A 144,179-nucleotide genomic window follows, 5' to 3' on the forward strand; every position below is an offset into this window, starting at 1 on the left:
TGATTCTTCAGCTACCAGACAACTGAATACCTTACTCCTGTCACACAGCTACACACTCTGAATGTGTGTGTGTGTGTGTGTGTGTGTGTGTGTGTGTGTGTGTGTGTGTGTGTGTGTGTGTCAGGATTTCTCCATCAGGACTCTTTAGGGGCACCTGGAGACTCTGACAGGGATTCAGCAAGACCATTGGAGCCATACAGTAGCAAATAAAATTTTAGAACTAGACTATTTAGAAGCTTAGACAGAGGCCACTGCTCTTGATATGTCTGCTACCATGCCCACCACCAAGACCATCACTGTCTCTTCAGTTGAAAAGTGATGGCTGCCTTGCTGCTTTTTTAAGGTGGCTAAATGCTCAGCTGTCACTGCCATGGCTGTTCTGCTGTATCTGCTGTTACTAGTGCTCTCTGGGCTCTGTTATCAACTCAGCCCACACTATTAAAAGAAGAAAAAAAAAAAAGACATTTACCTGGTATCATGCTGCAATACCAAGGAAGGCAGGAGTGTCTCACTGAGAGCCTGAGCAGCCTGTTTATTTATGTTTCAAAAAGGTACATATGGCCCAGTAATAACCATATGTTTTTGACCAATCAGAGACATTCAGACCAACCACATACCTCCTTCATAGAATAATCACAGTCATTCACATTTATGTTTTGGAAAAATCACAGCTTTTCTCTTCACCACCAGTCACAACTATACCTTGGCCAGAACATCAATGGATAAGCAATCTCTCTGGTAAAGATAGAAATTGTTGCAGTGCTTTCTTTAATTAATTTAGACTAATAATGACAAACATTTGACACAAAGTGTTTCAAACAGTGTTGTCTATTCTGGGGATGGCAGTACACACCTGTAATCCCAGCACTTGAAAGTGGTGGAGGAAGGAAGAGCAAGAATTCAAGGTAGCTCTCATGTCCTTAGCTACATAAAGATCAAAAATAAACAAAAAGAAGCAGCTTTGGCAGAGGCTGCTTTGCCTTTAGAATCCATGGCAACCACCTATGATTTTCCTCTAGTTGTCTATGAATATTGAAAAGAGCTGATACTGGCAAAAGGGTAGTCTGGGTGGCTTGGGGTTAGTAATCTTTTGCTTAAGCCAACAATGGCACCAAGTCTAAAGGGTGTTATTTAAGGAGTAAAATGTCCATATTACCAATGTCTTCATTTATCTATAGGATAATGAGCATCATGGGTATATACAGAAAGAATTCAAAGAATTTAACACAAACACCAGTATTCAGTATTGCTTGAACAGTAGTTAATGTTTGCCTAATTTCAGAGAGAGAGAGAGAGAGAGAGAGAGAGAGAGAGAGCTGGCTCCCCTTTATGTATCTCATTATTATAAAATCTACAGAGCACGGCTATTTCTAAAACACTTTTCAACACATTTAATAATGCTGTTTTCTGTTTTAAATAGGTATTGACAATTTTCCAGTTCAATTTATTACTGAAAGCACTCCAGAATTCTAAGGGCCAAGGTTTCTATTTCCTGGAGATGGAAACAGGCCCAGAGTAGAAAAGGTAAAACCTTACCAGTGACAGAATATGCTCTGGAAACCAGTTGTTTGCACTTCAGATACCTAGTTCAGAATTTTCAGGAAACTGAGATGGATCACAAAATATAATATTGCATAGCAGTTTAAGACCCAGTCTCTAAGCCAGGTGTGGTTGCACATGCCTTTTATCACAGCATTCTCAAGGCAGAGATTGGAAGATGCTTGAGTTTGAGACCAGTCTAGTCTATAGAGCAAGTTCCAGAACAACCAACACTATACAGAGAAATGCTTGCTCAAACACCTCCCCACGCCCCCCCCAAAAAAAAACAGTCTCCAGGGGTCCCTGATTTCATATCTCAGTTCTTGCGATTTTGAAGCTGTGTTAGTTTAAGCAATCTATTTACCAGTTTGCTTTCCTTATCTTGTAATGGGAACAACACTGCTTTCTGCCATCTGGAATTGTTGTAAATTTTAAATTAGTTAACATGAAAGAGCCCCTTGGTACATGTAGTGGTATATGCCTATAATCCTATAAACTCAGAAAACTGGAGCAAAGTGGATCATGAATTTGAGGTGACCCTGAGCTACATAGTTCATTCAAGGTTGCATTACAAACCCTTATATTAAAGAATATCCTCTGACACAGTAATCTGCATTTTCTTGTTGGTATGATTATATACAGTTCACTTTAAACCAATGACATGTGAGAAAGCATACCCAGCTAGAAGGTGGCTAAAATTTCAACATAATCACTGATGAGTTTTTATATTGGATAGGATATCTTACTTCCCTGTGCCTTAACTTCTCATCTGTAAATGAGGATAATTATTAAGAGATAGTAAGGAAATATTACGTATGGCTTGCTTCTTGTTAAATAGCAAGTAATGTGCAAGGGTAATGTGAGTAATGGTTATATATAGCATGGTAGCTGAATGAAAAGAAGGAACACATTCAATCCGGAGGGGGGGAAAAAAAACAGGTTTGAATGTGTGGATGTTGTTTTCTTTTTCCGCAGTGAGGAAGAATGGAACATAGGAGAGCAAACTAGGGATTTCCAATCCCCATTATCAGCGCAGCCACTTCTTTCCCTCTTGCTAATACCAATACACCCACTAAATAGCCCCCACTCTCTCACACACACACTCATTCATGATGAATTCAAATGCAAACATCTTCAACAACTATTTATGTTTTGATGTAGGGGTTATAGGTGTGTGTGGATGGACATGTACATGTGGGTGTCAGAGGACAACATATAGGAGTAGATTTCCACCATGTGAACTGCGGGGATCAAATCCAGTTCACTGGACTTTACAACAGGCATGTTTACACACTGAGCCATTTCATTGGCCCCTCTACATATTTTTTGACAAATATTTTATTTGTCCTTTGAACATTTCACCCATATGTATGATGCATTTTCTCTTTTTTAATATTTATTCTTCCATCATACAGTACATCCTGATATATGATGTTTTGATCATAATCTATTCTCACCTTCCCTTTCAAACTCTTCCCTACTCCAACACATCTCCCTCCCACTTCCATATCCTCCTTTAAAAATAACCCAATGAATCCAATAAATAACCCAATGAATCCGATGAGTGCTGGCCATTTGCACACAGATGTGGAGCTGTCCATGGAGCGTGGCTATCCTACTATCAGCCATATTCTAAAATAAAAGTAGCAATCCCTTTCCCAACTGCAATCAACTGACAATAGCTCCTCAGCTAGGAGTGGCACTTCAGAAGCCCACCCTCCTATCAATGCTGGAGTTCTTATTGGCTGGATCTAGTGCAAGTCTTGTACAGGTAACCACAGAGATGCAATGTACATACAGCCATGTTGCATTCAGAGAACAACATTTCGGAACTTTCTTTCTTGTCCTCCAGATGTTACTTACATTCTTTTGACTCCTTCTTTCATAATGTTCCCTTAGGTGGAAGAAGTATCATGTAGATGTTTCAACTATGGCTGGACTCTCACAGTCACCTACTCTCACCACTTTGACCAGTTATGTGTTTCTTCATTATCCACTACCCATTTCTTTTTGTCATATTTATTTTAAATCTGAAGTATACCTTGAGAGTATTGGACATTTTGTACTTAGTCATATATTAATGAAAACTCTTTCTTGGTTAAGCAGTATGCAGAGAGTAGAGTGGAGGATGAAATACTAAGTGTTCTCAAACAACCCTGCTGTGGGATTCAATAAACAGTTCATGTTTCAAGTAGTTTCTCCTAGGCTAGGAGCCATGTTCCAAGAAGATCAAACTCTGTTCACCTACAGTGTTCATCTGCTTTTCCTCAAGCTGCCCTGGCAAAGTACAAATTTTAAGTCAAAGAGTATAACTGTGTATGCAAATGTAGCCTCCTGACAAGCCACCTGCTCACAACCATTGTAACTAGATTTCCTGTTTCTAGGTCCTTTGCATAATAGAAATTCTAAAATCCACAAAAAGGTGGTAGGAAGGACTAAAAAAATTAATCATGGTTACCTATAACTCCCATTGCTCCAAATCTCACAACACCTGTGAGTATATCATGCTATCTCCTGACAGCCATATCTTGAACAAATTGTCAATTTGTGCTGTTTGGCTTGTTATTCAGTAACTCTGGTTTGGACTGAATACATAATTCTTTCCCACTAATAAGGCTAGATTGCCCTACATCCTTCCCTGAGCTAAAATTATTTCTTACCTTTTGTATTTTCCATTTTAACAAGGATATTATTTTTTTTTTAAGAATGGCTATAATTTAAGCCATTCATGTAATTTTTCTTTGTTGGGGCATTAGTCATAGCAATACAAAATTTCCCTAAGTACGCCAAAGTAATTTCTATTTATTATCTATGTGGGGTATTTTTAGCCTTACAAGTAAAATATATACCTATACAACATGATTACAGTCTTTAACTACTAATGCAGTCATTATTTTTGTTTATCTCTTTGAAAATATAGTAGCAATAGATTACATATTTACTCAGAATAATTCTAGAGTAATTATGAATGTGCTTTAAGCTTACTATGAATGATAAATGTAATCAAGGAATATCTTTAAGAATATTCATACTCTTCTCAGAAAAAATCTTTCCTCATATGAACCAGCTCTTTGACAACATAATTGTCAAAACCATAATGGGAGCTATGTATCCTGGCCTGGAGAAAGCAGGGCCCAACTTCAAGCCTGTTATGTTTGCTTTTGTCAATACATCTCACAGATATAGGAACACAGAAACTTATCGTGATGGTGAAGGTAGACTTTACTGAGTTAGAGCAGAAACAAAATCTAAGGCAACCACATACCCCAGCTTTCAGTGGTATTTCCCATCAAGTACTATAGAATAAAAAACAAGCTGAGGTCTGGAGAGATGACTCAGCAGTTAAGAGCACTAGCTGCTCTTCCAGAGGACCCAAGTTCAATTCCCAGCACCCACATGGCAGCTCATAACTCTCTGAAACTCCTATTCCAGTGGATCTGACACCCCCATTCAGACATACATGCAGGTATAATACCAACTTACATAAAATAAAAATAAATTAACATAAATTAAATACTATTTTTTAAAAAAGAAAAAGGCTGATTTTACCCACAAGATAATCTGATGTTCTTCTCAGGAATACTTCTGACCCAAACAAACAAAAGAAGTCATCCAGGTAATCTTACATCACACACACACACACACACACACACAGAGAGAGAGAGAGAAAGAGAGAGAGCCCCTAGAAAATAAATTGGGTATAACCAAAACCACTATCCTAGGTCTAATAAAATTCAGCAAAGACCTCGTATCATGCATACTTTCAACAAAAATATGAGACACCAAATTTATGAGAGAAAAGGATAAACTGAGTGTCTGTGTGGTGGTTTCCCCTATATGGTGGACTGAACATAAAATGTCCCCTTGTAGGTCCATATCTTTGAACTTTAGAGGATAATGATGCTGGGGAATGTGGGGAATGCTTTGGACATGGGATCCAGCTTGCAGATACAGGGATACAGGTACAGGAATAGAGGATTAAAGCTGGCTCCATTCTGAACTGTAATCTCTGATTCATGGTAGGTTGAGATGTAGCAAATCACTCTACAATCCATGACCACTAGATGGAGCCCAAGCCCCCACATCCCCTCCATCGAGATTCTATGATCCTAATATCCTCTCTCCTCTAAGTTGCTTCTTGTAAGACATTTGAATGCAGTAATGAGAAAAGTAGCTGATGTACATATTTCCAGTTTGTCCATGTAGACTTGTGAAAGCATATTCCAGAGATATCTATACTTTAAGCAAATTCTGTTTACATCAGTCTCATCAAAATACTTAAGTTGTCTGTCAAAATATGCAAATTACCTAGATAAATGGTTTGTGGAGAATAGATGCACACAGTATAGCAATATGTATTTATACACTTTGCTATGTACCTATTTTATCAATATATTTTATTTTCTCAACACCATTACACCTATGTAGTTTTCATAAGTACACCTAAGTTTTTAAACTTGCAAAATTGTGTAATGTTTTATTTTGTACAGTAGCCTATAAAATCTTACATATTTTTCTTGTTTGTCAGATAAATTTAGAATTGTTTTCTCTTGCATTTACTTTTATTTACTCCACTTTTCCCCATTCCTTTCCTCCTCCCAGCCTTTCCCAAGCCCCCTCCTGCCAACTCCTTCCATGTTCTAACTACTGTCATACCTCTAGCCCCTCTCTCTCTCCCTCTCCTTCCCCTCTCCCTCCCCCTCTACCCCCCTCTGTGTGTGTGTGTGTGTGTGTGTGTGTGCACGCACGCACATGCACACATATACACAAATGTATAAATAAAACCTTCTGGGTCCACTTTTGTTTGTGTGTATATGGTTTCAAATCTGTTCACTTATTTTGGACAACCAATTACGGGGCTCATTTCTGAGAAGGGCTAACACACTCTTAGCAATCACCAGTTGTCTGTAGCTCCTTGTTCAGAGGTGGGACCTGTAAGATAGCCCCCCTTCAGTGTTAGCATATCTATTAATATGCCAACGTTCAGATCTTTTTGATGCAGTCATTTCTATGAGAGACTATTTCGTGGTGGATTTACTGGTATTCTGGCTTTTATAATCTTTCTGACCCTTCTTCCGTGAAGTTCCATGAACCATATATGCACAAACTATAATGCAAATGTACACACTGGGGCTGCAATTCCCATTATCTGCTGATCTCTCTACATTGTGTCCATTTGCAGTTTTCTGCAATGGTCTCCATTGTCTGTGAAGAGAAACTTCTTTGATGAGGGGTGGAAGCTACACTGATTTTGTAAGCATGAGATTTAGAATGTACTTAGGAACTATGCTAATCTAGCAAAGTGATAGTGATAGATTCTCTTCTAATGTCCATGACCAGAAAGATGGCTAGGTTTCTAGTATCAGGGTGGTAAATAGTACTAGGTTTCTAGTACTAGCTGGCACCACCATGTGAGCACCACTTACTGCATCTGTCTGTCTACTTTGCCATGCTGATCATGGTTGTGCTTCATAGCTGTCACAGCTTCCCTCCCTTGGCAGTTTACACATATTTTTTCTGAAACTACTAAAGCTAGGCTGCAAGAAGGAGGCTTTCAGGTTTTATCCAACTCCAATCATCTGAATCCAGTGTCCTAAATGTGCAGTGTCTTCAACAATAGTTTACCTTCAGGCTCTGATAGCCAGCCAAGAGTAAAAGTCAATCTGTATTCTTTGGGGTGTCTCTTGGACTGCTTAACCAACTATTCTAAAGGAGATTGCTTGTGCATTATACTGGGGTTCTTATTAGTCTATGGTTCTTATGGGGAGCATTGTTGGCCCTAGCTGCATAACTTGTGTGTGTGTGTGCATAAATGTTTTGTGTATGATTTTATATAAATATTTTTTAAAAGATTCCTTGAGGCTTTATCAAGCAACTTTGCTGATATTTCTCCCTTCTTGCTCTTCCATCTATATGGACCTCTCTCCCCGGTACCCAATTAGAATCCTTCTCAGAATTTTTCCATTTCCTATCTCATATCACCTGTATCCTGCTATTCCCCTCCCAACCCTTCCCCATGTATGGTCCCCTCATACTTCCAGCTTTCTTTGGTCATCCCATGTACTATACTCGAATCTGGAAATTTGAGGATGAGAACCAGAGATGAGAGAGAGCATGCAGCATTTGTCTTTCTGGATCTGTGTTATCTCACTCAGCATATTCTTTTCTAGGTCCATCCATTTACATGCACATTTCATGATTTCACTTTTCTTACCAGAATAGTATTCCATTGTGCATATGTACCACACCTCCACTAACCATTTATCTTTTGAAGGACATTTAGACTGTGTTTACTCCCTAGCTATTGTGAAGGGCAGAAATGAACATGGTTAAGCAAGTATCTATGGAGACAGATGACATCCTTTACATATGTTCCAAGGAGTCGTATTGGTGGGTCAAATGGTAAATTCATTTTTACTTTTATTTTCTGATTATCCACACTAATATGCAGATTGACACACCAATTTGCAATCTGACCAACAGAAACCCTCTCTCCCTTAAACCACATCTACAATTGCTGTCAATTATTTTGTTAATCTTAGCCATTCTGATTGGGGTGAGAGGAAATCTCAAAGTTGTTTTAATATCCGGTTTGCTAATTGCCAAGGATGGTGAACAACTTTTGATGTAGACCTTAGCCATTTTTATTTCTTCTATTGAGAACTCTGTTTAGATGCCTAGCCCATTTTTTTTTAAAAAATGGGCTATTTGTTTCCTCAATTCTTTGTTTTGTGAGTTTTCTGCATATTCCGGATATTAATTTTCAGTCAGCAGTATATCTGGCAATGATTTCCTCCCACTCTGTATGATTCCTCTTCAATAGATTGTTTCCCTATCTGTACAGAAACTTTTTATTTTTGAGTTCCCACTTGTCAACCATTGGCCTTAATCCCTGATCAAATGGAGTCTTCTTCACAAAGTCCTTTCCTACACCTGAATTTTATAGGCTGCTACCTGTGATCAAACAAACAAAAGAAGAAATAATGGATTTGTACTGTCATTTGTTACATAATTTATGAGTATTCTTTGTTTCCCCGTATGGTATCAAGTTGCTGCTAGACTGGCATCCTTGCAACATGAAACACTTCATATTTACTTTTACTTTCAAAGTAGTATAAAATAGTAGGTTTCACTAGAGAATTTTCAAATAATAAATTTGTTCTAGTTGAATCTTCTTCCCCCTCATGATATTCAACCATCTGTCTGCCCCTTATATTCTCTCATCACCAGTCCCCTTCTTGGCTTTCCGGTCACATGTGATCTTTTAACCACCTCCATTCCTTTGCACATCTTTTTATTCTCCTTTGGTCTCCTTTCTGAATTTTTAGGTATGACCAACAACATTTATATACATTTATAGAATATTACACACACACACACACACACACACAGTCTTCCTATGAGAGAGCATGCAGTTTTTGTCTGGGTCTTGGTTACCTTGCTTAATATAGTACCTTCCTGATCCATCTATTTTCCAGCAAATTTCATAGTTTCAGTTTTCTTTACCTTAGAATACAACCACATTGCATATATGGATGCAATCATTTCTCTGTGATAGGACACATAATTCTTTGGACATATTCTTCAGGGGTTGTATAACTGGAATATATCCTGACTTCCATTGTGGATATACTAGCTGGAACTCCCACCAGTGATGACCAGGACTTACTTTCCCTCATATTCTTGCTTGCCTTTGTTGTCAGGTTTCTTGATAACAGCTAACTGGGGTGAAGTAGTATCCTGGTATGCTTTCATCAACCCAAAACAAGCTAAAGTTATCTGGAAAATGGAACTCCAATTGAGGAAATGTCCTTGTCAGATTTCCTGTACTTATCTAAGTTGACCAATATTTCAAACTTTGTCCACTTTGGTTATAATACTACTACTATTAATATTTCAGTATAAGTTTTTGTGGTGCTGAAATTTGAAGCCAAATCTTTGTACATGATAGACAAGCAATTTTGTGTGTAATTTTTATTATTGACATATATTTTCACTTCTCTTGGATATATACTCTGGAATTGCAAGGCAATATGGTAACTACATTTAAGTATTGAAGGTTCAGGGAATAAAATCAAGGGTCTCATGCATGCTATGGAAGTTTTCTATAACTATGCCTCACTTTTACCCCCTATATTGTTTTTAAGTAACTTCCTAAGGTGATGACATCATTTTACATTAAAAAAAATTAGCTTGTGATGATATTTTTGTTGTTGTTTGTTAAGACAGGGTTTTACTATGTAGCCCTGGCTGGTCTGGAACTCACCCTGATCGACATGGCTATGCCTCTCTAGTGCTGGTACTAAAGGGATGCACAATCACTCCTGGCTCAAGGATTTAATCTCTCTGCAATATATTCACCATTTGTTATGATAGGAAGACTATAACAAATCTGTGAAAAGAGAGCGGAGTTATGATGTGGACACCAGGGCACCATAAAAAGGTCTGGGACTGTTCATTATTACCACCTCAAATGCAGAAAAGTGCTTCTTCCTGATTTCAGGATGGAATATAATGATGTGATCGCATGGGCATCTCAGGTAAAAGTAGATAGTAGGTGTGGTGTAATAACAGACATTATGATTAAGTGTAGTAAAGGAACACTAACTTCAAGGTGAAGGCAGCATTGTAAGAAGACCCAGAGATAAAACAAGTTCTAAGTGGATTTATGGCCAGCAGCTTTGTGAACATAGATGAGTCCCTTCTCTCTCTACAACTCCATCTATTCAAGTGTTGGTTTACTCTAGACCCTAGAACAGTGCTTTTACAACGGTGTCTTGCTTTATAGTCCAAGTAGACTGTGAAGCTTTGACCCTCCTGCCTCAGCCTCCTGAGATTTCTGGGGTGTGCCACCACAACCAGCTTGAAACATACCACACTCAGCATTTATTTCAAATGTACCAAATGATAAGGTACTAAATATTTTCCAACATTTTCAGTGACAGACATCTTCTTTTAAAAGGTGTACTTGCATTCAGTGTAATAAAGTTTTATCTATACTTATAGCATACAATGACCTACGCTAAGAATTGTTTCTTATTGCTCCTTTCCACTCAACCTCTCCAACGTACTACCACTAAATTATATCTGCTCTATAATATCATATAAATAGAATAATAACTGAATGGCAGCTACTGAGGAGTCGTTTTTCTTCTGGTAGCAGGCAGTGGGGTTTCAAGCACTGCAGATTCTTTTAAGTGTTAAGTGAAAAAATATTGAGGGCTGAAGGTTAGTGGATAGCCCACTTTATTTGGTGGCCATAGATGCAGGACAAGGTAGGCATATGGCTAAGTGCCTCCTAGTTGGTGCCTTGTGGGAAGGACCTCCTTCCTCCCTGGAAAGCACAGGGTAGTGATGGGTATGTCTCAAGCCTGAAGCCCTGAGCCATGCCTTCAGGCTGTGAAGATGACAGATCTTTCTGATAATCCTATTCAAGACTACACACATGAACTAGAAATGAAAGATTTACACAGGAGTATGCCTTAGAGATAAAGGAATCATTAAAATCAGGCTTTCCATTGAAATGATTTAAGCGTTCCCAGGCATGTGGATTTCATTGACTTCAGGTGATGTATATTTCAAATTCCTCAGAGAATTGCTTTGGTTGAGTTAGGCATCCAGATGCAGGAATTTTTAAATTCTAGGGCATATCAGTTAACTTGGCCTCTCTGATTCCCCATGCTTTGATTGTCGACTGATAAAAATCAGATTCAGGGTTCTGCCCACCCCACCCCACTCCACCCCCTCATTTTTGTTTATGCATTGTCATTTCTCTTCCTAAAATGCAATGGAATCTCATGTTGCAATTTCTGGAATTTATGATTGACATTTCTTTGTCTGTCACTGCTGCACCCCCGATTTACTATTCAAAATCTGAATATCAAGTCATTGACAGTTGATTAAAGTGTGCTTATGGGCATGAGGACAGATGGAGGAATGACATCATGGCTCCCACTTCCCCATCTTCCAGATGGCACTTTCTAAGGAGAGATACCAGCATTCCCTCTTAGGCACAGCTCGCTTGCTCTTTGCTTAGAACCAGCCCTATTTCCCTTAGACATAGACAATGAGGCTGGCTTCCTTCTTCCTTCTTGGGGATGCTGAGACATTTTCTGAATTTCTTGTTGAAATTAAAACTTCAAGCATTAACTACACTTCCTGCTTCAAAAATTTTAATTAGACACAGCAAGAGAGCAGCCTTCTGACTTAGAGTTCTGACCTATTTTTGCATGAAATGACTCATTGTTGGGATTGTATTGAATGTTGGATTTCTGCTCTGTGTTTATTACCCATGCTGGATTTGTCTTCTGACAGTTAAATGCAAATGAGTCACATGCTCTAATACTGCTGCTGGATTACCGGGACTCAATCAATAATAAAATGTGTATATGCTATACTTTTAAAATATAACTTGATGTTTAAAGCAAAAGAGAAGTACATCATATAGTCTCATTTATGTTTTCCCTGTTTTATACAACATAACATCTGTGAGTTCACCTAAATCTATGTTTCATTAGTCCATTTATTTATATTCCTGAGTAACTTATCATTATATAAGTAGACTGGGATTTTGTTTATTCTCTTCATCCAAGTTTCAGAGGTTTCCAGATGGACATTATTGTATAGAATATTGCCATGGCATTCGACAGATCCAAGCAGTCACTGTTTATCAACACAGTGTAGAAAATAACAGGTTTCATTAAGACATTTTCATGTATGTAGCTGGACTTTGTTCATGCTCACTCTCCCCCTTCCTTCCCCTTTCCCACTCATTAAAGAAAGCCTGAGTCATATCAAAGACCCATACACAGTTGTAAGAAATAATAAAGAGGGGCTGGAGATGACTCCATGTTTTAAGAGTGCTTTCTGCTCTTGCAGAGGAGCCAGGTTCAGGTCTCAGTCCCCACATGGCAGCTCACAACCTTCTGTGACTTCGGTTTCAAGGGATCTGACACTCATTTCTGCTAAGTACACAGATATAAATGTGGATAAAACATTCATATAATGAAAATAAAATTATCTTTAAAAAAATAAATGACAAAGACACTAAGTAGGTAGATGTGTTACTAAGGTCCATCTGGTGGTGGCATCTTAAAAATTATCATGAATCACTACCCAGATAATAACACTGAGACAGTTATGATAGAAAACATAACATACAGAATGTGTTCTTCTGACAGCCACACTTACCTTCTCCCACAAGCTCTGTTCTGCACACTTTCTACCCTCTTCCTTTTCACTGCGTTATTTCAGGAAAAGTCTGAAATGAGACTGACACTGTGTAACCTAGGCTGACCTCCAAGCCTGTTACTACAGTGCTGCAGCTCCACGGTCAACTTCTCTCACTCACTCCTTAACTATTGGAAACCATTAACCTAGTCTTCATTTCTGCAACACTGTTATTCCTAGAATGAAAACCTTTTAAAAACATAAACATAAAACAGTGTGAAATAGTATCTTGGAATAACACTAATGCAACTTTGATGCATTCCCTCACATTTGTAATAATTGTACTTGGGAGATAGGGTCAGAAGGAGTGCCATAAATTTGAGGCCAACTGGTCTACATAGTAAGTTCCAGGATAATCTGGGCTATGGTTCGAAAGCCTGTCTCAAACCAATGAACCAAAATAAACAAAAATCCTAAATGTATTATATTATCTACTCTTGGGGGGGGCAGAGTAGATAATTCAAATTCCTTGGTTCCTGCTCCACCTTCAAAGCCAGCAGCATAGCATCTGTAATTTGTTTAGATCTCCCTCTAAATCTTTTAAGGGGCCTTTTTATGGCACTAGAATGATCTGAATATTACACTATCACCTCTAGTCTATCTCACAACCCTCAACCTAGCCACATTCAGGTACTGTTTCTATTTATATTGTTTCTTGAGCCCTAGAGGTTGAACCTGGGGACTTGTTTATGGTAAACAAGCATACCATACCATTGATCTACATCTTTAGCCCTCTTCTTGCCTTTTTATTTTCCTGAACAGCACTTTTTGGTGAGCATACAAATTCTTTGTGGTATCTTTATTCATCAATATACTTTGTTTTCATGCATTCCTCCTCCTGTTGATCCTCACCTACTTTCTTTCCTTTCATCAAACAGTTCCCCTTTAATCCCAGCACTTGGGAAGCAGAGGCAGGCAGGTCACTGAGTTCACGGCCAGTTTGGTCTACACAGTGAGTTCCAGGACAGTAAGGGCTACACAGAGAAACCCTGTCCTGAAAAACAACAAAAGATAGTCAAGAATTTCCTAGAACTCATTCTGTAGCCCCAGATTGACAAGAGTATGTGATCTTTCTGCTTATGTCTCCTGAGTAGCTAGGATTACAAGTCTGTGCCACTGGACCTAGTTCCTTTTTGTTTGAGGATGTTTTTGTTTATTTGTTTTATATTTTGAGACAGTATAAAGTAGTCCAGGTTGGCCTCAAACTCCAAACATAGTTGATACTTTGCCTCAAAAGCCAAAATTTTTGTTTGAAAAATTAATCTCTAAAGGATTATATCTAGCAGAAAAGTTGCCAAAGGATTTTTCTGAGAATTTAAAAGTGTAAGTGTGATAAACTAGTTTTCCTTCCAAATGTTTACTTCCCACGAAAGGGAATAAGTAAGTGGGAATGTCAGGTCAAAGAAATAGAAAGTTGTTATGTGGATCTCAACTTCCTCATCTGCAAACTGAAGATAACCACATCTAAGCTAAAGAATTTACATACTTTAAAAACTTCAAAGTACCACATATACTATCGGCCTTCATTTCACACAGCATCCTCCACTGCTTTCTGTAACAGGACCCAAGATAGTTTCCCTGTCTTTTATGGGCAGTGCACTAAAGGGTTATAGGGAATAAAATGAGTCAGAGGTCTTCAAGGCAAGGAGGCAGAACAGGAGCTGACCCTCTCAGGCCAGAGACGAGGGGCTTCACTGTACTTGACTGCATATGCTTATACTAGCAGCACTGAGGAGGCAAAAGCATGAGGATTTTCAAGATAAGGTCAACCTGGTTTCTTGGCTTGTAAGCTTGTATACCAAGGAAACCAAGGAGTATCACCTGGTTAATGCAAGTTCTGTAGCCACACCAAAATGCTGGTTTGTGAGCCTTACCCTTTAACACAGTGGTTTTCAACCTTCCAAATGCTGTGACCCTTTAAATACAGTTCTTCATGTTGTGGTGACCACCCAACCATAAAGATCTTTTCACTGTTACTTCATAACTGTATTTTTGTTTCTGTGAAGAACCATAATGTAAAGGTTTTTGGAGACATAAGTTTGCCAAATAGGTCATGACCCATAGGTTGAGAGCCACTGCTTTAACCCCTGTTCTACTGCTCCAACCCATACCAGAAGCCATGACATGAATCAGAAAAAAAGGGGGGGAGGGGATAGTCAGTTCTATCACACCTCTAATCTTGGGACTTAATCTGGTTACTCTTGTTTTTGTGGTGTTTAAAGTCATTCCTTCCTATTCAAACAAGGACAATTATATTCCCCCTTCCACTAGAACTTAAGTCAAGGTAAACTGAGACCAAAGATAGGTAGCCTATGGATTAGAAATTACAGTGAGATATACAGAAAGACTGAGTCATAGTGAAGTCTTCCTAAATTTTATTGGCACTGAAATAGAACACAGATTGAGCATAAACCCCTCCAAAACAATTATTTAAAAAACAAAAATACACAAAAAACCTCAATATAAATCCTACCCTTCTCCCCAGCCTCTGTGGGGGTTGGGTTATTGCCCTTAATGCAGCTAGATTGCCCCCACAATTCCAGGTTTGAATTTAGCCAATATAGGACAGCTCACCGACTGTCAATATAATTCACAGCAATGCATATAAGATTCCCCAAGATTAAGTAAAAGGGGCATGGGCTGAAGGATGCTCTGGACTAAGGATACTGCATGGAGGGACAAGACAGCCTTTTGGGGACTGAACCCTGGGGAAAAAGCAAACAGGAACAATAAAACCAAATACTAAGTACATTGTAAATGTATTGTATGACCTATAGTGACAGGTAAGTCGCTAATACTGAAATCTTCTTACATAATGTTTTTGGCAAAATATCATTTTTAATATAGTATATTCTTCTCAGATGTGGGGTGACGGTAGTAAAAAATAATGAAGCTAAAATGATCCTTTCCCAAGACTAGTATCTCTAATAGTGCATTAGCAAAAAAGGTAGAAACCAATATTGTTAGATATCACTAGAATATATAATACTGGTAAAAATTAAAAGAGCACACATGTGACAAAAAAAGGGGAGCAGCTGCTCCAAAGTGGAGAAAAGGGTGTGGGGGTGTGAAGGGATAAGGCCAGAATACCCAGCAGCTTTCTGTATCTCCAAGGGACAGCACAATGAGTGGTGAGGCCTGAGTTAGAGATTTGTCAGAAGCAGGGCCTACTCAACCACTTTGCACTGGGTAAGATGAGGAAGGATTGCTGGGTGACTGAGAGACAAGGGCTACTCTTACTCATCATATTTTGTATCTGTGAAGCAGGAACAGTGGTCCAATTAGCTCCAGGGGAAGTAGTTTAGAAGTCCTGGCAGGAAAAATACTAAAGCCAGGTACAAAAAGGTTTCTTCCTTTGCGGCAACAAGTTTAGATGCAACTGGCTAGGTTTGAGGGTACTCATCCTCTCTGTCCTAGCTGGAAGAGATCTGAAGATTGGAGAGGGTAGGGACAGATTTAGAAAAGGAACCAAGAACCTGGACTATCATGGGCAGGGGTAGCCCTGACCACAGACCTCACTCAAGAGAAGAAAGGCTCCAAAGATGTGCTGGGGCAGGGGGCTTTCTAGGCTGTTAGTGAATATCTTGAATGCACTATTTCCTTTATCCCTTCATCCCATCTTGATTAGAAACTAAGTCCCTAAACACAGAGACAAGGCCCACTGAGACTGGATTTGTAATAGGTCCAATATGGGAGGTAGAAGAAACAAGAATGGCTAAACATCTCTTTTTTCCTCCAATCAGTACAAAGCCTAAATAACTGTAAAAGGGATAGACATTAAGAGGCCAAATCCTAGGCTGACATACTAAATGATAAAGTCAAGTCCCTCCTTCTGTCCCTAAACAACACAATATTCCATCTTTGCAAATCACAGGACTGGGGGAAAAAGGCAAGGGATGGGAGCTAGCTGTTAACCTACTCACACATGAGTCCCAGAGGACAACAGTAAGTGTATATGGGGAGGGGGTGCTTGTCAAACCAAAAGGAATGCGTGTCTCTGAGCTGGGGCAGGGAGAAATGCTCTATTCTAGAGAGCTAGGTTGAATGAGTGTGACAAAGGAGAAGGAGATTCCATTGGCACCACAGTGGGCCATTTGTTTGCCCAAGGGTATGAGTGGGGAGACTAAGTTTGGTCCCAAGGCTATACTGAATGTTTGGCATGGCTCCAAGGCTTTTCTAGTTAGTGGCTCCAGCACAGTGTTAGTTAGGCAAAACTATGGGAGTGTGGGGACAAGGAAGAAGGAGAAGGGGTCCCTGAAGGCTGGACGCCCACTACATGGACTCAAACTCATCAATGCGTTGTTTGGTGTTGCCCTGCCGGATCTGACGCAGGGTCTTGTATTTGTCTCGTCCCAGTCGCATGTTCTCAGCATGGATCATGTCATTGGCAGTCTTCTTGGACTCATCTCGGGCATTGGCCAGCTCTGAAGTAAGGGCCTGTGAGGATGCAAGATGAGTCAGGGGTCAATGGCTTCATCTCATTTTAATTCCACTTTTTTGAGCAGAGTTTTTGTTTGTTAAGTGTTTTTCCTCTTTGCTAGCCATATAATCTGTATGCACATGTGAACATGCACCACATAAATACATTATAAGATAAATTAACGATGGTTATCTCTTGAGAGTAGATCAGAATAATATTCCAAATATTCAAGTAGTAGTTTGGCTAACTAGATATTTTCTGATTGTACAAGTGGAGAGTAATAGGCTAGTAACTCAGTCTCCTTGACTGTTGTTGGCCCTTCCTGGTTACCTTAAGATGCTTCTGCACACGCTCATTCTTCTCTGCCTCAGTGGTACGTTCCTCCTCACTGCGGTCCTTGGCCATAGCATCAGCCCGCAGATCGGCACTGGCCTCTGCTCCATTCTCATCCTGCTCATCATGTTCATTCTCAGCAGGCTCTGCCACATGAGGTGTACTCATGGCAGTCTTCAGCTCAGCACGAGTCTTCTCCAAGTCTTCCTGTACCATCTGGGCCTATTCAGTGACAGAAAGAGAAGGACTGGCAGTAAGATCAGGTATCTTGTGGCAACCCAATCATACCTCGAAAGACACGTCTAGTAAGAGGTAGATGCCAGTTAGGACAAATAGTTAGGACATAGCTCTAGATGCATATGTAGCAGAGGATGGCCTAGTCAGTCATCAATGAAAGGAAAGGTCCTTGGTCCTGTGAAGGCTCTATACCCCAGGACTGCCAGGATCAGGAAGCAGGAGTGGGTGGGTTGGTGAGCAGGGGGTGCGGGGAGGGGATAGGGGGTTTTCGGAGGGGATAACATCTGAAATGTAATTAAAGAAAATATCTAATAACAAATGGTTTGTATCAAAAAATGGGGAGTCTAAATCTAAGAAATGTAAGAAACTGGAATATACACATATAGCATAGTATCTCCCACAGTGCTTTGCCCTGGATTCTGTATCTTACCTTTTGCTGCCATTCCACAGCCTCACTTTCCTTCTTCTTTCGAGCCATTTCCAACTGGGAGATCCGTGCTGTCAGCTCTGCCATTTCTGAAGCCTACAGGCATATTAGAAGCCTGTGAGAGCTTGACCTTTGGGTTTTCCGGGTCCAGATGCCTGTAACCCCAGTTCCTCTGATGAACTGGTAGGAAACCTGCTGCTCCATTTCTTGCTGGCCTAGTGACTTTTAACCAAATTACTCCACCCTTTACTCCTTCATAGGTCAGAGATTCCCCCCTATACTACAGGCCTCCTAGCAGACAATTGGTTCTCTCTCTCTCTCTCTCTCTCTCTCTCTCTCTCTCTCTCTCTCTCTCTCTCTCTCCTAAGATTTATTTTATGCATTTGAGTACACAGTCACTGTCTTCAGACATACCAGTAGAGGGCATCAGATCTCATTACAGATGGTTGTGAACCATCATGTGGTTGCTGGGATTTGAACTCAGGACCTCTGGAAAAGCAGTCACCGCTCTTAACTGCTGAGACATCTCTCCAACCCCTCTGTCTCTCTTCTTTCCTTCTTCCCCTCTTAATGTTGCCAAATATGCATGCAGTGGGGCCTCAGCAAAGCTTGGAAGCCACTGCTTGAAGTAGCAAACCCTTCACTGTTATCCTAGGGTTCCACCAAGACTGCTACCAGAATAAATAAATACTAATATCATAGAAAACCTCTACAATGTGGAAAAGTTTCTGCACACCCTTATCCCTCGGGCAAATTTCTCATGACATCTTTTTCCTGAGAGATACCAGCACACCAGTACTACAAGGGAAGGGACTATTTTAAGCCATAGATTCTTAACTTTCAAGTCACAGATCCCTAGCTTAACACATGATTTCAGGGAGGGAATCTTTCCAATGGAGACGGAAATGTTTGTAAATTTTCATCAAACACAGCTGTGACTTTTGACCAGTCTCTAGGCCTCCATGATTGCCAATTTGCTTATTTGGTCACATTATTCTGTATGGGATTTAATTCTATAAGGCAAAGAAAGAAAGAAAGAAAGAAAGAAAGAAAGAAAGAAAGAAAGAAAGAAAGAAAGAAAGAAAGAAAGAAAGAAAGAAGAAGAAAGAAAGAAAGAAAGAAAGAAAGAAAGAAAGAAAGAAAGAAAGAAAAGAAAGAAAGAAAGAAAGAAAGAAAGAAAACAGTGAGGGGAGGGGAGGGGAGGGGAGGGGGAGGGGAGGGGAGGGGGAGGGGAGGGGAGGGGAGGGGGAGGGGAGGGGAGGGGAGGGGAGGGGAGGGGAGGGGAGGGGAGGGGAGGGGAGGGGAGGGGAGGGAGAGGAGAGGAGAGGAGAGGAGAGGAGAGGAGAGGAGAGGAGAGGAGAGGAGAGGAGAGGAGAGGAGAGGAGAGGAGAGGAGAGGAGAGGAGAGGAGAGGAGAGGAGAGGAGAGGAGAGGAGAGGAGAGGAGAGGAGAGGAGAGGAGAGGAGAGGAAAGGAAAGGAAAGGAAAGGAAAGGAAAGGAAAGGAAAGGAAAGGAAAGGAAAGGAAAGGAAAGGAAAGGAAAGAAGAAATGATGCTAAAGAAACACCAGTAGGTACTTTCTCTTTTCCTTTCTTGGGTTACAGGTTGAGATCTATATGTAAAAAAATTAAATGAAAGCCAAGGCCTATGAAAGAGTATGGGCCATACCAGTGATGCTTCAGGTTGCTTTTGAATATACTATTACCTTTGGGATACAAACTAGAAAGACACAGGTATGCAGGCAAAGGGATTTATAAACCAGTAAGCAGGGTATAGGGGTCAAGCAAGAAAAATGCATGCACACAACCCAGCCCAGGATTCAACTTTACCAGCTGTTCCTGAGTCTTCTTCTGGTCCCGAGAAGCCTGCAGCAGGGCCTCTTTGGCTTCTTCAGCTTCTTGACGTTCCTTGGCTAGCTTTTCGGCCTCACTCTGGGCACGCTTCCGTTCCTGCTCAAGTTCTAGGGCCCTGCGGGTCTGTTCTTCCAGTTCTGGTAGAAAAACAGGAAACTGATGAAGGGCTCAGAGATGAAGATGGCACAGTAACCTGCTTCCTGGGAATTTTCCACTTCATGGTGCAGTAGGCGAGGGTTCTAAGGATTTTTCTTGACATTTTTTTATTATTATTATTCTGTACCACACCTAGACTATGTAGTGTTGTTCTGCAGCTCGGGGGGAAAAAGAATGTCCACCTTAGGTGAGGATCTGAGGAGCCTCAACTTGCACAGTGAACACAAGCCTCACCTTGCTGAGCCTTCTTAGTCTGCTCCTCAATCTGCTTCAGCTTCTCCATCAGCTCTTCCTTCTCCCGTTCAATCTTCTCCTTCTCTTTCTCAGCCAGCTCACGCTTCTTCTTCTCATTTTCCAGTAGAGCACTAGAGAAGAGAAGGAGGGATGAAACAGGATAGCAAGGCCGCGTGGAATCTTGAGGGGTTCCAGGGAATAAGTCTGTCGGGCCTCAGCCTCCCCACACTCTCATATAATCGAGTCGTCACACCATAGTTCCACATAGGCTTCCATGCTCAGTACATTTACCTTGAACGCACAAGGTTTAATGGGAATGCTGGTAAGGCAAGCAACCAACTAGGTAGCTTTGCTCTCGTTCTCCACCTTCCATATGTAACATGATTTACTAACTTTGCACACTGTCTTATAGCTTTACAGCAAGGTAAGTTTTGGTTTTGTGCTCCAAATATTGGCTAGGGCTAACCTTGTCTGCCTTCAACCGTAGCTCTGGGTTCCCTCTTCTCAGATTTTATTGCAGATCTAGAATAAGTACTTACTTTTTCTGGCCTCACTATCTATTCAAGGAAGCATTCCTTTTGTTTTAAAGACTTTACTAATTTTTATTTTATTTTATTTTGTGTGTGTGTGTGTGTGTGTGTGTGTGTGTGTATGTGTGTGTGTGTGTGTGTTTCCCGAGCATATATAAGTGTATAACATGCATGCAGTGCCCATGGCATCCAGAAGAAGGTTCCAGAGTTATAGATGTGGAAGTGGAGTTACAGATGGTTGAAAACTGCCATGTGGATTCAGGGAATCAAACCTGGGTTCTCTGCAAGAGCACTAAGTGGTCCTAACTGTTGAGCCATCTCTCCACCCTCTAGGAGGCAGTCTTACACCTCAGCAAGATGTTTTACTCTGAGACCTTTCAGAATGCTTGGCACGTACTTTTCCATAGCACATTTCACAATTGCATATGCTAAATAATTTGTTTACTTTATCTGTCTTCTCCCACTAGAATATCAACTTCACAAGAAGAGAAATTTTTCACTGCTCAGACTATATGAGAAAGATGCTGTGAGCATATATATGTACGCACATCCCTCACTCTTTTTGTTACTGTACTGTGAGGTTTAACAGGGTTTGTCCTAGTTCAGTAAACTACTCCCAAAATCTTGGTAATATTTTTCTTAATAAATGAGAACACTGGGCTGTCAAAATAGCTCAGTTATAGAGTACTTGCCTCATATTCACAGGGTTTTGAGTCTAAACTCTACTGCTTGGGGGTAAAGTCAATGTTAGTTACATATGTGTTGTATGTATGTGTGAATGCATGCATGTATTTGTGTGTGTGTGTGTATGTGTGTGCATATATGTATTAGAACCAGTTTCAATGTTCAAAGAAACATGTGATCATTTTGTTTTTATTTACATTAAGACAGGGTCTCACTATTTAAGCTTGGGTGGCCTTGAACTTGTAACAACTTTGTGCCACTAAGCTAAGCTATCCGTACCTTCTAAATCATCATATATGAAGTCATTTCTCCACATTTCACTTCTTCCAGAACCTAGAAGCACCAATACACACTGGTGTGTGTGTGTGTGTGTGTGTGTGTGTGTGTGTGTGTGTGTGTACTTCATTTGGGGATTATATTATATAAATAGCATATATAATATATAACTTGTCATACTTCACACTTTTTTCACTAAGCATAATGTTTAGAGTATATCACATTGCAGCACAGATGGATAAAAACTATTCTGCTATGGTTTGTTTCCTACATAAGTTTGTGTTTTAGAGACCCTGTCCTTAGTGTAAAGGCACTGAAAGGCAGTGAAACTTTTATAAGATGGGCATGAGTGGAAGATGATTAGGGTAGCCACTTTCAAAAAAGATGCTCAGGAGGAGTTAAGTTTCACAAGATGGTTTTTCTTCTTCTGAGAAGAGGTTGTCACAATTAACACTACCATCTCCTCTGAATCCTCATGCCCACTGTATTACAACGCAATATGGGGCTCTTTCTTGACAGATCTGGCCATCCTATCTTGGATTTCTCAGCATCCAAAAAACATGAGTAAAAACCATCCTCTTTATTTTTTGAAGTACTCAGTGTTAGGTCATTTATTATAACAACATAAACTAGATTAATATATATTCTTTGGGATAGAGAGATAGATTAGTGTTTAAAAGCAATTGCTGGTCTTGAAGATGATCAAAGTTTGGTTGCAAGGCCCTGCAAGCAGTAGCTCACAGCCACCTTTAATCCCAGCTTCAGGGTATTTGATGAGCTCTTCTGGCCTCTCTACATTCACCTGTATTCCAGGAATGTGCTCATTCATGCATATGCATTCACAAGCACACAATTAAAACCAAAATACTTATTAGAAGATACATTCTATTGTGTATATTTAGAACTTATATATTTATCTCTTGGTATTAACTAGATTATTTTCTACCATTTAAGTGTCTATATAGTGGTATTGTGAACACGTGTGTACATACAAGTTTGCACATCCATTTTTTTTAATTTTGAGGGTTACTTTACCTAGGAATGGGATTACAATATTATATAGTAATTCTATATTTTATCTTTTTGAGGAACTAGCTTCTACCACTTTATACTCCCTCCAGTAATATGCATGAATTCCTATTTTTTTCAGAACATCACCAGTACTTATATTTCCATTTTATTTCTTATATTCGCACTAATAAGCATAAAATGGTAACTGATTACGGTTTTCATTTGCATTTCTGTAATGATTAAGGATATTTTTATGTTATTGACTGTTTGTCTATCTTCTTTGGATAAATAATACCCTACAATCCTAAGATGCTGATCAGAAAGTCAGAGACAGGAATCTCAGTTCCTACTTCTCTTGTTCCTAACCTTCAGATTACACTGAATACACTGAGGGCATTGTAGGGGAAATTCTGAGGGCTCTGCTTGTTTCTGCTCAATCCAAGTACAACTGTGTACAGACTCTTCAGCTACTACCATTCTACTTGCCAGTTAACCGAGATAGCAACCCATAATGTACCTGGCACAGTAATGGCACAAGAGTCATAGACAACAGGAAACTATAAAAGGCTCCTCCCTCTTGCAACCTCTGAAATCTAAGATTTCTGATGCCTGTTTCTGTGCTGAGACTGAATATCTGGGGTGTCCTCCCTTCCAATTCACAAGTCCCTTGTCTTGGGATGATTCCACTCCCTAAGCAAGCCAGGAACCTTCCGAAGCTTCCTTACCACTGCACTCGTCCTAATTCCAGCACTCTATATAGCACCTACCGCTCCATCTGCTTCTGGTGCTTCTCTTCCCGAGCCTGGGCCTTCATCTGCTGCACCTCAATGGTGTCGGGCTTGCGTCGTCGCATGTATAGCTCATGATTTCCCATGCACAGGGCCAAGATCCGCTTGTTAATCCGAAGCCGGGGAGCATAGAACACAAAGTCCTGAAGGGAAAACCAAAGGTTTTAGGGCTAGCAGGATGGCTGACATGTGCCCTTGAGCAGGCACATGCATGCCCACACGTACCAATAACAATAATAAACTTTAAAAATAAAATTTTGAGGAAAGTTTTCTATAAAGCTAAGTTCAAAAGTATTGGAAAGATGATATAATTTAATCCATTTGTATTCCAGTTGGGAGTATTAATTACCAGAGTAAGGGAAATATTTTTTGCAGAGTCAGGTATCAGAGTAGACTTAAGAGTAGAACCCAGGATTCTTATCTTTGACACGAGTCTGCTTACCTCCAAACCACAGTTTTTCTCCAACTCTGCTCATGAAAAGCACCCTGGGGCCAGCAAGATGGCTCAGAAAGTAAAGCTCTCAGGCTTAACAATAAGAGTTTGATCCCAAAAAACAACACAGTGAAAGAAAAACCACTCTATCTAGCAAGTTGTCCTCTGACCTTCACTTGTGTACCTTTATACTCCCTCTACACACAAAAAAATAAATAAATACAGAAAACTGAAAAATAAATCTAAAGAAAAAACACCCTAAAACACCTTCTTGGAAGTGTCTTTTTCTGCAATAGTATTTTGTTTTAGTTCTCAAAATCAGTTTATTACTGATTCACAGGTTGGAGCTTAAGAGGCCATGACCTTTGCATTAAGTCAATATGGAAGTCAGCCACATGGTGGGAAAGTAACTGCATGGCCGGGAGATTGTTACAGAAAGTATGAAAAAGCCAAAAGCCCCATAGAAAGTATTTATAGGTTCTAGTCAGCAATCACAACAAAAGTGCAGAAGAGAAGGAAAGGAAAAGTTGTTTTCCTATGTCAGGATACAATAAGATGAGCAGATCCAACAGAACCCCATGGCAGCTCATAGGGCCTAAACTACGGAGGAGAAACTCTGGGAAGAAAAAGTACACCACCTCATTAAAGAGATACTTATTTCTACTACTTACTTAGTCTCAGAAGGGAGTGCTAAGAAACTTACACATTTCTGACAAGCGCTCCCTTAGCCAGGTGACTGGATTAACTCTTAAGGGAACATACAATGTCATGTCTCTCTACCTAGAGATCTAACTACTGAATCTCAAATGGCCTCTTCTAAAAGATAATTGATATTCTCATCAACAGGTCCACCACGGGATTCTAAACCATCTCTGTAAACTCTAGCTCTAGTTATGGGAAACCAGGCTGTTAAGTACACCAATATCTAAATTTCTTAAACTTCAATTATCTTGATTATTATTTGTTTAAAAGCCTTTCATTACTGCTGGCTTTTTATTTATTTTATTCAGAACTACTACATGAACACTAATACATTACTCCAACTTCCTTGTGTTTTCCCCAAAATTCATTATCTCTTCTTTAATTATTATTGTCACACACTATATAAATTAATAAACTAAATATAATAAGAAGAAGACAAAATTTAGAGGATCTAGAAATACATGCACGTCATCCCAGCACTCAGAGGCCAAAGGCAGAAAGGTCACTTTAAATTAAGGCCAGAGGCAGTGGTGGCACACACCTTTAATCCCAGCACTTGGGAGGCAGAGGCAGGTGAATTTCTGAGTTTGAGGCCAGCCTGGTCTACAGAGTGAGTTCCAGGACAGCCAAGGCTATACAGAGAAACCCTGTCTAGAAAAACCAAAATAAATAAATAAATAAATAAATAAATATAAAAATAAAAATCTTAAGAGGTAAATTTGTAATGCCATCTTTGGGTTTGAAGTCCTGGCTCTGCCATTTTCCACAATTAAACATAAGCGAACTACACGAAAAGTACATTCTGGAGGCTTAGGAAGGTGAGGCAATGGGCAAAGCACAGCATTTAGGACTGCCTGTAGCTTGCCCTCCCCCAGAGGGAGTTTGGTACTAGAGTGGTACCAAGTATAGAATATCACCTGGCCGCTTCTCAACATCAACTTCCTCTTATATTTTACTTTCCATTTGTGCTTCCTGTTCATTTGTACATGTGACACACAACAGAAAATGGAGAGACAGATAAATCCAATGACATGTTTGCTCTTAATATTACCTAAACCTTGGGGGTGGGGGAACCTGCTACGAAGAGTCAGAAGGAGAAGTCACTCACCGGGGCCTTTTTGTCAATGGGCTTGATGACAAATTTCTTATCATTGAAAGAGATATTCCTGATTTCACTCCATGGGAAGCCAATCTTAGGAGTCAGTCTGTAGAAAGAAACAGAGGCCAACAACATCATGACAAAGGCAAAGCAAGAAGGAAACAGCCTTAGTGCCTTGCCCTCACCACCACCCACCCCACTCTATCACCTAACACAAACCTCTCCCTTGAGGAGACAGACCTATTGTCAAACTCAGCTACTGTTATCACTTAGTGCCAGTTGTTTTGTTCCACTTGGGGTTGAAGCAATTACCTTGTAAGAAACTTCCAGAGCATCTGTGGCCCTACTTAACAGAAAACCTATTCAATATTGTTAAACTTGGAAAGATAAATAATGCGCCCTAAGACTCAGGTAGTAAATGAAACAACAATCTGATGATTTTATCCTTACCAAGAGCAGACTGAGAGGAAAAGAAGCCGTAGGATAATATGATAGCAAGGCTTATAGGCTAAAAGTCACTTCATTATAACATGGGACTTGGACTTTATGAACCCTGACAAGATAGATTCTAGGTCAGCACTCTTCAAAAATTATCAGGGTAACATTTATACATTTTAGTAACTATATAAAAATGGATAAAAAGGAAATATAATGACCTAATTATGAAGGTTTAACCAACTCAATAAATATAAATACTATCATTTAAGCATATAAGTCAACATTTTAAAAATATATTATACATACATTTTACATTACTGTGGTTTGAATTATATTTGACTGGGAAAGGGAATGAGACAAGGTCTCACATAGCCCAGGATAGCCATTGTGCTGACTAGTTTTATGTCATTTTGACACAAGCTACAGTCATCTGAAAGGAGAGAACCTCAATGCTGTAGGGCATTGTTTTAATTTAGTGATTGATGGATGACTGACCACTTTGTGGGTGGTACAATCCCTGGGCTGTTGGTATTGGGTTCTAAGAAAGCAGTCTGAGCAAGCCATGAAAAGCAAGCCTAAGCAGTATGACTTCATGGCCTTTGCCTCAGCTCCTGCCCCTGGGTTCCTGCTGTGCTTGAGTTTTTGCCCTTATTGCTTTTAATGATGAATACAAAAGTGTGAGGAAAATAAACCCTTTCCTCCCCAAGTTGCTTTTGGTCATGATGTTTCATCACAGCAACGATAACTCTAAACTAAGACAGCCATGAATTAACTATGAAGCTAAAGTTGACCTTGAACTCCTGATTTTTGCTACCTGACTCTTCTGAGTGTTAGGATAACAGACATCTATCACCATACCCAGCACTGTTTACATATTAAATGACTCCCAAAAGGTCATTCATTGAAGGCTAGGTCCCCCAAAAATGGTGTTATTAGTGGTGGCATAACTTTTTGAGCAGGGCCTGGTTGGAGGAAGTAGATTATTGGGAACATGCCCTCAAAGAAGACATTGGAATTCCACTCCCGTGCTCTTTCACTGTCTATTTCCCAGACACCAGGAGGTGAGCAATTATATGCTCTACACCATGAAATTCTACCTCAATACAGGCCCAATGCAGTGGCATCAAGTAAATGCAGACTGAAAACTCTGAAAGTACAAGCCAAAATCTATCTTTCCTCCTTTAAGTTGGCTTCTCCCAGGTATTCTGTCATAGGTACAGAAAGATGATTCCCACTTTTTTCTCACAATTGTTCTTGAAAGTGTGGTATGCAGGTTTTGTTTATGACATATTGGTTGTAATGGTATTTCAAATGTTCAATAGTCACATATAGCTAGTGACTATCATAATAGACAGTACAACCTTAGTCAATATAGAATGAAGGAAGGTGTACAATCATCTTGGCTGGACTTAATTGGGTAGAAAAATAACAGGTAGGACTCAAGTGATATAGTCTTGCTCTGTGGTAAGGGATGACACCTATGTTTAAGAGTGATCCAAATAGGAGAGGCCCTTGGTCTTGTGAAGATTCTAGGCCCCAGTATAGGGGAATGCCAGGGCCAGGAAGTAGGAATGGGTGGATTGGGAGGTAGGGCGACTAGAGAGGGTATAGGGGATTTTCAGAGAGGAAACTAGAAAATGGGATAACATGTAAAATGTAAATGAAGAAAATATCTAATAAAAAAAAATCTAAAAAAAAATGACTCTTAAATATACCACAATATCCCAGAGTGCTATCAGGGCACTGAAACTCTAATGTCAATTTTGTGTAATCTTAACTGAAGATATTTAAATGCCAATGTTTGTTCTGCTATATTTTTATTCATAATTGAGTTAGACAGAAATAAAATATTTTCATATAAGTTTAAAAAAAAGAGTGATCCAAATAAGTGAGAGAATTCGGAAACATACCTGTCATTCTGCTCATAGATGTTGAGACCCAAGGCATCCACGCCCAGCCATAGCTCTGAGCCTTTCTTGTTCTTGATGCTGAAATAGTTCACACCATACATTTCCAGGTCCTGAGCAATCTTGAGATATTCCAGGACAGCATCCTCCCTATATGATACAGAATAGGAGAGGGGTATTGTCACAAAGTAGAGCTTCCATAGCAGACCCAGCAACAGAGGAAGCCAGCTTTCTCTGTTTCTGGCAATGGTCTTGGTAGCAGGATTAGGAAATGGAAAGAACTTAAGCAAGTGATTAGTAACAAGAAAACACATTATTTCTGTTAACTAAAAACTTCTGACAGGAACCTAAAGAATAAGAACAGTCTGTCCCTTGTTGGCCTCTGCAATATTAGTTGTTACAGAAAGTATATTCTCCCTCCTCTGCATTTCGACAACCTCTTAAAAATACAATTTGTTTCTCAAATAGACAGCTATAAAATGCTCTCCTATTTAGAGAGCTCCTTTCCCATTTATTTTTAGGGGAGCAATGACCAGAAACTTCCTGGAGACCCTGATCTTCCTTCCTTTTCATTGTACTCAAAACTGTTTAGGATGTAGGGAGTGGTGGAACATGCCTGTAAGCCTATAATCACCCATACTGTGTGTTCAAGATCAACCTATGCTACATAATGTGATCATTTCTTTAAAGAATTTCTAGGGCTGGAAAGTTCGGTCAGTTGGTCATTGACCAGCAAGCCTGACAACCTGAGTTCACATACTGGCACCTATATGGTAGAGTAGAAGAAAATAGACTCCCAAAAGTTGGTCTGACCTCCACATGTGCACCCTGGCATAAAGCAGAGGTGTGCACAACGTGCAGGGACACACACACACACACACACACACACACACACACAGAGAGAGAGAGAGAGAGAGAGAGACAGACAGACAGACAGACAGAGACACTGACAGAGAGGGCATAAAAATAAAATAATAGAAATGAAGTCCTGATGTTATAGTTAATGATCTTTTCAAGTTACAGTCCTTTGCATCAAAACTTTGCTCTTAAGAATTTTTAAAAATGCCTAAAATAAATCACAGTCTTACAATGATTCAAAGTTGCCTTTTATATTTAAATATCAAAATCATCCCTAGTCTCTCTTTCTTAAAATCCACCAATTCACCTAATAATTTGTCTTCTTGGTAGACACCATCCTCACTCTCCTTACAAGGACAGTGAAACTCATGGCTATCAAGGGAGGTTTACCTGAGCATGCCCCGGTGCTCCTCATGCCACACCTGGATCCGCTCTTCCCACTGGTCCTTGTTGAGTTTGTGCTGCTCCAAGACTCTAGAAAGATAGTGAGTGGTCAATAACGTATAAGCAGGAAGGGAGGGAGGCTCACTTAGCTCTCTATGGAGTTGATGCAAATGAGAAGTTAGCCCACTGATGTATTGCTGGATTCATACTGAAAATTAGACCTGAACACACTGAAGCAGGCATAACGAACTTCCTAAAGGAAGAACTCCAAGAACAGATGACCAAACAGAACAATGGAATTATCCTCTTTAGTCACCTATATGGCTTTTTTTTTTTTTTGGTTTGAGGCAGGATCTGTTTGTTTGTTTGTTTGATATGGGTTCTCTCTATTATATACAGCTCTCCTGTACTGAACTCACTATGTAGACCAGGCTAGACTCAAATTCAAAAGCACTTTACTGCCTCAGCAACCCAAGTGCTGGAATTAAAAAACAAAACAAAACAAAACAAAACAAAACAAAACAAAACAAAACACAAAGCCAAAACAGTCCAGATCCTCTTTATACCATTAACCACAATGCTAATAATGTGCTGCATCTCCAAGCTCAACAAGAATATACAGGCGTCTGTGATGAGGGGCTAACAGTAAAGAAAGGCAAAATATTCTCTCCTAGATCCTCTTGGAGCCAACAGTTGGTGTTTATAAGACAGCTTTGCATACAGATGAGGGAAGTAGTCACAAAATACTCTGAGGGAAACCAAGAGGCCCAGCCCACAGTTCTACTAGATTGTTAAACAAGATGCTTTAAATATGCCATCTCACACTTCATGCCACTGACGAGGAAAGAGTCCCAGGGCACAATTACCATCCCTAACACCATCTGTGGAGTGTGTACACACCACAGCTCAAGCTTAACTTTTCTTCTCCTATTCTAATCTAAAAGCCTGTGGAAACAAATGGCCATCCGATACAAAATGAAACAAACCCCTCGTGCATTAAAAAAAATAATAATAAAGAAATTGGGGGTTCAGATCAGTACTGCCAAAAAAAAAAAAATCTGCTATGGGAGACAGGGCACATCAGAGTCAGTAGCTCTGTATCTTAATTTCCTGAGCCAGAAAATAAGGACAACGCTTGCCTTGTATATTTAGCATTGTCATGATGTTAAAATAAAAATATTAAGTGTTTAAAAGCTCTCCCCTTCGAAGTTTACAAAATCAGAAAACTGTACACTGGTGCCCCTGGTTTGCATATTTTCTCTCTCTCCTGTGAATTTCTATAATAAAATCTCATCAGTGAAAGAGAAATGGAATCATGGGAGAGGACAAAACAAATCAACTCATCTTTCCTTCTACGTCAGCACCTATCCCCAGGGTAATGGAGCTTTGATATCAAGGAGCAAAGGGGAAAAGAGCCTTTTGAAGACCGGAAATAGAATAGGATACAATAGTATGTGCAAATGTGTCTCAGCAGCACAACACAGTCTTTAGACAGAACTCAATGGGAAAAAAACCCTTATCTGGCAGCCCCTGTGGACTGGGGATTATTCAGCTTTGTCAGCCAGGTCAAAGGAGGGCAGGGTTCTACCTCACCTTTGGGGCAGCAACTTATCTCCAGCCAGGTAGCCAGACTTGTGCACTTCCTTATTGAAGTCACCATACTTAGACTGGACGGCATACGAAGCCAACAGCACAGCAGTTTCAGGTGGACAATAAATGTCATCATTGAGAATGCCCTCCTTCACTTGCAGAAAGAACAGGCGCTGGGTGATATCCTGGATCAGTTCTTCAGATACATCCTCTGGGTAGAACTTGGCCCGGAACTTGAAGAGCAACGGACTTTCCTTCCGCACATCCTGTGCAGTCACCTGGGAGAAGCAAGGAGGTTACAAAGGCTCCCTCAAAATAGATTGTGATGATGGGAGAGTGTCTGTAAGGCAGTCAGAGGACTCTGAAAGGCTGTAAGTGTGGGTAATCTTCCAAGGCTGGAAGGCAACTCTCATAACTAAAACTTTCTTGTTTGTTTGTTTGTTTGGTTGTTTGGTTGGTTGGTTGGTTGGTTGGTTGGTTGGTTGGTTGGTTTTCGAGACAGGGTTTCTCTGTGTAGCCCTGACTGTCCTGGAACTCACTTTGTAAACCAGGCTGGCCTTGAACTCAGAAATTAGCCTGCCTCTGCCTCCCAAGTGCTGGGATTAAAGGCATGCGCCACCACACCCAGCTATAATTAAATTTTTAAAAAAGCAAACAAACAAATAAAATCAAAAGTATCACTTTCATTGGGGAATCTTATAAACATTTCTTCCTCTTGAGAATGTTCTTCTTAAAAAATTTATAATACACACTGATGACCGAAGCCACCACTATCTGACAATATAGCTCACTGATCTCAAATTCTGAGGGTAGATTTAAGAATGTTCTTTTTTTTTTTTTAAGTTTCTCTTGTAAAACTTTATTTTATATTTTTTTCTGTGTGTGGACACGCGTGCATGCATGGCACCTACGTTGGCCAGATGAGGGCATCAGATTCCCTGGAATTAGAGTCACAGGCAGGTGTGAGCTGCTATGTCAGTGCTAGGAATTGAACCCTGATCTTCTGGAACAGTCAGTGCTCTTAACAGCTAATCCATCTCTCCTGACCCTAAGGCTCCTCTTTCAAGTGTCCTCCAACTCTACAAACTATCAGAGAATAGCAAGTCTGGTTGAAAGCTCAGAATTGGCTAGGTTAGACCATAAACCAGATGACCTTCTAAACCCGAAAATGGCTCCTAATTTATCCAGCAAATGTGCTACTTTTGGGGTCAGCAACATGACTCAGAGGGTATAGGCGTTTGCTTCCACAACTCATTTAGATCCCAGGGACTGACAAAGTGGAAGAGAGAATTGGTATGTATACCATGGCATGCATGTATGTGTGCACACATTCACATGGACAGGCCTAGTAAATATCAATATAATATAGTAAATAAATATGATTTACAAACTTTTTATTCTTTAATAAAACAATACTCTTTAAAGCAGAAAGTGAGATACCCACCTCCAGATACAATTAGCAAACTTAGCTTCAATACAGTATTAAGTCCTCTAAGGTCAACTGTTAGCCAGTTTGAGGATCTGAAGAGGGGAGTCTGCCAGGTGTCTCCAGAGATACTACTTGGGGCTCTCTCTGGGAATTCTACAGATCTCAAATTTGAAAGAAAGGTATCCCAACATTTTAAACTACTAAAAGCTTTGGTCCAAAACAAATCTAAATTAAAGAAGAGTCTCCACTTCCTTTGGCTTTACCATCTTTCTCAGAAGTCCTCTGCCTGTACTTTGATGAAAGTAATAAATAGGACTATAGTGATGGTCTTCCTGTAATCACAAAACTCTGAAAGTGGAATCAAGAAGACCCGATGTTCAAAGTCACTGTCTGCTACATGTGGAGCTTGAGACCAGCCTAGAATATGAAATCTTTTCTCAAAATAAAAAAGAGAGGGTGATTGTTATGTAAGCTGTAGAACTAGCCATGCAGACAAATGAGAAACAATCTTTTGTCTACAGAAGGCAGCAATCCTGCATAAACCTGGAAATCTTTGTCCGACTTCAGACAGCTAAGTCTAGTCATTCCCTTCAATACAACTTTTGAAACTAACACTCTGAATATCAGTCCCTTTGTTGTTTTGCTCAATACATAGCTTGATTATCACAGGTTTGCTAGCAAGCATATGTTATTACCTAGAAAATTTTTCTACGTAGTGAGTGATTACCTTCTTATTAAGTTTCAGCCAAGTAGAGAAAGCTTTTGTGTCCTGGTATTGCAGTCCAAAGAACCAAACTTCCCTCAAACCAATAGTTTTCACCACCTGGAAAAAAAAAAAAACAACACAATAACTGGTTTAATATCTACCAGGAATTAAAGAACATAAAGGTGGAACAAACTTAAACTACCCTACCCTTAAAGGGTTTAAGGTACTGCTAGTCTTTTTTTTTTTTTTTAAATAACATGAAAGTAGAAGGGGAACAAACTATTTAGGAAAAAGACAAGGACCAATGGATGAAAGGAATGTCCTTATAATCAAATATATGTGCATGAAAGCATCACAAATCCGTTGTTTTGCACAATTAACATGTTTAATATATAATTTTAAAAGAAAAAAAATGCTATCAGTTTCTTTGCCTACCAAGTACTATTGTGAACCCTCGTGCACACCAAGAACCTTACATCCATGATCATCTTTAATTCTCATAAGGGCTCTATGGCAGAAGTACAATGCGGCTCACTTTATAGAAGGTAAAGTTAAAAGTCCAGGAAAGAAATGACATGCCCAACATGCAGATAAGTGACAGAGTCAAGATTTAGCTTATGTCATATTTCCAAATCAAGCCAATTCTCATACGTTCTGTCAATGTCTCCCTTCTACAATGCTATATAGCTGTCTGCTCCCAGAATGGATTAGAGACTATAGACAAAGTTTCTTAGGTTAACTCCTGTATCATATTCTCCTGGGGAACTCTCATATATTGTCCTTCAGCATTTTAAAACATATTATAAAGAATATTACATTGGGCATAGTAATACCTGCCTATAATACCAGCACTCTAAAGAAGGTGAAAGCAGGTGGATCAGAAGTTCGATATCATCATCCTTGGTTACACAGAGTCTAAACCCAGTCTGGGCTACATGAGATCTTGTGTCTAAGAGGGGTGAGATGAGCTGTGCTTAATGTAAGCACTTAGGGGGCAGAGGCAGGCTGCTCTCTGAATTGGAGACCAGCTCAGTCACGTCAAGCTCTACTAGGCCAGCCGGGGCTACATGTTGAATGTCTGTCTAAAATTAACAAAGGAGGCACATTTTAAAAAGACACAGATGAACAAACAGAAAAGGTGCAGAGTTGGTAATGGAGATGTGCAAAGTTTCTATGTCCTCAAGCACATGTCCCTTCAGGTACTTCCACATGTTTAGCTATCTAGAAGCTTCCCAACCTAGCCCTTTAGGTTTCTAGGGAAGAATTACATCATTATAATTGACTGTATTGACAATCATTGATGACATCAATTCAAACTTCACAGCTGTCACGATCTTTAGAAAGTGAGGATTATATCAACATCTAAGACCAAGTCTCACTTGCAATACTCCAAGAAAGACAAGGCAGAAAGCATACTATACAGACAGCTCATAGCCCAAAGATATAGATACTAATATGTTTGGGGCCAACATTTGTCTTGTGAAGAAGCTAAAGGGCCCTGTATTGCCCAGTGCCCTTGGAATGAATAGAAGGCAGAAAAGGAACTCTGCAAGGAAAAGACAGATGGAGTCTGTTCAGGGGCCCTGACAGTAGCAGATTGATGGTCCAGTTGTAGGCTCCACCGCAACTTGCCCAAGACTAGGGATGGCCACGCTAAAGCTAAGCCATATCCTGATGAAGTCAGGATGAGATCACAGAGTTCTCATCTTTTCTTTTAGGTATAAAAGGATGGAAATAAAAGTTTATGGTAGGATAAGTATGAAATCTAAGAGACTTAACTAGAGACATAAACAAGAACCCAGAGTTGCCAACATTCCTTCTAGTAAACAAACCAATACCTTCCTGGGACTATCTCATGTAATAACCACTCTGAGGAGAAGCCTCATTCCTAAGATATCACACTTTCTCTTTATAGATGTCACATATCAGGAAATCTGAACAAAAATCTTTTATCTGTAACTTGTAGCCAGTATACTTCGTTTTGCTGGTCACAACTTCCTCATTATCTAATTGGGAGGAAAGTTGTCAAATGATCTCACATGAAGAGTTATGTATGGGAAGTTCTTGTCCTACCCAAGTAAAAACTGATTTTCAACACATTTTCAGAGTTATGATTGAAATGCGACTGGTGGGAAGAGAAAGAGTTACAAACTGTTCAGATCCTAGAGAAAGAAAAAAAACCACTGAAGATAGGATAAGCTACAGGTCTAACATATCTAGGTACCGAAGGAGTGGAGCATGAAAGGAACAGAACTGGTAAAGCAACAACTGGCTTTTACCTAAACCAAGAGGCCAGTTGTGGCGGCTCAGAAAACCTAGGACTGAAGGAGATTTTGATATGAGCACTGCTTCTTCTTTTGTAAGCAGAAGGAAATCAAAACGGTATGAATTTTCCACTTCCTTAAGCTCTTGAGCTTGGAGAGATGAGCAGTCTCTCAGCCTATGCTGAAGTTCCAAAGTACAGATATGGGAGGAAGGAAATGCAGTCTGGAGTCAGAACTGATACTGAAAAAGAATAAAGGGCAAAAGAGAATGCCTGTGACTAAAGGCTACAAAGAAATCTCCAATTAAGGTCTACGCAGTGATGGGAGCCATTTGTTCAGGCAACACTTGGCCCCGTTTCCAATTCTAAGAACAAAGAAACAGCACGAGAAATTACTCACTTCCAATGTTTATAGCCACCAAGAAGTCTATTTCAGGTGGTGCTGGACTGGAGAGAGGAAGGACCTTGCTTTCCAAGTTAAAGAAAAGTATCTAGCTCTTTGTTCTAGGAATAAACCTCTGTGGCTCCAGTGAGTAGATTCCTTATAAAGCTGAGAAATGGCTCCCTCCCCGAGGGGGGGAAATGTGTTTCGTTTGGTACTAGACATCCTTCTTATAAGATTTAAGCTAGTATTCCTCAAAGCTGACCTTAAGAAATCCTTAAGCAGAAGAACACAGTCATTGGCTATACCCAAGAGGTCTGGGAGTATGGTAGAACTGAGGTGCACTAAAAACATTATGAATCAAGATAACTGGGAAATTATCCCAATAAACACATTTTGGATAAAAAAAAATTTCTAGAGGCTGTGAATTCTGTTCTGTACTACACCCTACTATCCCTAGTTGACTGTGGAGAGAAAACAGGGCTAACACAACACAGGCTATTAAACTGAAGCCCAGTGATGTGCCTCCTATCAAGTTGCCTTCAAATGAAGTGTACACCCCCACATATAAATACTGCTCTCCGCTTTGGTCAGAGGAGCTTCTTTATGCTGTGCTCGGCAGTAACTGTGAACTTTTAACTGGCCAAAGTGCCAAGAATAAGTGACTGTTGGCTGTTCAGCCTTAATTGAAACATCTATATCATCTCCTCCAAGGCACCAAGAACATCAAAAAGAGAGGGCAGAAAGATCATAAGAGCTGGAAGATGTGGAGGAGAGCTGTGAAATGATGCCATTCAGGATGGTTATTGCTTCATTGCAGTCATGAGCTCCCAGCACCTGTGATTACACGCGAGACCTGCATAAGATCTGAGTTAACATCTTATCATGGAAAGGGCACGTGAAGTCACACCCATCCCTGAAGATCTGTTACTGGTTGGTAATCATACTTCTGTGAATGAGCCTAAGGAAAGAGTAGACATAAAAGTGAAAAAAGGACTAGTTGAAATTGAAAAGAGATCAGCAGGCGTGTGAATTGGGACTAGGAGGAAGAAGGAAGGGATGAATATATCAAAATTCATTAAGTTCATTTATTGAAAATGTTATACCAAGTGAGGCATGGTAGTGCTCACCTCTAATCCCAGCACTTAGGAAGGAAAGACAGGTGAATCTGAGGCTAGCCTGGTCTACAGTGAGGGCTAATACTATACAGAAAAATCCTGTCTCAAAAAATGACAACAAAAAAAGAAAGAAAGAAAACCAATTATTATTATATGTATTTAACACATGGTAATTAAAAAAAACTACAAAGAAAACTGAAATCCAATGAAAGGAAGAAATTTGCCTTTAAAAAAAATCATTGCTAACTTCTAGGAGCTTTGGGGTATAAGACAGCTCCCCATTTACCTCTTTCGTTTTTATAACTTGCAGAAGTCAATTCAAGAATCAGTGCTGCCTGCCTTGTATACTACCTGCACCTACTTGTGTAACAAGCTAGCAACATCAGGAGCCATCTCAGAAGCCTAGAACTACATCATAAGTAAGGCCAGAGCCTTGAGAAAAAAATCTGCATGAGGAATTATGTGCAAAACTGTATTGCATCAATGCCCAAACATCTGAGATACGCTGAGATTCCCTCACAGGCTGGCAGCATCTGCATTATCACTCACCTAAAAGCAAATTGATGGTTAACTGGAAAAAATCTGCAAGATGCTACCACAACATCTGTTTCTTACGCTCCACATAGCCTGTACCACAGTGAGCATCTTCTTCACAAAACAGACAGCACTCAGCCCAGTTTCTGCTTAGGGAGTAGGCTAGGCAAAGGAAGTTCACACAGGGCATAGTTGACAGAAGGCACTGGGAAAGTAGAATCTATCAAGATTCAAGGTCGAGTTATAACGCTCCCAATAGCTGTGTGAGCTTAGCCAGAACTTTTCTCCTCACAAACCCTCAGTTCCTAATCCATAGGATGGTAATACAACTAATATGACTGTCATAATAAGTGTTAATCATGCTACAAAATAAAATCAGAATTTAGAAATCCTAATGCAAAATCTGCCAGCAATAAGTACTGCACTGAAGTCAGAAAAGCTTTGTTATTTTTATGGATCCCTAAACTGAACTCACATGACGGCTGAGAAGCCAGACAGGATCTCTATATTCATATGCATATATATATGCACTAGCAATTAGTAGGAAAAGAGGCCTTGAATCTGAAGGAGAGTGGGGAGGGGTATAGAAGAGGTGGAGAGGAAAAAGAAGGGAGAGATGTTGTAATCATACTATACTCTCAAAAAATAATGTTATTCATAGTGGCAGCTCTGCCACCTAGTGGCATGTATATAATTCAGGATGAAATCATTTGGCAAATCTGCTTTAAGAGATTAAAGCAAGCCAAGTACAACATGCCTGCAGCAAAATGTGTTCTTCCTCTTTCCTGTCAAGAAACACTCACAGAAAGAAACAGAAGTAAGGGATAGCAATTGTGGGCCCCATTTCCATTTCCCACCAGGCTCTGCCTCTCCTCAAGCTATGGTTTCCCATTGTTGCATGTTATTTATCACTGGGTGCCAAGAAATACGTTCCTTGACCAGAAAGGAAGTTAAAAAAAAAAAAAGAGGAAGCATATTTCATCAAGTTCAAATCTTTTCTCCAATGGTTTTTACCTACAATATAACAGCTCAGACCCGTCTGCCCTCACAGAGGATCACTGTATTCTCTGTTCTATGGCAACCTCTCAATGACCTAAGACACATCTAGGAGACATCTCCAACCTGTAACACCCTCATTTACCCCACAAAGTGCAGTGCAGTGGGAAAATAATATGTTTGTTCAGATCTGTATTTGAAACTCCATATCACAACTTGCTGGTGATGTGACCTACAAGGTATGTTCTTTGTCCTCTTAGGGACAGAATCGCTGTGATGATTAAAGAATCCAGCTATCACTTCAAACCCAACTCACCATTTTTCAAGAATACAATGTACCTGCTGGGCGTGGTGGTTCACACCTTTAATCCCAGCACTCGGGAGGCGGAGGCAGGCAGATTTCCGAGTTCAAGGCCAGCCTGGTCTACAAAGTGAGTTCCAGGACAGCCAGAGCTATACAGAGAAACCCTGTCTCGAAAAACCAAAAAAAAAAAAAAAATACAATGTACCATTAGCAACAGGAGTCACCATGTTGTACAATAGAACTCCAGGTCACTTTTTCATTTGTACCTATGTTGAGACAGGATTTCATGTTGCTTGCTCGGGCTAGCCTCAATTAAAGCTCTCTATGCTCTTGGGAATGACCTTGAACTCCTGATCCGTCTGCCTCTATCTTCAGAGATTACAGGCTATCATACCCAATTTCAGACTCACTCTAATCTGAATGAAATTGCATCTAAAGTACCTAGCCAAGCGTAGTTTATAGTAGGTGCTCAATAAATATACTTCCTAAGACATTGCTTATACAAATGAGATTTTCTGGTTTTCTCTCTCAGTCCTTTCTTTGATGATTATGAAAGATTAAAATCTCTTGAGTACTCTGGGAGGCAATAGCCTTAAGAGTAACATACCAGCCAGGAACCTAGTACATGTTTGTAATTCCAGGAATCAGCAGGCTAAGACAAGAAGATTGTCCCAAATTCTAGGCAGCATGGACTACATAATAAATACCAGGTCAGCCAGAGTTATACAGCACACACTAATTTACCATTCCAATCTGCACAGGGCTCACAGCCAGAGAGGCCCCCCATAGAACTACACATACAGTACAGAAAGTGAACCAACACCAGCAATCAATTACTGAGTTGAGGCTTTTTTAAGTTAATAAAACTTTGCCCACAGATTTTTTTATTGCTCCAGGCTCTAAGTCATGTCTTCTTTGCCTTCAGCAGCCATCCCCCTCCAGTACAAAAGAACAAAGCCCCAGCACCAAGAGCAGAGGAGGAAGAGTATACTGATCATTTGGTTTGGGAGAGGACTAAGTAGAATCAGAACTCTGGAAGGAGTCTAAGAAGAAGCCAAAGTAAGATCCACCACGACTGATGCTCCCTTCTGCACCTCTTCCTGAAATCAAGGGAGCCAGGGATTTATGTGGTATAGTAGATGTATCCTATGTTTATCTCATAGGCTGTTAGAAGCTAATCCAGAAGAGATATTCTGTACCAGCGGCCTGTCTCCATCCAATGCAAGTGAAGCATTTTCCTTCTTTTACAAAAAAGGGTTGTCTGAACTCTAAACAATGGAAATACAGAAGAAGGAGAAGAAACTGTGTAGAAAAGATGTCAGGGATAAATTTTTGAGGGATAACCTAGTTTGAGAAACCATTTTGAGATAGGGAAACTGAAGCCCAAAGAAGGGAAATAGGGGAAATGTTTGCATGAAACAACAAAAAATTAGCTGGCAAAACCAGCTCTAGAGACCAGAATTTCCAATTTTCTATCCAGTCACTTCATAAGTCTGTCCCTTTAAAATCTCTCCAATATAAACCCCACATGCAAAGAGGGAATGCAAAACCTTAATATAGTCAAAATGCATTCAGTCATTGCAGACTAGTACTGTAATCACTTGTGAGCTATGGGAATGTCAACACATTATTTTTGTGTTTAAAAATTCCTCAGACTAACTTGTATTTTCACAAATTAACCATCAGTGATTACCTTACAAATTACAGTGATTGCCTATTCAAAACAAAAACACAAAACAAACTCAAGAGGAATAAGTTCCAACTAAATCCAAAATAAGATGATGGTGCTTATCTCCCTATTCTAGTTCATAATGAACAAAAAGCATCATGGTATTTGAAAGGAAGCCATCATTTACTACTCTACCATATGCATGTACATAATACTGCCTTCTAAGCTATTTGGGTTTAGGGGTTTTTTTTATTGTCTTGTCCAGTTCTGGTCTGGAATGTTATGCAAACATATATGTCACAGTAACCAGTATTTGGATAATAGTTAAGATATTTTTAAAAAGTACACTTTTATAAAAACAAAAGATCTATATGGTAAGCATTAATTGCCCCCTTTCTTTCACATTTGTATATGTGTGTTGATGCTTATGTCACACACAGTCTGCACATAGAAGTGAAAAGACAACTTACAAGTCTGGAGGCAGACACCTCGAATCCTAACACTTGGGAAGCAGAGGAATGAGAATTGTGAGTTAGAAGTCACCCTCAGATGCACAGTAAGGTCAAGGACAGCCTGGACTTTTTAAAAGAGACTTGTCTATACATAGATAAACAGACAGACAGACAAACAAACAAACATCCTTTACAGTTTGAGGCTCCATATATTGATAGTTTCAGTAAGTCTACCATATAATCATTCTCCCTGTCTCTTTTCTCCCTTGTTCGGGATCAAGGATAGGATGTGTTAGGGCAATAAGATTGAGATTTCAGGTTGCCAACATTTAAACTTTGCCTCCTTTTTAATTAAGTCTGCAGTCAGCCTTTGTTTGCACCATCCTCAGATAGGCAAGTGGAAAAGAGACCTTTTCCAAAGCATAGAAGGAATGAGTGGCCTGCATTGTGAGGAGATCTATTAACAGAAGAAGTAGCTAAGGAACAAGGCCCTCCTTTACCTGGTCAAACAGCTGCTTGCCAGTGGTGTTCGGCTGAATGGCAAACTCCAGCTCTGCATCCATGGTGGTGACACGCACACTGATCTAGGATGAGATAAAAGCAAGCAGATTAATTGTTTGGCTTCGTGCTCAGTAGATTTGGGGAAAAATGTCTACATTCAACTTGGAAGAAACCCAAACACTAAAGTGGGTAAATAAGAAATTGGTATTAAGAAAGGTAAAATACTGACCTAAGTCATAACTTAACTATATTCCTTCCCAGATTGCTAAAGACTAAAACACAGCCATGGACAATGTTCTACCAAGAGGCAAAGAATGTAAACCATCCTACTACAAATAGGAAGTATTGACTATATTTCTTCCAAAAGGTATTCACCCTTTAACAACAGCCAGTTCCATCCCACAGCATTCTCTTCTTACCCCAGATCTATAGCCTGGCTTATCTATGGCACAAGTAGATCTCTGCAGAAGCAAGGTAAAATAAAGAACACTGGATTCTCCACTATAAATTTTCCAAGCTACAACACCAACCTTCTAAGCGAAATGTACTCCTGATATAACAGAGCACAGGTCCTCAACCTGTGAGTCATGACCCCTTTAGGGGAGTTGAATTACCTTTTCATAGAGGTTTTCTAAGACCATTGAAAAACACAGATTTACATTGCAATCCATAACAGTAGAAAAATTACAGTTATCAAGTAGGAAGTAATTTTACGGCTAGGGGTCACACCATGAAGAACTGTATTAAAAGGTTGTAGCATTAGGAAGGTTGAGAACCACTGCAATAAAGGCATGATGGTAAATGGGAGTAACTAACCATTTCTGATTGGATTTGAGGTCAACTCCCCAGGAGGGAATTGATGCCCAGTACTGTAAACCTGCTCAAAAGCCCATGGCTTGGAAGGTCATATGCCCTAGTGGGAGTACTATTGTTTGACTCAATAGAAATGCAGTCAAATTGGCCTCTTAGTATGTATTTATATCCACAGATTAGTTTTGCTCTGAAGCTTAAAGAAGTGTCTTTTTGCAATGGCTTTCAGCTAATTCAGACTCATGACTAGTCAAAGTTCTGAGAATAAGTGATTGTTGAGTACTTGGTCCTAAACAAGGAATCTTCATGGACCCACTCCTACCCAAGGTCCAGAGAAAACTATAGAAGATGGAATAGAAAGACTATAAATGCTGGAGGACAGAGAGGAGGGCTGCCAACAGCCTTCTGCTTAGGTCGCAGCAGTTACAACCATGAACTCACAGCAATGGTGGGTATTTCCAAAAGATCTGCACAATATGGGGCACATCAACATGGATAGGGTAAGGGCTAATGACACTTCATCCTATCCTAAGGAGCAAAAGCCAATTAATTGTTGCAGGAGAGAGGTCAATTTTGTGTAGCCACTGGTAAGTTGTCCTTGTAAGTAATCTCCCACACATGCTCATGAAAACAACAGTAATTAAATACAGAGAAGGATTTACAAAAAACTATTAAAAAGATGATAAGAAAGGACATCATGAAGAATATGATCAAAGTGTGTCGTGTGCACATGTATATATAATATCTATACACACATATATATTTGAAATTGTGTAAGAACATAAATAATTTTAAGAAAATTGGGTTCAAGGTTAACACCACTATAATGGGCTCAATTTACCAACCTGAATATCGCTTATCCTTTTCTTGGGCCTTAGTTTCCCTCATCAACACAAGGGCAGTCAGACATGGGTTGAGTTGTGAGAACAACTAATCAAAGCAATGTCTAAGGATCATTCCAATAATGAAGTTGGTGGTTCTATCCACTGCCTTGGTCTACTAGCACTTCCTATATTTGTGTCTCAATCAGGAGAGAAAGGGGGCATCAGTAGAGGTGAATATGTACAATATAAAGCTGCTGTCAAAACCAAGTTAATGGAAGGACAAAGAGGGAGCCAGACACATACTGACAAACTACCAGGCAGGAAGGAAAAGGGAGGGGTGAAATGATATAATTATATTTTAATCCAAAAATAATTTAAGTGAAAAAAATAATAACATATTCTATTTTTAAATGAAAATAGAAAAATATCGAGTGGCAATAGTTTATTAGAGAAGAACAGCGAGACATACCACCACCACCCAGTGACAACCAAATCAAAGCTTTTATATCATCTCAGAGGAAAAGAGTTTAGTCACTAAATTTTAGCACATCCAAGCCCGTCATTTTCCTCAAGTGTCTGAACTGTCTCTTCCCATCCCAGATACACACTAGTAGCAAGTTGGAGTTATGCTGTCTACAGATTGAGACAAAAGTTCAACCCAAAGCAACCTCACAGACTCTATTGCTTCTCAGGAGATACAAGCCAGAAAGCAAAGATGATATTCTTTTCTGCCGTCTTTGGTAGTCTTGGTGCCTCACACAACTCCTGATATATCTATCATATGGGTATTTAAAACCACAAGCCATTAGATCATTCACCAACATATATTTGGCCAGAAGATAAAAGTTTTTAAGTGCCCAACCATATTTCCAAGGGAATGGAAAGAACTCTAGAACTGCAGACAAGTGTGCAGTCACTGATATGGAGAGACAAAAGGTCACACTTTCTCAAAATACGGCTACAAGGAAGGAAGTTGAATTAAATAAATCCTTAGAAGCTTTTTTAAAGTAAAAAAGTATAACAGATAACCATGTAGGACTTCATTGGCACTAGACAATATAGTCACAACCTTAGAAGTAGATTCCCTGATGTACATCAATGATAATTGAGATTTTATTCTGAAGGAGGATTTTTTTTTTTTAGTAAAAACAACAGCTTTCATGTATCTATATATACAAGTCACAATGTACTTCCTATGTACTACCCCTCTTAACACCAACAGTCACCCTGTGATTGTTTCTACATTGAGGGTGAGAAAATAGATATCATGTATATTATATCACAGATACATAATCATAATGCTAGTATTTGGGAGTTTGAATACAGGTCTACATGCAGCTCTTACTATTTAAACCAGTGTTAATTTTCTCTTACAGAATATGGAAGGCTTTCATTAAAAAAAAAAAATCAAAGATAAATTTTGTACTACTTGCTGTTTTGCTCAACAACATAGCCAAAAGATGGCTTGTTATATAGACATAAAATTTCATGCTTTGGAGCTACCAAGATGGTGCTTTCTACTAAGCCTGATCATCTGAGTTGAATCCTTAAGACACACATGGTGGAGGAAGAGAACCAGCTTCTGTAGATTGTCCTTTGACCTCCATATGCCTGCCCCCTCTCTCTCACACACCCACCAAAGAATCCCAAACAAAAACAAAAAAACAAAAAAAAAACAAACAAACAAACAAAAAAACCAATATAGAGAAACTGAAATGGGGACAGTGGTCTTTCTAATACATTGGTTTATTCTCATATCAATATTTATTTCTAATTTAGAATTACGTGTCTGGAACACAAGGCTAAGTAGACACAAGGAAAATGCTGGCTACATGAATAGTCATCAAGTAAGAGGCTATAAAATAAATGACTAGCGAAATAAGGATGTACTTCAGTGACTGAGCAGTTATCTAGTATGGTACAGGGGTGGAGACAAAGGCAGACTGAAGATAGTACATACAGAGAGAGAAAAGGCCATTTTACTTTTTCACCTTTTTATGGGAGGTACCATTCTTGCCAATCTCGCAAAGTCAATGGAACACTTGTCAGGATATTTTTACATCATAAAACAAATACAACAAGACTGTTTATTTTAGAATAGATGTCAAATTTAATAATGTGTACTTATATACTATATTAAGTTAATCACCTAATATTGGGTCTTAATAATTATTACTGTGGTTTCTTTTTTAAAATCTTTTGATTTCGCAACAGATCCATACATTTATACAATGAATTTTAGTCATCTTACACAGCCTGCATCCACTCCATCTCCCATTGGCACTCTTTACAATGTGTCTCTCTCCTTGTTTCTATGTCTTCTTCTTTCTGTCTGCTCCACTGAGTTTAATTTGATTTCCTTGCCCAAGCATAGACTGGAAGTTTGTCAACACAGCAAGGACAACTTATCTGTGACAATATCACTTTAAAAAGTGACAACACTCCTCCAATAAGCATTAATTGTCAATAGTCCCTGAGAGAGGAAAGTGATATTTCTTCTGGATACAACATAGCCACTATACTATTGTAATTTCTATTTAGTATAAATGATATTTGAGAGACAAGTGTCTCAGACTTCCACTGATGACAATATCATAGGTTCTGCTGCTACTACAAATTTTTGCTTATAATTAAAAGGCTAAATCTTTAGTTGTAACTCAGTGAAAGCGAATGCTGCCATCCCTTTGTATCTATAAAGGACTGCTTCCAGGACCCCCAGGGGCACAAAATCCCACAAATGTTCAAGTCCCTTAAAAATGTCATAATATTTGCATATAACCTACATCATGTGTTCTCTGAATCATGTCTAAATAATTTCTAATACCAAACACAAGGGCTGGGTATGTAGCTTTGTGGTACAGCCATGGCTTAGCATATGGAAGGGTTCAGTTGCTCACAACATAAACAAATGTTTTAATACAATGTAATGTTATAAAAGTAAGCCACTGTTCTTTTTGTTTGCGGAATAATAAGACAGAGTCTGCACATGTTCAGTATAGATGCAATTTTCCCCCAAATATTTTCAACCCACAGCTGGTTGAGAACCAACTATATCCACATTCATAGGTCTTTCCTGTTTCAAATGCTATTCATGGATAGAAAAATGTCTGGTTAAGGAACTTTCTAGAAATGTATTTCAATTCACCTAATACAGATGGAGCACATTGTTTAAAGAATAATGAGTGTAGGAGAACTGTAGAATTATTCTGACCTTGAGGAAATTACTGAATTACCAAAGAACTGTAATGGTAATACACAGGGAAGTCCCTGAAAAGCAGAACAGAAAAAACCTTTTGTGCAAATTAAGAATCATATTAAGGTGGTTTTTCCATCGACCTCTAAGGACAGGATTGATTTTGGGAAAGGGACTCAAAATAGAAAAAAACAAAACAAAACAAAACAAAACAAAACAAGGGGATTTGAGTAAAATAAATGGAGCCTAAAAATTGATGGAATAGTAGGAGTTAGTACTGATTAAAGGTTGGTTTGTTCTTTGATAATCTGGGGTGCAAATTACACAAAACAAGCTATAGCCCAGACCCATGTCACATGAGGCCCTCTGGACATTTACCCTACTAGGTACTACTTTCCTCCTTTTGAAATTGACCTCACTTTTTCATTGGAGGAAGGGAGGGAGGGAGGGGCAGAGAGACAGAGAGAAACAGAGACAGAGATGGGGAGAAAGGAGAAAGAAGTCTTGTTTGGAAAGGTTGAAAAAAAGAAGGTGGCCAGAGGGAACCCACCACTAAGCCTTACAGCCTGAGCTCAAGCCCTAAATCTGAATGTTGAGAGGAAAGAACCAACTCTCATAAGATATCCTCTGACCTCTGTATACTATGGTAAGTGCACACATAAGGACACACAGAAATTTCTTTTTAAACCCTGAAATTGAAGCTTCCAAATTCAGCAAAACTTTCCCTGGCAGGGAATAAAGGAGCTGATCTGAGTAAACTAGCAATTTGAAGCATAATTCGCAGCAGAGAGAATTGTTTACACAGCTAAATCCTTGCCTAAGCTGGGCCTGAGTATGCAGACATAGACTGAGGTCAAAGACTATATCTATGTAGAACAGAAGGGTTTAAGAAACATGACAACAAAAATAATGGGTATGCATTTCAAGAGTGTGTCATCCTTGCACGTACACTGGCCCTCCCACCTCTAGACCAAGAACAATAAGTCCACTGATGCTTACTGAACAACTGAACATAGATACTTCCCACAGGAAGCCTCTCTGAGAATTAACTCCTATTGGTGGTCCATCATCCAAAGTCTTCAACTAGGATCACTCTTACACCTCAAGTTGGATAGCCTGAAACATAATCAGGCCAGATGCTGACTCAGACTTGGCAGCAGTAGCTGGAGTGCTTTCGTCTATGACCCAGTGGCTTCAAAGAGGCCCTCCCTTTCCTTAGATGCAGGATCACCCAGGTAAGCAAGAATACTCCACAGCAAAGTAGTCTAGCCATAACTCACCCCCACCTGTTATGTGTTCTTAACAATAAAATCTTTTTGTCTAGGGGGGATGGAGAGAAGAAATAATCACAAGTAACTTGCTGGAACAAGTGAACATAACTTTTGTCAGTTCATAAGTGAAAACACTGAAGTACATAGGCGCAGGTGACAGAACACTTATTGTATGCCAGCTCGGTGCCAGTCGAATCACCCACAGTCTCAGTTCAATCACTTAAGCCAAATTTCCTCTGCTAGCAGTTGGTGGAGGCGGGTCTTCTGGACATTCTTGGAGCTCCTTCCATAACTCCACCCACCTCTCTAGTCATGGTAATTTCACTGCTTTCTTCAGACACTGTCTTGGTAACTATTTTGCCAAAGCCCACACACTGTAGCATGGGAAGCCTGGGTACATCTGGGAAACACTGCTTGGATAGGATTCCCTTGTCTCCCTGGGGCAGAACCTGTGTAAGCCCAGTTAGGTCTGACCTCAACAACCTTACTGACTACCTGCCATTTCTGAATTCTGAGGGAGTGGCCTTTCTTTCTGAGCTTTCCAGGGGGCTGATAATGGGAGGAAGACCATTATAATTGGAGCAGAGGAGCAAGAGGAAGTACAGGCTTTACTAGGGCAACCCCAGAACTCCAATCTCTTCCTCAGGCAGAGAGTAATCACCAGAGTCACCCAAATAACCTTTACCCAGCATTTCCTGCGGCAGGGCCTGGACTATCTTGATTCTTAGGGTAACAGAAAAGCCTCAAGCACTTCTTTTCCCTAAGAAGAAAGCAAGTGCTGCCTTGATCTTCTATCCCAGGAGGTGGAGAACCCCTTCACCTGGCCTCTTGCCCCCAACATATATACACACACATCAACTTTCCCACAACTCATTCGTCTTTCTCCTTGATGATTTGGAAACAGCACCTGGCATGATTATCCCCTTCCCTCTCTTTTGACCTATTTCCAGACCTTTCCAGACCTGCCTGGGCTTAACTTTTCCTATGTCTGTGTCTGTTCTCTGTAGTTTCTACAGAAGAAAACCGCAGCAATCCTGACCCACACCCATACCTTCATGACTCAACATTAGTTCTCCAGCCACTCCAGCTGCTCGAAAAGACACAGGAGACAAGAGTCTCTTTCATTTGTTTTGGCTCAGCCCTGCCCTCCAAAAATTCCAAGAAGCATTTCAACTGACAGAGTACACTAGAGACTTGAGTGCTACTCTTTCAGTTACCATGTTTGAGGTACTAAGCCTTCTCAGCATGAGGATACAGCCACCTTATCAGCAAGAAACTACTCGTGTGTGTGTGTGTGTGTGTGTGTGTGTGTGTGTGTGTGTCTCACTGTCAAAAGCAGCTCATCAGAAACAAACAATGCCCAACCCCAGTTCGGATCTTCCTCCAGGCACATAGGTTGCCCCACGAGGTCCTTAATATGGTTATCCAGAAACGATAAGCAGTGGGAATTTCTAAACCCTTAAACCTGAAAGGACCTCAGTGAGCATTTGACTCAAATTCACCAGTTCACAGATAGGAAAGCTGAGGGATGAGAAAGAGAGGCACTGTCCCAGGGTCACACAGCTACTAGGAAGTGTGAGAACAGGGATTAAAACCTGGGTGCTTGAGCTATGAGAGTGGCTCAGTGCTCCAACACCACAAATAATATCTAGTTTTTAAAAACTAGCTCTTGGTTCCATAGCACATTTACTATGCCCTCATGCCATCCTAGATCTTAGAAGTAGTTAGTAGACCCTTTATACATGGTACTTTGAATCTGGAGATACTATGTGAAGGAGGCTGGCTGCACCAGTAGGTTTCAATTAAAAACACAAAAGTGACACCATTTGGAAGTCTAGTTTTCAACAGGGCATAGATCTAACTTTCATGCTGATATAACCACTACCACCCATTCTAGGGAGACACAATATTTCATAACAACATGGAAGCAAAGACATAAAGAATAAAAGGGATGGGTCCATACCTAGGTAGCCAAGAATAACAATTCCCATAAAACTTTGAAGGTGCCGAAATGAAAAGGAAGTAAGCCCATCATTAATAAAATAAGCATCCAAATGTGAGAAACTGTTATTTGGAGCCACACCCAGCTGGGCTTCACTCTCTCCAGTCAGCTTCCTGCTTGACCCAGGCTCCTGCCAGCAAGTTCCACAGGAAGTTATTTGTAGACTGGAGACAGACCATTTTTGGCAGCCTGAAGATGCAGGCTCTGCCCAGGGCACCAGAAGAGGGCTCTATTCCCTCTGCTTAGGAGCACAACACATCAACCTTCTATGTCATGTCTGTCTCTGAAGAACAGTGCAGTTAATCCAGGCACAGCTGAGGTCTGGGTGTTAAAACTGCTAAAGCCAGGATCAGTAAACTATTTAGGGGTCAGGAGAAGGCTTACAGGCCTCATCAAAAAGAACTGCTTTCAACCCCAGGGCTAGGCTAAGGTTGACTTCTATCTACTTCAGTATGAAAGTAGTTGTTTAATAGTAGTTAAAGATGATCTTTAACTCCTAATTTTCCTGCCCTTCACACCCCTGATGCTGGGATTACATGCATGCACCACAAAGCCTGGCACAGCATTTTTAAATGTTCTCTCTCTTAGGAGAGATGAGAAATTCTCCTCAAAAAACAGAATCATAAAGGATGAGTGAACACAGCAGAGTGGTTACAGTGTTTTATTCTCTTCAAAGGTTTTCATGTCTTCCTTCCTTGTTCTGAACTCTGCCTATTTTTTACTGCAGTCTTTTATTACTAACCCTTACCACTCAGTAAAACTTACCAAGACTCCCAAATTCTCACAGCTGGTATCACAAAGATCATACACTAGGCCTCAAAATGACTCAATACAATCAATCACCTGAGGTAAATTTTTGGAAGAGTCCCTTGCCGATCCACACAGATTCTGGCTTCTTGGGTCAGAAGGGGACTAGCCATCAGAGAGTTAGAACTACTTTCGGAGGCCCTTCTGAGTTTGTAAACCTCATGATAATAAAATGGCTTGGAAACTATCTGATTGAGGGAAACACAGAAAGCAGAGGTTAACTAGAAGACACTGAACAAGTGGTTTAGAAAAAGCTCTCCAAGATTAAACATATAACCCACATCCACCACAAAGGTCAAGGATGCCATAGTCTTTCTATAGCCACTACATTCCCTCTATTTGCTAGTATCCTTGTTTATAAAGTATGATGACAATAATGCCTATTCTTCCCTACCAAGAAGCACCAGTACCTATACCCATAAACTAAAGTAGTATCTCAATAGCAGGGAGAGCATGGAATAATATCCTAAAAACATCAATACAAGATCTAGCTCTACCAACAACAAGCCAAAAGCCCTTAAATCTCGTAAAGTGAGCATTAACAATGCCAGGATAGCAAACATGTTGTTTGGTACTGATGAGATGGTACCCTTAACTGATTGCAAACACCATTTCTGACATCAGTCAACAACCCAGATTCCTAGTCGCCAACCCAAGATTACTATAATATATTCTCCAGAGAAGTGGCTTGGGAATCTGTATTTCAACAAATACCCTGAGATACTCACTACCTGAGTTTAAAGAAACATACTCTGGCACAGATGCTGGTGACATCAGAGCACAGGATCAGTAACCTAGATGTCCAAGATGTTTTCTAGCTCAGAAATCCTCATTCAGGGACCTTGAAGATAAGATGTGACAGAACAGGTGCTACAGGCAGAAGGAGGAGATGTTGAAAGCCTAATCAGAAAATTGTGCCAAACCTTTGAGCTATTGTCCAGAGTATTCAACCATCTTTCCATCTAGTTAAGAACCAGACAGTGGGAGGTACAGATAACTCAGCAGCCAAAACATATTGATCAAAATGCTCTAATTTAAGGCCTCTGTCAAGAGTCTTCCTGAGTTCTCTGCCTCATAAGCATTCCACACTTACTCATTCCCAGGGGAATTTTCTGGCAATGAGCAGGCCTTAAACACCAGCCTCCCCTTCTTGGATTCTCTGAGAACTAAGGGAAAAGAACAAACATCAAAAGTAAAGCAGAGATGCAGCTCTTCATGAAAGGAGAAATGGGAGGTTCAGTGAGGGAAAAGCAATTTGTTTAGTTAGGCTTTATGGAGACAATTGTAATATCCCAGCACCAGACTACAGCAGACTGACTGTTCAAGACTAGCTTGGGCTACATACATTTCTCAGGAGGACAAAAAAGCATCTAATGCAAATTCAGAGGTAAAACTACAGTATGGGTTTTCAAAGCTACCAGTACACTGACTATTATTTGCTCTTCCCAATTTCTTTTAGTTACAAGTTATTTTGACTGTTATCATTTAACTTTATCCAAGTAATCTAGTGGCCTCTGGCCATAAGCTCTCACGTAGGGTGCTATAGCTCACCAGACAGCTTGGCCAGTTTGAAACCCTCTAGAATAACATCTTTGGGAAATGGAGAGTTCCAGTCTGGTCTCCTAGAATTCTACTCATCCTAGCTCTGCCATAAATTCTTTATAGTATTCTCTGGACCCTTTGTCTCTTGGCCTGAAATATGGGGGTCAAACTAGCTGGCTTCCAAAGGTGCTTTCAGAGGGTCCATCTATCCTCATTAAAAAGAGGAGCTAGAGTAAATCCCCTTTTTAATATGCCTGCATATTCCTTCAGCCTCAGGTCATTCTGAGCTGAACTCTTTAGGCAGTTAAGTGCTGGGTGACTGACAGCTGGGGGAGGGGGGCGGGCAGACAAGCAGGAAGGCGGCAGCCCCACCCTTCTTTGAACAGGAAGCTAGCTACATCCTCTTTTCCCCACCCTCAGCAGTACATCTCCAGACATATCAAGCAGAAGCTGTGGGGGCAGGGGGAAGATGAGGCCTAAAAAGAAACTAAATATGCAAATCACCCCAATGTACTAAGGAGCCATCTGAGGGTCAGAAATGAACTAGGGCCATGAGAAAGAGCAGGGAGGCATCCCCAATGTCTACTAGGGCTAAGCTATTCAACCTCACCTTGCTAGCCTGACAGGAACAATTAGGAATGGGCTAGTCCAGTTAGCAGACCTGGCCGATCCACTGAACTGCAGGCCAAACATCAAGACCTCATATACACAGGTGTTTCACCAGTATATCTTTCTTGGGGTAAGAATACAGCCATGTCATAGGTAGGGGTAGGGTATACACATGAGTGAACATTTGTGAATGAATATAGGGGCTTTTAATGAATCTCAAAGAATCTCAAAGCCAAGGAAGCCCACATCAACCTTCGTGGCTACATGCCAGCCCACTTTCCAGGGCCATCCCCTACACCCTGTGACTGGGCCCCAGCCCTCCCCACATCCTGTTCTCAGAGAACACGTGGCTGCCTAGGGAAAGATAATGTCATTACCACACTTCCCCTCGGTGGAGGAGGATCTGATTGACTGGAGAGGGAGCCAGAGTTCTCTGCCTCAACAGGCTAAATAATCTGAAGTAAATCTCCTAGTTTCACAGAGGGACAGGAAGAGTGACTAGATAATCTTGAGATCACCTGATACAGTGAAGGATACATACCTAAAGACAGAGGATGACAGATCACATTGCTTCCAGAAAAAAAAAAAAAAAGAATTTTATGGGGTAAAAGGCCAACTTCTTTTACATTTCAAGATTGTAAGACAATGCCAGTGGAAGGACAATGCCAGTGTCCTTCCTTGATCAGTGAACCAGAAGATACAAAAACACAGGAAAATTGTATTTTCAAAAGTGTCACACAAGTCTCATACAGTAATCCTAAATACCAACACTGGTATTTCTGCTATGACAGCGTGATTTAATGGGCCTAGAGTGGCATTACCCAATAGGAAAAGAAAATGACTTCCAATCTGTAAGAGCAGCAACCAAACAAATGTAGAGTTGTGAAGGAGTGCCACAGACCTACTCACTGCTAATGTCTTCACTTCTCTCTAATCAGCTCATTCCCTGGCTCTCCTCTGTTTTCCCTTCCTAGCCTATAAATATAGTGAAGAATGTGGCTGAACATTCCATGTTTAGGGAGGTCCTCCCAGCTGATCCAAGGTCAGAAGTCAGAAGTCAGATGTCATTCTTCAGTGATGCCTGACTGAACGCACCATTCTTCAGTGCAACAGGAGCCTCACTGGGCTTCTAAGAGGAATTCCAGCTTCCCATGCCTAAGCAGGTTGTTCCTAACTCTCAGACAACCTGCTGGTATCCACAACTCATCTTGCAGCTCAGCTCAACTCTTGGCTGCATAAAGTTAATCACATAGGCCTTGAGAAAATGAAGAGTCTCAAAAATCCTCCAGCAGAGTGTCATACTACCTTGGAAAGCCAGGTTTACTTTTGGAAAAGGACTTAGGTCAAACAGAAAGGGAGGGTGGAAGCTTTGTTAGACAATACAGAACATCCAACTTACTAGTTTTGGTCAATCCATAGCTTGAGATAACCTTTCTAAAATTGTGTTGTTGTTGTTGTTATGCCCTCTAAACTTACAAGCTCATCCACCAATTCACTGAAGCCAGTGAAAACTTTTCGGCCTACGCAAAAATATCAACCTTTTTAGCACCCCACCCACCACATATCAATATCTTCACACTGAAGCACTAAAGTGAATGCACAGGAACACACTCAGCTAAATATACAATATAAATATATTGATATATTTAGTTCTCAGTGTAGAACAAGAACATTCTTCTCCATTATCTTAACTTTCATCTAGTGTTTTCAGAGCCAAACAGAAAACAGGCCCACCAGACTCTCCAGAAATAACCAACAGTTTCTCAAATGGCCTAAGCAACAAATATTATTGTGCAATTTTTAGGAAGCAGAAGAAGCCCTGACTGAGTGAAGTCTTGAGTGAATGTGTGCTGTTGACATGGGAACCAAATCAGACTCATGCAGGAATGATAAAGCCTTCCCTGCAGGATGAGGCTCAGAGCAAAAATACAAAACCTGCTCTCTGGGGAACTGAGTGCAAGTGTTGACAGTTTGAACAAACATCCACCATAGCACTGCCAACCCCACATTCATGGCCTGAAGATCACTCCCTACAGAGGCCGCTCTCACTGAGACTAGCTAAACCAGAATCCTTGATCCAGTTGTACGCCATAAACCCTGACTCCTTGTTCATCTGTATGTAACAACTCTGCTTCAGCCATCTTCAGCTGGATGCAGTAATCCCACCTTTCTATTCAAATCTATATAATAAATACACTGAGCTTCCAGAATGCTGTCATTTCTCCAGCAGAGATCCCAAACCAACAGACCCCAACTATTTCTGTATCTCTGCATATTTGTCTTTTCTTCATTTCCTGGCTGCCCTAGTCAGGTCTGTCCCTGGAGGCCATAAAGAGACATGGCATACAATCAAATACAACTCTATACATCTATCTATAACTCTAACAGACTTGAATAATCAACTAAGGCTACCTCTCAACCTACTATGAACATTTCAAAAAGGAACCACACACAATTGTGTGTGTGTGTGTATGTGTGTGTGTGTGTGTGAGAGAGAGAGAGAGAGAACATGTGCATGTGCACGTGCATGCACAAGCATGATAGAGGGTGCTGAACGCTCAAGTTCAGAAAGTACAGGTACTTTTCACCACACCTTACTGAAAGAAATTTTGTTGGATGGAGATAGTATGTAGATTAGTGAATGGGGAACTGTCCTTCTACGTAGTAAGGGCAGAGGTAAAACTAATCAAAAGCAATGGAGAAAACAAAAAGAATCCAAACAATGGAGAGCAAGATGAAAATACAAGGGAGATTTCTAGACAAGGGAATTATCTAGACAGATAACTTTTTACAATGTGTACATAAATCTCTCTCTCTCTGTATCTCTCTGTCAGGCTCACTCTGTCTCTCTGTCTCTGTCTGTCTGTCTGTCTGTCTCTGTGTGTGTGTGTGTGTGTGTGTGTGTGTGTGTGTGTGTGTGTGTGTGTCTGCGCAGGAATCTGCCAAACCATGCATTGTGGAGGTTCAAGGACAACCTTTAAGAGTCAGTTTTCTCCTTCTACCTTGTGGGTTCTGGGGATCAAACTCAAGTCATGAGGCTTGGCAACTAGTGCCTTTATCTCCCTGACCCATCTAAGCAAATTTCTAAAGAGCTAACGTGTTCTGAAGGATGAAAGATAAAGCTATCACACAAAATAAATGAAGGGGGTGGGGTACTTATAATGTTATGCAGAAACCAAAAAGAGGAGCCAGGACAAAGAAAAACAATTCATGTCTTCCAAATGTCACAAAGATACATATAATAAATGAAAACCTTACAAAGGGCATCAAGTTAAATGTTAAGGCCTCCGCTTCGGTCTCCCAGACCTTGGAAGAATTTATCAGAAGAGAATAAATTAGACCTTCTCATCATGTTGGTTTTCTATGCCAATTTATCAGATGTAGGAGCGAGGTGTGTCACAGGCAGAGAAGGAAATATTAAAGAAAAACCTGACAAATTGGACGAATGCACAAGACAGAGAGAAAGCTCTACTGCTTTACTGAGACACCAGTGTAGCCTAGCCCCTACAGATCTCACAAGAACTAAGCTATCAAAGGTAAGGAGCTACTACAATATACCTCTTACAGAGAAGCTATCTTCTTATGGATAGATCGAGAGGGGCAATCATGACAAAATGCTCAACCCTCACCTAATTCACCCCCAACCACACAGAGAAAAAAGGAAATGAAATCTACCAACACAGAAAGGACCTGGGTGTGGGCCCCAGCCAAGGCTGCCTGACCTCTTCAGAAGAGCAAGGATTCACTGATTTCACAAACTATTTTTGGCCTCTTGTGTAAGTGTTCCTCTAATCATCGTCTCTTATGCACATTCTCTATCTCCCTCATACCATAACCACCCATTCTACCCTGGATCTCACATACTTCTTTCCCCCAACTCCTTCAACCTGAGACTTTAAGTTTATACATCTGAGGTTCCTCTTCACAAAACAATAAGCACCCACAGATTCTCAATCTGTTCACCCATCTACCCAAAAAGTAGTAGCGGAGGACTTAAAGTGAGGTGTGTCTCCTACAAAACAGATCAGTCATGGTCATCACTGGCTCAAATGTCAGTTTCCTCATCTATTAAAAGAAAATCAAGCAGAAGTACTGCTCTCCAGGGGGACACACCTACAACTGCCAGGCAGAGGGGCTGGAGAGGTGGCTCAGGGGTTAAGAGTACTCACTGCCAGAGAAAGATAGGAGTTCAGTTCCCAGTACACATCAGATGACTCACAAACATCTATAACTCCAGGTCCAAAGCATGAGCATTTAAGTCAGTCTGTCTGTCTGTCGCTGTCTGTCTCTGTCTCTCTCTCTCTTTTCCTCTCTCTTACACACACACAAATAAATAAAATAGTAAAAAAAAAAAAAGCTTTATCTTAAATATTTAGAGGGTAAAATATGATGAGATTTAGGGAAAGGTGACATTATTAAGCATGTAGTCATGTATACTCTCTCATAGTCATGTGCTTTTCTCATAAATTTCAACGAAGTAAAATCTCTACTAATCTGCACGTTAACAACTGGAAAACAGTGTGTGTCAAAAGTTAAGGTACTACACCCAAGGACTTACAGCTGTAAGTAATTGTTGAGGGGTAGTCTACAAATAAGTCTACTTCATTTATCTATGGCTACAACTTTCTCTTCTCTCAAATCACCTTAATGCTGACCAGATCCCAAACCCTGATCTTGAAGAAGTGATCACCATTGTCACTAGAAAATCATTTACATCAACCTCATTCACTCACTACTCACAAATAACATATCAGTCCTGATGAGCAGAAGGATCTTTACATATTCCTTGCAAGTACTCTGTCCCTGCAGTAGAGGTACAAGACTTGGAAAAAGAGTAAGGATAAGACTAAGAAGCCTGGATAAGAACTGCTCATTCATTTGTGCCCTGGAGGTAACCATTGGCAGGAATTCCAGTGGTTTTGTCTCCTAGAATTAATAGCATAAAACTAGGTGAGCACCTATAATTCTAGGTATGTCTGGAAAAGGCAGATAAAGCAGCCAGGAGAAGAGACGGCATTCCTAAATCAACTCCTGCTACAATTCTCACATTTACAGGGGACTGAGTGACATGGCCTTGGAACCATACTCCCTCTACAACAAAATTCCCCAAATAAAGTATGGTATAACTGCTCAAACAGGCATGTACCCAAAGAGCCACACAACGGCTAACAGAGCAATGAGTAAAAGGACTATAAAGAAGTGAGAATGCCTCCCTTGCCATGTAGGCCTACTACTACAGACACACCAGGGTGTAACCTCACAACTCCACAGTCTGTCTTCCTCCAAAAGGATTCAGTATTCTTTCTGTCAACAACAACACAAGGAGGTACCTTCTCAAAAAGACAGGTTAGACTTTTAGGTGACTCAACAAGAGCCAAGGATGGAGTATGGAGGACAAGCAAGACGAGCTGGCTGCAATCCTAGAATTCTACACTGAATGCAGCTTTGCGTTTTTGTGTTTGCGTTCAAATCTCTCTAATTACTATCTATCAACAGCAGTTGCCTACTTACCAGATTTGGGGCCATCTGTAATGGAAAGCAACGGTATACAAAGGAAGAGTGAGGGAAAGGAAGATCATCTATAGGGGTTTTTTCCTACTCCAAAGATTCAATTTTAATTCTATTCTTAGGTAATTATGACCTCCAACTGTACCCCAGAAGGAGACAGAGTAGTTTAGTTAGCTGGCAACCAACATGATTTCTAATTTGCAACAAGCAGCCAAATTGTAACTCCGAATTAAAAGACCTACAATGTATCTGGTTCAAGAAAAAGGATTTCTGAATATCTAAGAAATAGCTACAAGGCTGAGCATGGCATATAATCCTACCATCTTAGCTGCTGAGGTAGCAGGAGCAACCAGCCTGAGCAAAACGGGGAGAACTTTTCCCAGGAAAAAAACTGAATATCTAATAAACTGGCAATCCAATTGACACAGTATATATTGGTGATTGGCAACTGTTTCTTTAGGCCACACACAGCCTCTCTGTTACATAGTCCTCTTTCTGTTTCTTCTTAACAATACCTTAAAAAAAGGATTTATTTCTAATAATGTGTAGGTGTATATGTCTGTATGTGGGGTTGTGTATATGAAAGCAGGTGCCATGGGTATAGTCTTAGATCCCCTAAAACTGGAACTACAGCCAGTTGTGAGCTGCTTAGTGTGAGTGTTAAGAATAGAACTCAAGTCTTCTGAAAATGCAACAAGTGTTATAACCACTGAACCATCTCTCCTGATGACAATTCTTTCTTATTATGTTTTTTTTTTTTTAAATTACCATACGAAGTGATGTTTCACTATGGCATTTGTATCCACACTGCTTTTGCCCCTCACTAAATTCCTCCTTACTCCCCTAACCTGTCCTGCTTCTGCTGAACCCTGCTCCACAACTTCCCTTCTGCTTTCATGTTACATGTGTTCTATTATCCTTTTTGATTTTTCCCCTTCTGCCCATCTGCTAAAATCGCTCTATATATCCACACTTGCTCATATACATGTATGTATGACTTTTTTTTTCTTTTTAAGATTTATTTATTATTATACATAAGTACACTGTAGCTGACTTCAGACACACCAGAAGAGGGCGTCAGATCTCATTACAGGTGGTTGTGAGCCACCATGTGGTTGCTGGGATTTGAACTAAGGACCTTTGGAAGAGCAGTCAATGTTCTTACCTGCTGAGCCATCTCACCAGCCCGTATGTATGACTTAAAACCCAGGATTCACATGAGAGAAAACATGTAAGTATGAGTACTCTGCTTAGTAGGATTTCCAGTTCTACCCATTTTCCTGCATTATTTCATGCTTTCATTTTTTTCTTACAGCTGAATAATTTTTTATATATATACTATTTACTTTTTCCATTCAACTGATTCTTTCTTGGCTATCATGAATGGCATAGCAATAAACATGGATCTAAAACAATTGTCTTCTGCCATGCATAGTGCGGCAAACCATTAATCCCAGCACTAGGAAGGCAGATATTGGATTATTTCTGTGAGTTCAAGGTCAGCCTGGTCTACATAGTGAATTCCAGGATAGCCAGGGCTCTGTCTCAAAAGAAAATCAAAAACAAAAAACAAACATACAAAAATAATGGTTTTGCCCAGTACTAGACTCCCATATGTTAAGAGTATTGACATACTGGCCAGATGTGCCCAATTATAAAAATAGTAGCATGACACTTATAGGGATAACCAACTGCTTCCTGATTAGATGAGGCCTCCTCCACAGCAAGGATTCCATGTCTGGTACTGTAACCTGGTCAAAAGTCCATGCCTGAGATCATAGGCCCTAAAGGAGAACCTACTTAACGGTGTTTTGCTAAATGGTCATGCATGGTAACAGTGAATACAGAGACTGGTCCAAGTGGCCAAAACAAGGATCTCTGAGTGCTCAGTTATGTATTAGTTATCATTATCAGTCTCCTCCAATTCAAGTCTCAGAAAACATTGGTGAAAGTGGGGGTAAACAGAACGTAGGAACTGATGGATGAGGGGGAGAGCTGTAAAATGCTGACTTCTAGAATGGTATGGCTGGTGTACACACAAACTCACAGATGTGAAGCAGGGAAAGTGGTGAGTGGATATGAAAGATAGACACTGTATAAATGTACTAAAATGTCAAAGGATTAAAACAAATCCTTATAATGGATGTAAAGTATCTCTGTGGTAGTACTTAAAAGTGATTTGGGTAATATTGCTTAGTCATATGGCAGTTCTATTTTTAGTTTTATGAGAAACTGCCACACTGATTTCCATAGTTACTGTACCAGTTTACACTCCCAACAATAAAAGAATAAGGGTTTCACTTTACCCACATCTTCACCACCACTTATTTGCCATTTGACATTTTTATATAAAATAACCATTCTGACCGTGGTAAAAAGTTGAATCTTTAAATAATTTAAATTTGCATTTCCTTGATAGCTAAGGATAGTGAACATTTTTTTTAATTTATTGGTGGGCTAATGAGTTAGTTCAGCATGCAAGAGGTACCGACAGCTATGCCTGGCAATCTTAGTTCAATCTCCAGGATTGAACCTACATAGTAGAAGGCAAGAACCAGCTCCGACAAGTTTCCCTCCTGTGACTAGGCCTAGGATACTCATGATCTGGTTAGGAATTTCCCTCACAGGACTAGAGAGAAGAAACTCATCATTGAGACATGCCCATATTATGTGTCTCACTGTGGTTCTTCACAACTTTCCATCTATGGGTAAGAGAGGGGGTGGGGACAAAGCATGGTATCACAGGTCTGTAATCCTAGCATTCAGAAGTCAGAGAAATAACAATGGGAGTTCAAGACTAGGTTAACTACATAATGGTATTTGTGTGAAGAAAGTAAGAGGAGGAGAAAGAGATACAGGGAAGAGGAGCTCCCTTGGAAGCTGTTTAGAGAAAAGAAACCCTAAAGTATCCTTGTATTTTTCCACATTAACCATCTTCTCATGACCCTGGGAAGACAAGCTTTTTCTTTAATCAGGGTTCCTCACGTGCAGCAGTGAGGAAACAATCACAGACAACACTATGAAATGGTACCAGAATATGTGCAAGGGCTTGATGCTCTTTGAATGTACTGTAGCAGCAGGGACTGGGACCTAGCAGAGGCGGATCTATGGGTGGCCCTACTCCCTAATCAGGAATAAAGGCTACTGGGTTAAATAGGAAGTAGAACACAAACAGTGTTCAATTCCCAAGTGCCCTGCCTTGGACACAAGACAGAGCACCATCCCAGCATTTCCATATAGAGCTGAAGAGTGAAGTCACCAAGTCCTTGGGCTCTTACTCACCAACTGCCTGTTGTGTTATGTTCCTACTTACTGAATGCCTTGGTGCCCACAGCATTACTCACCTCCCATTCTGTGCTATTCCCACCCCCACCCCAGCCCAATTCTGCAACATGCCCAGACAATGAACTCACCCTACAAAGAGAGCTACTCATTTCCCTTGGGGGCTACTTAGTTACTTTGAACCCCACACCTTCCCCAGCATTTTTGGGCTGAGGGCTACAATTCCCATTTCCTCTAACCATGACCAAGTTTAGGGAATTCCCAATTGAGCTATCAGGGCCATTTCTACCTCCAGGTACCAGAGTATGAAGAACCCAGAGTAAAATTTTAGTTCATCTTAACTGTATTCTTGCTGTATGTCCACTGGGATAGAACTCTCCTTCCTCAGTTTATTTTTCTTGCAAGTAACAAAGAGAAGCTCCTATTAGAGATACAGTTATCTTAACTTTTACCCAACATTGGGATCACTTAGGCAATTAGTTAGAAATCCCTATGCCTAGTCTTAACCCATACCACCTAGAACCTATATGAATGCCTATAAATACGCATTGAGTTTCTTGAGCACAAGGTCAGAAGATAAGTCTAGCTTCTTCCACCCAAAGCTCAGATTCCACTGTAAGAAGAGGTACTCTAGCAAGTAATCTCCAGCTACCTTCTTAACCACTAAGGTCATGAGTTTAGATCAGCATCACCATTGGTAGGGGTGTTGGTTGAATTATTTTTGTTTTGTTTTGCTTGTTTGTACATAGTCCTGGATGACCTGCTGCTCACTATGTAGTCCAGAGCAGCCTTGATCTCACAGAAATGCTCCTGTATTGAGCAAGAGGAGTTATCATAGTTTGAATATGCTTGGTCCAGGGAGTGGCACTATTTGGAGGTGTAGGCCTTGTTGGAATAGGTGTGTCACTGTGGGCCTGGGCTTTAAGAACCTCATCCTAGCTGCCTGGAAGCCAGTCTTCCACTAGCCACCTTCAGATGAAGATGCAGAACTCTCAGCTCCTCCTGCACCATGCCTGCCTGGATGCTGCCATGCTCCCACCTTGATGATAATGGACTGAACCTCTGATCCTGTAAGCCAGCCCTAATTAAATGTTGTCCTTATAAGAGTTGCCTTGGTCATGGTGTCTGTTCACAGCAGTAAAACCCTAACTAAGACAGGAGTGTAGCTCCCTTGGAAGCTGTTTAGAGAAAAGAAACCCTAAAGTATGTGCATATTTTTCCACACTAACCTTTTCCTCATGACCCTGGGAAGACAAGCTTATTCTTTAATCAGGGTACCTCAAATGAAGCATTGGGGAAACTTTCTTAAGGTTGAGATTTCTGACAGGGACTAACAAACCCAAAACTTCCACTCCTTTCATTTCTTCAGCAGTTTGGATCCATACACATGCACATGTTAGGCAAGCACTCCATGATAAAACTACTTTGCTCACACTAAGTTCTCCCTTTTGAAATCTTTCATTGAGTCCAGAAGGAAAATTTTACAATACATTTTCACTAACATATACGTACCATCTTTTACAAAGAATTCAGAGAACTAACTAGTGGATCAAAAATGTGAAAAGAAACTGGTTGTGTTAGCCCATGCCAGTTGGAAAACTGAAGCAGAAGCGAGAGGACCAAGAGTCCAAGGTCATCCTTACCTATATGGTGGGTGAGTTCATGGCCAGACTGAACTACATTAAATTCTGTCTCAAAATAAAAAGAAAGAAAGAAAAGTAAAAGACAGGAAACTAAAATCCATGTTCACATTCCTAGTAAGGTATAAGACCCTATATTGGTTAGGTCTAAGCAAATGCCAAGCGATTCTCACTTGATACCAAGTAACTGTGTGCATAACAAAGCCAAATAAGTTACTGGCACAACCAGATGGAAAGGGCAATTAGCCTTGAGAGCAATGGTCGGACACTAGCAACTGGATGGGTGACATGGGAAGACAACTGCCAGGCCCTAAGAAAAAGAAAACAATGGAGCAGCTGGCCAACCCCACAAGCCCTTAACAGCAAGAATTCTCTCTAAACTTCATCTTTTTAAACTTCACTTCTGATTCAAAAATTTAAGAGACTGGGGGAAATTAGCCACTACCGGAATGGGGAAAGGGCCAAATATTCAAAAGGGATTCTTCCTTGCAAATCTCAGAACGCTGGCCTAGCCATGACTAGAGAGAAAGTCTAGGTCTCTATGAAGTAATGCTTGTCTCCCTTTCCCACATCAAATCCTGCAGAGTCCGAGACTCATCTTCTTCCTCTCTTTTGCAACCTGTCCCCATGAGGGATTAGATAAGCTTACAGCTCTTTACTCACTCTGAGCCTTGATTTCGGTATATGAAGAGATAACTCCTAACTTGCTAACCAGAAAAAGTTAGTAAGTATATATTAAGAACAGTAAGGGGGAAGAGGTGGGGCTTCACAACTACAAAGCATACCGCAAATGAAGAGAATTACTACCATTTGTGCTGGTGTTATTTGTCTTGTCTAGACCACCAGTGAGAAGGCTAGGAATGGATGTATCTCTCAATTGGTAGAATGTTTGGATACCACCCATGAAGTCCTGGGGCTACTTCACTCCCCAACACCGTATTAACCAGGTTTTACCTTATGCAGATAATTTCAGCACTAGGCTATCTATCTCAAAACAAAAAAAAAACAACAACAACACAGAAAACAGACATAGGATAAGAAAGCAATAAAGTTAGGGGCACTTGACATTAATAGAGCAAGACCAGAAAACCTGAAAAGAGGTATCTAATTCATATCAGACTTGGCCATTTTAAAAAGGTAACTACTATTTTAAGTAGGAGTTGCCGCCTTGAGGTAGAACTTCACTTCAGCTTCCTAATCTTAGTGTTTTCCTTTCTGAGCTGCTCAACAGCTAAAAGATCTTGCTATGAAAGAGTCTTAATGGTTTTAAAGATTTTGTGAGCTTGGCTCTTTGTACCAAAGGTTAAATCCCAGTAGAGCATAGGGAAGAAACATTCAAACCTTCCCTGGAACACAGCCCATGCAGGGCGTACTCAGGTCTAGGTTTCTACCCTTCTATTTTCTACCTCAGAACTTTGCCAACAAGACCTAGAGGGACAAGTCAAGGGGGTTACAAATGATCTACAAAGGAAAAGCCTATCATAGTCCTTGTTCTAGATGGTGAAGTTGGCCATTTCCTTTGTGAGTAAGATCAGTTATTCACATCAATTTAAGATGGGTCAATAATCCTAGTACTTGGAAGACTCAGGTCTTGCCAGAAGATGGAGATCAGCCTGGCCTAAATAGTGAATTTCAAGGCAGCTAGGGTTATACAAAACCCATTTTAAAGATAAACACACATGCACACACACACAAGGGGTTATGGTAGCAACAGCCATCTAACCACTTTACACTGGAAATCTTTGAGAGCATTATTTACTCAACTAATGACATATTTTTGTACTATCCCTTGAAAGAACCAACAGAATTTACATGCCCTATGGTCACATGCTTTAGGACATGTGGTAGAGAGATCAAAGCTGATTATACAGCAATGCCTCATTGATCCCAAATGGTCTATGAATAAGCTGATCCAAAGTGAACTTTTTTCTGATAACTGAAGCTTACCATTTTAAATATAATAACCATTCCTAATGATGAGCTGAACGTTTTCATCTGACATGCTCTACTGCCTTTGTCAACAGAGGCCATTAAAACATGATTTAAACTTCTCTGAGCACTTGAATCCTATATGCTTGATTTTTTACAGAGCTAACAGTTGAGAGCTTTCCAATTTGACCTTATCCAACTTGCTCATTAACTCTGAGGCTAGCATGACCATCCTTACTTTACTAACAGGAGAATATAAAGCTGAACAAAGTTAAAGAACTACCCTAAGGTTATAAAGACAGTATGGAAGTACTGACCTTCCCACAAGGCTGACCCACAATAAATGCCAGGGATTACCTTGGATGAAATTCTTATAAAGCTAAATAACAAACCGCACAGACTCCCACATAGGGTTTAGCTTAGAAGTAGAGAGAGCTCTCTTAGCTGGCATCCACAAAGACATAGATTTAATCCCTAGCACAGCTTATAGCTTAGTCACACACACCCATAAATCCCAAGCCATTTTTTCTTTCTGGACTTGGTGGCACACCACATGTAATTAGCACTTTGAAGTCGGTGAGTTCTAGGCCAGCCACAGCCACTTACTAAAACCATCTCAGAAAGAAAGGAAGGGAGGGAGGAAAAGAGGGAGGGAGGGAGGAAGGAAGGGAGAAAGGGAGGAAGGCAGGCAGGCAGGCAAAGGAGAGGTAAAAAGAAAAATGTCTTTCCTTTCTTTCCTTTTCCTTTCTGGGAAGTGATCTCAGATCTTTGCTTTCTGTGCTTCACAACAAGTCAGAAAGTTCCAATACTCAGTCTGTAGGCTACTCCGTTTGTCTATAAAGGGAAAGCAAAAATACCTACAGTGGCCTAGAGGCCCAGCACAGCCAAGGTCAGCCTCTGGTCGTAGAGGCTGCTTGATTAAAAGGAGAACAAGCAGAAGCTCTACTCTATACACTATGGAAGTCTGACAACTGAAAACACAAGAGTGAGGTGGAGCTTGCCACAAATGGGAAGAAGGAAACCAGCGTTTCTCGTACTTCTGCTTTTCCTCTCTTGGTTTGGCATCTTCAGATGATCAATATACTCAGTAAGTTTCTAAGACTAGGACCAGCAATAAATAGGCTAGATTTACTTATTGTTTACTTGTTTGTTTATTTGTGTTTATACATTTGTGTTTCATAAGTCACCATTTCCCTCAACTGGGTGACTCAAGCACATGTGAACACTCTGCAAAGCCACTCTTATGGGCATAGTGTGCATGTTAAAAGGAGAAAAGAGAGGAGATTTAACTTTGCTTCACTGTCGACAGGCCTTCACACTGGTCTTCTTTGCAGAAACTGCAAAGGCAACTGCCCACCAGTATACATATGGATGCACTCACAGTTTTGTTTCTTTCATCTCACACAGCTTCGTCTTCCAGCATTCTTCTAATCAGGCCTTTCATTTAGGTGCTGCTTAAACAAACTATTCCAAACTGGAAAGCCACAAAACATTGATGAGACCATTATATGCATAGGTATGCAAGCTGCCTTACCAAGATGTACTCTACAAAGATCATTTGAAACACACATGAAATCATAGCAATATCTCTTCCAAGGATGAGCATAGAAAGAAAAGCAACTCTCAACATCCTTTCTTGCAGTAGAAAGGTCTAAAACTCCCATATCAGTACACCTTTTCTCCTAGGCAAGCAAATGCCCATGATGTACTTTTTATTTCCCATTTGATAAAGTGTATGGGCTATGCACAACATAGTAATTCAAGCTTGTAATGCCAGCACGGAGGAGGTGAAGATAACAGCTACTAAATTCAAGGTCATCCTCACCTACATAGCACAAAAGAGGCTAAACCTGGAGTACATGAGACATTGACACAGGGGGAAAAAAAAGAGGGCAGGGAATGGAGATAGCTAAGCAGTTAAAAGTATGTACTACTGTTCCAAAGGACCTGAGTTGGCTTATCAGCAGAAGTTCTGGATAGCTCACAACCACCTGTGTGTGACTCCAGCTCCAATGGCCTCTTCTGGACCACAAGAACATTTGCATTCACATGCACATACCCACAAAAGACACATTTTTTAGATTAAATATTTTAAAAAGAAAAGAGAAATATATGGACTTTTTATATGTACAGAGTTCCACCTATTTCTTCATTTGCTTATTTATACCCATTCAGAATTTAAAATGTGATTTAAGATAACTACACTAAACCTAAGAAGTGTTTCCCTTAGCTACATGGAAACAAAGCCAATTGAAGAACAATGCAGATGAGTGCATCATGCATGCTTAAAGATTCCTGTGTGCAAATGTATTTAAAATAGTCTATACATTAGCAGGGTGTGGCTGCACACACCTGTAACCCTGTAAGTAGAAGCTAAGGCAGGAGGGTCAAGGGTAATCTTGGCTTCATGTATAAAACGTTGTCAAGAAAGAGAGAGAGAGAGAAAGAAGGAAAGAAAGAAAGAAAGGAAGGAAGGAAGGAAGGAAGGAAGGAAGGAAGGAAGGAAGGAAGGAAGGAAGAAAGAAAGAAAGAAAGAAAGAAAGAAAGAAAGAAAGAAAGAAAGAAAGAAAGAAAGAAAGAAAAGGAGGAGGAAGAAGGAGGGAGGAAGGGAGGGAGAAAGGAAGGGAGGAAGGGAGGGAGAGAGGTAGGGAGGGAGGTAGGGAGGGAGAGAGAGAGGGAGGGAGGAAAAAATAAAAAGGAAAGGGCTAGTCTACATTCACATTAATTAAAAGTGGTCTCCTCAGAAGAGTAGTCAGGCAGAAGAGAGACTTCCTATTTTTCAGTTTTGTCTCATTTCTTGTCATTTGTTTGTTAAATTTAGAGGATGTGGTGGTTTGAAAGAAAATGGCCCCATATGTTCATAGGGAGTGGCACTGTTAGGTGTGGCCTTGGTGGGACAGGTGTGGCCTTTTTAAAGGAAGTGTGTCACTATGAGTGCAGGCTTTGAGGTTTCAGATGCTCAAGCCAAGCCCAGTGTCACTCTCTTCCTACTGCATGAGGATCCAGATGTAGAAGTCTCAGCTCCTTCTCAAGCACAATGTCTGCGTTCATACTACATGATGATAAGGACTAAACCTATGAACCGTAAGCTGATTTCCTTCCTAAGTGTTGCCTGCCATGGTCATGGTGTCTCACTATAGTAATAAAACCCTAACTAAGACAGAGAGTCTCACTAAGTAGCCCTAGCTGTCCTAGAATTCACTATGTAAACGAGAATTGTATTGTTCTCAAATTTATAATCCTTCTGTCTCTCTCTGCCTCTTCAGTGCTGGAATTACAGATGCACATCACCATCCCTAGCCCTATGTTGTTTGCGGTTTGTTCGTGTTTTTCATCAAATCAAATAATGTATTCATTTCATAATGAAAACAATGGCACACTTCTCTAATCCAAGCACTTGGGAGGCAGGGGCACATATATCTCTGTATGTCTGAGACTAGCTTGGTCTACATTGAGAATTTCAGGATGGGCAGGGCTACATCGAGGGACCCTATCTCAAAAAATCAAAAAAGAAAGGAGAGAAAAAAGGACGGAAGGAAGGAAGGAAGGAAGGAAGGAAGGAAGGAAGGAAGGAAGGAAGGAAGGAAGGAAGGACAAAAGGACAAACAAGTCTGTAGTAACAATGTTGGAGTTTGGTTTCTTCACTTGATCTTAGCCAAAAGGCCGAGAAGCGATAAGGAGTTTGGTTTCTTTAGAAAGCACAGAAATATTGTATGTTTTCATCTTAATCCCATGTGTGGGATATGGGGCTGCTTCAGATTGTCTACCGAAGCTCACTGTGATTTTCCTTGTGCTCTTGCAGGGTTGTGATTTTGCCAGTGGCAAACAGTTTCTGTGATTGTGAATTCTAGGGACTTTTCAGAGGGTATATAAACACTAGGGCCCTGAGAGGCAGAGTAGGTTGGTGTTTGGTATTTGGTTGCAGTTTGTTAAGTAGTCATGCACAAAGAAGAAAGAACAAAAAGACATATAAGATATCCTAATGGCAAAGATCAAACTTGCCCCAAAGGAACCTGATGCTCCTAACCAGCTGGAAGTAGCCTAATGATAATGTCACCTAGCCTGATGATAATGTCACCCCCTTTCCTTTCTATCATTTTTTCTCTCATATATAGTGTTAGGTGGTTGAAAGGGTAGGAAAAGGGTAGATAAACGTGGAAGAAAGAAGAACCTACAAAGCAGCAAATTCCAGCTATACAAGTCCACATCTGGGCCTATTTGCCTATAATCCTAGCTACTCTGTGGGTGGGCTAAGGCAGCAGAGTTTCAAGGTCAAGGCCTACTTGACCTACTGAGAGAGTTGAAGTTTAATTCAAAGAGATCTTCCAAAACCAATTTATCAGGCATGATAGTACACACCTGTAATACCAGAAGTCAGGAAGCAGAAGCAAGAAGATCTTAAATTCAAGGTTATCCTCAGCCTATACAGAAAGTTTAAGGGAAGCCTGAGCTCCATGAACTATCTCAAGAACAGTACATGATAAAATAAAAATAAAAAGTAGAATGAGTACTGCAAATGTGGTTTAGAAATAGAGTGCTTGCCTGGCACAGTCAAGGCCCTAGGTTGAATTCCTTGTACTGCCAAAAGGTAAAGTCCAAAACTGTAAAATGAAAACAATCTGTATTTAAATCTATCCTACATTCTATGTCTATTAACATTCTTGGTACAATGTCTAGCTCAGCACTCTAAAACAAATGGAAAAAAATCCTTTAACACCAAATGTCCTTTAATAACAAGGTAACTGTTGGGTGTGATCACGCACACCATTAATCCCAGCATTTGGGAAACAGAGGCAGACAAATCTCTTTGAGTTCAAAGCCAGACTGGTCTGCATTCCAAATCCCCTGCTATCCAACTCTGCATAGTGAGATCTTGTCTCAAAAACAAAACGGAACAGAAGAAAAACATGGTAACCTTAAGAGGCTCTATTTTATGACATACAACCTTACCTACTAAGCTTAATACTGTGTGTTCCAATGCAAACCACATCTCTATCTCAGAAGTGAATGGAAGAAAATCCTCTCCATTTCCCATTTAAAAAAAAATGCTGCTTTGACTACAACATGTCCAGATCTTCAAAGATATGCAGCTCTGGGCTCTCAGACAGCCATGGAGTGTGTGGTTATAGCAGCAATAACTGTTGGGTACCCAACAATATGATCTCCAGGGTTTCCTTGTTATCCCATCCATCTATGCTGGGCTCTACCCAAACCTCTCCAGATTTGATTACATAATTCAGTCCTGCCTACTAGCAGTGCAATAATGAGCTCTACACATACCAAAAAAAAAAAAAATACACTAGGTAATGCCTCAAATATGTACTCTACAGCCAAATTCTGGGCTGCTCCACAAAGGCAGATTGAAATGCCCACACAGCTGCCTATTAGAAGCCACTAAAGGCTTTGATTTCAATACTCTCCCTTGGCATGAAAACTACTGTGTGAAGACATGGAAAAGGGAGGTGGAAATTGACTGTGATCAGGCTGAACACTCACAGATAAATGGACACTATAAGGTACACAAGAAAAACAATCCCTTTCCATTCCCTGGCACCATTATACTCCAACATGCCAGGATCCAAATAAATCCACCTTAGGTGCTTTCCAGGAGACTATGGAGTTGTTCAGCTTGCTGGCAGATCTATTTAATGAATACAAAATGTATCTATTCAACATCTATTTCTTGACACAGTAGTAGACTCAGCTTATACTCTAGTACAATGGTTCTTTACCTGTAGGTCTTGACCCCTTTGGGTGGCATATTAGATATTGTAAGATACATTACAATTCATAAAAGTAGCAAAATTACAGTTATGAAGTAGAAAAAAACTAATTTTGTAGTTGGGGTCACCACAATATGAGGAACAGAGTCATGGCATTAGAAAGGTTGAGAACCACTGCAGTGGGTGGGTCTGGCTAATACAATATGAAGAATATAATCCTGAAAGTGGTCTCAACTTCAAAAGCAGCTTTTCTGACTTTTCTTTACTGATATGCTTTGTGACAGGGTTTCATATGTCCCGAATTGGTCGGTGTGTGTGTGTGTGTGTGTGTGTGTGTGTGTGTATCTGAGAGTGACCTAAACTTCTGAGCCTCCTGCTTCTACCATCTTCATGCTAGCAGTGTGTGTGTGTGTGTGTGTGTGTGTGTGTGTGTCACCACACATTATTTATGCAGTGCTAGAGATCAAACCCAGAGTTCTATTGATTAAACCCAACACTCTACGGAGTTATATCCCCAGATCTACTATAAGACTTTGAACAAGACCCTTACAGTTGTGCTTTACACTTGGACCAAGATATTATCTACAGATTAAAATAATGTTTAAACGTTTCTTTATAGGACACAAAGCCCTAGTGTAGATTACAGTTTTGCAAACAACCAAAACAGCAGCAAAAAGCTATGTGTAGTATGACATAGTATATGCTGAATACAAAAAGCATACTATATCAAGAATATGTACACATGGATAGGAATGTGGCTCAATTGGTAGAATACTTGCCTAGCATGCAAAAAGCCTTAGGTGCAATGCCCAGCACTGCATATACCAGACATGGTGGCACGTGTCTGCCATTCCAAAACTTGTGTGATAGAGGTAGGAAGATCAGGAATTCTGGGTTAGCTTGAATCTTTGGCTAAGAAACAGGCTAAGGTTGGTGTGAATCCTTGGCTAATATATAGGCTAAGATACAGGCTAAGATTGGCTTAAATCCTTGGCTACATGTAGGCTAGGATACGGACAACCTTAAGGTTGACTTGAATCCTCGGTACATACAGAGTCATGTGTCAGGCTAAAATTCATAACACCCTATTAAAAAAAGGAAAAAAAAAAACAAAAGAAAAGAGTATCTATCCTCAATGACTTTGAACTTTGATGGTTCCCTCATAAGCTGTTTGCCCAAAACAGATGGGATGAGCAGGCCTCTGAAAACTGTATAATCAGTGACAGACATAAAAGTGTTCTAATAATACATAAAATATTTGAAGCCAGTAGACCTGAAAGTCCTGGTTTCATTGCAGTTTCTATTAATACTTCTACATTTATCTAAAAGAGGGTCAGGTACCCCTCTTCTGTAGCACCACTCACTTGAAGCTAAAGAGCCAAGAAGGGACCACCTCCAACCCCAGCTACTTGTAGCTATTCTTGAGCAGGGCCATGCTGGGCCAGTTGGAACCAGGTTCTATATACTTCCTTCTAAAAAGAACTAGGCTATAAGGTTCCTGTGCGGGCCTCAGGAACCACACCATCTCTGCATTCTGAAAGGGATAAGATGGGATATGCACACCTGAAAGAACTGTTAAGAGGCTGTTTAGTAGTTTGACATGGTATTATATTTACAATCCCAGTACTTGGGAGGCTGAGGCAACATGATAACTTCTATGAGGCCAATCTCCTTTTTCACCTAATGAGTTCCACACTATCCTGGGTTATAGACTGAAATCTTGTCTCAAACAAACAATCAAAAACCATGGTGTGGTGGTACACTCAGCAAGCTCCTATAAATCAAGACCAGAAAAGCTTGGGTTTCTATGCACTGGCTCGGGCCGTTTTTCATTATAATACACCACACACATAAACACACATATAAACACACACACACCATGTCTTTTGCCTATTACCAGTGCCTCCCATGTCTCATGCAGGATACCTTACATATACTGCTGCTGCTTCTCCTACTCTGTCTATTGCTAATTAAATACCCTTCAAAAAGTTTGCCCATGCTTAGTATGATAACACATACCTGGAATCCTCTTACTCAAGAATCTAAGGCAATAAAATGGTCATCCTGCACCACACTGTGTATTAGGCCATTATGGGCTACACAGTGGCATCCTATCTCAAATCTAGTTGGGTAGAAAGACTTATGGATAAGGTGGTACAGACATGTAATGCTGCATTTGGTAGATGAAGGCAGTAGAATTAGGAGTTCAAGGTCATCCTTGGATCCTTGGCTACATACTGAACTTAAGAATATAATGGACTGACTATAAGAGATCCTATATCAAATACACATAAAACAAGAAAGAAATTTTGTATGTCTGTAACAATAGCCATCTAAAGATAGTCACTTCTTGAGGTAAGGGGAACTAGAGGCTATAAAAGCCACAAGTTTACTAAATAATAAAAAGTCTGGAAGCTCAACATGTCTATAAAAACATATTGTCATTTGATGGAATTTTATAAGGCCATTAAAATATTCTTTTTTTTTTTAAGTTCAAGTATCACGTACCTTAGGCTGGCATACAACTCACTTTAGAATGACCTTGCACTCAATCCTAAGGCCTGCACCACCCAAGTGATAGAGGAATATTCCCAGGGCCTGAGATATGACAATTTCCCCAAGTTAAAGGCCAATGTGGACTAAACAGTAAATTCCAAGCCAGCTTGGAATAGCAGCAATATTGAGAAAAATAATCTTAAATGTACATTTATCTAGCCATCTTTTTTAGTAATGGATTTGCTAGGGTATAAAGAAGTAGGAATTCTTATGTACAAATCACTGTGCCATAGAAAAACTAAGGTACAAATGGAACACCCAACAAGAAATATAAATAAGAACTAATATGGTAAAGTCGTAAGTTTTTAAAAGATTGTTCTCTGCATGTGCTAACCATCCTCATACACCATGGGGCATTTTACAAAAAAAAAAAAAAAAAAAAAAAAAAGAGGAAATACAAAAATAAAGCCCCATTCTCTTTCTGTTTAATTGTACATTACTTTCCTTCACTGACCTTGCTTGCCTACACTATCTTACCAAAAGCCATTTTGATTTACCACTTCAATTAGTAGATACCATGTGGGGGCCATGAAAAAATGAGATGCTGCCTTTATGACCCAGAAACATTTCAGCACGATTCTGGGAAAGAAGCATGTCCCAAACAATATTATCAAGCTTCATACAACTAAGACATCTTTAGGTTAGCTGCCTTAGCTAATTGTTCTAAAAGGAAGAAAATACCAATACTTCAGAGTCCAGGACGTTCATGTTCAGGACCACTTTTTAAAAGGCTGGGATACAGAGTGGGATTGATAAGCAAGTCCTGGACCAAAGACAGAGAGGATAGGGAGGAAGTAAAAGCATATCCCTTCTTATGCTGTATCACTGTAACATACCTTCATAACAAGTTTATAATTTTATCACCCTTGATCTACAGGTCTAACACAATATTCATATAATGCAGAATCAGATGAAAGCCCAACACTAAGCATGGAAATAGAGATTATGTGGTAATAAACTCCCTGGCTAGAAATTATTCCTCTGTTCCACCCGATGCCACACATATAGCTTTCCCTCTATACAGGCAGCAGAGACAACAGTGACTCAGACAAGAGAAAACCTTAGTAATTTAAGACTCAAAATAAAAGTAATCCCATAGCCCCAAAAAGGCTGTTATATGAAGAGAGGGGAAATAAGATCTCTGCAATCAGTTTGGTTTTGTTTCTTGGTCATCCCCTTTCCAGATAAAAGTATGGCTATTCCAAAGGTCTTCTATTCTCTCTGGAGTCAACAATAACCAAAAATAGTCAGAAACTCTAGTCCTCCGAGTGGAGTGAAATGCTTTGCCCAAGGTTCACTGTCAATAGCTGTTTCCCCAAGTCACTGTCCCCACAGTAGGACTCTTGGATATAGTCTGTTTCCATACTGATATCTAGGAAAGAAAACATTGTCAAGGTTATTTTAAAGGAGACAGGACAACTTCAAACACTTACTGTTCTCTGTTGTTACACAACTATCTTCCTAGTCTCCATCCAAGAGTAAACACATTATCAGAATATCTATTTCACATGTAAAGAAATTAAGGTGTGAAAATTATTTGTTCAGGGTCACCCAGACTGAGGCTAAAACCAGGTATCCTGATTCAGCCTACTACTTCTTCCACTGAGGGGGTGGGGGGCTAGAGGAATGACTCCACAATCATTTGCTGTTGTGGTAGAGGACCCAGGTTCAGTGCCCAGCATACACATGACAGCTTACAACCATCCTTAACTCCAATTCCAGGATATCTGATGCCCTCTTCTGATCCCCTCAGGCACCAGGCATACAAGCGTTGCCCAGACATACAGGCAGGCAAAACACATAAAATAAAATAAATAAATCTGAAAACAAAATTTTAAAGCAGGAAAAAAAATAATGAATGAGACAAGTGCCTGAAGCTGTATGCATCAAAAGCTCTGTTCTTCTAACCTAATCTGAAAAAGCCTAGTAACACCTAGGCATAGAACAAGCACATGCCAAGACTTGGCCTTTCTATTTGGAAGGCTTTAACCTACTCCAAAAAATACTTTCAGATGCTGAGAGCACTAGCCCTACCCTGTCTCCTGTGCCTTTTCAGGCCAAGCAAGACAACACTTAAGCTGTCAGAGAGCTTGGTAAAAAACTAAAGACAGGTAACTATGCAGGGACAAGTGGGAAAGAAAAGATAAGAAAGCAGGGTGGAGAAATCACAATCATTCCAGAGCCTGTGCCCTCCCTCCTCCCCAGCCCTGTCTCATCCTTCTCACTTCCCATTCCTCCTCCTCCTCCTCCCTACCTCCTCCTCCTCCTTCTCTCAGGGCCCTAAGGAGAAAAGTTTACAGGTAGAACAGCTAAACCTTGAAGAAGGTGGTCCCTGTTATGAAGAACAGGAAATTGGTTGGGGAGAGGTGAGTATTTGAGGTGGGTGAAAATAGCCAAATAAGGTCACTCGACTTGAGGGGAATCATAAGGAATGGTTCCAGAAGGTGACATCACAGGGAGGAAGCCTTTAGTCACTGGTTTCCTCTGGCAACTGGCCTTTGGCCAGGAGGCAAGCTCCCAATCATAGGAAAATGCCTAGGTTATTGCAGAAAGGCAAATAGGCTAAATTGTTCCCAGACCCAGCTCAGGCACTTCATGAACAGCTCTCCAAGCACATAAGAGAGAAATAAAGTAACCCCGAAGCAAAATAGCCAATATTCTTGCCAAGTGTATTCTAGATTCACCATGCCCCAGGGACCAAGGGAAATAAAGAACCTGGGGAAGTTCTACTTTTATTATTTCTGATGTTGCTGATATTTTCATGCTGGAGGGGAAAAAAAGCAAATTCAAGGGGGAAAAGGCCATATAACTTTTGATTTTAGTAAAATAACATTTATAGGCTTGTCAGTCTCCATTACCGACAATGATGGTTGAGACACGGAGTTTAGCTTACTTTAAACCCTTGAAGATAGCAAGGAATTGTGTATATTAATTAATGACAATCATACTGGATGTTCCCTTGATACCTCCAACCCTATACCACAGATTAATTAAACAGTATAACAAGGAAGAAAGAGCCTTTTGGTGTACTTAATCAAATACCCAGCCTGAGATTTTTGAGGAAAAAAAAAAAAAAGACTGGACCCGGGGATTGGAGCAGACAAGAACAAAATGGTAAGATCAGAAACTACTTCAGCTATCTTAAAAATAGTGTGGCTTTTCCAGGCTCCGTGGAATATGCCCTTAATAAGGAGGCAGAGGAAGGTAGATCTCTGAGTTTCAAGTCACCTTGGTCATATGCTAATACCTTGTCTCAGAAAAATAATAATAATGAGACTATATTATCTATCCTATATTTCTAAGGGCAACCAGAACCAAAGGGAATAAAATGTTCCATGCCCCATGAGGGAGTACATATGCTGTACTCCCTCTCACAGGTGTTGGCCCCTATTATCTCCCAAATATGTAACCAAGACATAATTGTTCAGGACTCTACTTTGCCCTGTATCACCAAATGTTCAAACCTCAATGATTCCCATAATTTGTATCAATTAGTATCATAATCACACACACGTTCTATCAAAATTTCACAGGCAAAAAGTAAATTTGAAAACAGTCTTAGATCTGCTATTTCCACTGTCAGGCATACCCAAAGAGCTGTACTTGAAAACTTACACCAAAATATCTGTCTCCCAGTTCAAGGTGCCCATTCTGTAGGGATGCTACGTTTGGAAAGCATCATACTCCTCCATCTCAATTACAAGCACTCACTGAGAAACCGTCCTCCATTTATTTTTCCACCAAACCACAGCACAGCCAATGGGAGAATAGAAAGTTTTCACTGAGTTCTATTTCTTAATTTAGTTCAAAAAGATACATGAAGGAAGGAACCATTTTCCATTATGTGTGCATATAGGTACATGTACATGCCACAAAATGCATGTAGAGAACCAAAGGATGACCTTAATTATCAGTCCTAGACTTCCTCTTATGAAGGAGAGTGTCTCTCTTATTTCTGCTACTTCATTCCAGGTCATGTGGCCCATATGCTTCCAGAATTCTCCTGTCTCTGCCTCCAATCTAGCAGTAGGAGCTCAGGAACTGCAGATGTACCCTTAACATGGGTTCTGGGAAGCCAAACCCAGGTCCTCACTTCACCCACCGAACCATCTACTGGAGCCATTTAGAACCCTACTTCAGCAAGAAAAGTAAGATTTTACTAGAATTCTCCTGGTTTCAAAAAACCTTAAGGTACAGTATCATTCACAGACCTTTCAGAAGGTTTACCAATAAAGCAAGAACAATTTAAAAGGGACACTGGCCTAAAGCTACCTAGTTTACACCATTATATAAAAATCCTATAATTTTCCCCCCAGAATGGCCATTGGCCCCAAGTATGTACCTCTTTAAGATCCCATTAATGTCCCAGTAAACTCCTTATTAAAATCTATAGAAAATACAATATATTTTTATCAAATTTTTTCTAAGAATGAGTTAGCCCTAAATCTTCAATTAAATGGGAAAATTTTAAAGTCACGAATTATATTCTCTATTCATTGTATTTACATTCTTTACAGTAATAGTAACAATCAATAAATTATGAAAATCGAGCTCTTAATAGATGATTGAACATATTAATAATAATTGGTGGTTACATTTATATGAGACTATTAATTGTTAGACACAGTTATAAGCACCTTCTGTAAATCATCTCACTTAATTGGCACAACCCTAGGAAGCAGTTATTATCTTTAAATTACAGTTGAGGAAAAGAAGGCTCAGAAGTAACCTACTGAGGAATATTTGTTCCAAACCTATGGTCCTAGCTATTCAGAAGGCCAAAACAGAAGGGGACCACTTGAGACCAGAGTTCAGAGACAAGCTTGAGCCACCTAATATGACTCCACTTACACACACACACACACACACACACACAAAATCCAGGCATGGATGGTAGCACTCAGGAAGCAGGAGCAGAAGGATGATTGCAAGTTCAAGGCCAGCTTATTCTACAAAAGAAGATTGTCAAAAAAACAAAAACAAAAAACCAAACAAATAACAACAAAACAGATGTAAGGGACTGGAGGAAGGGGATAAGGAGAAGGAGGATGGAGAGGGGATATTCATAGACTCTAGAACCAGACAGTTTGGATTCAAATTGCAGCTATGTGATTAGCAAGTTATACCTTGGGTAAGTTACTTAGCTCCTTTTACTTTTAGTTCTGGAGATTCAACCCAGGGGCTTGTACATGTTAGGAACAACTCATTGGTCACATAGGTGAGTGCTTAGAATGTGAATCCAAGTAGTCTAATTCTGTAGTCTGTATCTTTTAATACCATACCCTTTCTATGTAAGCCTGAAATCTCTCCATCCCCCCACTAACAACCCAAGACTTGACCCACTAGCAAAGTATCTAAAGTTGATGGTCGAGATCAGTTGACTCAGGATATTAAAATGGTTACTACAGCACCAAATATTATCATTAAATTAGAAAGACGAGTGTTCTTCTAACCATGGTGTCCTACCATAGTGTTCTAACACACCAGACAAGTCAAGCTTGAATTCAAAGAGGTCAGATCTTGATAGGCATGGAGGTCAAATCTGCATTCCCAACACTTAGGAGATAGATGTAGAACCTAGTAAGTTCAAGGCCAACCTGAGCTACATGAGATCTATTTCAAAGCAAAAACCAAGGACATAAAGATGTCTCAGCAGGTAAAGGAACTGGCTACTATGCCTGATGGACACGAGTTCAACATGGTAGAAGGAGAGAACTGACTCTTGCAAGTTGTCCTCTGTCTTCCATACATGCCATAGCCAATGCCACATGTGGATGGATGCACACAAACACATGTACATACAAAGATGTATAGTACACAAATAAATAATTTTGAAGGATTCAGAAAACTCAGTCATGGCAGTGATCACCTGTAATTCCCTCAGTTGAAGGGCACATGAAAGCATGAGGATAAGCAAGGTCATCCTTAGCTACATGACTAGCTCAAGTTCAACCTGCGCTAGAAAACCTGTTGCAAAGAAAAGTATGACTCTTAAGACAGTAAGGCCTAGTCTCAAGAAGTAAAATGGCCAAACATCTTCTCCCTATGTCCCTTCAACTATCTGTCTACCACCTTCCACAGTCAAGAAAAACATCTAGGAAGTACTACAGAGTTCCAAAGAAACATCCAAGATTTGAACCATCTCCATCTTTCAAACTCCCTGGGGATTGCTGTACAGTCACTAACAGGATGGTCAAGTCACCCTCAGCTGAGTCAGAAAACACTAAACATCCTCTCTAAATACTGGCATCAGGCAAGATGCCCTGGCCCTATTCTTAACTCAAGAAATTTCTCCCTTATTGTGGGATTCAGTGTGCTCATCTAAAACCTGAAGGCTAAACTAGAAGGCCAGCTTAGATGTTCTATAGCTCAGTATACTCCTGTGAGAAACCCTGTCTATCTAACAACAATTAGCTCAATCAAATCTTGAGGCTGAGGAAGCTCTGGGATGCTCTAAGTGTGGATGCTTTTTTGAAATGCCCCATGATACCTATCCCTCTGCTCATTGGTAGCACACACCATACAAGATGTTTTTTATCTTCACCACCTTTTTAATACCTACAAATATATCTAACTACTCAACTGTATTTAGAAATAAATTAGAGATAGTTCTTCATAACTTCCAGCTAGATGTGATGATGGCACATGTCTGTAATCCCAACACTTGGAGACAAAAGCAGGAGGGTCAAAAGAAGCCTAGTATCTCCCTAACCTTTCAGTAAAACTAGAGGAAATCTATATGATGCTGTCAAACAGGCACTATACAATGTAAGAAGAGAGGAAGAGAAAGCTACAAAGGTACTATTTCTTTGTTTATGAAGACAGGGTTTTGTTATGTTATTCAGGCTGACACTGAATTCACTATGTAGCCTAGACTGTCCTCAACCTCATAACATCTTCCTGCCTCAGTCGCAGAGTGCTGGAATTACAGGTAGAAGCCACTACACCTAACTCTTTTTTTTAATGTCATGAATATTTACTTTTTTAATTAATCATACACTCAACTCTTATAAAGCTTTTCCTGCTTGCCGAGAGCTCTTCGATAAACTTACCACCTTCATAATGCAGTTTCACTTATTTTCTTTGTTTCCTCGGGGGGAAAAAAATACAGAACAGATGTGCCTACTCCTGCTTTGACTTGATGTCCCAAGGTGGGGGTGGTACCGCAGGATGGCTTCCTCTTCTCTGGGAAGAAGGAGAGAGGATAATGGGGGAAGGGTAGTGAGGGTGGGACTAGGAAGGGGGCTTCAATCGGGATGTAAAGTAAATTAATTAATTAATAAATAAAAAAATACACAACAGCCAAAAGCTTAAAACTCAACAGAGAAATAAATTGCCAAGAGTCCTCATGCCAGTATTATTAGCAAGATCTAATGCAATGTATCAGAAACTCTACATTCTAAACTGGTACTCAACAAACAATAGTGCAGAAATATAGAAAGAGAAAATAAATACCCTTGGGAAAGCACTGTGTTAACTCTATCTCTAGTATACTCCAATACATCGAAGGTGCTCACATACTAAAGAATCTCTGAAAGTATGCATATGAAAAAAAAAAAGATATACAGTGCCATATACCACTGTGCCATCAAGGCTGTCAGGAATATCAGTATTAGAAGAGTCCCTAAAGTTTACCTATTACTGGCACAGGTCCCTTATGACAACCTCAATACTGAGCGGACAGAAAGGAATTAACTAATGGCATACTTTATTTGGATAAGCTTTCTGTTGTTTTTTAAGACGTGTAGTGCAAGCTGGATACAAACTCATTATTTTGTAGGGAATAACCCTAAACTCCTGATTGCCCTGCCTCTACTTCTCAAGTACTGGGCGTGTAGGCCTATACCACCATGCCTAGATCTTCTTCATCAGCTAGAACTTTATTTCCTTTATTTTTAGTAAACTTTGCTGCTGTGAAAATTTGATAAGCACAATTAGTTTACACTAACTCAGTTGTATATATTTGTAGATTTAACAAAATGTTAAGAAAATTGAGACACGTAGAATATTTCCCAGTCTTCTGCTTAATATGACAACTAAAGATATTTTTAGGAGGCTGAGTCAGGAGATTATCATGCATTTTAGGCCAATCTAGACCAACAGAAACTTTAGGTTTCAAAAACCAGAAACAAAATTTAGGAGTATATCTATTTAATATTATAGACTCAGGCAAGACTTAGAATTTCAGCTATTGGCAGGTATCTATATATTCACAGAACTCCTTAAAAGGTCCTAGGATCACGTTCAAGGAAATTGTTTGTTTGTTTGTTTGTTTGTTTGTTTGTTTGTTTGTTTGAGACAGAGTTCCTCTGTGTAGCCCTGGCTGTCCTGGGACTAATTCTGTAGACCAGGCTGGCCTCAAACTCACAGAGATCAGCCTGTGTCTGCATCCAGAATGCTGTAATTAAAGATGTGTGCCACCACCGCCAAGCTTCAAGGAAATTTCGTTTGTTCAAATATAAATAACACATAATAAATCTTTTTAAAAAAAACCAACAAGCATCTCATCTCCTTATATAGAATGAGAACAAATAGTCTAAGTTGAGTTTTACTTTCTATTTCCCAACAACCACCATCCACGTTCATGTAATGCTGAGCTAACCCTCCAAACTAAGAGATCTTCTATCACAAATTAGAACCTGGAATTGCAAAGGTTTTCAGCTCTATCAAGCATGAAGTAAAAGGGATGAACAGCAAAGCCAGTCAATTATGAAAAACCATCCTCATCATGACCTGACCAACGGACAGCCCCAAGGAAGACCACCTTTGTACTGCTCGTTTGTTTGTTTTCCCTTTTTAGGGACAGAAGAATGAGGCGGGGTAGCAGAAAAGATTGGAAGTTAAGAAAGAAGCAAATGATAAACTCAGTTCTATCTTTCAAAGATCAGACAGAGTCAGGATCTATCTTGGATGATCAGAGCCTGTATAGACATGAAAAGCCCAACCCTGACAGTACTGCTGGGAGCCAGATCTCCCCCTCCAGGGACCCTGAGTCTAGAAATTCCAGTGGGGGTAGGGGTAGCCTCCCAGGAATATACAATGGAACCTAAGAAAGACTGTTGCTAAGCAACACTATTAGAACAGAGTTCAGAATAATTGTAGCTGTCATCACTTCTCATCCATAGAGAATTAGATTTGGAAGCATGGGGAAAGACTAAATGACCTCTAAATGTCCCTTCCACTTCCACAATCTGGTAAAGCAGTTGGATTACAGTAACAGACCAAAGAAAAGGCACCACCTATTTTTATGTTGTTTTTCTTTTTATGGGGGGTACTGTTAGGATTTTTTTTGGGGGGAGGGAGTTAGACAACCTCACTCTATATAGCTCAAGCTGGCCTCAAACTCACTACAATCTTCTATCCTCCCAAGTGCTACAATTACAGGCATGAGCTGCCATGCCTGGCAACACTTCCCTTACAGGCTGACATTACAGGCACTTAGAGAATAATGCAGTAGTCAATACCACCCCATCACTGACTGACAGAGCAACCTTCCCCCCAAGATGAAAGTAGAGGCTATTTTGTGCTTTGACTTTTCCCTCTCTGTGCAAGAGATTTTCCATGGATAAGTATAAATGAAATCCCCAAGATGGTACCTGTTCTGTTCTCTACTATCTACACTTTCACAAAGGGCTCAGCAAATTGGGAAAGCAAGACTGGAGAGAAGATAGACAAGGTAGCTACTCGTCTGTTATGCTAGTATGAGGGAGGCTGAGGTAGAAAGATACAGAGTTCAAGGTCATCCTTGCCTATATATCTAGTTCAAATCCAAATTGGGCAACATGAGACTCAGTCACAAACAATAAATCAAGTGACTTCCAAGATGGCTCAAAGGGTCACCCACTTACCAGCCAAAGCTGACCACTTTATTCACAGATGTCATAGTGAAGAGAACTGACTCCCGAAACTTGCCCTTTGATGTCCGCTGGGGTGTGTGTGTGTGTGTGTGTGTGTGTAGATAGAAGCTATATAATTTCATTATTGGCGAGGCAGAAATAGGATTGCCTGGAATCAAGGCTAATTTGCGCTGCACAGCATGACTCTGTCTCAAAACAAACAAAACAAAACACCCTCAGGAGGTAGTTCACACCTGTAATTCCAGAAATTCTGAAGCAGAGTCAAGAGGATTGCTGTGAGTTTGTTTGTTTAAAAAAAAAAAAAAAAAAAAGGTATTTTATAGGGCCCTGAGGGCTACACAAGAAATTGTTTCCAAAAAGTAGAGAGAGAAGGGGGAGTTGGGGGGGGGGTGGCGGCGCAGCAGACAGAGGCAGAAGCCTCCCACACAACCTTCATTCCTGATCCCTTGCCCCACCCTCAAGTCTACAGACAGGGCTGGTTCAAGGGTTAGAAGCCTGAAATTCTGCCCCCTATTAGTCAAGTACCACTTTAGTGCCACTTCAGTGGCTCAAGCAATGCTAGGAATGGCAGGAAAATCAACAGTTCATACAGCCCCTGTTAAAGTTTAGCTGAATGCGGACCCAGAAGTTTTCAAATACTTCAAAGGAGCTGGGCTCTGTCTATCATGGATGATACTATCCAATAAGCACTGACGACTTTTTCCCCTTACTTGCTAAATCCCAGTAAACCAAACAGGTTTTCCAAGACTGAATCCTCCCCCTCAAAAAAAGACCTAACCCCAAGTTGTAGCCTTCCTGTTTGTATGCAACATCACTCATGGCCCAGTCCGTCCTCCGCTATCGCCAGTTTCAATCTAGACCATGGGAAGAGTTGTTCTTGGTAGTATGACAACAAATCGCAGCATTTAGGTGGTGGAAGCAAGAGGATTAGAAGTTCAAGCCTAGCCTGGGATTTATGAGACACTGTTTCATCAAACCAGTTAAATAAATAAATAAATCGTAACAATAAATCATAAAGTTTGAAATTAAAAACTCAAAATCTTGAAAAATTAATCTATTTTTAAAGTAATCCAAGTGAGTCTCCTAAATCTTTGAAATTAAACAACAACAAAAAAAGTGAAAGATGGAATTGAGAGGGAAAGACCTTCTCCAAAAAAGGTTTATTTATTTTTATTTTATGTTCATGAGTGTTTTTGGCAGCATGTATGTATACGACAACTGTGCCTGATACTTAAGGACACCAAAAGACAGAGTCAGATTCCCTGGAACTGGCATTACAGACAGTTGCAAGCTGTCATGTGGGCACTGAGATCAGAACCTGTGAGAGTGCCTTGTTGGGCAATCTCTCCAGCACCAGGAAAAGCATTTTAAATTGAAATTCTCTTCTCTCCAGAAGGGATAGATGGGCTGGTCATAGGGGAGTCTGTGATCCTAGCACTCAGAGGGCTGGGTTGAGATGGCTAAGAGCTGGAGGCCAACCTCTGCTACAACAGTATAGGACCTTGTCTTGAAAAACATCAAAGATCAGACTTTGGGAACTAGCAACCAGAGACAGTCCAAAAAAAGTGTATTTCAACATATTTAAAGTAGGCTGCCCTGGCTAGGAGAAATTAGCTTTAACAGCAAAACTGACTTTGTCTAACACAAACGAAGAAATCTGATTTTACACTACTATTCCGTATCTTTCATATTTTAGAAATGGTTGAGTACGCAGTACAGAAGGAGTGGAAGCCGGGTTTAGTGGTGGCTACAATCCCTGCACTTGAGAAGAACTACTTCCAAAAGAGTTTTTAAGTATATCTCAGGCTACAATGTGAGTTCAAACCAGCCTTGGCTAGAATCAAACCCTCTATCAAAACAAATGAACAAGCCAGGCTTGATGGCTCAAGCCTGTAATCTCAGCACTGTGGAGGCTGAGGCAGGAAGACTGGCAAAAAAAAAAATCTGAAAGCCACCTACATTATATAGGGTAAGATCCTGCCCAACTAAAAGGCCTCGAAACAGAATACATGTGATAAGAAAACAGAAGGGAAGACAACCGAGGGGAGGAAGGAAACCTGCCTGCCTGACTGACGGAAGTCTTGGGGTGAAGGAGGCGACAGGAGGGCAGTGGAGGAGGGGAGCAAAGTGTAATTTCACATATGTATATACTTTTACAAAGTATACTTTTATATAAGACCAGGAGACTCTGTCTCAAAAAAAGAAAAAAGAAAAACACCCCCCCCCCAAAAAAAAACCCACCTTTGTATTTCTTAAGAACAGAGTTCTGAGAAGGCAAGGACGATTCGGCAGTGTAGCTAGAATACAGTAAGGGTAGCAAGGAAACTTCAATATAGACACAAAGACCTCCCGTATCTATTCACTCTCCTCTCTTCCCAGGCGCCCTCATCCCTTCTCCAGCATCCTAGTCACTATCTCAGTTCTACCAGGCTCAGGCAGTACTAGAGAGATGGGTAGGCTAGCAATATACAACATAAGAGCCCAGCAAGCCCCATTACCTAAGAAACACAATTCACAGTGGTCATAGGGCCTTCATGAGCAAGGACCTGGCGTGACTTGCACAAAAGCAAGCAGAGCTCATTAGTCAAGCACATACCCCTCCCCCACCCCTCCCTACTGGGCATCCGGCCCCCCTAGGCCTCACTCCCTGGAGGCTTCTGCGCGCAACAGCCAGTAGGGTGGAGACCAGATCTCAAATCAACCACCACACTAGATAGGTGTGGCCCCCACAGGAGAAAACCTATACCTCACAAAACGGTCCTAAGGGGATAGAGAGGCACTATGTCTGACAGGGATTTAATAGAGGAAGAGAAACCTGCCCTGTCTTCCAGTAGGTTGAGTGGGCCCCTTCACAGACTTGTGCCTAATGAAGTTTTTGTACCCCTGGGTAAAGTAACCAAGTTGATGAGACCCTTCACAAATCTTCATTTCCCAGGGGAAAGCAGTTGGGGCTGAGACGCGGTGGAAGGGGGCAGAGCAGAAGTGGGGTAAAAGAGGGGCGGTTATGGGAAAGGTGGATGGGTGTGCGGGATCCGCCCTGGGCAACTTCCTCTCTCCTCCCTGCTTCTCGGTAAGCTTGGGGCTCTTCTGAGACAGTGATAGCATTGCTACAGAAAGGCGCCAATTCCTGGGCCGGGGAAATGTTCTCAAAAGTAAAGTCGTTTTCCCAGTTCCCAAAGACGCTTTAGAATAGGGGATTTATCCAGTCCCTCAAAGAGTTTCCACTGCCTCATCCCAGAGGCGGGGAACTGGAACCCGAGAAAGGCTGGCTCCTCCTTATCCACACTTCTAGTTTGTACACCCTGTCACCCTCTAGAGCGCTCAAATTAGGGCTCCACTATCTTCTCCTTCCTAGGGCCTTAGAGGACAGCCCAGCATCCCCGGCAGGCCTGTGAGCAACCAAGCCCGAAGCCATAAATTGGCAAGGGTCAAGCTTGGAGCCCCCAGGGCCGACCGCGCTAGTCGTCGGCACTCACCGTCTTCGGCATGGTGGCGGCAAGGGCAGAGGAGTTGGTGAAGTTTGGCTGGAAACTGTCGGGCTGCTCTGAGCGCGCAGTACACTTCGGCAAGGACTCCGGAGAACCGGGTGCTCAGATTGGGTCCCACTCTAGCGTTGGGCGACTGCTCCGCTTCCTGCTAACGGGCCACGACTTTACAAACCCCACCCAGGAAAGAGCCGCCCCCGTTGCGCTGCTCGCTCCTTTATGTGGCCGGGCTTCCGCGCCTCTCCCCGCCCTCCCGCCAGCCTGCCCGCGGCTTCGGGCATGGCCCCGCCCAGCCCGGCCCAGCCCAGAGAGGCTACTCTGGCCACGTGGGGGGCCAGGCTCGGGGCCAAAACTCCCCAAGGACTCCCACTCCCCACTCGTGCCCACTCTGCCCCCTCCCACCTTTCCTCACTGCCCCCTCCCTCCAAGTTTCGACCATCTGACCCCGCCCCCAGTCTGAGCCAGAGCTTGACTGGGGGGCCACACCCTAGCAGATGCTTCTTCAGCCCTGAACCGCGAGTTACCACTGTTGGGAACCCATTGCCTAGTAGAGCTGCCGAGTTCCCTCTCTAGGAAGCCTTGTTGGTTAGAAAGTTCCCGCTTGTGGATATTTGAACTCCTCTTTTTCTCTGTGACTTCCAATCATGCCACACCTAAGTTCCCTGGGACCACCACAACTCCTCTGCTGTCCATAGCAGCTCCTAAGAGTTCTGCTACTCCTCAGGAAACTTCTGGACTAAACTTCAGCTCCTCCTCAACAGTTTCATTCCCTTCTAGAGGACTCATTTAACCTGTGACATTTCCTTCGACCTTGTATTTATTTATTTTTTTCATTTTCTCCGGAACTGGGATCCTTTTCCAATCATCTGTCTTCTATGTTCACTTTCTGTCCTCCATTTCCCACTCTCCTCACATCAGTGTCCTGGTCTTTTCCTTAGCCCTTCCCCAACATTTTGGATTTGTTTTGTCTGTCACCAGAGCTGGCTTTAAACTCATTATTTAGCTTAGGTTTGTCTTGAGCTCTCAATCCTGCGACACTGGCTTAGGTTTGTCTTGAACTCATAATCCTACTACCTCAACTAGATTGCAGATGTCTGACACCGGTTCTATTCACTTGCTTTGACACAGCGCACTAACAGCAGCCAGTTGACTTGCATTCCCAATCCTCCTGCTTCTGCCACCTTAGTGCTCAGAGGATACCAGGCAGACATTCACTTTTTGATAAGAGTATAAGACTCCCCGGTGAGATATGCCCTCCAGTTCTGGCAACTGTGCAGGAACATGGATTGTGTGTCTTTCATGAAGTAAATTACCATATACCTCAGTGATGGAGAGTCAAACACAGAATAGTGGAAAGGACACCTCAACACTCACCAGGCTTCAGATCATTGTTTTATCATGAACTTATCCTGTATCCTCTGCACTTTCTTGGGTAATTCCCTTCTCCTCTCTAGTATTGAGTTTCCCCTTCCTTAACAATGACCAAACTACAGGGTTTCCAAGGTTCTTTCCCATCCAAACATTACAAAAAGAGGAGAAAGAAGTAGCCTATTCAGGAAAAAATAAAAGGAAACATAAAGGTTGCATAAAGTCTTGCTTTTACACTCATGAGCCGACATGCCTCTATTTCTGTCACTGATACCACAGTTCATTGATAGGTGGTAGGGGGAAAAAGAATGTTCTCTGTCAAAACCCAAGTATTTGCCTCAAGGAAAAGTAGCACTTTTCAGAAGACTTCAGTAGTAGGAGTAGAAATGGTAGCCAGTCAATCCTTGATACTGCCATGGCCCATGGACCCTCCACCCTATTCAGCCCCCCAAATTTAAAGGAACTCACTGATTTCTTCATTCATGTTCACCTAGAGCCTAAAAGATCTTGGCATTAAATAAATACCTAAAATAAGTCCACTGCAGACTAGTTCAACTTTCTGGAACGTGCAAATCCCCAGTATGTAATTCCCTAACTCCCATGTGTATGTGCACATCCCCAGCCATGCCACATCCTCCCATTTACTCCCTGCAATCACATGCAGAAAGGAAAGCTGGGTAGCATGTTAAGGAGCTGAGGAAACCACTAAAAAGCTAAGGGAGGCATGGGAATCCAAGTGGAGAGGAAAGGATGCCATAGGGTGGGGGAAAATAGAAGAGTGAAGGAAGTAGGAGGTTTAGACCTAGAGAATGAGAGATTGCAAATACTAAAAGTACCAAAAAATGATGGTTAAAATCAGGACGGGGTGGGGGGAGAACCAGTGAAGTAATGCCCCACCTTCCCACTTCACCACACAGAAGCTGTTTAAAGTAGCGATGGTTGATGGTTACTGTGGTCAAGCAACTGGACATTACTGGGATGTCAGACTTGAAATAGTCTAACTTCAGTGCAAAGCAGAGGCAGCTGTGGTGTTTTGCTGTTCTTCCCTATAGTCAGGGATATTATTCATCTTATTCCTACCTTTTTGTATGCCATTCCACGTTTACATGATGGATACTTCTATTCTATCCCCCCAGCCAACCTCTTATTGTGGTCATATGTGATCTGAGAATTATACCAATCTTGCTGGGACCAGATTAATCCCTACAATTAATTTTAGAAATGATCTGGCTTATGCCAGTCTGTGAGGAGAAAAAGACATGGAAATAAAGTCTGGACATCCACACATAGATTGGCTCCCTTGAGGGGAATAGGGAGCATGAACAGATTTGGGATTTTTCGATGTGCTAAATTCCTAACATTCAAGGAATGCTAGGCAAGTGTGTTATTAAACAGTAAAGCAAGGTAGGGTCACAAGGAGGAGAGGCAGTGCAGGAGTATTCTAGATCCAGTGTCCAAGAAAGCTGGAGACATCACAGGGAAGGGACGGCAGATTGAGCAAGGAGATTTAGGGGCTGGAGAGTTGGGTCCATTGGTAAACTTATTACACAATAAGCATGAGGGCTTGACTTCGAATGTCACCATCTACCTAAAAGACTGGCAAGGAGGTATATGAGGATAAGGATGGTACAGAGACAAATAGATTCCAGAAGCTTTTTGGCCAGCCAACCGAGAGACTTAGTGAGCTCCAGGATCAGCAAGAAACCTTGTGGTAGACTTTAGCATGAATCAGCCTGGCTAGTCTAGCTAAAAAAACTTATCACAGTTCCATGGTTCTGATCACCAAAATTTGTACTTATACTATTGCAATTTCTCCTTCCCTACATTCAACCTCACCCACTTCCCTGCCTCTTTTCCTTCACTCTTCAACCTTCCTCCACCGTTTGGTATCCTTTTCCACTCCACTTGGATTCCTATGCCTCCCTTTTAAAGTAGTTTGCTCAGCTCCTTGACATGTTACCCAGATGTTCTTTGTACATGTATTTAAAGGGAGTAGATGACTGGATGCGGTGTGTGTACATGTGCACATTCTGAAGCTAGCTATTCTAAAAGAATAGACAGCTGTCACTCCAACAGATCAAGTTCAACCTATGACACAATGTGGTTGAGAGTAAAAATCAAAGTCACAGGGAACTCTTTTCTTGGAAAGAAATAACCAGAGTTTGAGTAAGAGCAAAGAAAATGTTACCTACCATATAGTGAGTGTTAGGGACTCGCAGGTCACAAAAGACTTTTCCTGTTAAGAATGAAGAGACTGAGAATGAAGTACTTTTTGGAAAGTCACATGGTTTCTTAATAAGAAGAAGCTGGGCCTGGGTCCTGTGAGTCTATGTCCAGTCCACTTTCTTTCCACCAGCCTAAACACATGGCCTCAGTCCCAGACTGTGACAGGCATACTCAAGGGGGTTGGGGAGGTGCATTTTATGACTCCTCTCACCATAGCACCTAATGGGCAGCCTGGAAGCTGGGGATGGCGGATGGGTAATGAACAGCAGTGACGAGGCATCTTGCCAGCGCCAAGTGCCTGGGGATATTTATTATTAATCACACTAATGGACGACAGGGAGGGGAGAGGAGGGTTTTTTCCTGGCCTTTCCTCACATAAAGTTGTTAGCATTTCAGGATCTTCCTCCAGCCAGGAGATCAATTCCATTTGAACCAGTGTCCTCTTAGAATATGAAATGAGTCCTGCCAACAGGGACTCCCAGTCTAGTCAGTAGATCCCAGCTCTGTCCCCAAAGACACATGTGACCAGTCTGCATGCATGGCTTGTGTTCCCTCCACAAAGCATGCATGCTTCACACTTGACACTTCTAGAAGGATGTGCCCCATTCCTCCCTCCTGCTATGTGCCCGACAGAGGAGGCTACCTCTTAGAGGCCAGGCTCTGCGAAGTGTGCTCACCCTCATAATCCCTAGCAGCTCTCTACTCCTTAGCGGTTTTGCTTTTAGAATCGTCTTGTATGTGCACAGTATTGTCTTGTTTAATACTCCTCTGTTTGACCACCTCCATTGGTCAGCAAATTGGGCTCTGCTGCTGTGTGTCTGTCTTCTACAGCTCCCTCCCTCTCCTGTCTCCCAACAATGCCTGAGGTCCACCCTTACTAACTGGTTTGGATTGCGAAGACATGTGCCTCCATGGTCATCTTGCCTTTAGGCTGCCCTGCCCTGCCCCCTCCCTGTAGTCAACATGGTGATCTTCAGAAATGGCAACTTTGACCTGCCCTTGGAGTTGGCAGGTGTCCTGCCTCATAATGCACACACTTCACTTCCCTTCCCAGCCTTTTCTTCCTCCAGCTCCCTGACACAGGCCTTACCCTTCAGCCAGGCTACTCTGGCCACAGGCAGTGTGCACCCTCTTGCCCCTGTACCACCTGGGCCTCACATCCATGAAGCCCTCCCCCAGTCTCTACACCTTCCTTGTGTTCTCTGCTTCCCCTTAGCTCCTATAGCATCCACAGTCAATTCACAGTGCTCATCAGGTCTCCCCTCCACATTGGCTTTGTCTAGTGGACTGCTGCTGTTTTCCTTCTTTCCCTCTATTCCGGGAGAACACCTATTCTTATTTTTAATCCTGCAGGTTTATCAGCATGTATTGTGTCTTGGTCTATTAAGGGCAAAAGTTGTGGTGTTGATGGTATAATGGTTAGTGTGGCCGCCTTCTAAAGGCAAAGTTCCCCCTTTACTTCCTCAGCTTCTCCTGTTAGGGGACAAGACCAATGGAACAGATTCTCCTGTTTCCTTATTACTTTCTCAATTCATAACAACAACAAAAAGCTCAAAAACTGTCCAGCTTAGTTGTTTTGTGTACTTTACAGGAACATTCTACTGTTGTGCACAGAGGCATTTACAAGGTCATTCACTACAATACTGTAATAATTAAATAAAACAATCTGAATGTCAACCATTAGCAAGTTTCTAAACACATTATTATAATTCTGAAAATGTACCTCAGTAGTAGAATACAAAAAATAGTATATCAATTCAAAAGGTTCAGCTTTTTGAAAAACACAAGCTATCATAAAATGAACTTTGGGTCTTTTATTAAGTCACAGAACAATAATAGTGATATGATACCATTTATGAATTATACATGTTTATAAGTCTCCAGTGAAGGAGAAAGGCTAATAACAATAGTTATCTCTGGAAACAGCAGAAGTATTGAGAAGAATAAGCAGGCTGGAGAGATGGTTCTGTGGTTAAGAGCTCATACTGTTCTTCCAGGGAACCTGAGTTTGGTTCCCAGAATCCATATTGGGCAGCACACAACCACATATAACCAAGGTTCCAGGAGATTGAAATCCTTCTCCTGACTTCTGCAGATTCTGCACTACACACACACACACACACACACACACACACAGAGAGAGAGAGAGAGAGAGAGAGAGAGAGAGAGAGAGAGAGAATTTTAAAAGTAAAAATAAAACATTTTTAAAGAAAGGGAGAACTATTACTTCTTGAAGTATACACTTTATACTGATTTTTTTCAATTACCATAAATTACTGTGGTTAGGGGAAGGTAGAAGTAGGACATGGTATTCTTTTGTTGTTATTTGTTTGTTTTCAACAAGGTCTCACTGTTTGTTGAGAGATACTGGAGATAGATAGTGGGAACCAAACCTAGGTCCTCAGGAAGAGTGCTATATATTCTTAACCTCTGATTCACTTCTCCCGCCCCTGGAATACTGTAATTCTTCTGAAGCTCTGATTAGTCTTGAATTTGCTGTGTAGATCAGGCTAGCTTTGAGCTTGAAGTGCTTCTACTGCCTCTGCCTCATAAGTGCTAGAATTACATGAGTGCACCCCAGAGCCCAGTGTAAATGACCTTTAACATAATATATAAAACAATCTGGACATAGTCTCATGTGCATATAGTCTCATGTGCATATAGTCTCATGTGCATAATCTTAGCACTTAGAAGGGTAAGGCCAGAGGATTGTAGTGGATGTGAAGCCATCATGGGCTAATAAAGTATTCCAGGCTATCCTGGGTTGTAAGATTTTTTCATAAAAGAAAAAAAGGTTGGGGAAATTGCTTAGTGTTTAAGAGCATTTGCTGTTCTTTTGGAGGACCCTGGTTCAGTTCCCAGTACCTGTGGGTTGCCTCACAAAAGCCTGTAACTCCAATTCCCGAGGTAACTCCTTCTGGACCTTGAAGGGCACCAGCATGTACATACAGCACACATACATTGAGGCTTTAAAAGGGAGTTTGGCTGTAATTTAGTTGGTAAGATGCTTGGTTGCTTAGCATGCATAAATCTCTGGGTTTCATCCCAGACACAACATAAATGGGGTGTGGTGGCACAGGACTGTGCCAGGAAGACCCAAAGGTTAACTATTCTCTGACCTTTGAACATGTATTTTGACATGTGTGCATACTCACACACAAACATGCACACATACACACACACACACACACACACACACACACACAATTTAGTTTTAAATTAAAAAAATAAATTGAAAGACATCTTTGGCTGCATTGAGATAAGACTGGACCATGACACCTTGTCTCTAAACTAAACTGAACAAAATGAAATGGGCCAGCCACATGGCTCAGTGAATAAAGGTGTTTGGCGTGCAAGCCTGCCAATCTGAGTTCAACCCTCGAATCCACATAAAAGTGAATGGAGATGATTTATTTCATATTTTCTTGATGTGAGTGGCCCAGCCCATGGTGGGTGGTACTGTCCCTGGACAGGTAGGATGAGGTTGTATAAGAAAGGTAGTAAAGAAATCCACAATGAGCAAATAAGTAAGCAGCATTCCTCCATGACCTCTGCTTAGTCTCTGTCTCCAGGTTTCTGCCCTGAGTTCATGATAGACTGTAAGTCATAAGCTGAACTAAACCCTTTCCTTCACCACATTGTTTCTGGGCAATGTTTTGTTTGTTACAGCAACAGGAAGCAAACTAGGACACCATCAGTGTTGGAATTTTGGCTGGCTTGATCCTGTGCAGGTAACTACAGCTATTGTGATTCCATGATTGCAATGGCAATGTCATGTCCAGAAGACAGCATTTCACAGAACTCTTCCCCATCCTCTTTCTTCCATTCTTTCTGCCTCTGCTTCCTTCATGGTCTCTAAGCCTTGGTGGAACATTGATAAAGATGACCCATTTAGGGATGACCACTCAGTCTCTTTTTGGCACATTAATTGTTGCCCACAGCAAAAAGAGGCTTCTCTAACTAAAAGTTTGTAGAGCCCAAGTCTACCTGTATTTAGAAGCAAATTTGACAACATGACCATTAGGAAAATAACAGTAGGGAAGAAGATGTTCTGCCCTAGAAACTACAACCTTCCCAGACATAGGCTTTCAACCAGGATTACAGTGCTATGCATGAATTCATTTCTGTATAACAGCCCTCAAATTCAATCAGAAGTCTGCTGATATATTTTCTATCCTGGCAACCTATATGGCATAGTAACCTCTTAGCACTATGATATCTAGCCAGAAAAAAAAGGAGAGAGAGAGAGAAAGAGAAAGAGAGAGAGAGAGAGAGAGAGAGAGAGAGAGAGAGAGAGAGAGAGAGAGAGAGAGAGAAGTTCCCATTCAGTTTGAGATGGGCGTCTCATTTCTGATAACCAAAGTTTGTAGACAGGGTTTCATTGTGTTGCTCAGAATGGTCTCAAACCTATGATCTTCCGGCCTCCATTTCAACAATGCTGGGACTAGAAGTATGAAAAGTATGTTGAAAATGATAAAGACCTTTCACATGGAAAATGGTGATCATAGCTGTGTGTATTGCAGGTATAATCATTAGTGCTTAGGATATATCTCCCTTTGATCACATGTATTGTCCATAGGCTCCTTGGCTTCTCAGGATTTGTTTGTATATTTGTTTGCATGTGTGCTTTTTGACCTACTATGTAATTCCTACATATTTCTACTATGTGCAGTGGTCTCTTCCATGGCTCACCTTTACTTTTTCTCATTCCTTGGGCACTGGCGTTGAGCTAGAAAACATTCTAGTCTTCAGCTAAAATGTGCAGATAAAAACATTACTAACTTTATATTGAGGGCTTTCCAGCACATCAGACAAGGTGCTGCATATCTGAAATGCCAGATATTATGGAGACCAAAGCAAGAGAATCATGAGACCAAGGCCAATCTGGGCTACACTATGAGACCCAAGAAAGAAAGAGAGAGAGAGAGAGAGAGAGAGAGAGAGAGAGAGAGAGAGAGAGAGAGAGAGAGAGAGAGACAGGGAGGGAGGCAGGGAAGGGGGAGGGAGGGGGGAGGGAGGGAGGGAGGGAGAGAGAGAGAGAGAGAGAGAGAGAGAGAGAGAGAGAGAGAGAGAGAGAGAAGGAGGAAAAGAAAAGAAGAAATATTTCCCTTTTCTTCTCACTATGTCAACAGAGCATTGTTTTCTCTTCAGCTTAGCCATATGTACATGTAGCTGTGAATCCATGTGTGGCTGTCTAGGTGAAAAAAAATGGAGAGTTCTCTTCCACAGTTGACTTGAATCATCGTGTATTTCTGAGCTTGCCTAGTGTCTTTAAAGCATGTGGTTCTGGCAGTGTAATGATGCAGGAGAAATACCAGTCCTCTAATTTCCCCCTCAGATACAGACCACTCCCAACTACTTAGCTTACCTTTCTCCAAAAATTTGTGTTTGGGGGAGTCTAACAGACCTGACTCTACTCTCATCATGACAAGAAAGAATTAAATGTTCACCCTGATGAATTGATTTATAGCTGTCCAGCCTTTAATCTTACATATCAGAATGTTTAAAAGGGGAGAAAACATCCCATGTATGGAATGATGAAATGTCTGGAGTCTAGAAGTAACAATCCTAAATAAGCATAGCTATAGTGGTTGTGATGGTATATGCCCATAAAACCAGCAATTGAGAGAAAGAGGCAGAGAGATCAGAAATTCAGAGCTAGAATGGGCCATGTAATGAATGCCAGCCCCTCTTGGGGCTACATGATACTCTGTCTCCAAACAAAAAGAACAACAATAAAAAGATCACACTAATTTGTTTTATTCCTTCATTGATTTTGAGATTTTATTATATCTCCTTTTGATATGGTTTCTCACATTATAGCCCAGTTAGCCAGAAACTCACTATGTATAGAAGTCTAACTTACAGCTCACAGTAAGCTATCTGCCTCAGTCTAGAAAATGTTAGGACTACAGGATCACCCTGTTCAGGTTACAGTCCTATTTTATACATGAGGAAACTAAGGCTAAGAGAGGTGAATGAATTTTCTCAGGGAAGGGGGACTGGTCTACATTTTTAAGCCAGTGTTCTCTGCAATAAAGATCAAGTGAGTTCCTAAAAATGATGAAAGGCCTTGTAATTCTATTGTACTGACAATACCTTAAAACAGAAACTAAAAGATTTAGGGAGATGAAGAAAGCTACAGAGGTTTGCTAGTGGGCTTTTCTATTAAGATACAACTACATGTTTAACATTGCTAGAAGCAGAATCTGAGGCCCAGGAAGGAGTCCCTGGGCTTCTCTTGTATAGCAGATGCTCAGGAAATGGAGAAGCTATTGTTCCTACTGCAGCATGTTGTCTGGATACCAACAAAAGCTCCCAAAGGGAAGGACTGTAGCTTGCTTTTTCTTTTCATCTTCTAGAAGCTTGTCTAGTGCCAGGCCTCCTGATTGATGATGCTTGCGACAGAGATGAGATCATCTTGACTCCCTGGCCAAAGCCTCTGTCTAGATCCACCCACACTGCTGAGCTGTGCCCCTAAGCCACAACTGTATTAATTAGCTTTCTGGGGCTCCAGTGTTTTAGTTGTCTTCATTTTTCAGTGGATTAGATCAACACAGAACGCCCTGGGGGTCACAGAGTAGTTTTTTGGCCTAGAGGAGTTACATGCTATCCTTGGGGCTCTGGCATTATAGATTGTACTGGGGATGCACTCACCACATCCACTCCTTCATCAGCACATTTACTCTTTAATTTTTTTTTGTATGTTTTGTCTTTCTTTGTGATAGGAGCTTATACTGTAGTTGCCCTGGAACTGTAGCCTAGGCTAGCCTCTAACTCATGCCAGTCTTTCTGCCTCCATCATTAGAGTGCTAAAATTGTAGGCAACAGCTACCATGTCTAGATAACAGATTTACTCTTGCAAAAATTTCAGACACCCGAGTTTTCCCACTTCCTAGGTAAGACTGGATGTGGACAGCTTCTACTTTTTTTATACCTTCCTAGCTACTTCCTTTTCTTCTTATTTCAACTTAAATACCATATTTTTTGCTGATGCTGGTTTTGCTTTTTGAGATAGAGTTTCATTTAGTATTGGCCAACTTTGAAATCTACCAGTAGCCAAGGAGTTCGGGTGCTAGCATTACATGTATTGGCTATCCCATAAGCTATCCCATAAGCCACCAGTACTTGCTCATCAATTTTCAAATAGAATTTCTCTCTTCACTAAAGAAAAAAAATAAGTGTAATATGGAAAGTTCCACTTCTGGTACTTATTATTTTTGTTGTTGTTTTGAGACTATATAGCCCCAGTTCCCTATCCTGTAACTCACTATGTAGACTATGCTATTTCGGAATCTATGACAAGCCTCCTGTGCCAGTTTTCTGAGAGCTGGGAATACAAAAGTGAGCCAACATACTTGTTTGTGATGCTTAGTAGAGTTCTCCTAATGTATTTCAGTTATATATTTACTTGTTTAATAGCCGTTTCTGAGACATAGGTAATATAATGCTATTTTAAAGATATTTACAGTATCTTCAGTTTTCCAAAACAATGAATATGTTACATTACATTACAAGAGGGAATTAAATTTACAGCTGAGTTTCACATACTGATATTGACTTGAATTACCCAAAAGTACACTATATATTCACAGAGTCTCTCTGAAAACAACATCAATATAATGCCAAAACCAGGTAAAGGCCAACAAAAAAGAAAAGTATTGGTTAATACCCTTGATTGACATAGTTACAAAAATGTTCGGTAAAATAATTGAAAAGCAAATACAGATGTGCATAAAACATAGGAAAGTCATTCAATGAAATAAACCACATGAGTCCACTTAACAACAACAACAAAAAAAATCAAATGATCATTCCAATAGATGCAGGAACCCTTTGATAAAAATCCAATATATCTTCATGATAAAAGTAATAGAAAAAGTAAGGCTACAGGGAACACATCTCAACATAATCAAAGCTATGTAGGACATATTCACAGTCAACATCATCCTAAATGGATAAGAACTTGAAGCCACCCTGCTAAAATCAAGAACAAGATAGGCTGACCACTGTCTCCACTCCTTCTTAATGTGCTCAAATCACTAGCTGGAGCAATAAGGCAAGAGAATGAACTAAAAGGGATACAAACAGGAAAAGAATGAGTCAAAATATCCCTATTTGGAGATGACATGATATTATAAGAGATCATCCCCCTAAAATTATCTGAAAAGTTCTGGGAATAGTCAACAATTTCATTAATAAAGCAAGATTCAGAACCATCTTGCAAAAATCAATAGCTTTTCTATATACACAGTCCTATTGACAAAAGCCCCAAAGAAAATAAAATGAATAATCCTAACCAAGGAAGTGAAGCACGTCTACAATGAAAACTTTGAACTTCTGAAGAAAGAGACTGAGAAAGACACTAGAAAATCAAAAGGCATTCCATGCTCATGGATTAATAGAATCAACATTGTGAAAATGATTATTCTACCAAAATCCCTTTATAGACTCAGTGCAATACCAATCAAAATTCCTATCTCATTCTCTACAGAAACAGGAAAATAAAACCTAAAATTCATATGGAACTACAGAAGATCCCAGATAGCCAAAGCAATCCTGAGTAAAAAGAATTTTACTGGAAGGATTGCAATTCCAGATCTCAAGATATATTACAGAGCCATGGTAATAAAAACAATATGGTACTGGCTCAAAAACAAACATGTGTATCAATGTAACAAAAATAAAAGACCCAAGCATGAGTACACATGACTTCAAATTTCAGCCATCTGAAATTTGACAAAGTGTTAAAAACATAAACTGAAGAAAAGAAAGTATTTTCAACAAATGGTGCTCAGAAAATTAGATGTTCACATGAACAGGTATAGAATTAGACCCAGATCTACTACATTATACAAAAACTAACTCCAAATAGATCATAGGCTTAACTGTAAAACTTGAAACACTGAAACTACTGGAACAGGTACTACCCTACATGATATAGATTGGGAAATGAATTTATGAATAGGACTCCATTATTCCAAGAATGAAGGCTAATAATTGACAAGTGGTATTTCATTCATTTACAAAGCATCTGTGCTGCTAATAAAACAATCAACTGGGCTGGCAAGATGGCTTAGCAGGTAAGACTACTCTTCCGAAGGTCCTGAGTTCAATTCCCAGCAACCACATGGTGGCTCACAACCATCCATAATGAGATCTGACACCTTCTTTTGGTGTGTCTGAAGTCAGCTACAGTGAACTTATGTATAATAATAAATAAATCTCTGGGCCAGAACAAGCAGGAACTGAGCAAGCAGAGTTGAGTGGGGTGACTGGAGCGATCGGGGGCCGACCGGAGCAAGCACAGATCCTAAAAAAGAATTCAATTCCCAACAACCACATGAAGGCTCACAACCATCTGTACAGCTACAGTGTACTCACATACATAAAATAAATAAATAAATCTTTTTAAAAAATCAACTGAGTGAAGAAGTCCGCACAATGGGAAGGAATCTTTACCAGCTGTCCATTTCACAGAGGACTCATAGCAAGAGTATATAAAGAACTTAAAAAAAACCAACAGAGTCAAAAACATAAATGACCCACTCAAAAATAGGTTTGGGATCTGAACACTGAACAGAGAGTTCTAGAAGAAATAAAAATAGCTAATCAATATCGAGAGAGAGAGAGAGAGAGAGAAAGAGAGAGAGAGAGAGAGAGAGAGAGAGAGAGAGAGAGAGAGAGAGAGATTCATCTTCCCTAGCAATGGAAGAAATGCAAACCAAAACAAAAATCAAGGAAAGAACTGACAACAAATGCTGGAGAGAATGCTGGGAAAAGTGAACCCTTATTAAGTGTTAGTGGAAATGCAAACTGATTCAGCTGTTCTTAAAATCAATGCGGAGAATCATAGAGCTAAAAATTAAATCTACTGTATGACTCAGCTACACCATTCATATGAATATGCTCAAAGGACTACCCAGCCATTATTCTTGCTACTCTATTTACAGTAGCTGCAAAATGAAAAGAACCCAAACATCCTTCAACTGATGAATAGATAATGAAAATGTGATGGGTATACATTATGGAATATCATTCAGCTGTAAAGAAAAATGAAATCATAAACTTTGTAGGTAAATGGATAGAACAAAAAAGACCACATTTAGTGAGGTTACCTAGACACAGAAAGACAAATGTTGCATGTTTTCTATCATCTGAGTGCCTTAGTACCAAATCTTTAGATTATATGTGAGTATATAATCTAGAGTAACTGTAAAAACCAGGAAAGTAAAAAGGGACCATAGGGATGGGGAGGAACAGTAGAGAAGAGAATAGCAGGGTTATGGTAAGTCTGTATGTGTGTGTATATGTACATATATACACACACACAGAGTTTAAATGAAACTTTTCTATCTCATTTGCCAATGCTCCCCTCAAGAGCCAAATGCTATCTAATAAAACCCCCCACACCTATCATGAGAATCCCCCTCTCTTCTTTGTCTTTTTAAAGATTTATTTATTAATTTATTATATAAAAGTACACTGAAACTGTCTTCAGACACACCAGAAGAGGGCATCAGATCACATTGCAGATGGTTGTGAGCCACCATGTGGTTGCTGGGATTTGAACTCAGAATCTTTGGAAGAGAGCAGTCAGTGCTCTTAACCACTGAGCCATCTCTCCAGCCCGAGAGTCCCCCTCTTGAGTTATCGGTAATGTTTGTCCAAGAGATTCTCAAAATGTTATAAACTATGCCACTGTCCTTGTTGCCACCCAGAGCTGGAAGATAAGTCCCTATTACTGAAGATACCATGCACTTCAGACACTAGACTCAGAGAACTTGAGCTGTATCTGACCTGAAAGCTTTGTCCCTGAGGATGGATGAACACACACACACACAATCAGGACCTCACTGTGCAATTCTAATTGGCCCTCTACTTGTAGACCTCCTCTTGCCTGTTTCCCAACGTCTGAGATTATAGGTGAGCACCACCATAGCCAGCACCTTTGTTGTGTGGGTGTGACAGGATCCTAGTTCAGGTTGGCCTCCAACTCTATGTAGCTTAAATTAACTCCTGGTCCTCCTGCTTCTACTTCCCACATTATTTGGGGATTATAGGCATGCACCACTATTCTTGTCTGTATTTAGTGGTGTTTTACAGAACCTTTGAGGGCATATGTATGGTGTATGTACTTATTCAGTCTGAGTAAGTGTTCTATTGCTATGAAGAGACACCATAACCATAGCAACTCTCATATAGGAAAGCATTTAACTGGGTCTTAGTTCCAGTTTCAGAGGTTTAGTTCATTATCAGTATGGTGCTGGAGAAGTAGCTGAGAGTTCTACATATGGGTAGATAGGCAGCAGGGAGAGATACTGGGCCTCTCTTGAGAATTTGAAGCTCTAAAGACCACCTCCAATAACATACTTCCTCCAACAAAACCACACTTCCTCCAACAAGATCACACCAGCCAATTCTTCTAAGTAGTGCCACTCCTTAATATCCAAGCATTCAAATCTATTAGCCTATGGGGATCATCCTTATTCAGACCTCCACAGTCAGTGTACTTACACATGTGAGTGTAGATGCATGTAGATGTGTGTTTGTGTGTGTGTGTGAGAGAGAGGGGGGAGGGAGGGAGAGGGAGGGAGTGAGGGAGGGAGAGAGAGAGAGAGAGAGAGAGAGAGAGAGAGAGAGAGAGAGAGACAGAGACAGAGACAGAGACAGAGAGAGAGAGACCAGAGAGACTGACCAGATGTCAGGGTAAGGCTTCTTTTTCACTCTATCCATCTTATAGACAGGCACTCACTCATACTCACCATTTGGCTAAAGTTACTTGGCTTAGAAACAAGTTCTCCAACAATATGAACTAACCAGTACCCCCAGAACTCGTGTCTCTAGCTGCATATGTAGCAGAGGATGACCTAGTCGGCCATCATTGGGAGGAGAGGCCATTGGTCTTGAAAACATCATATGCCCAATGCAGGGGAACGCCAGGGCCAGGAAGTGGGAGTGGGTGGGTTGGGGAGCAGGGCAGGGGGAGGGTATAGGGGACTTTAGGGATAGCATTTGAAATGTAAATGAAGAAAATATCTAAAAAATGTTTTTGAAAAAAAAAGAAACAGGTTCTCTCTCTCTCTCTCTCTCTCTCTCTCTCTCTCTCTCTCTCTCTCTCTGTGTGTGTGTGTGTGTGTGTGTGTGTGTTTTAAAGAAAAAGAGGCCACAAACTTAAATGAGTACAAGAGGAAAAGTGTGTGGAAGACAGGTTGGAGGGCAGAAAGGGAGAAGGTAAAATGGCATATTATAATCTCAAAAAAAAAATATTAGAAAAACTAGGACACAGGTTAAGAGAGCTTACTGCTCTTGCAGAAGGCCCAAGTTTGGTACCCAGAATCCACATACTGGCTCATAGCCACTTGTACCTTTAGTTTTAGGGGCCTTGACACCCTTTTCTGTATTCTCAGTGTTGCTACATGCATGCGGTACATATAAACTCAAGCAGGCACAAGCACACACAAATAAAGATAGACATATGTTTTATATATATATATATATATATATATATCAAATAAAATTTTAATTAAAGGACTGAATATGTGGCTCAGTTAGTGGAATGCTTGCTTAGCATGCCTAAAGGTTTTAATTTTCCAGCACTGATTAAAATAAAATAAAACAAACAGAAAAAAACAAACAGGTATGTTGAAGCACACCTGTGATCCAGCACTTTGGAGGTAGAAACAAAACCATTAGTGAGTACCAGGCCAAGCAGTACCATACAAAAAGAATATACTAGAACTTGGGAGGAATTCTCTTTTTTATCATTTTATTGTATGGCATCAACACTAGCATAAATTAAAAGTAGGTGCCAAATGGTCGTATTATATAATACATGAATTTTTGAAGCATGCAACAGGGGACAAAAATGATAGTCTACTCGTTATAAGAAAACCCTTGCTTAACTTTCAGAGAGCTGCAAGTACTTATTTATAACCCATAGACTTTTGATTGCTCTAAACCAATCCAGGCCTTTATCAGGAACTGGCCACATGTTCTTATACTGGTTGCCCTGTTGCTGAAATACTCCACATTCTGGATATTCAATTATATTACCATTGCGTGTTTCCTCTCAAATGCCTTCACTAGTTTCTTTTTCTTCAGAATCATCAGTGATTCCCCAAGGATGAGGGGACAGTAGTAAAAGTCTTTCTGTAATTTCTGCAACATTTTTATATGTGTATAATTTTCAGTGCAGAAATGGGTCTGTATTAGTTAGAGTTTTACTGCTGTGAACAGACACCATGACCACAGCAAGTCTTATAAAAAACAACATTTATTTGGGGCTGGCTTACAGGTTCAGAGGTTCAGTCCATTATCATCAAGGTGGGAATATGGCAGCATCCAGGCAGGCATGGTGCAGGAGGAGCTGAGAGCCCTATGTCTTCATCCAAAGGCTGCTAGTGGAAGGCTGCAGTGGAAGACTGACTTCCAGGCAACTAGGATGAGAGTCTTAAGCCCACACCCACAGTGACACACCTATTTCAACCAGGCCACATCTCCAGATGGTGCTACTCCCTGGTCTGAGAATATACAAACCATCACGGGGTCATTACCTTTACTTTCCTTAGCAAAGTTATCAAGAGTGTAGATTCTGGATAGCAGACATGCAGTTCCTTCTACTTAGTGTACTGTTTTGTGAAGGGGCTGCTCCTATACAACACATTCAGGGTTGTGTGACTGAGACTATCTTTTTTTATTATTAATCATTCCATTCATTTACATCTCAAATGATATCCCACTTCCTGGTTACCCCTCCAACTACCCCCCATCCCACATCTACCCTCCCCCTCCCTTTTGCCTATATGAGAGTGCTCCCCCACCCACCCACACTATCCAGCCCCACCCCTCCAGCATCCTCCTACTCTGGGGCATCCAACCTCTCTGGGACCAAGGTCATCCCCTCCGGTTGCTATCAGGCAAGGCCATCCACTGCTACATTTGTATCTGGAGCCATGGATCCCTCCAGATACACTCCTTGGTTGGTGGTCTAGACTTTGGGAGAACTAAGTAGTCATGCCAGCTGATACTGTTCTTCCTATGGGGTTGCAATCCCCCTCTGTTCCTCCAGTCCTTCTGCCAGCACCTCCACCAGGTTCCCTGAGTTCAGTCTGATGGTTGGCTCCAAGCATCCGCATCTGCATTGGTCAGTTGCTGGCCAGACCTCCCCAAGAACTGCCACACTTGGTTCCTGTCCTCAAGCGCCTCTTGATCACAGCAAGAGTGCTGGGTTTGGTGTCTGCAGACATGATGGATCCCCAAGTGGGGCCGTTCCCGGTTGGCCTTCTTTCAAGACTTTTTTCATTGTTTGCTTTTTATTTTTAAATTTATATATTCTTTCACATTTTCATGATTATGTGTACTTTGCTCAAAATTCTCCTCTTTTGAGAAAAGGTGTCTATAAATAACACAGGTTGGCTTGGAACTCACTAATTAGTACAGGCTTGTCTCCGACAATAAGTAATCCTCCTGCCTCAGCTTTGGCATGATGCGATTGCAGGCATGTACGAAAACTCTTAGATAATGCTTTGGGGGAAAAAAAAATGGAGTCTCACACTGTAGCTCAAGATCTCTTGCAACTCACTATGTAACCTAAGGTGATCTCATACTGAGACTTCCTCTCTCTCTCCATCTCTCCCTCTCCATCTCCCTTTCCCTCTCCATCTCCATCTTCATCTCCATCTCTCCCTCTCCAACTTGCTCTCTCCTCTCAGAGTGACTTACTGTGCAACTCTGTCCGGGAATTTGCTATGTAGATCAGGCTAGCCTAGAACTCTTTACCTGCCTCTGCCTCCTGAGTGCTTCCAGAAATGGTGATACAAGCCTGTAATCCCAACACCAGGATGTTCAAGTGTATCAAGTGTTCAAGGTCATTCTACACTCCACAGCAAGTTCAAGACCACCTTAAGATTCTACCCAGAACTTGATATTCACTAGTTTCACTTAAGCTCTGCATATCCTCATTTCCTCTTATGAAACTTAAACTATTTTTTTTTCATTCAATTTTTATTTCTTTTGTATGGGGTGCATGTACTGAGGCACACATGTGGAGGTCAGAGAACAGCTTGATGAGTTGTTAGCTCTCTCTTCCACCATGTGAACGATTCCTCTAGGATTCTTTTACCCATTGAACAGTCTTTCTGTCCTTCTTCCAGACTTTCAAAAACTGCTGTGTGTCAGAACATATCCCAGTTTCTCCTTTCTGTTGCTATGATAAAATATCCTGACATTTTAAAAGCAACTTAGGAGAGAAGAGGTTTGTTTTAAGTTATAATTCCAACTGGCTACATCATTCCCACAGTTAGAAATGAATGCAAATATCCACCCTTAACAAACCAAGTCAAATGTAATTTCCTCCATGAGAGTACTCCACCCTCAACCCCATAGCTTACAGAAATTTCCTCCTCTTGGATACCATAATGATTTGAATGTTCACACACCCAAGAACATGATTTAGGAAAATTAAGTGGGACAAAAAGAAAGAGTACTGTGCTATGGGGACTTAGTGTGGGTTGGTTTTTCACATGAAGCTCGGAAGTAGGAGGACTCTGTTGATATAGATGTCAATAAGGACAAAAGCAAAATCTTTGAGAGACTAGTACATGTCAGAGCCAAGTGAGTCCTGATGTCTTGACCCAGAGAAGCCTGGAAAGCACATTTGGGCCCCAAATCCACATAGCTCAGCCCAGACACAAGGGTGGGGCTGGCCTTCCTACCAGCTCATGTTCCAGGGATGAGTCAACACAAGGCATCAAGTCCAGTATTCAGCAGTTTGGGACAGAAGAGTATAAGGTTTTTTTTTGTTTTGTTTTGTTTTTTCCCGAGACTGAAAGCAAGCAAGTCTGGAATTTTCTCACTATTTTTGATAATCCCTCTGCTTGGCCTGGAATTACAAATGGTAAAAATGCATTAATCACTCACAGAAGCACTCATCTGTAATCCCAAAACTTGAGATGCTGAGAAAGGAATACTCCCAAGAGTTTGAGATATAGCTATGAAAATGCAAGCCACTGGGGAAGAAAATACCCATGGAAGGAGTTACAGAGGCAAAGTTCAGAGCTGAGTCAGAAAGACCACCCAGAGACTGCCCCACCCGGGGATCCATCACATAAACAACCACCAAACGCAGACACTATGGCATATGCCAGCAAGATTTTGCTGACAGGACCCTGATATAGCTGTCTCTTGTGAGGCTATGCCAGTGCCTGGCAAATACAGAAGTGGATGCTCACAGTCATCTATAAGATGGAACACAGGGCCCCCAGTGGAGGAGCTAGAGAAAGTACCCAATGAGCTGAAGGGGTCTGCAACCCTATAGGTGGAACAATATGAACTAACCAATACCCCCTGCCCCCAGAGCCATGTCTCTAGTTACATATGTAGCAGAGGATGGCCTAGTTGGCCATCAATGGGAGGAGAGGCCCTTGGTCTTGCGAAGATCATATGCCCCAGTACAGGGGAATGCCAGGGCCAGGAAGCAGGAGTGGGTGGGTTAGAGAGCAGGGTGGGGGGAGGGTATAGGGGTCTTTTGGGATAGCATTTGAAATGTAAATGAAGAAAATAGCTAATAAAAATTGCAAGCCACATATCATTAAATATCTACCATTAGCCCAAGACCTTCCAGTGGTGTTCTGACACCTGCAGGCTAAAATTCAAACTTCTTAGCAGAGAAAACATAGTCAATCTCATTTCCTATATAAGTATTCACATCCAGCTGGGCAGTGGTGGTGCACACCTTTAATCCTACCACTCAAGAGGCAGGTCAAGCTCATCTACAGCACTGGGTTTAGGACAGCCAGGGGTGCTACACAGAGAAACCCTGTCTCAAATAAGCAACACAAACACACACACACACACACACACACACATACTCATACACACACACACACATACTCACACACACACACACACACACACACACATACACACACACACCCTGAAAACCTCTGTACTAAACTGACAAATCCTGTTTTCTGATTTCATTAGTCCATTAGATGATAATTGGGTCATTCCCAGTGTTAGAACATCCTCCTGTGTTTACCAGGAAATCAGTTGCATTTCTTCTAGCTTCATCTCCCTGGAGAAGTACTTCCCAACCACAGATGCCTCCTTGAGCTCCCATAGTTCTTTTTTTTTTCTACCCACAATATATTTGTGAAAATAAAACACAATGTCCTCCAAAACAATGTGAACTTATGAAGTCAGAGATGTGGCTGGAGGAACTCTGAAAAGCATCAGTGCACCAAGAGTGCTGGGTTTGGAACCCAGCTCTGACTTCAAACCTTAAGATCTTGGATTAGTTACTCTACTTCTCAAGGTCTCCATCTACCCATTCATTTGGCTTTGGCTTTATGGTTGTAGATGTTTTGACCATACTGAGGATCTGATTTAGAGCCTTGAATATGCTAACACTGGAGCTATGATCACAGCTCCTTATCTACCTATTTGATGGCACAATAGGACTGAAATTTATCTGTTGTTCTTTCAAGGTCTGACATTCTAAAATTATTTGCTATTATATTAGGGGCTAGAACGCAGGACTTTGTACATGCCAGTCAAGTATGCTGCCACTGAGCTACACTGTTAAACCTCTGATATCATAGGAGTTGTTTTTAATATTGAGGGGAGAAACAATAGTACTTAGAGCTGAGAAGAAATGCATAACTGTTTTAGTTAGATTTCAACTGCTGTGACAAAACACCATGACCAAAAGCAACTGGTGGATGAAAGGGTTTATTTGGCTTACAAGTCCTGATCATGGTTCATCATAGAGGGAAGCCAAGGAAAGAACTTAAACAGTGCAAGAACTGAAGCAGAACTATGGAGGAACATTTCTTACTGGTTTGTTCTCCATGGTTTTTACAGCTGGCTTTCTTATACAACCTAAGACCCCATACCCAGAGCTAGCATTACTCATAGATGTGGGATGGACCTGCAACATCAGTTCCCTACAGATAACCTGATGACTGTATTTCCTCAATTAAAGTTCTTCAGGTTGGGTCAAATTGACAAAAAAAAAAAAAAAAAAAAAAAAAAAAGAAAAAGAAAACCTAACCAGAACGGTAACCAAGAACTAGCCTGCCACAAAACAATGGATATTTCAGATTTAACTGGCAAACATCTTGTTACATTTTCAACATAGGAAAAGGCTTATTATTTAGAACATTCTATCCAGAAGTCTATTCAGTGCTTTATAGGTCACTAAGTCTTCCAAGGGTATTCAATTTTCTAGCAGACAGTAAAAGAGGCAGATAGAGCAGTGTTTAAAGACTCACCTCATTTCACAGAGTACAAAACTGACCAAAGGAAAGTGGTTATTCCAATAAGTGTCTGGACAACTTATAATTTTGTTTTGTTTCAGGAGACATGGTCTTGTGATGTATCTATTCCAGGCTGGCCTTGAACTCATGATACTCCCATCTCAGACTACTGAGTGATGGGTTACAGGTATGTTTTCTATTCCTGGTGTGCTTTAAGGTTCAAATACTCTTTTGTTAGTTAACCATTCATTCATATTTGCTTGTTTAGGATTTGCAAGTTTATTACTGTTACATATATACATATGCATTTATAAATACAAGATTCAGACTTCATCTAGTATTACATATGCTTAGAGCTGACCACTTGGGATTAGATTACCTACCAGGGGGCTTGCCCCAGAAGAAGACTGATTCTCTCTCTTTCACCAGACATTAAATGTCTGTAGCTCTTCAGCTAGGGGTGAGGCCTTGTGAGATTTCCCTGTCTATTTGGCACACCAACTCAGGTTATCATTGTTGTGTGAGATTTTATGTGTATATCTTCACTGAAATTTCCAGGAGACAAAGAACTCACAGTCTACTTCTGGGTCCTTTGTGTCTTCAGTCTTTCTGCCTCTTCTGGGATAGTTTTGTATATATCAGTTGGGTGCATCTCATAGACAGCTCTTCTCTGCATCTTGATAAGTTGTGGTTTTCTGTAATGATCTCTGTCTGCTGTAAAAAGAGGCTTCACTGATGAGGGCTGAGAGCTACACTTATCTGCCAACAGTACTGTATGAACAGCACTTCTGCAGCTAGACTTAAGAATGTCAAAATGAAGGCTGGGTGTGGTGACTCACACCTTTAATCCCAGCACTCGGGAGGCAGAGGCAGGCAGATTTCTGAGTTCAAGGCCAGCCTGGTCTACAAAGTGAGTTCCAGGACAGCCAGGGCTATACAGAGAAACCCTGTTGTCTTAGTCAGGGTTTCTATTCCTGCACAAACATCATGACCAAGAAGCAAGTTGGGGAGGAAAGGTTTTATTCAGCTTACAATTCCATACTGCTGTTTATCAAAGTCAGGACTGGAACTCAAACAGGTCAGGAAGCAGGAGCTGATGCAGAGGCCATGGAGGGATGTTCTTTTCTGGCTTGCTTCCCCTGGCTTGCTCAGCCTGCTCTCTTATAGAACCCAAGACTACCAGCCCAGAGATGGTCCCACCCACAAGGGGCCTTTCCCCCTTGATCACTAATTGAGAAAATGTCTTACAGTTGGATCTCATGGAGACATTTCCTCAACTGAAGCTCCTCAAGTTGACACAAAACTAGCCAGTACACCTGTCTTGAAAAAAAAAAAAAACAAACCAACAACAGCAACAACAAAAAAGCATGTCAAAATGACATTGAGTGAGTCTCAAGGGAATTCTTTTAAGCAATAAAGACAAAAGAGAGCTGAGGATGTAGCTCTGATGATAAATGCTTGCTGACCATGGATTCAATCCCCAACAACACAACTGGGTATAATGGTGCTTAACTACAATCCGAGCACTGGGAGGTGAAAGCAAAAGTATTGAGCTACATAGGATTATATATATTTTTTTTAACTGCAGGAAGGTGGATAGATGAAAGTGGAAATAATCATGGTAAGTGAATTAATCCAGTCTTAGTGAGACAGATGTCATATGTTTTCTCTTATTTTTGGTTCCAAAGTTTTATAGAGCTATACAAAATCATGTATGTGTGTGTTGTGTGTGTGTGCATGTGTGTATGCACAAAAGCAGAAGGCATGAAGCATGTTAGGAAACCATCTCAACACACAATATATGCTTATATAAAACCTTAAATATATATATATATGTGTGTGTGTGTGTGTGTATGATATATAGAGTAACATATATAAAATATATATGATAATCTTTAATTCTTGTTAATCTTGAAACCTGTTATTGTATGGATCCTAAAATGAAATCTAAACATAACAGACAATACTACTATTAATTTTTTTTCATTAAAAGACCCATCTTTGAAGACCTCTTCTCTCCCTTGTCTTGCCCAACCTCCCAGTACGCACAACTTCCTCCAGACACTTAGGAAAGGCCCTCTGCAGAATGCGGAGCTCCTCCTTCCTCCTATTTCCTGGCATCTTAAGGTGATCCCTTTCCCGTAATTATTGGCATTTTTGCAAAATAATTTGGAAAGCATCCAAGATTCAAAGGACAAAACAGCAATGAAAGCCCAGACTAATCTTCAAAGGGATAGAGCTCCCCTGGAATCACACCATCTAGGTAATAATCCCTTACCTATCTGCAGCCTAATAAAGAAGCCAATTTAAACTGACCACAAAGGGAAGATGAGTACAACAATCCCAAGTTCCTGCTAAAACCCAGTCAGTTCTGCAGGCCAGAGACCAAGGGAGAAGGGACTGGCCATCGGATCTAGGAAATGAGGGAAGACTCTTTTTTAAGTGTTAGAGACAGTAAGCCAGAATTACTATGGCATTTGCTCTAACTCATTCCTTATACCGTTTGTCCTGACCTTTCTTTAAGCAGTCAGTACAAGCCCACAACATTTGTCAAATCTCATACTCAAAAATTAGATGGAAAGAACCTATGGGTTCTATAGAGCTTACATAATCTCAGGTGAACTGAGGATTTTTTGTTTTGTTTTTTGGGGGTTTTGTTTTTGTTTTTGTTTTTTGTTTTGTTTTGTTTTGTTTTGAGACAAAGTTTCTCTGCGTTTCTGTGTAGCTCTAGATGTCCTGGAACTCACTCTATAGACCAGGCTGGCCTCAAACTCAGGTCTGCCTGCCTCTGCTTCCCAAGTTCTGGGATTAAAGTTGTGCACTACCACAATAGTTAAATTTTTTATTTTAATTAAAATTAATTAATTAAAATTAGAATATATTTACATAAAATAAAATTCCCTACGTGTTTTCTGTGCCTTCAGCTCCTTAGACAGTTTCCTGGCCTGATTTCCATCCCCATTCAGCCTACTTATTTTCCTCTGGATAGATTCCAATTTGTCATTTCTCTGCATGCCTTTTAGCAAGTTGGATCCTAAAGAAATCTGTGTATTATAGAAATGCACTGCTATCTCTCTTCTACAAATTATACACACGCACACACACACACACACACACACACAATGTGTAGCAAGATAACATACACTCATGCATACACATATGTACAGACACACACCTGAGTGTGTCATAATTGTCTCTTTTTTGGGAGGGTGCCTGAAATAGAATCTTTTTCACCTCAGTACCCTAAAACTTTCAATGATCTTCAGCTTCAGTGTCCTGAATGATGGCTGCCATGCCCACCTAAAATTTTTACTATCTATGGTGGTCAGTCAAGTATTGTTATCACTCAACCATTTCTTGGGTATCATTTGTTTCTGACAAAGCTTACTTATGTATCCCTGGCTGGCCTGGAACTTGACAGGTCAATATTGAGGCAATTTGGGGGTAATCCTTGAATCTCAGCCTTCTACATACTGGAATTATAGATATATGTCAATATGGCTGATACAAGAATTTTTAGCTTCACATGCTTACTGACACTTGATAGTATCAGTCATTCTGATGCCTGTGAATATACAAGGCTGAACTAAAATTCAATTTATCTTTATTTTCACTATTAATAAGGATGACAATATTTTCATGTTCAAACAGTCACGTTAAGGTTTGGCCTGCTGACACATGTCTGTAGTCCCAGTACTTGGGAAGTGGGGGCGATAGGATAAGGAGTCTAAGGCCAGTTTCTACTACATGGCAACTTTGAGGAAAGCCTATGCCATGTTACATGTAAGAATTTGTGTCAAAAAAAAAAAAACAAAAGAAAAAAATAGCACGTTTATAGGAAGTCATTGAAATCTATCCTCTCAAAATTAGCTTTAGATCCCACTTACTGCACCCAGATAAAACACTAATTTTTAAAAAGTTTTTGTTCCTGCGAAGATTATATGCCCCAGTACAGGGGAATGCCAGGGCCAGGAAGCAGGACTGGGTAGGTTGAGAAGCAGGGCGGAGGGAGGGTATAGGGGACTTTTGGAGAGGAAACTAGGAAAGGGGATAGCATTTGAAATGTAAATGAAGAAAATACCTAATAAAAAATTTTAAAAGTTTTTGTTAACATTTATTAATTATACATAATAATGGGATTCATTATGACTCTATGATATAACATATTTTGATCATATTCAACTCATTTAGTCTGTTCTGCTCCCTTTCTTGCTGGCATCATTTTTCTCATCCAGTTCCCTTTTACTTTTCATATCTTTTGTTGCTTGTTTTGGTAATCCAATGGATTTAATTAGCATTACTTACAGGAGTGTGTGTAGAGGATTATATATAGGTATATAGACACCTTACAAGATCAATATCACTAAAGCAAATGTCTCTCCCTCCCTTAGCAATCATCAACAGCCCTCTTCATAGACCCACTCCTTTTTTTCTCTTTTCTCTTTTATAAATTGTCATTTTTTTCACAATTTCATATACATGTGTATATATATATATATATATATATATATTTGATCATAATCCTCTTTAGGAAGTCTGAGCATTCATAAATTCCATAGTTTTAGGAATTTGACCAATTATGAGTCTATGCAACAACCACCACCCACTGCAAAAAGTTAGCTTCTCTGACTAAGGATGACTAGTCTATGAGTATAACCATGAATATTGGAAGGCAGTTTGACAATATGTCCATTTAGCAAAGCAATAGTACTAGATTACCCCTAGGGCCTATGTTCTTCCTGGCCACAGCATTTTGACCAGGTTTATAGTTCCAGGCATGGTAATCCCTCTTGTTGAGCAGGTCCTCAAATCCAATCAGAAAGTAGTTGGTTACTCCATTGTTGCACTGTAATTTTGGGAGTAGGTACATCTTCCCTAGCAGGCTGGTATTTTGACATGAAGGGTATACCAACAGATAAGATAACTGATGAGTTTTCTCCATCAGTGGAGAGAGGCTATCTACATAGCCTCCTATAGCACTATGAAAGCTACCCAGCAGAAAAGAAGCTTCCAAGAAGTTATAGTTTGATTTCTTCTTGTACTTTAAACAAAGGATCTTACCATCTAGTTCTGGTGAGCACTCAAGAGCAAAGGAAGTAGCTTATATAATTTAGGAGGCTTCATGAACCTTCCTGGCCAACCTCAGTATTCCATCTTCCACTTTCATGTCATGTGTGTTCTACTATATTCCACTACTTAAGGCCTTTTCTTTCCTCTCATGAGCCTCTTTCTAGTTTCTTAGGATCTACATTACTCCTTAACACCTTCATTCCTAAATGCATATGCATATCTTCATATACTTTAGATTTTATATATATAATCTAAGAATACACACACACACACACATATATATATATATATATATATATATATATATATATATCTTAGAAGCTTGGTTTATATATGAGATACAACACAGGGTATTTGTCTTTGTAAGCCTGAGTTGCCTCACTTAATATAATATTCTCCAGTTCTATCCATTTTTTTGATAATCTCATAATTTTACTCTTGTGTTTGAATATAAGTCCATTTTATTTATGTGCCACATGTTCATTTTAATTTTTGACAATTTCATACATGTATATATTATAATCATATTCACTACCCATTACCTGCTCCTACCTCACTCCTGCACCCACATACAGAAACATTTTTCTCCTACTTTCATTGTTTTTTTTTTTTTTTTTTTATGTAACTCAGCTGCTATAAGGCCAGGAGTATATGGTTATCATTTCCATAAGAGAACATTTTACAGCATTCCTTGATCTTGTAAAAGCTTTCAGCCTCCTATTTTTACAATGTTCCCTAGGCTTTGCGGGAGAGAAGTTCCATTTAGGACTGAGTTCCCGAGTCACTTATTTTAAACACTTTGACTAGCTATGACTCGATGCATCAGCTGCCACTACAGAAAGAAGCCTGTCTGGATCAAATCAAGTGCAGTACTATGAATACATTGATACTTAGAAGGCAGTTTGACTAAATGCCCCTTTAGCAAAACATTTAACAGAAAGTAGGGAGCTCCTTCCTAAGATCTGTGACTTCCTAAGCCATGGGCTTTTGACCAGGTTTATAGTACTGCATATGTATTCCTTCGCATGGAATAGGCCTTAAATCCAGTCAGAAAGTCCTTGGCTAACATGAGGGTTGGTTAACCAGAATTGGTTAATAAAGTTGATGACTTTTCTCTCCTAGCTGCCAGAATAGCACTTTTGGACACTATGAATGCTCAACAGTAAAGAGGAAGCTGCTGGGCTGGAGAGATGGCTCAGCTGGTAAGAGTGCATAATACTTGTGGTGCTTTAAATAAGAATGGTCTCCATAGACAGGTGGTAATGGTGCATGCCTTTAACCCCAGCAGTCAGAGACAGAGATGGGCAGATCTCTGAGCTCAAGGCCAGGCTGGTCTACTGGTCTAAAAGAGAGCTCCAGGATATCCAGGGTTACACAGAGGAACCCTGAAATCTTGAAAACCAATGTGTGTGTGTGTGTGTGTGTGTGTGTGTGTGTATGTGTGTGTGTAGATAGATAGACAGACAGACAGATCTCCCATAGAATTTTAAATGCCTAGTCTCCCTTACTAGCTCTTTCTAAACTCTGACTAGCTACTTCAACTCAGCTGTTCTGGCTCAAACCCCACTCCAGGGTGACTGATTCAATTTTACTTCTCTCTCTTGGCCTCTCCTGAATGGCTCTGCTTGCTGCTTGGCCTCAAACTAACTCTAGCAGTCTGTTCTATTCTTCTGGCTCTATCTCATTCTCTGGTTCCTTCAGTGTTCACCTTCGTCTAGCTTGTTCTCTCTCTCTCTCTCTCTCTCTCTCTCTCTCTCTCTCTCTCTCTCTCTCTCTCTCTCTCCCTCTCTCTCTCTCTCTCTCCTGCTGTCTTAAGTAGCTTTCCTTTCCTCTCTGTTCTTGAGAGTGTTGGGCATATTTTTCTAAGTTCTTTAGTTCTTTATTTTTTAAATTTAATTTCATTTGTACTTCATTTTTTACACTCCATATTCCATTCCCCGCCCCTTCCCATCCACCCTCCGACTGATCCACATCCCACACCTCCCCACACCATCCCATCTCAACGTGGATGCCCCCAACCACCACCCCACCTGACCTCTAAACTCCCTGGGGCCTCCAGTGTCTTGAGGGTTAGGTGCTTCATCTCTGAATGAAAATAGACCCAGCAGTCCTCTACTGTATGTGTGTTGGGGGGGGGGGGCTCATATCAGCTGGTGTATGGTGTCTGTTTGGTGGCCCAGTGTTTGAGAGATCTCAGGGGTGCAGATTAACCAAGACCTCTGGTCCTCCTACAGAATCGCCCTTCTCCTTGGCTTCTTTCAGCCTTCCCCAACTCAACAACAGGGGTCAGCTGCTTCTGTCCATTGGTTGGGTACAAATAACTGCATCTGACACTTTCAGCTGCTTGTTGGGTCCCTCAGAGGGAGCATTCCATAGCCTCAGTAATAGTGTCAGGCCCTGGAACCTCCCCTTGAGCTGGTTCCCACTTTGAGCCTGTCCCTGGACCTTCTCCCCAGGCTCCTCTCCATTTCCATCTCTGTAATTCAGACAGAAACAATTATTGGTCAGAGGTGTGACTGTGGGATGGCAACCCCACAAATGTCCTGTCATCCCACTGGAGGTGGGCTCCACAAGTTCCCTCTCCCCACTGTCAGGCACCTCATCAAAGGTTCCTCCCTATGAGTCCTGGGAGTCTCTCACCTCCCAGGTCTCTGGTGCATTCTGGGGGGGGGTGTCGCCCCAACCTCAGAATCTGATCTAATATTGGGTAAGGGAAAATGACAGAAGCCCTGAGGGCCAGCAGAGAGAATGTAAACAGGAAATAGAAGGTATTGGGCACATTTTATTCTGTCAAATCTTTCTCTGATTCATCACTTTATCTGCCACTCAATTAGACATCACTGTCAAACATGGGTGCTTCCTTCTACAAACTAACTTTACCTTCGTCGTTTGAGATTAAAGGTGTGTACTAAGTGTGTGTCTGCACTCCAGCTAGAGAGATTAAAGATGTGATCTAAGGCTGAGCCACACTACAACTAGAAACAGCTTTTTTTTTCATCAAATAACACAATCTTGGGGTTCACAGAGTGGTCAAATATCCTGCAACATATCCCATGCCTGACATTAAAATTTTCAACCAACAAACCAGGATACTGCCATATACACTTTTTCCTACTTAAGCCATTAAATTTTAGCAACTCCACCCCATTTTTCTTAATATCACATATGTTTTATTTGGGTTGCACGATCATAGGTTCCCACGTGGCTTCTCCATGGACACATCCTCTTGGTTAATTCTTTCCTTGACCCCTAATTTACCCATCCTCATAACTCTATTACCTGCTTGGGCTCTGGTGTAGCCAGTATTCCCCTTCTCCACTTCCATTTCTCTTCTATATTACTACCCCCTTTCCCTAAATTCATCCCCCCATCATGGCATGGTCCTGATTTCCTTCAATATATACTCCATGTTAAACACAAAAGCAAAAGATTTGAACCTTGAGGCCTACATAAGAAAAAAAAAAAAAACACGTGAATTTGTTTTGGAAATCCTGGGTGACACTCAGTATAATTTTTCAAGTTCCATCGATTTTCCTGCAAATTTGTATTGTTTTTACACATGATTAGCATTCCACTGTATATATGTACCCTGTAATTATTATCCATTCATTAATTAATGGATATATAGGTTGATTCTACTTTATGGTTATTATTAGTAGAGTCGCAATGAATATAGTTGTGCAAATATCTTTGTAGTAAGATGTAAAATCCTTTGTGAATGTGTCCAGGAGAAATCTTCAGATTGATTTCCAAAGTGTCTGCACGATCTGATATTCCCACAGCAGTGTAGTAATAAGGGTTCCTCTTTCTTCATATCCATGCCAACACTTGTTGTCCTTTGTATTTCTGACTGGGGTGAGACTGAAACTTAGAGTAGTTTTAAGCTTACCTTTCCTTGTCATTCTGTGATTTTAATTGGCTTTATTCTGTGCAAATTGGTTCACAGTTACAACAGACATGTCCAAAGGACAGAGCAAGAGGATTGGAGTGGGGGGGGGGATCGAAGAAGTTTAAATTTACATTTCTCTGATGACTAAAGATGCTGAACACTTTTTAAAGGAGCATTAACCATCAGGATTTCTTCTTTTAAGAACTTTCTATTCATTTCCACAGCCCTCTTTCTGAATGGATTGTTTTTTCTTTTTAAGAAAATTGTAATTAGTTTTCTGAGTATTTAGCACAATGACCACATTCACCCCTCCCCCAACTTCTCCCTGATTCATCCTCCTTCTCTATCCACCCCATTTTGTGTCATTTATTTATTAACCTATCAAGAACAATATGTGCTGGTCATATAGTCATGGAAATATAGCCTTCCACCGGAGTGTGCTCGATCTACCAGTGGTAAAACTGTAAAGAACTATCCCTCTCATAGTAGTTTTCACTTGTCAGTAGCTCTTGGCCTGCAGTGATCACCTCCCTGGAGAAGGGAGCTTGAGCTTGCACAGGGTTTGTGCATGCTGTCAAAACTACTCTGAGTTCAAATATGCAGCTGTGCAGTTGTATGTAGAGGACACAAGCGTCTGGCATTCCTCCTCCTCTTCCACAGTGATTCCTGAGCCTTTGGAGTAAAGCATGCAGTATAGATGCTCTGTTAAAGGATAAGCATTCCAAAGGTTCTTGTTTTCTGCACTTTGGCTAGTTGTAGGTCTCTGTGTTAATCACCATCTATACCAAAGAGAAGCATCTTTGATGAAGGTCAAGAGATACATTAATCTCTGGATATGACAATTATTATGTTGAGGTATGTTTCACTCATCCCTAGTCTCTCTAGGGCTATTATACATCATGGAATGTTGGATTTTGTCAAAAGACTTTCTTGTATCAAGACGATCATGTGCTTTCTATCCTTGACTATTTATGTGAATTGCATTTTCCCTTTGGTTTATAGATGTTGAATGATCCCATTATTTCTGGATGAAGTCAGTTTCCATGGTTTATAAATAAAAAAACTAGTTGTTTTCCCAGGGGACTGAGTTTCTATTTCCAGCACCCATATGGTACCTAACAAACACCTGTAACTCCAAGGGAGCCATCCCCTTCTTTTGGGCTCTGTCAGCACATATATATAGCCTGAACACAAATAGACATAAAACATAAATAAAATGTAAAAAATAATAAATTAGTCTGTAAGAACCAAAGTTATATTTTAAGTTTTAGTTGCTGTGCCTAAGAGATCCATTAAACAAAGATGTCTCTCACCTGTAAGCCCCTTGCCCAAGGACAGATACATCCTGAGATGCTGGAAGAAAACAAGCCACATGTTTTCACTCCTCTAAACAAGTTTGTCTGACCCAACTGCACTGGATGTGTTTGGCCACATGCAGGTTGGAGGTACACAGGCAAGAAATACAGCAAGATATATGTCTACTCTTTATGGAATGTAGGTTGGAGGTACACAGGCAGAAGGACATGAGGGTATATATGCTTGCCCCTGATTGGATCTGGCGGGGAACATACAGCCTTATGGGTTTGCCTTTATAAGTCCCTGCAAAATTGCTTCGTTGACATTTTCTGGAAAGCCCAGAATGGACCTAGCCAAAGTCCATCATCCTGGCTAGTATTTAATTAAAGTTTGTTTCAATTTTGGCTCAAAAATTATGGTAGTGGTCATATTCTTGACCAATATGAATAGCAAGTCCTGATCTTTAAAAAAAAGTCCCATTGTATCAAAAAAAAATCACTTTGAAAGCTTAGTCTATTTAAAACATCCAAAGTCACTTAACTGTGGGTTCCTTTAAAATATAAAATAGGTTACATGCTTTCTTACTCCATGAGAAAGAACCAGAGCCCTCTTACAATTAGATCACATCAAAAGTTAACTTCAGCAAAGTAAAAAGGCTAGCACTTGACATCTGGGAGCCATTCAAAGTCTTTTGGGCTCCACGGGGCCTGGGCAGCTACACTTCTCTGTGCCTTTCATAGTATACAATTCTTCTCAAAGGCTTATGCCAACTCCACTGTATAGGTGTTATCCTTGGCACTCATTCTACGATACTCGTAGCTAGAATATGCTGATGCATCTTGACCAGTGCCCTCTCCCAGCCTTCTTACCTGGGACTCCAGCCCTGCCACGTGTACAGTCAAGCCTCAGCTGCTCTTGCTGACCCTTTTATGCCTTCAAAATCTGTGCTGCCTGGGTAACTTACACATTACCAAGTTCATCTACCAGGTTGAGGAGCATTGGTGGCCACCCTGGAATACAAATTCTTGGTGTTGACCCTTAAGAATTACTCCAATAACACTTAATCTAAGTAATGCTGATCTTAATTTTTTTTTCAAGACAGATTTCTCTATGTAGCCCTGGCTGTCCTGGAACTATCTCTCTGTAGACCAGCCTAGTCTCAAACTCAGAGATCTGATTGCTTCTGCCTCCCACGTGCTGAAACTCAAAGAATATGCATCCTGTTGCTGGTCTCATCTAATTTCTCAGTTCCACTCCAACCAAACTACAGCAATTAATCTCAGTAAAGCAAGGAGTTTACTTTAGTGATGCTGGCCTCTATTCCTCACAGTTGAGTCTTTAGTTCCACCTGACTAGAACCACATTTTCTTAACTAAAAATATCCCACAAATGGTCCATGGCTCTGATAGTCTTTATATCCCTCTGAAACTTCACAAGCTACGCCTCCACCATTTTCAAAAGTCATGCATTTCCTTCAATATTCCTATCTTCCAAGCTCACACGGAATGGCCTGTTAAACTCTAAAGATACAACAGCCTTTCAAACCCAAGTGAAACATTTTCATAACCATTCCCAAAACAATATGGTCAGGTTTGCCACAGCTTACTCTCTATACTAAATTCTATTTTAGTTAGTTTCTATTGCCAAAAGCAACTTGAGGACAAAAGGATTTATTTGACTGACACATTCTATCACAGTCCACCATAAAAGGAAGTCAGGGCAGGAACTCAAGGCAGGAACTAGAAGACTATTAAAGCAGAGACCACGAAGGAACAGTGATCACTGGTTTGCTCCCATGGCTTTCTCAGCCTGCTTTCTTATACTATTCAAGATCATATGCCCAAGAGTGCCACCACCCCTGGTGGGCTGAGCCTTCTATCAATAGTTCATCAATAATATGCCCTATAGACTTACCCACAGGCAATCTGATGGGGAACTTACTTGGTTTAAGTTCCTTTTCCCAGATGACCCTAGTTTGTCTCATGTTAACAACAACAACAACAAAAACAACAATCAGCCCTTCATTTTGTTTATTGTCAGTTGAGCTGGCTTCAGACTTGCAGGCATGATCTTTTCTCAGCCTCCAAAGTGCTAAGAGTTGTCATGCTCCACTAAAGGTATTCATATTTTTTCATAGCACTTTATACATACAGAGTTATTTCCTTATAGTTATACAGCTCTATATGTTACATGGCATTAAACTAAGTCTCATGTACTTCTTAGTTTTTGTTTCCAGCTAGAAAGTGGTCTATCTCTATGTATCCTTGCTTCAACTCCTGACTCCAGGTTTCTGCCCTGGCTTCTCTTAGTTTCAGTTGCTGTGATGATCACCATGTCCAAAAGCAACTTGGAGGAAGAAAGTATTTATTCGGCTGATAGCTTGGTGATGGCGTTCATCACAGGTATTTATCTAACTTAAAGCCAAGCTAGAACAGTTTAGAAGGTAAAGAGATTTAACCAAGGTCACACATCTCAGAAATAACATAGCTGGATTCAAGTCGAATCTGCCTACTGCTTTAATTTCATGTACTATGGGACACATCAGAGATATCACCTTCAATAATTCCTGCTACTTGGGGCTATTTACATTTTAGAAGTGAATATGTAACTAGGTAATTCAGGCATAGACTGATAAATACATCATTAGAGGGAGCACATAACCTAGCTTGGAGAAGCAAAGATTTCACAGAGAGAGGGGATTAGAGAAAAGAGAGAGGGAGACAGAGAGAAAGTGTAGAAAGGTTTATGCTGCGTTTTGTGTGGATGCATCCCCTGTCAATTAAAAAAAAAAACCTATGACCTACAAGAAATGGTAGACTAGAAGATGAGACATCCAGGAGGTGGGGAGAATTCTGGGATAGTGCCAAGTGGGAGATTCACTGGGAAAGATGTGAGGAGACAGACACAAGGTATCTGAGCACAGGTAACCAGCCATGTGGCAGAATATAGATTAAAATAAATGGGTTATCTTCAGTTACGATTCTAGTCAGAGAAAAGCCTAGCTAATTGGACAAGGTGCTGGTAAATATATTTTGAGGAGCATGGGGATGGGAAGAAGAACCAGACTGATCTCTTCTACAAGAAGAGCGAGAGGGGGGAGGGAGAGCAAGGAGAGAGGGAGGGAGGGAGGGAGGGAGGGAGAGAGAGAGGGAGGGAGAGAGAGAGAGAGAGAGAGAGAGAGAGAGAGAGAGAGAGAGAGAGAGAGAGAGAGAGAGAGAGAGAGAGAGAGACTTTAAACCAATACTTGAAGTGTGAGGTGTGGAGTTGTCCATACATAGCATAGATGGGAGAAATTAATTGCTAGGCAGAGGGAATAAATGTTACATGAGATGGAAGTGTGAGAATACATCAAATAAAAAAAATATATATATATTTTGCCAAAGACTAAAATCTAAGAGTCTGAAGCCCATAAAGGAATTGGCTGTGATGTATTGATTTATTATCTTTTGAATTTCAGTCAATATTTTGACATTTTTCTATAGATTGTATTTTGTGTGTGTATGAGTGATAGGACTTTATGTAGCCCTAACTGACTTCCAACTCCCTATGAAGTGCAGAACTCTAAGTCTGGCCTTGAACTTACAGTCTTTTCTCCACTTGGCTAAGCACAGGGATAATAAGAGTATGTTACAAGGCTGCTTATCTAAAGGGCTCAAATTTGATTCTCAGATCCCATGTCAGGTAACTCACAATAGTTACTCTAGTGCCAGGGAATCACACACCTCTGGTCTCTGTGGACACCTGCTCTAACATGACCATACACACACACACACACACACACACACACACACACACACACACTTTAAAAACAAATAAACAAACAAATCTTTGCCTGGCAGTAGTGGCACACACTTTTAGTTCTAGAACTTGGGAGGCAGAGGCAGGGAGATCTCTGTGAGATTGATAAGGCCAGCCAGCCTTGTCTATATAGTGAGTTCAAGACTACATAAAAAAATCCTGTTTTTATATCGGCTCTATTTGTAATATTCAGAAACAAATCAACACAGATGTCCCACAACTAAAAAAAATGGATAAGAATAATGGGGTACAACTACACAATGGGATTCTATTCAGCTATTAATCATGAAATGCAAGCAGGGCTGGAAAGATGGCTCAGAGGTTAAGAGCACTGACTGTTCTTCTGTAAGTCCTGAGTTCTAATCCAGCAACTACATGTTAGGTCACAACCACCTGTAATGAGATCTGACACACTCTTCTGGTTCTTCTGAAGTCAGTTACAGTGTACTTACGTATAATAATAAATAAGTCTTTGAGCCTGAGTGAGCAAGGACTGAGAGAGCAGAGTTGACCAAAGTGAGCAGGGGCCAACCTGAGCCAACAGAGGTCCTAAAATTCAATTCCAACAACCACATGAAGGCTCACAACCATCTGTACAGCTACAGTGTACTCACATACATACAATAAATAAATCTCTTTTAAAAGAAGAAAAGAAAAAAAAAGAAATTTGCAGGTAAATAGATGAAACTTGAGAATATCATCCTGAGTGATAACCCCAGACTCAGAAAGACATATATGGTATATACTTACTTACAAGTGGATATTATCCATAAAGTGCAGGATAACCATGCTACAATCCACAGACCCAAAGAAACTGGGTAATAAGGAGGACCCAAGGAAGGATGCATAAATATCACTCAGAAGCGGGAACAAAATAGCCATCTGAGGTGGATGAAGAAAGGGAACAGGGTTAGAAAGAGGGTGAAGAGAGGAATGGGGATGGTGAAAAGTTGTTTGGGGGTGGGAGAGTGCTGAGAGTGAGACTAGAAATTGGTAGGGGATATCTCTGGAACTAGCTGGAGGCCTGGAGCAGGGGAGGATATGGGGAGTGTATGGGAATGACCCTAGCTGCGATTCCTATCAGCAGGGGATCTAGAGACTATAGTGGCCATCTCCTGTAGACACACAGGACTTCCAGTGAAGGGGGAGGCATCAACCCATCCACAAAACCTTCAACCAAAATGTGTCTGGCCTACAAGATTCACAGGGATTAAGATGGAGCAGAGATTGAGTGAATAGCCAACCAATGACTGGTCCAACTTGAGACCCACCCCATGGGAGAGAGCCAGTCCCTGACACTACTAATGATACTATGTTATACTTGTAGACAGGAGCCTAGCATACTTTCCTCTGAGAGGCTTCATCCAGTAGCTAATGGAAACAGATGCAAAGACACACAGCCAAACATTAGGCAGAGCTCAGGAGTTTTGAGGAAGAGTGGGAGATAGAATTGAGGGAGCCAGTGGGGTCAAGGACACCACAAGAAGACCAACAGAGTCAACTAACCTGGACCTCTGGGAGCTCACAGAGACTGATCCATCAACCAAAGAGCATTATACATTTGTAGTAGATGTGCAACTTGATCTTCCTAAGGGTCCCCTAACAATTGAACAGACAGCATGGACTATCTCTAGCTGCTGCCTGCTGTTGAATTCCCCTTCCCCTACCTGGACTGCTTGGTTGAGCCTCAGTGGAAGAGGATGTGCCTAGTACTGCTGGGGCTAGATCCCCAGGGTGGAGTAGTACCCAAGGGGGGACTCCTATTTATCCGAGGAGAAGAGGACAGGGTATTCAGGGGAGGGATTTGTAAGGGCAGGACTGAGAGGGGGGCTGCAATTGGGATTTAAAGTGAATAAGAACATAAATTATTGGAAGAAATAAAGCAAAGATCATTTGAAAATGAACTGTAATTTCTTCCCTGAAAAATAAATGAATTAATAAATAAATTAATCTTTAGAAAAGGAAACTGTCTCAAAAAAAAACCTCAAAAATAAATAAGTAAATAAAATCAAAAAAAAAAAAGTTGAAGAGATAGGTTAGTGTTTAAGGATTCATGCTGTGCTTGCAGAATACCTGAGATCAATTCCTAGCATACATGTCAGGCAGCTTATAACAGCCTGTAATTTCCATATCCAGGAAGATCAGATGCCTCTGTCCTCTGAAAACACATGCATTCACATACTCATGCAAATACAAAAAATTAAAATTAAGAAAAATAAAAAAAAATCTATAAAAACTCATGATGAAGCAGGTGCTCAAACATGAACTAGGGCAGTAGCCATAATGAAAGATAATTAGTCTCATGGAACTTATAGTCTCATAGAGAAGACAGACACCAAGTAAAATAATACTATGTGATATATTAGCTGGTGATCAAAACTAATGCTAAAGCAAGAATTGAGTTAAATGATGTAGCAGCAGTCACAAGCTCAGGTAAGGGAAAGCAAAAACCACCTTGTTGAGAAGGCAACAATTGAGTAGCACATGAAAGAACTGGAAAAGAAGCATTCAGATAAAGGATTGAACAAGGGCAAACCTTGTTCAACATATAGGAGATTGTGTGCTATATAAGAACAAGAACATCTTTTATAGAAAGATCACTAACGAGGGGTAGTAAGGATTAGGTCAGAAAAGTGAAGTTGGTTATCTTTGGATGGAAGCACCTGGAAGGCTTGAAGATTTCTTTTCCTTTTCAGACAGGTCTCATGTGTCCCAAAATGTCTTTGAACTTGCTGTATAGCCAAGGATGGTCTTCCATTCTTATTCATCTTCCCATCTTCACCTTCAAAGTGCTGAAGTTACAAACACACACCCAATTTTTGTAGTGATGGAGAATAAAGTCAGAGTTTGTGCATGCTACTTAATCTATTAACTGAGCTATATCCTCTACCCCAGAGCATTTTCCTTTTCTTTTTTTAAATTTTTAAATGTTTTTGTAGACAGTCTTTCTATGTAGCTCTACTGACCTAAAAGCTGCAGTTTAGACCAGGCAACCCTCAGACTGTGGCAATAGCCCTGCTTCCTGCCTCTTTCCTGAGAAGGAGGAAGCTGGAGGAGAGAAAGGGAGCTAGGGAATGTCAAAAATACATCAGAGCTTGTAAGGTTTCAAGGATCAAAAGCAAGTAAGCACTATTAGAAAGGGTATGTGGGGACTAAATCACAAGCAGATCTAAAAGTGTCTGCCTAGATTTAGGATGGCTTTACACAATAGGTGCAAGAGAGCTAGGAACACATTAAGACTAACAGTTGCCTCTCACGGCCCCACCCCCACATTCATTTTGATAGAGCTTCCTGATCAAGATGGAAACTAAATTACTCAATTAGAGACCCAAGGCAGAAAAAACAAAACATTCAAATAAAAACCAAGGTGTTAAAGTAATCTAGTTCTCCATACCAGAGATATCAAACTATGACAGAATTGAAAGAGTTGTGATCTGTTCCCTCAACAATCAAATTCACTGCCAAGAGCATGAGCTTAATGTCCAATTACCAAGTCTAGTCTCACTCTGTAGTCCAGGCTAGCCTGGAATTCACAGTCTTCTTGACTCACCCTCCTAAGTACAATGGAATTACAAACATAAGTTACCTCATTGAGTTTATTGTCCTTGAAAGAAAGATAAAAATAGTTCTAACTTCAGGCTTCTGAGTACAGTAGTCCACACCTGTAATCCTAGAATTTGGGAGCCTTAGGCAGAAAGACCAGGGAATCAAGGTTATCTTTGGATACCATAGCATACAGGACTACTTGAAAACCTACCTCAAAAACCAAAATGGGAGCATGTTTGTTAGAATTTTTGTTTTGTATTATTTTTTTCAAGGAGGGGTTTCTCTGTATAACAGTCACGGCTGACCTGGAACCTGCTCTATATAGACCAGGCTGGCCTCAAAGTCTCAGAGATCCACCTGCCTCTGTTTCCCAAGTGCTGGAATTAAAAGTATACGACACCATTCCTGCCATCCTTCCTCCCATACTTCCCCCCCCCCAAACACACATACAAATAAACATGAGGCTACTGAGATAGCTCAGTGGGAAGGAGTAACTGCTGCTAAGCCTGATTTCCTGAGTTCAGTTCCTTGGACCCACATGTTAGAAGACAAGAAGTAACTTCCATAAGCTGCCCTCTGATCTGCACATGTTCCTGTTCACACATGCATACCTAAAACTAATGAAATTGAAAATGGGTAAATAAATAAATAAATAAATATTGAGGGAGTAAGACTATCTGACCTCCACAATTCTTGCCAGAATACTTCAGGTTCTTGGAATCGGGGCACTCACTATATTCACCCACTTCTGATTCTCTGGGTCAACAACTGCTGTTCCTCCCCTCTCCTCTCCTCTCCTCCCCTCCCCTCCCCTCCCCTCCCCTCCCCTCCCCTCCCCTCCCCTCCCCTCCCCTCCCCTCCCCTCCCCTCCCCTCCCCTCCCCTCCCCTCTCCTCTCCTCTCCTCTCCTCTCCTCTCCTCTCCTCTCCTCTCCTCTCCTCTCCTCTCCTCTCCTCTCCTCTCCTCTCCTCTCCTCTCCTCTCTTGTGCCCATATCTGAGGTAGTTTAAGGATTGTTTTTCTAGTGGCCACTGGGAGCTTAGGAAAAAGTACAGGGACAGACCTCAGTTACTCAGTTCAATGAATATTCTGGCATCCCAAGCTGAATGGGGGTGGGGCAGACCCACCTTCTGGGATATTTTGAAAGCTTCCAAAAATAGCCTCAAGGCCTCAGTCAGAGTGTTCTGGGCCAGGACACAGACAGAATGTTGGAACTCACACTCTGCCAAGTTCCCACCCAGGTTCCCATCCCATGACTGAGCAAACCAGTTTTCCCTCGATTTTCTTTAATTGTCTTCTAGAGAGCCACACCCAAGCCTCAAACATCCAAATTTAGATCCAAGTCTCATCCTTAGCTTCTCTGCAGAGAGAACAGCTTACCTTTAAAAAAAAAAGTACAAGAAAATGAAATTAAAATATTTGCTTTGTTTTAAGACTCGGTCTTTTGCAGCTCAGGGTAGACTCAGATTCATTGTGTGGCTGAGAATGGCCTTGAATATCCCATCTCCACCTTTAGTGACTGGAATTGCAGGTCACCAAGCCCATGTTTAGTTCCTCTGTCTTTTTTTTTTCTTTCTATGTGTGTGCATGTAGAAGGGGGTTATGATTGCACTTGGAGGCCAGAGTTCAAGCTCAGGTATTATTTTTCAGCTGTCCCCTACCTTATTTTTCAGAAACAATCTCTCAGTTAACAAAATTAGCTCAGCGCCTGTCATTTCCGGGGATCTTCCTGTATCTGCCCACTCTGGCAGTGGGAATACACAGACAGATTGCACCACACCAGGTTTTTTATTCCCTAGGTGGGTGCTGGAATCAAACTCAGGCCATTATGCATACATAGCAAGCACTTTACTGAATGAGCTATCTCCATTATCCCAAATTTTTCACTTCTCATGGTCCCAGTACACTCAGTGAAGAGAAAAGAGAGGATAAAACACTCATGAGCACAGAAATCAAGAAATAAATGACAAAGAAATTTGAAAGAGACAAAAGAAGGCAGAGTGGGCCATCTTCTGATACATATGCAGCTAGAGACATGAGCTCCAGGGAGTACTGGTTAGTTCATATTGTTGTTCCACCTATAGGGTTGCAGATCCCTTTAGCTCCTTGGTTACTTTCTCTAGCTCCTCCATCGAGGGCCCTGTGATCCATCCAATAGCTGACTGTGAGCATTCACTTCTGTGTTTGCTAGGCCCTGGCATAGTCTCACAAGAGACAGCTATATCAGGGTCCTTTCAGCAAAATCTTGCTAGTGTATGCAATGGTGTCAGTGGAAAGAGAGGCCCATTGGCCGTGCAAACTTTATATGCCTCAGTATAGGGGAATGCCAGGGCCAAGAAGTGGGAGTGAGTGGGTAGGGGAGTGGGGGGGGGAGGGAATGGGGGACTTTTGGGATAGCACTGGAAATGTAAATGAAGAAAATACCTAATTAAAAAAAAAAGAAAGGCAGAGTGGTCGGGAGAAAAACACAATGTATGGTGTCCACAATACCAACATGAAGAAGACAAAGTAAGAGGTGGGTATGGTAGGCCATGCCTACAATCCCAATATTTGGAAGACTGAAGCAGGTAGACTGTTAAGAGCTTGAGGAGGCCACTCTGGGCTACATAGTGAACTGCAGGATAACCTTAGCTAGACTTTGTCTCCGAAACAAAACTACAGGGCTGATGAGATGGCTTAGCAGGTCCAGGTACTTCATGTTGAGGCTGACTGATGACTGTCCTTCAGTCATTTGCTCTCACAAAGTGACAGGAGAGTGAAGTGGAAACTTCTAGTTTCTTTGAAAAGTTAGTGATGTCAAATGATGTTTACTGGGGAACACAGGTGAAAGGACATCTTGCTTAAAGCAAACATGTGAAAGACAGTTTTCCTAAAGCACAGGTGAAAGGATGGTTGGATATAGCAAACACGTGAAAGGACCCGTGATGAAGGAGTATAAATATGACCCCACAGAATTGGTTTGGTTTGCTTTGTCTCCCTATTCTCTAACCAATACTTGCATGTATTGGCTCCCCTTACATAGCATTGTTGAGCTCAATTTGTGGTAACACTGCCATTGAGAGAAGCTCACCCAAGAACTGCTCTTGAGGTTTCTGCAGCAGTTTGCTGCCTCCTTGGCCCCACCTCAGGCCAGTTGGCAAGCCTGGCAGTTTCTTCAGGATTGAACCACAGCTGCCTGGTGTCTGCTTGCTGAAAGGACTGGACTGTAGCTACGGATTGATGCTTGATGTCTGCCTGCCTAGAGGACCGATCTGCAGCTGCTGAATCGTATTTGTTGTTTGCTTTGGGACTGAACTGCTGCGCAAGAAGATCAAGTTCGCATGCAAAGAACTATTGCTGAACAGGTCCACTTCCCTCATATCCTAATAACTTTTCTCTTCCACTACTCTGCTGGGTGGTGGGCTACAGGAGAGATTGAACAATTATTAAAAGTAGATTGCAAAACAATGTATGCTTACAGGAGAGAACTTACTCCTGAGAGTCATTTTCTAACCTCCACATACATGAATTGGCACCTACACCACAAAGACACACACACACACACACACACACACACATGTTTAAAATTTTAAAATAAGCTGGAGATATAGTTTAGTTGGTACAGTGCTTTCCCAATATGCGCAATGCCCTTGATTTAGTTCCTACTACTACCTATGATTCCAGCAATCAGAAAAATAAATGTAGGAGGATTAGATGTGCTAAGTCATCTTCCTCTGCCACCTAGCAAGTTCATAATCAGCATGGGCTGCAGAAAAAAATTCTATCTTAAAAAATTACAAAAGAAAAAAAGGAAAACTTCAGAGAGAAGAGAAGTGGGTGGGATAGACTCAGAGAGATGGGAGAGCAAGGAGTAGTAGGAACAAAAAAGAGAGAAGAAAAGGAATCATCGCCCATCCTTAACCCTAGCATCAAGCCAACAGACACACTAAGAATGCTGTGACTCTTGTAATATCAGCATTGGAGGTAATGGCTAGAGTATTATGTGTTTGAGGCCCGTTTGTGAATGAAGTCCTAATCTGAGCCACAAAGATCCAGTGCTCCAGAGGTGCTGGTAGTTCCAGTCCCCAGATGAAATACTCAAGGTAAACATGGCCATAAACCCAAGTAACCCTCATTTTTGCATAATGATGCATAATGCATCAGGCACTCACATCCACTTAATGTATACTACAGATGCATAGACAAAAAGATATAAAAGAAAGTATACAGGTCTGGGAGTATAGTTCAGTGCTAGAGCAATTGCCTAGCACATACAAGTCTTTGAAGTATTTTGGCTTCCTTTTTGATACATGATGTTGCTGTATAGCTCTGTGTTACAGTAACTTCTATTCACCTGATGTAATTGTTGTCTCCCAAACTTATTGCCTCTATCGGTTAACTCTAGCCCCTTCCCCCAATCTTATCTAGACCTAGAATGTTTTCAGTCTCCAAGGCTTACTACTGAATAAGCTCACCCTTTTTTGTTCTTTCTGAGCTCTGGCTGACTGGTTCAACTCAGCTGTTCTGACTCAAACTCCTTTTCAAACTGCTTCAATCTACCTTCTCTCTCAACCTCTGACTAAATTGCTATGCCTAGCCTCAAACTAACTTTAGCAGTCTATTCTGATCTTGTGTCTCATTCTCATTCTCTGGCTTGCTCTGTCATCACCTGTGTCTAGCTTGTTCTCTTCAACCTGTCTCTGTAAATCTCTCCCGGTAAAACTTCTTCCTTCCTCTCTCCCTCTGCACTACTAGCTCTTAGGTTGACTGTCCTTCCTCTCTGTTCTCATGAGAGTTGGACATATCCTATTCTGCCAAATCTTCACTTTGCCTCTCAATTAGATATCACTTTCAAAACTATTGTGCTCTTGGGCTGGAGAGACGGCTCAGCGGGTAAGAGCACTGACTACTTTTTCAGAGGTCCTGAGTTCATTTCCCAGCAACCACATGGTGGCTCACAACCATCTATAACGGGATTGTTTGCCCTCTTCTGGTGTGTCTGAAGACAGCTACAGTATATTCACATATTTAAAATAACTAACTTTTCCTTTATTGTTTGGAATTAAAGGTATATACTACGGGCATGTCTGTATTTCATCCAGAGAGATTAAAGGTGTATGCTAAGAGCTTGATTAAGATCCCTTTACAGCTCTGACTATCCATGTACTTACTATGTGTCCCAGACTGATTCCAAACTTAGAGCAGCCTTCCTGCCTCTGCCTTCTCAGTGCTGAGATTGCAGGTGTGCATCATTATCACCATTTCTGACTTGTTTTGTTTTGTGATGTTGGTGTTCAAATCTAAAACCTTAAATAGGTGTGGTCATAGTGAAGGTATAAACACAGCACTCAGGAAGTTGAAGCAGGATTACCATGAGTTCATGGTCACCCTGGAGTACACAGTGCCAGACCAATCTGATCTTCAGCGTGAGTGTTATGAAATATAATATGGTCAGGGGTTACCTGGCAGGCTCATGCCTAGGATCCCCTGAGAAATTACACCATGCAGCAAATCTGGTATAAAGGGAGAGGAGTGAGGAACTGGGAAGGGGTAGAGGCAGACGAGTGAATGAGTAGACAAGTAGACAGGCAGACAGACAGGAGCAGAGACATGAGGGCAAGGAGTGGGGAACAGAGAAGGACAGAGGTGAAAGACATACTGACTGGCCTGGAACACATGGGAACAGATAGAGTGCTGGGACGGTAGGAAGTCCTTTTACAGGCAGCCCACACTCAGTACGCCTGCTAGTTGAGGCAAGTGATGACTTAAGCTATTGCTAAGTCCCTGGGAGGAACCCAGTGGTATTTACTGTTAGCATGGACTGTTAAGAACAATGTATTTATCACAAAAAAAAATCAAAGAAGAAAGCCATAAATATGAGAGAAAGTTGTGGATGCATAGGAAGGACTAGAGAGAGGAGACATAGGAAAGGTTGAGTGAAGCAAGGGGAAAGTAGAAGTGATACAATTAGATTTAAATTTAAATTAAAGTGTAAATTAAATATTAGAAATGAAGACTAGAGTGTCTACGATCCTGGCACTCAGAAGGCTATGATGACAAATTCAAGGGAAGCCTGGGCTACATAGGGTAACTCTGTTTCAAAACCCCAAAGTTTGGAGAGATGATGGCTCAGAGGGTACAGGTTCAAACCTACAGAGAGAGAGAGAGAGAGAGAGAGAGAGAGAGAGAGAGAGAGAGAGAGAGAGAACAGACTCTGAAATTTTGTCTTTGGATCTCTCTCTCTCTCTTACACATACAAACACAGAGAGAGAGAGAGAGAGAGAGAGAGAGAGAGAGAGAGAGAGAGAGAGAGAGAGAGAGAGAGAGAAAGAAGAGAAGAGAGAGAAGAGAAGAGAAGAGAAGAGAAGAGAAGAGAAGAGAAGAGAAGAGAAGAGAGTAATATCAACAATAACAGATACACTTGGGGCTTTGTTTGGTGATGGTTTACAGAGGATTAGGAAATTATGTAAATAGACTATAAGAAAGATTGTAACAGAAGTTTTTGGAAAAGGAATGTAAGCGTTCTACCAGAGACCCAGGAAGGAGCTCACACCTTTCCAGCAGAATTTGAAGAAGAAAAGCCTGAAGGATGAGGAATGCTGCTGAAACCTCTACCCTGACCAAGGATCTGAGGAATTTTATGGCTCCAGTAACATGCTAAGTCTTTGCTTGATTCCTTACTGCTTATTCCCGAATGTGGTCTGGCTTCTTCCTATATTCAACTCTTCAACCTATAGACATTGTAAACTTCTTCTGGCTATTATACCCAATATATAACTTTTTGCCTGAAATGTGTCCACATCAGCCTTCTCTTGCTAAACTGATTATTCATGGCTCTTCTAAGGATGACCGCTCCTGGGAAGTCTTTCCTAAAGATCCTTCATCACTACTCTGAGAGTTTATAATTTCAGCATCATGACTCCTCCACTAAGCAAACTAATTGTCATTGCTTCCAGGTCTTTATCTTTCATGAGATGATAAATATTTTAAGAACTAGAGTGTGTTGTTGTTATCTCTATTCATGTAATCATAATTATAACTTTTATCTGTGTGATAAGAACTTTAGCATGATGTTATGAAATATCTCAGGTCACACAGTAGACATCACTACACACCTGTCAGAATGGCTGAAATAAAACTATGGATAAACCAAAAATACAAAGAAACAGAATCATTCATAGATCTTTAGTGGGAAAGTACAATAATAAAACACTTTGATAATCAAATAGTTTAGCAGTTATCTTTCCTTCATTGTCTCATTTCCCTGTCCCCTATCCTAAAGTTTTTCCTTCTTTATCTCTTTTGAGATGGACTCTCCCTATGTCACATAAGTTATCATAGAACTCTTGATCCTTCTACCTCAGCTTCCCAAGTGATGAGGTTGCAGACAAGTACCATCACATTCAACTTGTCAGTATCTTATAGTGCAACTGCAGAATCAACAACCATATCTTCGTCCATTTTTTGCTCCTATTTTAGAATTCTCATATTGGGCAAATTATAATGAAAAAAGAGTATTGTCTTGTAGATTCAGGAGGCAGGGAAGTCCAAAATTAATAGTCATTGCATGGTAAATCTGGTAGAATAACAAAGGAGACAGTATAAGAATGTCAGACTCCTCAAATTATAACAAACTCACTTCCACAATAATGACATTAATCCACCCATGATGGTGGCCTAATCAATTCTCATTAGGCTTCACCTTTCAACAACATTGCACTGGGCATTAGTTTCCAACACCTATCTCACCTTTCACTGAACTCTTTGTTTCAACACAGGACTTCATGGAGACCGAGCTGACCTTAAATGTTAGCCAAAGATGATGTCTAATTTATTAATTTTTGCTTTGAATGTTTTTACTAACATAAATGTATAAGAATGTGTGGTGGGAAAATACATAATAATGAGCTTCATCATGATGTTTTCATGAATGTACATCATGTCTTTTTATCATAACACCCCCAGTATTCTCTTTTCCCCACTCCTCATTTCTATTAGCTTCTTTATTTTCTCAACTAGCCCCACCCTACTTTCACTCATCTTTTTTTTTAGTATGTGAGTAAACCAATTAGGATTTTTTTTGGTCATTTTTAAAAAATGTTTATTTTTTCCTTAAATTTTTATTATTTAAATGCATTTTATACATCAAACATATTAATAATATTGAGTATTTTGAGAATCAAGTAATACATAAAAAATTGTTCCACTTTTATAGTCATATCCTTTCATACCGTAAATTTTTTGTTTGTTTGTTTTTTGAGTCAGGGTTTCTCTGTATAGCCCTGGCTGTCTTGGTACTCACTTTGTAGACCAGGCTGGCCTCAAACTCAGAAATCCACCTGCCTCTGCCTCCCGAGTGCTGGGATTAAAGGCGTGCACCACCACTCCTGGCTCCGTAAAAATATTATTAATGAATATTTAATACTATCCATAACTGAGGATCCTATATCTAATGTTGAATATTAAATTATTTCAAAGCATACAAAATATTCTTTGAGAAGTAAGCATAGTAAAAGAGCGTGAAATATTAAAAATAAATCATTAAAATATATTCAAAAGCCCTTTATGATACCACCTGACATAGTGAGAGAATATTTAAATTGAGTTATATATCTGTATACATTGTCTAACAATCAGTTTACTTTAAAAAAGATTATCAGTGTTTCTAGGAGATAAATGATTTTATCAGTAAGTATATTTTTAAAATTTCAAAATAGCAAAACTCTTTGAATTTAAACATTAAGAAAATGCTAATTTCAAGCACAGTGAGAAAAATTATCAGTGTTTCCATGATGTTTGTAGAACATTATTTTAATATTTTCAACTGTTAATATTCAACAGACAGAATAATTATTTTAAGATATATTTCATTGTTATGTTTCCCTTTTTATTTCTGATTTTATTAATTTGGATACTGTCTCTGTACCCTCTGGTTACTCTGGCTAAGGGTTTATCTATCTTGTTGATTTTCTCAAAGAACCAGCTCCTGGTTTTGTTGATTCTTTGTATAGTTCTTTTTGTTTCTATCTCGTTGATTTCAGCCCTGGGTTTGATTTTCATTAGGGTTCCTTACAGGAGTATAGATGGGAATTTATTTCTAAGTTTGTTCTGCTTACTAATAGCTACACCATTGAAGAAAATACAGTGGCTTTGTATGTCTGATCCTCTTGCCTCCACCTCCCAAATGCTAGGATTATATGCAATCACTATCAGTAATACTGTCTTTATTATTATTATTATTGTTGTTGTTGTTGTTGTTGTTGTTATTATTTGAAGAGAAAGGAATGTTAACATATAGCACTGACTGACTTAAACCTTACTATGTAAACCAGGCTGACCTCAAACTCCTGAGTGCTGGGATTACAGTATATGCTACCATGGCCAGCACTATTTTTTGTTTTCTGTCAGGGTCTTACTCTGTAGCCCCGCTGTGCTTAAGTTCAGTTTGTAGCTCCAGCTGGTCTCCTCCTTATGGTGATCCAAGTGCTAGAGTCATAGGTGTGACTCATTTCACTTGGGTTCATCTTATTTTATTTGTTTGTTTAAGGTAAAGCCTCATGTAGCCCAAACAGGCCATGGATTCCTGAAATCCTAATCCTCCTACTTCTACCTCCTAATTTGGGGGATTATAAGCATAGGCGACCAGACCTGGCTCTTCAATTTTATTATTTATATATGTATTTATTATTGGCAATTTGAACCCCTTTGAACTGGTTATGCAGCTTAGGATAGTGTTTTGATGCTCTTGCCTCTACTCTTGAGATGATGGAATTACAGATGTAGATCATTATGTCCAGTTTATTAGGGGTTGACTCTATAGCCTCAGGCATACTAGTTAAATACTCTGAGAACTGAGCTATAACCCAAACAGGGTTTCTTAGGGTGATGAAAATATTTCAAATTTAGATTTGGGTAATGGTTATAGAAATCAGGGAATACATCAACAACTGCTGACTTGTGTAATTTAAAAGAGTAAGGGAAGAAAAGAAATAGAAAGACTGGGAAAGAGAGAGCTGGGGGTTCACTGTTAGAGTGGCTGGTCCACTTATTCAAAGCCCTGAGTTGCTATTGGTGTTATAAGACAGAAAGGAAAATAAATGAGCTGAATTTTACAATCTAGCAGTTAAATTTAGCCAAGCAGGATTATGAGTACTTGTGTTCCCACCTATATGAGACCAAGACATGAGAATTACTTGAACACAAGAGGGAGTTTGAGACCATTCCAGGCAAAACAAAACAGACTGTATCACAAAACAAAATAATCAACAGAACCCATTGCAATCATTTCTGAGGAACTTCAAATATTGGACTCACTAGAAAAAGTCTTTAAAAGTACTGTATTTCACGTGCTTAAAGAGCTAAACAAAAATGAGAGTGTATGTGGTAGTAAGATGGCTTAGTGGGTTAGGTCACAGGCTGTTAAGCCTGACAACACAAGGTCAATCCCCAGCACCAACACAGTGGAGAGAACCTTCTCCTGGAAGTTATTACCTGTATGTGCACTCCATGGCATGCAGCACACACACACACATGCACACGCATGTACATACACACTAAAAATATGTTTTAAAATAGTACTGACTGAACAGATTATTTGGAGGGTAAATGGAATTGCCACCAAGAGTGTGCAATGAGTTTGATCTCTAGAAATACAGGACAGACTTCAGAGTTGTCCTCTGACCTCTGCACACATGCCATGACATACACAGAGCCACGCACTCAGCCACACATACACATTTACACAAGGAATGAATGGATGGATGAGTGAATGAAAGAAATATAATTTAGTAAGAGAAAACAGGAATGTAGCTAAAGCAAGTCTGGAAGAATATATAGTTTATTTACTTAACAGTATTGGGGATTAAAAACCAGGGTCTTACACATGTTAGATGTATTAAGTGTTTTTTTTTAATTTTTTATTTTGAAGATTTCATACATGAGTACTGGATTTACATCATTTATATCCCCCTTTATACCCCTAACTCTTCTTATGCCTTTGAAGTGGAAACTTCTAGTTCTTTAGAAAGTTTGTTATGTTAAATGATGTTTCACTGGAGCACACAGGTGAAAGGACATCTTACTTAAAGCAAACACTGTGAAAGGCTGTTTTCCTGAAGCAGATACAGGTGGAAGGATGTTTGGATATAGCTGACACGTGGAAGGACCTGTGATGAAGGAGTATAAATATGACCCCACAAGACAACGGGAGATGAGCATTGAGTATTTGTTTGGTTTGCTCTACCTCCCTATTCTTTAACCAATTCTTGCATGTATTGATTCCCCTTACATAGCATTGTTGAGCTCAACTTGTAGTAATACTGCCATGGAGATAAGCTTACCCAAGAACAGCTCTTTTTTAAAAAGATTTATTCATTTATTTATTTATTTATTTATTTATTTATTTATTATATGTAAGTACACTGTAGCTGTCTTCAGATACACCAGAAGAGAGTGTCAGATCTCATTACAGATGGATGTAAGCCACCATGAGGTCAGTGCTCTTAACTGCTGAGCCATCTTACCAGCCCACCCAAGAGCCCACCACTCTTGAGGTTTCTGCAGCAGCTTGCCTAAGGCCGGTTGGCAAGCCTTGGGGATGGGGTGTCTTCAGGACTGAACTACAGCTGTCTGGCATCTGCTTGCTGAAAGGACTGAACTGTAGCTGCTGCATCATATTTGGTGTTTGCTACAGGACTGAACTGCTGCCAAAGAAGGAGCTCATCCCCAAAGAACTATTGCTGAACAGGTCTGCTTCCCCCATATCCTAATAACTTTTCTCTTCCGCTACCTCTGCTGGGTGGTAGGCTAGAGGAGAGATTGGACCCTTATTAAAAGTAGATTGCAAAAAATTTATGCCTACATGCCTTCTCCAATCTGTTTCAATTTCTTAACCTCATCCTTATTGTTACTCACACACACACACACACACACACACACACACACACACACACTCACAGGATAACCTGTGAAGGATAATGTTACTGGAAAAGACAGATTCTCCTTTTCTTAGTAGTCATTAATTATCTATAGCTCTTCATCTAGGGGTAGGACCTTGTGAGATTTCTCCCATTCACATTGGTCTGTCACCTGGTGCTGTCATTTTGCAGGTCTTGTTTAGGCAAATGTATTATTGAGATTTCATGAATGCAGATTTCCCCTATATATATAGTAAACATGTATATGCACATGTGAGCCTGTGCATGTACACACACACACACTGTTATCCTCTGGATCTTACAGTCTTTCTACCCACTATTTCCTGATGTTCCTTGAGCCTTCAGGTGTAGTGGTTGTGTTATAGATGTATCAGTTGGGGCTGGGCACTCCCAAACTTGCTTTTTCTCTGCATTTTGACCAGTTGTGGCTTTCTATAGTAGTCTTCCATATGTGTCAAAAAGAAACTTCTTTGATGAGGGGTGAGAACTACACTAATCTCTGGAATTAAGGATAAGTATTTGGAATGCAGTTAAAAAATATGATAGTCTAGTAAGTGGCAGTAGTAGGTTCTCCACTAAGATCAACAGAACAAGGCATAAATGTCCTTCTTTTGAGTGGGCTTTAAGTCCAATTAAATGGCTGTTATCTCCTAGGAGATAAATGCCAGGATTTCACCATTCTGAATATCTTGCCATTCTGGTCATCCTTGTGGTTCCTAGACCCTGCAGCTAAGTAAGACTATTGATTACTCATATTTCTTTGCAGATTGCAAGGTCCTTCCAGTACTGTGAGAGCTAGTCCTCAAGGAGGAGTATTCCAGGTCTGTTCCAGCTTGGTTCCTCCAAGTCCTATGTCTGTAGAGCATGGCACCTTCAGTAACAAGGACTTACCTTCACCCTCTGGCAGGCAACCAAAGGCAACAACCAAAATGATAATTTTGGAAGGGTCCTGGGCTCCTAGGAAGGGTTCCATAGAGTAATAGAACTGGCACAGGTAGTACAGCAGTGGCTATTTCAAAGAGCCTGAGAATCTGTTAGTTGCTCAATCCATCAGGCTGAGCATCCATCCTCAGCAACCCCATTCTGAAGAAAAGCCCTGAACAGTTCCTGTAAAGCTTCTGCTCCTCTGTACATGTTGAAAACCTAAAGAAGATGGGTTTGATATCAGCAAAGGAATCAGCAATAGCAGCAAATGGTAGATGAACTCAACAGTGAGAGCAATGGCAAGGAAGCAAAAATAAAAGAAGACATATATGTTTCCATGTTCTTTTATCTGGGATACTACCAGAAGATGCCATCTACATTTAAGGTATGTTTTCCTATATCAATTAAGGTAATTAAGACAATCACTCACAGACATGCCCAATGGCCTGCCTGATGTAAATAGTTCTTCATGGTAACTCTTTGTAAATGATTCTAAGTTATGTCAAAGTTAGAGCTACCATCACACTATTCAGGAATTCGACCAGTGAGATACATTCCCATCCCCAGATATATACTAGATTCTATAATATAAATTTTACTATTAATAAAAATGTAAAGCTGCATATGATGGAATATGCTTGTATCCCTGCACTTAAGAGCCTGAAGCAGGACTATTGTGAGTTTGAGTTTAGCCCAGACTACAAAGTATGTCTTTGCCTCAAAAAAAAAAAACTATAAACAGATCAAAACCTACTATGAGAGATAAAGAATAAAATTATTGTGAGTAACTAAAAATGAGCAATTGATAAATAGCATACACTTGGGAAGTAAAGACAGAATGATCAGGAGTTTCATAACGTATAATGACTTCAAGGCCAACCTGAACTATATGGGACCATCTTTCAAAAAAAAAATAACCAAAGAATACATAGAATTTATAATCATACCTAAATGAACGAATTAATTAAATCCCTCCAATATGAAATAAACTGAGAAATTTGACAGGAGGATCACACAGTTCTAAAATATTAATGGAAGACTCAAATCCCTTTATTTCCTTTGAAATTGAATTATTTTATTAAGGAGCTTGAAGGTTTAAAGGAGCTGAAAAGGTCAATAGGATCTGACGATATTCTTAGTAGGGCAGGCACTTCCTGTCCTCATCATCACTGAAGAGCCAACATCCTACTTTCAATAATAGAACACCTAGACAAAAAAATCAATAAGGAAATAGAAGATTTTATTTAGGAGACAAGTCCTCCACAGTAGGGCTGGGATTTACTATGTTAGCTGAGACTGGCTATAAACTCCTCCTCCTCCTCCTGCTTGTATGTCTAAAGTGCTGAGATTATAGGTGTATGCCACCACATCCAGGGTAAATAGAGGATTTGATTAAACCAGGTAAACTAATATAAAAACATGGATCACTATACTCAGTGACAGTAAAATACATATTCTAGGGCATGGTAGTAAATGCTGTAATCCCAGTACTTGGTGGGTAGAGGCAGAAAGATAAAATCTCAAGGTCTCCTCAGGTATACATCAAGTTCAAAGCAGCCCAAGTTACATAAAAACCTGTCTCAAAGCAAAGCAAAACAACAAACAGGGAATGGAGAGATGATTGAGCTGTTAAGAGCACCTGCTGCCTACCCAAAGGACCCAGGTTTAAGTCCCAGCACCCACATACCAGCTCATAACTATCTGTAACTTCAATTCCAGGACATGTGAAACCCTTGTCTGGCCTCCATGAACAGAAAACATGTATGTGGTGCATATACATACATTCAGACAAAACACCCATACACATAACATAAATAAAACTTTGAAAAAAAAAACCGGGTTTAGAGAGATGGTTCAATGGTCAAGAGCACTGACTGCTCTTCTGGAGGAGTAGAGTTCTATTCCCAGTGAACTTCACATGGTGGTTCACAACCAACTCTAGATCTTGGTTGTGATCCGCCTCAGGATCTGGATCCAGAATGTTCAGCATACTCTTCTAGCCTCTTCCAACACTGCACATATGTGGTGCACAGATATACATGTAGGCAGAACACCCATACACATAAAACAACTCTAAGATAGGGTGAAAGATGACAGGCCTTGAAACATGCCTAAAACAGATTTTTAAAGTATTGGTGTCATATAAAGTATCTCCTTTCACCACAACAAATGATACTAGGAACAAATAGTAAAAGAATACCTAAGAACTTGCAAATGTGTGGAAATTAAACATGTGTGCTCTCACACACTAGCAGCTTGACAACATATCTAAAAGCTCTAGAAAAAAAGGATGAAAATTCACCCAAGAGGAGTAGACGGCAGGAAATAATCAAACTCAGCGGTGAAATCAACCAGGTGGAAACAAAAAGAACTATTGAATGAATTAACCAAACCCGGAGTGGGTTCTTTGAGAAAATCAACAAGATAGATAAACTCTTATCCAGACTCACTAGACGGAACAGGGACAACATCCTAATTAACAAAATCAGAAATGAAAAGGGAGACATAACAACAGATCCTGAAGAAATCCAAAACACCATCAGATCCTTCTACAAAAGGCTGTACTCAACAAAACTGGAAAACCTGGATGAAATGGACAAATTTCTAGACAGATACCAGGTACCAAAGTTAAATCAGGATCAAGTTGACGATCTAAACAGTCCTATATCTCCTAAAGAAATAGAAGCAGTCATTAATAGTCTCCCAGCCAAAAAAAGCCCAGGACAAGATGAGTTTAGTGCAGAGTTCTACCAGACCTTCAAAGAAGATCTAATTCCAGTTCTGCACAAACTATGCCACAAAATAGAAGTAGAAGGAACTCTACCCAACTCATTCTATGAAGCCACAATTACTCTGATACCTAAAACCACAGAAAGATCCAACAAAGATAGGGAACTTCAGACCAATTTCCCTTATGAATATTGATGCAAAAATCCTCAATAAAGTTCTTGCTAACCGAATCCAAGAACACATCAAAACAATCATCCATCCTGACCAAGTAGGTTTCATCCCAGGGATGCAGGGATGGTTCAATATACAGAAATCCATCAACGTAATCCAGTATATAAACAAACTCAAAGACAAAAACCACATGATCATCTTGTTAGGTGCAGAAAAAGCATTCGACAAGATCCAACACCCATTCATGATAAAAGTCTTGGAAAGATCAGGAATTCAAGGCCCATACCTAAACATGATAAAAGCAATCTACAGCAAACCAGTAGCCAACATCAAAGTAAATGGTGAGAAGCTGGAAGAAATCCCACTAAAATCAGGGACTAGACAAGGCTGTCCACTCTCTCCATACCTATTCAACATTGTACTTGAAGTCCTAGCAAGAGCAATTCGACAACAAAAGGAGATCAAGGGGATACAAATTGGAAAAGATGAAGTCAAAATATCACTTTTTCGAGATGATATGATAGTATATATAAGTGACCCTAAAAATTCCACCAGAGAACTACTAAACCTGATAAACAGCTTCAGTGAAGTAGCTGGATATAAAATAAATGCAAACAAGTCAATGGCCTTTCTCTACACAAAGAATAAACAGGCTGAGAAAGAAATTAGGGAAACAACACCCTTCTCAATAAATCACAAATAATATAAAATATCTTGGAGTGACTCTAACTAAGGAAGTGAAAGATCTCTATGATAAGAAGTTCAAGTCTCTGAAGAAAGAAATTACAGATCTCAGAAGATGGAAAGATCTCCCAAGCTCATGGATTGGCAGGATCAACATTGTAAAAATGGCTATCTTGCCAAAAGCAATCTACAGATTCAATGCAATCCCCATCAAAATTCCAACTCAATTCTTCAAAGAATTAGGAAAAGCAATCTGCAAATTCATATGGAATAACAAAAAACCTAGGATAGCAAAAACTCTTCTCAAGGATAAAAGAACCTCTGGTAGAATCACCATGCCTGACCTAAAGCTTTACTACAGAGCAACTGTGATAAAAAAAAAAAAAAAAAAACCTGCATGGTACTGGTATACTGACAGAAAAGTACACCAATGGAATAGAATTGAAGACCCAGAAATGAACCCACACACCTATGGTCATTTGATGTTCGACAAGTGAGCTAAAACCATCCAGTGGAAGAAAGAGAGCATTTTCAACAAATGGTGCTGGCACAACTGGTTGTTATCATGTAGAAGAATGCGAATTGATCCATTACTATCTCCTTGTACTAAGGTCAAATCTAAGTGGATCAAGGAACTTCACATAAAACCAGAGACACTGAAACTTATAGAGGAGAAACTGAGGAAAAGCCTTGACGATATGGGCACAGGGGAAAAATTCCTGAATAGAAGAACAGCAATGGCTTGTGCTGTAAGATCGAGAATTGACAAATGGGACCTCATGAAACTGCAAAGCTTATACAAGGCAAAAGACACTGTCAATAAGACAAAAAGACCACCAACAGATTGGGAAACGATCTTTACCTATCCTAAATCAGATGGGGGCCTAATATCCAATATATATAAAGAACTCAAGAAGGTGGACTCCAGAAAATCAAATAACCCCATGAAAAAATGGGGCTCAGAACTGAACAAAGAATACTCACCTGAGGAATACCGAATGGCAGAGAAGCACCTGAAAAAATGTTCAACATCCTTAATCATCAGGGAAATGCAAATCAAAACAACCCTGAGATTCTACCTCACACCAGTCAGAATGGATAAGATCAAAAATTCAGGTGACAGCAGATGCTGGTGAGGATGTGGAGAAAGAGGAACACTCCTCCATTGTTGGTGGGATTGCAAGCTTGTACAACCACTCTGGAAATCAGTCTGGTGGTTCGGCCATCAATGGAAAGAGAGGCCCATTGGACTTGCAAACTTTTTATGCCCCAATATAGGGGAATGCCAGGGCCAAAAGAATGGGAATGGGTGGGTAGGGAAGTGGGGGGGTATGGGGGACTTTTGGGATAGCATTGGAAATGTAATTGAGGAAAATATGTAATAAAAATACTAAAAATTAAAAAAAAAAAGAAAACTGGACATAGTACTACCGGAGGATCCTGCAATACCTCTCCTGGGCATATATACAGAAGATGTCCCAACCGGTAAGAAGGACACATGCTCCACTATGTTCATAGCAGCCTTATTTATAATATCCAGAAGCTGGAAAGAACCCAGATGCCCCTCAACAGAGGAATGGATACAGAAAATGTGGTACATTTACACAATGGAGTACTACTCAGCTATTAAAAGGAATGAATTTATGAAATTCCTAGGCAAATGGATGGACCTGGAGGGCATCATCCTGAGTGAGGTAACCCAATCACAAAGGAACTCACACAATATGTACTCAGTGATATGTGGATATTAGCCCAAAACTTAGGATACCCAAGATATAAGACACAA

The 144,179-nt window shown here is 40.6% G+C and overlaps 1 protein-coding gene and 1 non-coding gene across 2 annotated transcripts; one reads left to right on the forward strand and one right to left on the reverse strand.

Moving 5' to 3' along the window:
• Positions 1-15,126: 15,126 nt before the first annotated feature.
• Msn (moesin) lies at positions 15,127-86,742 on the reverse strand. The gene is made up of 13 exons (XM_021153382.3): positions 86,510-86,742; positions 41,480-41,563; positions 33,283-33,378; positions 31,130-31,404; positions 29,543-29,626; positions 28,298-28,444; positions 25,959-26,055; positions 23,695-23,858; positions 20,427-20,557; positions 20,013-20,173; positions 18,189-18,281; positions 17,519-17,743; positions 15,127-17,205 (listed from the first exon to the last, which is right to left on the reverse strand). Exons 1-13 carry the CDS (start codon positions 86,519-86,521, stop codon positions 17,041-17,043), a joined length of 1,734 nt encoding a protein of 577 aa, XP_021009041.1. The 5' UTR covers positions 86,522-86,742; the 3' UTR covers positions 15,127-17,040.
• LOC115030211 (small Cajal body-specific RNA 3) lies at positions 33,020-33,155 on the forward strand. The gene has a single exon (XR_003835820.1).
• Positions 86,743-144,179: the final 57,437 nt, after the last annotated feature.

The sequence above is a fragment of the Mus caroli genome, unplaced genomic scaffold, assembly GCF_978045245.1.
Source record: "Mus caroli unplaced genomic scaffold, Mus_caroli_1 scaffold_5, whole genome shotgun sequence".
In the NCBI taxonomy this organism is placed as follows: Eukaryota; Metazoa; Chordata; class Mammalia; order Rodentia; family Muridae; genus Mus; species Mus caroli.

Excerpts from the sequence above, each read along its gene's own strand:
- Msn (XM_021153382.3), bottom strand. Across the intron at positions 20,558-23,694 it reads CACCAGAAGCAGATGGAGCG|TGCTCTACTGGAAAATGAGA; the intron begins GTAGGTGCTATA and ends TCTCTTCTCTAG. Across the intron at positions 17,206-17,518 it reads GTGTGCAGAAGCATCTTAAG|GCCCTTACTTCAGAGCTGGC; the intron begins GTAACCAGGAAG and ends GCATCCTCACAG.